The sequence below is a fragment of the Pipistrellus kuhlii genome, unplaced genomic scaffold (assembly GCF_014108245.1).
Source record: "Pipistrellus kuhlii isolate mPipKuh1 unplaced genomic scaffold, mPipKuh1.p scaffold_m20_p_27, whole genome shotgun sequence".
NCBI lineage: Eukaryota > Metazoa > Chordata > Mammalia > Chiroptera > Vespertilionidae > Pipistrellus > Pipistrellus kuhlii.
The window spans coordinates 5,845,016-5,989,194 of record NW_023425526.1 but is presented as its reverse complement, the minus strand read 5'-3'; the positions used below and the strand labels follow the sequence as shown (position 1 = coordinate 5,989,194).

At 44.1% G+C, this 144,179-nt stretch overlaps 1 protein-coding gene and 1 non-coding gene across 2 annotated transcripts; one reads left to right on the top strand and one right to left on the bottom strand.

Annotated features, from left to right (window-relative positions):
- Positions 1 to 12,706: 12,706 nt before the first annotated feature.
- LOC118728013 lies at positions 12,707 to 12,839 on the bottom strand. The gene has a single exon (XR_004990752.1). It is a non-coding gene; the product is annotated as a small nucleolar RNA SNORA41 (small nucleolar RNA).
- Positions 12,840 to 82,432: 69,593 nt separating this feature from the next.
- Positions 82,433 to 128,163, top strand: RFX8 (regulatory factor X8). The gene is given in 12 exon segments (XM_045587236.1): positions 82,433 to 82,479; positions 88,793 to 88,864; positions 103,983 to 104,046; positions 107,637 to 107,780; positions 108,582 to 108,735; positions 110,888 to 110,943; positions 113,347 to 113,477; positions 115,702 to 115,969; positions 115,971 to 116,015; positions 118,778 to 118,892; positions 119,086 to 119,150; positions 127,715 to 128,163. Coding segments are annotated over 12 exon segments (1,338 nt in total). The 3' UTR covers positions 127,892 to 128,163.
- The last annotated feature ends 16,016 nt before the right edge of the window (positions 128,164 to 144,179 follow it).

The window sequence follows — 144,179 nt, the reverse complement described above, 5'->3', positions numbered from 1 at the left end:
TTACAAGTCTTGTTGAAGATCACACACCCAATGAGCAAACAGCTGAATTGATGTTTGACCTCTAGACTGAACTCTAATGCCTTTGTAGTCTCTAGTCACAACCAATTTCATGGGCAAACAAAAAACATTTTTTTTTTTAAAAAATAATCATAGATTCATTCAGCCTGCATGCATGTGAAGGATTTAAGTAAATTCTTGAGGTTATCTTCCTTCTAAAGTTGCTCCCCTGACCCTAATGGCTCAAGGAACCCTCATGAGTGGTGGTAAGAGAAGGACTTGGGGTATTGTTTCAGTCATCAACTGTTGTATAAGAAACTACCACAAGACGTAATGGCTCAAAATCACAATGAATAATTTTTCACTATTCTGAGGCAGGTTGAGCAGCAGTTCTGCTTCATGTGGCATCTGCTGTGGCTCTGGGGTGGCTGGAAGGTCCACAGAGGCCTCATGTCATGTGGGGCTGGCTGCTGGCTGGAAGCTCAGTTGGTTCCTCAGTTCTCACCATGGGCTTCTTCACATTACTACTTGGACTTCCACACAGCATGAAGGCAAGATTGCAAGAAGGAAGTGCAAACTGCAAATATCTCATGGAAGCGACCCAGCATAACTTCCACCACATTCTGTTGATCAAAACAGGTCACAGGGCCACCCAGATTCAGAATAAGGGGAAACAAGACACTACCTCTTGAGGAAGAGACAGTAAAGTTTTAATTAATTAATTAATTAAAAATATATTTTATTGATTTTTTACAGAGAGGAAGGGAGAGAGATAGTTAGAAACATCGATGAGAGAGAGTCATTGATCAGCTGCCTCCTGCACACCCCCTACTGGGGATATGCCCGCAACTAAGGTACATGCCCTTGACCGGAATCGAACCCGGGACTCTTCAGTCTCCAAGCCGACGCTCTATCCATTGAGCCAAACTGGTTTCGGCTATTTTATTTTATTTTTTGACAGTGAAGTTTTATTGCAAAAGGATATTTATTTCCTAATCAAACAAACAAACAAACAAAAAACTAGAAAAGAACAACAATTTAAACCCTAAGCCAATGGAAGGAACAAAATAATAAATATTGAAGGATTCCAGGGAGGAGATCCAACATGGTGGCATAGGTAAACATCTAAACTGCTGCTGTGCAGAACAATTTCAAAATTACAACTAGAAGACAAAACATCTATCACCCAGAACCACGGGAAATTGGCTGAGTGGCAGTTCTACAACTGGACGGAAAGAGAAAAGAGCATTCAGGGAACAAGCACTGAAAAACTGAGGTACAGGGGTGCTCACGTGATATGGGCTGGCTGCAGATCCCGACTGGAGGCGGGCATTGCTTTCTTCAACCTGAAGAGAGACAAGCTCCCGATCTCTCTGAAATCCAATTTCTGGGGAGAAGCTGGACTGTCTGCCATCAGTTTGGAAAGTGAGGATAGCTTGCTTGCAGAGCTGTGCACAAGAATAATTGTTGTGCTGGGGTGCAAGATGTGGGAACTTGGTCAGAGAGGCAGAGATGGCTCACTGCCAGCCATTGCTGTTTGCCTTGCCCTAGCCTAGTGATGCCCTGAGACTCTGCCCTGCACAATCTACAAACATACCCAAGCTCCAAGCAGTGGCTTTTGCATATGAAAGGTCTTCTCTATTGCAGTTTAACCTAGCAAACTTGCAACCCGGTGCAGATTGCTCCAAAGCCTCCAAGCTCCAAGCAGGGAGGAGAGGACTGTGGTTCTCATTGTAGCTCCTGCAGGGTGGCCTCAGACAGTAGCTGAACCACACCCCATTGGAGATCCAGAAGCCAGTGTATCTAGTGGTCAGTGTGAGATACCAGATTTCAACTACTCAAATCCATAAGTAATACATTCGGGAGGCGGACTCAGTCAGTGCCAAATCCCCACTGAAACAAGACCTGCACCATAAGCGTGTCTCCAGCGCAGCAGTTCTCCATTACAGACACAGTGGGTCCTCACAGCCAATTTGCCTGGAGATCAATTCCTCCCAGTGCACCAACAGCAATCAAGGCTTAACTACACCAAGACTTTGCACTCAGCCCATAGAGGGGTGTACCAAGAGCAACCACTTCAGGTGATTGGGAAAGCTGAGCTACTGGCCCCTATAGGGCACCTACCACACAAAGCCACTCTATCAACACAGGGAGGCAGTCAAAATGTGGAGACATAAAAGCATGTCACAAATGGGAGAGATGGAGGAAAGTAAACTACTGGATGACACAGAGTTCAGAATCACATTTATAAGGTTACTCAAGAATCTTCTAAAAACAGCTGAGAAACTTGAAGAGACCTTCAAGGACCTGAATGAGAATGAAAAAAAAAAAAAAAAAAAAAAAGAAAGAAAAAAAGAGGAAAAGGACCAGTCAGAAATGAAGCATACACTGTCTGAAATAAAGAACATACAGAAACTCAACTGTAGATCAATGTACCTCAAGAGTCAAACCAAAGATCTGAAATATGAGGAAGCAAAAAACACCCAACCAGAGAGGCAGAAAGAAAGAAAAATCCAAAAGTGTTAGGATAGTGTAAGGAGCCTCTGGGATAGCTTTAAGTGTACCAACATCCAAATTTTTGGTGCCAGAAAAAGAAATAGAGCAGGATATTGAAGGCCTATTGGAAGATATAATAATAGAAAACTTCCCCTACCTGGTGAAAGAAATAGACTTACAACTTCAGAAAGTGCACAGAACCCCAAACAAGAGGAATCCAAAGAGGACCACACCAAGACACATCATAATTAAAATGCCAAGAGCAAAAGACAAAGAGAGAATCTTGAAAGCAGCAAGAGAAAAACAGTTAGTTACCTACAAGGGAGTACCCATACGAATGTCAGCTGATTTCTCAACAGAAACTATGCAGGCCAGATGGGAGTGGCAAGAAATATTCAAAGTGATGAACAGCAAGAACCTACAACCAAGATTACTCTACCCAGCAAAGCTATCATTCAGAATTGAAGGGCAGATAAAGAGCTTCACAGACAAGAAAAAGCTAAAGGAGTTCATTACCACCAAACAAAGATTACATGAAATGCTGAAGGGTATTCTTTAAGAAGAGGAAGAAGAAGAAAAAGGTGAAGTTAAAAATTATGAACAACAAAAGGACATTAAATACATACATACCAACAAGTGAATCTAAAAATCAAGTGAATAAAAAATCTGAAGAACAGAATGGACTGGTGAATATAATAGAATCAGGGACATAGAAAGGGAGTGGACTGACAATTCTCAGGGAGAAGGGGGTGGTGTGAGGGGTGCGGGAAGAGATTGGACAAAAATCTTACAGCTATGGATAAAGGCAGTGGCAGGGGGTGGTGGTAAGGGCATGGGTTTGGGTGGGGAATTAGGTGGAGGGGAGCTATGTGGGGGGGGGGGGAGAGGAACACCTGTAATAATCTGAACAATAAAGATTTATTATAAAAAACACAAAATAATAAATATTATTTGCAGAGATTACTAAGTACAGAGATAAATGAAATAGAGAATAGAAAAACAATAGAAATAATTCACAAAACCAAAAATTAGTTCTTTAGAAAGGTAAACAAAAACTGACAGATTTTTAGTTAAACTAAGAAAAGATAAAGAGAAGATACAACTGAAATCATAAATGAAAGTGAGGACATTATATTGACCTCATAGAAATAAAAAGAGAATATGATGAATAATCATGACAAAATTATAATCTAGATGAAATGGACAAATGCCTAGAACAGTGGTCGGCAAAATGCGGCTCTTGAGCCACATGTGGGTCGCCGCTCTGTTGACTAATGAGTTTGCCGACCACTGGCATAGAAACACACAAATTACCAAAACTGACTCAAGAAAGAATAGAAAATCTCAGTAGACTTATAACAAGTAGGGAGATTAAATCAGGAATCAAAAGCCTCCCAACAAAGAGAAGCCGGAGCTGCCATGCTCCATTTGAAACCTGAAGGAGAACCCTTCCTGGCTTCTGAGTTTGCCAGCAATTTCTCGCATTCCTTGGCTTGCAGCTTCATCACATCATCGTACTGGTTACATCTGCAATCACCTACTTCCAAATAAGGTCACATTCTGAGGGATTGGAGTTAGGACTTCAACATATTTTTCTTCTTGGGAAAAACAATTTAACCAATTAACCCAAGGAATTAGTGTCAGAGCTGGTATAGAATCCAAATAGATTTCCAAGTAGGGTCTCTACGTGGCACCCTATATGTGTCTGTACTCTTGTAATGCACTTATTTATCCCTTGTGCATTATATGTATTTCTACATTTTAGCCGAACCTTTCCTGTTAGGCAGACTGCAATTTAGAGATTTATACCTTATTGTCTCTTCATGGTTGATCCTTAGTAGTTTTATTTTCTATCAGTTTTTTTTGAGGCAATTGATATACAATAAATTGTATATATTTAAATCATACAATTTGGTAGATTATATATATATAATTGATTTTTTACAGAGAGGAAGGGAGAGAGATAGAGAGTTAGAAACATCGATGAGAGAGATACATCGATCAGTTGCCTCCATGCACCAAGTCTGCCTGTCTGCCCAGTGGCGCTGCATCATTATTCTCAAGAGCTGGCTCTGCAGGTTTAACACAAGCTGCTTGGTTGAGGCGGTTCCCCAGATACTGATATTTGGTTGGATCCCTATATGCCTTTCAGGACCTGGACGACCCTGGGGACCCAGAGTCCCATTTTGTGAACCAGCTCTCACCTATGCCTGCCTATGCACGTCCTCCCTTCCTCTCTCCCTTTTCTTATGACTTATCCTCTTTGTCTTAAGCAATTTTACAAAAAAAAAAAAAAAAAAAAAAGGCAGATGTTAAGCTATTTATATTGCCCCAAATTTGTTTCAACCAGTAAAAAGTTTTTCATCATTAAACTATGTGTGTCAATATTATTTTGCTTTACTTTTTCTTATGTACTATTTCTTCATAAATTCTTTTTCAGGAAATCCATTGAATTCAAGTAGCTAAAGAGATGTGATCGGGCAGCTTTCCCCCCAAATTAAACCATGGATATTAAAAGAAGAAACACATTGGCAATCAAATACAGTGGGGGCACACTATCAAACAAAGTGAAATGTGCTTCTTTGTCACAGGCTTTCTCAGAGCATTAAACATGTTATAAGTTTTCCAAATGAGGATTTGAAGCATTCCCCAATGTATTTGAACAAATTACTCTTTTTGTGAGGTGTTTCTAACAGGACTGCCTTTGAAGAAGAGTAGTTTATAAAGATTTTTGCCACATACTTCCTAAAAGAATTTTGAGACTGTTCACCCCATTGCATAAAGTTGACATTTAAGAATTACGTAAGTCTAGATAAATGTTCTGATGCAAATATTAAACATCAAAAAGGAAACATTAATCTTTAAAAAGTTTAAAATAAAATTTCAAAATTATAAAAATTTGATACTCATCAACATCCATAAAAAATGAACTAAGGTAGGTTGTTCTTCTTAAACCTGTATTTTCAATTCACTTTCTCTACAGCTTTATATCCTCATGCCATATTCTTCTTTTTTAAAAATAGATTTTTTTTTTTTTTTTTTTTTTTTTTTTTTTTTTAGAGAAAGAGGAAGGGAGAGAGAGAGGGAGAAACATCCATGCGAGACCTCAGCATCAACCTGCTGCCTCCTGCACGCCTGCTACTGGGGATTGAGCCCACAGCCCAGGCACGTGCCTTGATCAGGAATCCAACCGCATCCTCTTTGTGCATGGATGATGCTCACCATCTGAGCCACCCTGGACAGGGCCATATCCTTATTCTTGAAAATGTCTTATTGGTTATCCTACCAGACAAAAACAAATGTATAAAGACTGAAAGATTAGATTTCAATATGATCATATTAGCCTACACATTTTTCTAGATTGTTTTTATTATAATTATTATTTTAAAATATAAATGACCAAAACAATATAAATATATCAATTTTATTATGTAATGAAACCTAAAAGGCAGAATTAAAAATGAATACCTACATCAGATAAACATGATCAAATGTTTCCTATGCATTTAACAAAAGGTAAACAATACCTATTAGGAGGTAAAAAAAAAAATAAAAATGTTATCCTATATAATAAAAGGCTAATATGGAAATTGTCCCCTTGACTAGGAGTTTGACCAGGAGTTTGACCAGGGTGCAGGGCTGGCTGGACAATGGCCCATGGCCCCTCTCCCCAGTTGGCCCTGCCCCCAATAGGCCCCCCTCACCTCCCGCATTACACCCCCTTCTGCTGCCTGGACTCCATCCATGCACAAATTTATGCACTGGGCCTCTAGTTTATCTATATAACAGGGGAAGTGCAAGTTAGCCAGGGTGCCGTAATGTCATGACTGAACAGTAGGGACCTGTGCCTGCATGGCTCCTGGCCTGGGCGACGGACCTCAGGACAAGCTCCCTACCCTTCAGGGCTTGTTGGAAACCACAGACTGCCCCTCACCTGGTGGGGCTTGATGGGGACCTCAGGCCATGCCCCCTGCCCTGTGAGGCTTTATGGAGGACCTGAGGCTGTGTGTGTCCCCCCTCCTGCCCCTGTCCCCACTCGAAGGGTCTTGATGGGGTGGGGCTGGCTGGGGCTGGTCTTTTGCATTTTTTAAGTGCATGCAGGTGCTGGGCAGGGACTTGACTCTGGGTCCCACAGTGAGCCCCAGACTATGACAGGAGGGAGATTTTCACATACATTTTATTAATTTTCTTTCATCTCTGACACTTCTATTATAGAGAAAGGGCAAATAACAATATTAAAATATTTCCCCCAATTAATTCCCTTTTAATGTGCACAAATTTCGTGCACCGGGCCACTAGTAATTTTATAAAATAAAATGAATTTGGAACTCATGTAGTTTAAGTAACTATTTAATAGTAGTTGATAGAAATAGTTTTTGCCAAATCTGAAGTAAATGATGTAACCATTTTACAAGCAGATTTGTGAGTCACAAGAACATTGGCATCCAGTGATGTCAGCTGCCTTTACACCACCATGGCCCTGGCCTCGGCTCCTCTGGCTGTTTGGTGCACTTTTTTTCCAGGTAATATCATTTCATAGGGATGGAAACTGGTGATAGCTGAGAAGACAGCATGCAGGTATGAACATAAGCTCTTTTTGACAGTTAGCATTTCTTCAGACTGCTCTCCACTTTCAAGGGATTCTCAAGAGAGAAAATAGTGCTTTAATAGTCATGGGGGAGTGGGAAAAGCAAAGCTGTGACATGGAGATTGTTACTACTGTCGCCATCCCCGCTGCCAGGTGTCTTAACCCACACAGGGCTCTTCCCCTTCACCAAGGTGTGCCTAGCCTGGGAGAGGCAGGGCTGCTGGAGTCTGTGGGAAATATATCTTGTTGCAGGTTTAGCGCCCGACACCTTCCTCCTGGGCAGTGCTTCCCGGTGAGATTTAAGATGGTGAAGGAGCAGATGCATTTCCAGGGATGAGCAGGCTCTGGAGAACTCAGGCCGGATCCCTGCGAAGCTGCTGTATGAGAGGACACACACAGACTCAGAGACATCTCCCTGGAACTCCCAGCGCCACCCCAATGTCTGCTCGCCCTCAGGGACCTCAGTCCCAGCCTGAGGAGTGTGCTGTTGGCACACTAGAGGGAACCCTGTGCAAGGAGAGAAGGAGATGGCTCCATTGCTGACAGTCCAGGGCTCAAGGTCAGTTCACAAAATCTCCCGCAGGCCTCAGACTCACACCTGGTGAAATCTCTTACTGATCGGCTTTTCTTTCCAATGAGCCCAGATCCTGCCTTAGGGCCCTTTCAGGTCAGGACTCAGAATCAGGATGGAAACTATTCAACACTCTAGCTTCCGCTTCCCCTGGTGTCCTTCTCTGGCCAATAATGGGAGAGGTCTACATGCCAATAGGTTAAGGTGTTGTAATTTATTTAACCACTTAGTCATTCTTGAGCATTGGAATGATTCCTTATTTTTTACAACTGTAAATAAATAATTTTATGTGGTATAACTCCCAAATTAGAGGACTGGGTGAGCAGTTGTAAATAAATTTGTAACTTTTATTATGATACTGCTACACTGTTGTCCTGAAAGATCAATATGATTTAGAGCACATGTGTCAAACACAAGGCCCGCGGGCCAAATCCGTCCCGCCAGGCCTTGCAATGTGGCCCACACCGCGCTGTCATCACTGCACTCCGCTGCATTTCCATCACAATGACAGTTTATGACTGTTCAGTAAACCATTCGGCCCGTGATTTAGGCTGGATTTTAGATTTTGGCCCCTTTTCTGATTGAGTTCGACACCCCTAATTTAGAGTCTGACCAAACTGGATATTTACATTCTTATTTTACTTGTGAGTTTTATAGGTACCTCATGGTATCATAAAAAATTGCACATTTATGTTTCTAAAAATGCTTCTAGGCATTGATTTATTGTATTTGCGTGTGTAAACTGTATGCTTTGATTCTATATCAGAGGCAATCTAGGTATTGATCTGCCATATTTGCATTCTCTCTGTCTGTGCCTTGAGGCCCTCCTCTCTCCACACAGACTGTTGGCTTACCCTGGGCACGCTGGGGTCCCCTCATCAAAGGGAAGCTGCCAGGACACAGCTGCTCTGTCCTTGAGCCTCTTTGAAGTCTAAGCACAAAGCATCTCAGTGCTTACTTAGCAGCAGGTCAGTGAGCTTAGTGCTCTCATAAGCAGAGCCAACTCCTGCCCTTTGGGTTTTAGCAGATCTCCTTCTGGGGACCTGTTTATGCCAAGCTCCAAGCCCAGGCCTGCATGTTTAATGAGGGCAGTGTGGCCTTGCACAGATCCTCAGCACCTGTGAAGTCCAATCATCTACTGCCTTAAGGCCCTTTGTTTTCATATCTTCCCATCACCCAAATGGGCACTCACCCCTTGCCAAACTCAGAGGTAAGAATACACATCCCATAACTTCTCTAAGGCCCAAGCTAGCCACCATCCCATCAATGCGTGGCCCTGTTCCTCGTCCCTGCAGCCCAACCTTGGACTATTCCAGCCATTTCCTCATGGACTCCATCCCGAGTAACAGGAACTAGAGAAATAAATAATAATAAAAATAATAAAAGAACATAGATTATCTGTGACTGGAAATGGAGTTACTTCATGTTTGTGGTCAGTGGATAAAGCTCGTGGAGGGCAGGTCTTAAACACAGGGCCGGCCCCAAATGGCGAGTGACCTGAGCTCCATGGAAAAGGCACGGGTAATGCTAGGAGACTCATTCGAGGTCAATGTCTCCTGCCTTTGGGGTAGATGATGAGTTCCTGGAGGAGGGAGGGCTGCTCCTTACCTCTGGTAAACCAGCAATCTGCTCTCCCAGCGGCATCCTCCCTACCCCAGGCACAGCCCAGGGGTGTTCAAGGGAGACACCCTTTCCCGTGAGGCATGATGAGCCAGACAGCAACGAGCCCAAGCTCCCTTTGATAGGGGCAGAAATAGAATGTTGGGGAATCAGCTGGAATTGTATGAAATAGTAACATGCCCTGTTAACCATGGTTGTTTTGTTCTGATTAAAGAAGGCACATTCTGAGCTGGCTTCGGACCTTGAAGCTCACCTGGAGATGCAGCCCATCCTCCCCGTTTGGAGCTGCCTGTTATCTGGAAAGATGGACCACCTGCTGCAGAAACCAGAAATGCCAGCCTTTTGAAGACCCAGCCCTTGCCTATCACCAGCCCTTTGAAGACCCCAGCCCTCTGCTTACCTGTTCACTGCTCATTTAGCCTGCCCTTTGGCTACTTCCCCATGTAATCTTGGTCCTTCTACCCACTATAAGCAGCTGCCTTATGGGGTGCAGAGCAGGTGTTTGTGGCTGACCTACTGCTTCCCATGCTGCCAGCAGGACTGGAATAAACGCTCATATATGACTCAATCCTGCCTCTGCTTAATTGGCTCAGGTAGTGACAGGCAGCCCGGTCCCACTGATTGTACAGCTACACCTTCAGAGAATTTCAAAGTTTCTCACAAACTAACTTGATCCACGGAGGAAAGGTAAGTGCTGATAAAAAGCTGACGTGGAAAAAAATATTTGTGTAGCCCCCAATAGAGGTGTTATTGGGGGGGGGGGGTGTACGTACTCAAAAGTTCTCTTAATTAGTAAAAAATAAGATGTTGCAAATGTGAGTTGATCCATGTTTGACTTGATCCATGTTTGACTTGATATCTGATAAATATGCTTATGTACTAGTAATTCTTTGCTTCAAGTTTAGAGAAAATTTCCCCTTCCTTCCTTCTTTCCTTCCTCCTTTCCTTCTTCCCTTCCTCCCTCCCTTCCTCCCTTCCTCCCTTTCCTTCCTTCCTTCCTTCCTTCCTTCCTTCCTTCCTTCCTTCCTTCCTTCCTTCCTTCCTTCCTTCCTTCCTTCCTTCCTTCCTTCCTTCCTTCCTTCCTTCCTTCCTTCCTTCTTTTACAGATTTTTGTGTGAAAAGAGAAAAGGAAAAGAAATTGGAGGTTGGGGAAAAGAGATCCATCAAAGGACTTGTATGCATGCATAGAAGCATACCAATGGACATAAGACACTGTGGAGGGGGTTGAGATGAGGACATGCAACAGGGGTTAGGGGAAGCTGGGGGAAGGTTAATGGGGGGAAAAATGAGATATATGTATGTAATACTTTAAACAATAAAAAATAAAATAAAATAACATAAAAGCCTTAAAAACAAACAAACAAACAAACAAACAAACAAAAAAATACAAAAGGCAATGCAAGCCCAGATTCCAGCTCAGTTCTGGGAAATCAATTACTTGTGCCACATAAGCCCACTGTGTATGTGAGGCTGTGGAGATAGCATGGAGAAGGCTCACAAAAATGACCATCCTCAAAACAGTGAGGACATTTGGAAAGAGTGGCCATTGATAGGAAAATGTCAGCCCCATTTCACAAACAAAGAGACTCCCTGTGGTCCTCCGGGGCCCCTCTAGGAGGAGGCAGTGGTGGGCCAGCAAAACATGCACTGAGCCCCTGGGGGAGAGTCAGCAGGTGACGGTCACTCAAGATTGGGCTAGAGGGAGGGTGGTTTCTAGTCTCTGGAACTCTGAGGGTTAGGAAAGGAGGAGAGCCCTGCCTGGAAGCTCAGTGGTTAGAGCATCGGCCTGAGCAAAGAAGGGTGGTGAGCTTGATTCCTGGTCAAATGCACAAACCTGGTTGCAGGTTTAATCCTGGCCCTGTTAGGGCCTTACAGGAGGCAGCCAATCAACCTGTCCCTCTCACATTGATGTCTCTCTCTCCCCCCTCTCACATTGATGTGTCTCTCTCTCTCTTCCACCCTTCCTTCCAAACTCTCTAAAAAATATATCAATGGAAAATCCTTAGATGAGGATTAACAAACAAACAAATAAAAAGAAAAAAGAAAGGAGACTCTTCAGCCTTATGCTTATCAAGTCTTTGGCTTTCCTCTTTTGGTATCATTTATTGACGTACTAGAGGCCCAGTGCAAAATATTCATGCATTGAGGAGGGATGGGTCCCTTAGCCCAGCCTGCAACCTTTCCAACCTGGGATCCCTCTCACAATCTAGGATGACTGGCTCCCTCCCAGCTGCTTGCCTGCCTGCTTATCTGATTGCCCCTAACCGCTGCTGCCTGACAGCCTGATCACCCCCTAACCACTCCCTTGCCAGCCTGATCAATGCCTAACTGCTCTCCTGCTGGCCTGATTGCCCCTAACTGCCTTCCTCTGCCAGTCTGGTCATCCTTAACTGCCTTCCTTTGTTTGCCTGGTTGCCCCCAACTGCCCTCTTCTGCTGGCCCAGTCACCCCTAACTTCCCACCCTTGCCAGCCTGATGGCTCCTAACAGCCCTCCCCTGCTGGTCTGGTCCCCCCACAACAGCCCTCCCCTGCAGGCCTGGTTCTCCCTGTCTTCCTTGCCAGCTTGGTTGCCAGCCTGATAGCTCCTAACTCCGCCCCCCCCCCCCCCCCCCCCCCCCCCCCCGCTGCCAGTCTGGTCACTTCCAACTGCTCTCTCCTGCAAGCCTGATCACCCCCAACTGCCCTTCTCTGGCAGCCCAGTTACCCATAACTACCCTCCCCTGCAGGCCTGATCACCCCCAACTGCCCTCCCCTGCTGGCCTAGTTGCCCCAACTGCCCTCCCCTACAGGTCTTATTGCCCCCAACTTCCCTCACTTGCACGCCTGGTCGACTGCATACCTGGTTTGCAGGTTCATTCTTGACCCCAATTGTGGCACAAGTGGGAGGCACCAATGATGTGTCTCTCTCACATCAATGTTTTTCCTCTCTCTCCCTCCTCCTCTGCCCTCTTTAAAAATTGTTGGTTGAGCATTGTCCCATGCACCGAAAGGTGGCAGGTTGGATTCCCAGTTGTGGGGGTGCATGCAGGAGACAACTGGTTGATCTCTCTCTCTCTCTCTCTCTCTCTCTCTCTCTCTCTCTCTCTCTCTCTCCCTTCCTCTCTTTCTAAAAATAAAAACATTTGAAGAAAAAAAAAAGATGAAGTATATTTCCTGTCCCCTTGTGACGTTTAAGCAATGGAGTGGCTGGCAGACCTGTGAAGAGGCTCTGAGCTGGGCCGAAAGAGAGAGCACCCAGAGCAGAGATAAGGGGCTCAGATGAGGCCTCAAGGTCACTCAGCTCCCAGCTGCCCACAAATACACAAGGTCCCAGGCAAAACAAGCCAGGTCAGTGCATACCAGAACCATCCAACCTATCCACCGAATCATAAGCTACCTAGATAGTTGTGGCTGTAAAGCACTTATTTGGATATACTTTTTTTTTCTTTCTTTCTCATGTTTGTCACACATATGCCCATTTTCTATTTTGCTAAGAAAGAGGTGTTTGATCATGTAACAATTTCTTTCCCACAGAGGAATGCCACAGCTGCCACCAGGAGAACAGCTGCAGACCAGTAGCTGTGGAAGATATACTTTTTTAACGCAGAAGCATCTAACTGCTCTGGCCAATTTCTCCTTACCACTCAATGCAATCGGTGGTTGTAAGGAGTAACGGGCACTTGGAAAGTGGATGATGGGGGCCTGGAGAAGAGTACTAACCAAGGCTTGGAAGTTGGACAGGATCTCCAGAACAAGAGGCACCTAAAGACGTAAAAGTGAATAGGAATTAGCCAGGGAAAGGATGGAACAGGTTTCCCCAGAAAAGAAACTGTGCCCAGAGTGTTAGTGGCATTCTGACTGAATAAGTGAGTGAACAAATGAATGAGTGCTGAATTTTTACATGACATTTTTAAATGAAAGATTCTTAAAGAATATATTAAAAAAATTCAATTGACATGTCAGTTTGAGTTGTCTTCACCTATTGTGTCTTTCAAATGCTGGAGCCTCTCAGGAAGGAGACTGAGGCCCTAACTGGGTCTTCGGGCATAGCGATACTCACATGCTCGTCTTTTATCTGTGTGAGAATAAGCTCCAAAGAGGACTGTGGACTAGTTATTTTAGTGTTCCTAGACCTGCTGCCACCCAGCCCCAAGTGGGTGAGTAAATGAACAAACAAAGTGTTACTCAGAAAGCTTTCGAGTTCATTAAATGTGCAAATATCCAGGACAATATTAACCATACTTTTTATTAATAGCATAGGCCCAAATTTGCTCTTGCCCTGGTCCAGTTTTGACTAGACCAGAGTATACAGATACTGGTCCATTCAAACTGCCTTTGCTTCCCTTTTGTCAGCTTTAAACACGTTCCTGTCATGTTCATTTTGATTATCTCTTGAACATTTTAAAATAGGCACTTCCCTAAGCCCCTCCCTGGGGGGCATTTGATCCTCATTCCCATGTGCTCTCCGGTTGTAGAGGCAGCCTGAGTCTGCCTGGACTGAGCTCCTTGGCACTGAGGAAGGGTTGGGTTTGCAGAGGCTGGATGGGAAACCTGTGACACAGGCCTAGACAGAGACGCCGCATTCAGCAACGAGGGAGCAGCCCATCTGTGAATCTCCCGGGTGTGCAGGAGAGATAGCAACTACAGAGCTTCTTATTTTAATTAAAGAAAAAAACCCTCTGAACTATTAACAACTAATTTAACCTATGGGCTCCATCTATGTATTTTATATCTAACATTTGATAGAGTGAGAAGTGAAGAGCAAAAAAATAATAGAAATTTAAACATGGGACATGAATGATCATCTAACCCTACACACTGATCCTTTACAACCTTCCTTTTTTAGGAAAGAGACCAGGAGGAATGGAGTGTGCACTAAGATTCAGAGAGCACAATGCATCTGGGAGTGGCCGTGCACTTATCTTGATTATGGTGATGGTTTCAAAGGGCGTACATATGTCAAAACTTCCAAATCCTACGCTTGGTGTGCAGTTTATTGTATGTCAGGTATGCCCCAATGAAGGCCTTCTGAAAAAAACGGCGGTCTCTCCCGGGGCCAGGCTGGACATACAACTAAATTGGGGAATGCTATAATTATATTAGTGTGATGTTCGATTTATATTTTAAGGATTTAAAACAGTGTAAGAGTAATTATTTGTGTGATTTAAAATAGGAGTGAAAGCATTTATTTTTATGAATGATTTATAGTTTAAGTGTGAATTGTATTTCTGATCTTATTCTGATTTTATTTTAAGTAAAAGAAATTATGTGAAATGTGTTTAAAGCTTAGTATAAGCAACTCCATTTTGTGTGACTTGAATCCATTTTGTAAAACTTGTTTTAAAGTGACTCTGAGCCCCGACTGTGTGAACTCCCTGACGTATTTATCTAGAAAGTTGTAACTGTGTGATTACCCTAACATGTGTTTATCTGGAAGTTGTAAAGCGAGGCAAAAAGTACCTGGAGACCCCCGGTTAGACACACTGAAGACTCATCGGAAAATGGCCATAAAGGAAGGGACACTGAAGCATCAGGTCAGAGACCACGAAGGGCTCCTCCACCCGCCTTGCTCTCTGCTCCCTTCTCTCCCGGTTCGAGATTCTGTGTGAAGCTCTGCCTGAGGGAGCTGTCACTCTGCCCGTGAGCCAAACCTCTGAGGCCTCGTTCCTGACCCAGATGCTGCTGCCGCGTGTTCCTGTCCAGTGTGTGTGTCTGTCGGCGCGGATCTCCAGGTGACCTGCCTAGGCTTCTGGAAACCACCAGGACTCTGGTAAATAAATCGTGTGTGATTTGTGCATCTTAATATTTGTCTCTGTGTTTAGTTTATGCTCCGTCAATTTTAGTTAAGTACTGTGGGCAACCCGTATAAGTCCAATCCTTTGGCTGAGGGACCCAGTCACCTGTTCATACATTCCCACCTGAGGGTGAGTTGGAACAGGGAACATTCACCTGGAGTTACCTGGCAGAGGAGACTGTCAAGGAAGGATGAAACCCTTGGAGAGGCAGGGTGTGGTGGGGACCCAGCTCCGGGGGGCAGTGGGGGAAAGGGAGGATGGAGGATAAGGGGATGCGGGAGAGGAGGGAGCCCCAGCTGGTGGAGGGCTGTCCCCTCAGAAGGTCCAGGCCAGGCCCAGGCTGAGCTCACAGCCCCGAGCGCCAGGGCGGCCTCAGGGGAGTCTGGAGCGGGGCGGAAACAAAGCTGCAGTTTCGTTTTGTTTTGTTTTAACCCAGAGCACAGAGTTTTCATTGGCAGCCACTGGCCAGGCTTCCTGCAGGGCGGGGACCGGCCTCGGGTGCCTGGGGGGCTGGGCTGGAGCACTGCGGGGAGACTGGGGCAGCAGCGGGGCTCGGGCCCCCAACCTCAACAGCCACTTTTCCCCTTTTCCCCCCGGAGCTGGCAGCCCCCAGCAGCCACGGGGCAGGGAAAGGGGACCTGCCCGGGGGCCTGCCACCACCGCCCCCCTCCCCAGCCCTGCCTGCCGCGCCTGCACAGAGCCTTGAGAGGAAACCAGGCAGAGCCTGAGCCCAGCCTCAGACTGAACAGCTGCAGAAGCCACAGAGCCCGGTCAGGGGAGGGGCCGTCCCCACATCAGTCTGCACCCAGCCCAATGCCAGGCTCCCAGCCAGGGCTCCACACCAGCCCTCTGCCTGGCCTCTGGCAGGGTGACAGACTGGGAGGAGCAGCCCTGGGACAGGGAACTCGCCAGTGCACTCCCTGGGAGCTGACATTTCCTGGAGCTGACATCCTCCAGGAGCTGGCATCCCCCGGGAGATGGCATCCTCTGGGAGATGGCATCCCCTGGGAGCTGACATCCCCCGGGAGCTGACATTCCCTGGAGCTGACATCCCCTGGGAGCTGACATCCCTGGAAGGGGACAGACATTCCCTGGAGCTGACATCCCCTGGGAGCTGACATCCCCTGGGAGGGGACAGACATTCCCTGGAGCTGACATTCCCTGGAGCTGACATTCCCTGGAGCTGACATTCCCTGGAGCTGACATCCCCTGGGAGGGGACAGACATTCCCTGGAGCTGACATTCCCGGGAGCTGACATTCCCTGGGAGCTGACATCCCCTGGGAGGGGACAGACATTCCCTGGAGCTGACATTCCCTGGGAGCTGACATCCCTGGGAGCTGGAATTTCCTGGAAGCTGAAGCTGCTTAGCAGGCAAAGGTCTTAGAGGCAAGGCCTGGGGACTGAGGAAGTGTGCTGACTGGATGGCCCATGCCACCAACAAGCCTGCTCAAAGGCCCATTGGCCCTCCGGCTCGGAGGTAGACACTTGGTGGGCAGGTGGGTCCCGCTGAGCTTCAGGCAGAAAGCCAAAGGACAGTGCGGACCACGGTCAGCACCTCAGTGCCACGCAGGAAGCCAGAACTGGCCGGCAGAGCAGAGCGGGACCCACAGTGAGTTCCCTGGGCCACTAACCTCACTGAAATGAATGCCAATTCATCCCCTCCTTTTTTTCCTTTTCTCTTTCTTCCTCCCCCTTTCCTTCTCTTTTATTATTCTCTCTCTCTCTCTCTCTCTCTCTCTCTCTCTCTCTCTCTCTCTCTCTCCCCCTCTCTCTCTCTCTCTCTCTCTCTCTCTCTCTCTCTCTCTCTCTCTCTCTCTTCTTTCCCTTTTAAAATTTATCTTCTTCACCTATCTGCTGTATTGATGTTATTATTCTAGTCTCTGTTGTTTCATTCAAATATCTAAATTTTCTCTTCTTTCCCCACTCAATTTTTTCTTGTTTCTTGTTTTTTCACTACTCAAATTTTTCCTCTCTCTTATTTTTCTTCTGCTTTCTCAACCTTTTTTTAGGTGTATCTTATTTCTTCTCTATTTTCCCTTTCTTATTGTACTTCCATTTCTTTTCTCCATCCTTTATTTTAAACCATTTCCTTCCCCTATTCCTTTAATTCTTTATTCTTATTTTAGCCATTTCAGCTCTACATCTACATATTCCTCCACCCCCTTTCTTATTGTTTTTTGTTTGTTTTGTTTTTTCTTTGTATTTTTCTTTCTTTCCTTCACCCCTTCTCCCCCCTCCCTATTATTCTTGCTCTCTTTCCTCTTTCCTAATTCTCTCTTCTCTGGTGGTTGCTTTTCTTGGTGCTATAGGAGTCTTGGTGTACATTTGATTTTATTTCTTCTATTTTGTATTCTGTTGTGTTGTGTTTTGTTCTGTTTGGTCAGCATATCCACAGCAGCTCGCACCACATGGTTGGGGGTGATCCACATAGCTGATCAACTTGAGTGGACACTCCATCCATGAACAGGACAATAACCTTCAAGACCCAACTACAACAGGAGAACCCAAATAACTCAATTAAGGGGCTTTTCTAGAACACCTAACTCTAGGTCCCACAAAACACCTACTAATAAGACCACACCACAAAATCTGGGAGGCATTAAAGTTTGACCTAATACATAGAAACAAAAACAAAGGAACAGCAAACATGGGAAGAAAAAGAATCAACCCCTAAATGAAAGAAAATTAACTAAATGAAGTGGAAGTAAACAATTTGTCAGATAAAGAATTCAGAATAATAGTAATAAGGGTGCCCAAATTCAGTGAGAACTACAAGCAACTTAATGAGAATTATATGAGTCTTAATGAGAGCTACACCAACATGAAAAGAGCTTGAAACAATAAATTAGAATTAATTGAAAATGAGGAATGACCTAACTGAAATAAAGAACACCCTGGAAGGATTTAACAGTAGACTAAAAGAAGCTTAGGACTGAATTAGTGAATTAGAAGATAAGACAAACAAAAACAAACAAAAACGAATGAACAAACAAAAAACACCCATTCAGAGCAGCAAATGGAAAAAATAATTAAAAAGCAGAAGAAGAGTATAAGGGAACTTTGTAACAAGAAATAATGGCAGAAAATTTTCCTAACATGGTGAAGGAAAAAGTCACTCAAGTTCAGGAAACACAGAGAGTCCCAATCAAGATGAACTCCAAAAGACCCACACTTGGCATATATTAATTAAAATGGCAAACATTAAAAACAAACAAACAAAAAAGAATCTTAAAGGCTGCAAGAGAGAGACAAAAAGTTACTTACAAGAGAGCTCCCATTAGATGGTTAGCTGACTTCTCAATAGAAACACTTCAGGCCAGAAGGGAATGGCATGGAGTATACAAGGTAATGAAAACAAAGGGACTGAAACTACTCTATCCAGCAAAGCAATCATTCAAAATCAAAGGTAAAATAAAGAGCTTCATAGAAAAAAAAAAAAAAAAAAAAAAAGGCTAAGAAAATGTATTACCACCAAACCAGCACTGCAAGAAATTCAGTAAGAAGAAGAAATAGAAAGAGAAGAACACAGGCATAAAGAATACGAATGGCAATAAATATCTATCAATAATAATGTTAAATATAAATGACTTAAATGCTCCAATCAAAAGGCATAGGGTAGCTGAATGGATAAGAAACATAACCCATATACAATGAGTGGCCAGATTATTATTACCATCTGACATTTGTAGGCAGATTAGCCATACACTGCATCATATGGGATATGGAAGCTGAAGGCCTATTTGAACACCTTTGTTATCTGTAGTTATCAAGATAAAACATCTCCAATTCGCACAGGAACACAAGCATTGGAAAAAGTCATGTGGTCCTATGAATCATGTTTCTGCAGATGGCAGAGTGAGAATTTTGTGGAAACAGCATGAAAGCATGCACCTCACATACATGAGTACAGCTCTTTAAGCTAGTAAGGACAGTGTTATGGTTTGGGGCATGTTTTCCTGGCATGATTTGGACTGATGTGGAACAACATCTGAATAGCACAACATACCTAAGTATTGTTGCTGACCAAGTTCATTCTATCATGTTGATGGCATATCCCAATGGAGATGGCTTCTTCCAACAAGACAGTGCGCCATGCCACGGTGCTCGTATTGTGCAGGAGCGGCTTCAAGAACATGAGGAAGACTTTCCCTTGCTTAGGTGGCCCCACAATCACCAGATCTCAATCCAATGAAGCATTTGTGGGACGAAGTTAAAAGAGCCATCGGGCAGCTGGTTCTACAACCATCAAATCTCACAGACTGGATAGTGCTATTCATCAGGCATGGTGTCAGATTCCTTGCATCATCTTTCAACATCTCATGGAGTCAATGCCAAGAAGAATTGCTGCAGTATTAAAGGCAAAAGGTGGCCCAATGAAGTACTGATAGGGTGGTCATAATACTCTTGCCACTCAGTGTATATGCGCCTACAGGAGACCCACCTTAGAATAAAGGATTCTCATGGAGTGAAAGTGAAAGGATGGAAAAAAAATTTTCAAGCAAATAGAAAAAAATAAAATAAAAAAGCTGGGGTAGCAATACTCATCTCTGACAAAATGGACTTCAAAATGAAAGTTATCCTAATATATAAAAACCCAGGGTCCGTAACATCCACAACAACTGGAGGCTTTTCCAACTGGAAGTCAGTCAGTGCTGGGTGGTCATGGCACGGCAACCCAGCACTGACTGCCTCAGCTGCAGGAGCCAGGACCCAGCTCTGACTGCTGAGGGGGCTGAGAATCAGTTCCAGAGAGAGGTCTGGGGAGAGAGAAGCAGGGTCTGATCTGTAGCTTCCATGGAAGCTGTTGATCAGCACTTGCCTCTCTTTGCGCTCTGGGCCTGGCCAGCAGCCACACTTCTTTCTCTCTGGCCTCTGCTAGGGCTGCTTATCATTCCCACCTCTCTGATCAGGCCAATTGATAGGCCCAAAGATGCTCACTGATATAGAAACTGACTAGTCAGAACCAAATCTGGGTGAAGTGTGAGGAATCAATGGCTGCTTAGGAGGTGGAGATTTTGATACTGACTGGCATAAAAACCTATCAATCCAAACCCAATCTGGGTGAACTGCGAAGGCAGAACTTAAGATGGGGACTGAGGAGGGGTTTTAAGGGCAACACTGTTTGAAGTAAGGTATAAAAAAAGCAGTTCAATTTTTTAATGACCAGTTTGGCAGTATAGTGCATATGGCTGGCTATCAGTCAAGATATAGAGATTATGTGTTTTTGTGTGCCAAGAGCATCTCCTCCTGATGAAAAGGATTCCTCACCCCATTTAAAAATCCTATCCTATATAATCTATCTTTACTACTAAAAGGGTAATATGCTAATTAGACCAGGTCAACTGGCCATTTTCTGGACATCCAACTTCCTTCCAGACAAAGCCATGGTGGTAGGGGCAGAGGCAGAGGCCATTAGAGATGATCAGGCTGGAAAGGGAGGGGAGTTGGGGTGAGATCAGGCAGGCAGGGCAGGGCAGTTAGGGACGATCAGACAGGCAGAGGCAGTTGGCGGCAAGATCAGGCTCACAGGGGAGAGCAGTTGGGGATGATCAGGCAGGCAGGCAGAGGGGTTAGGGGCAATCAGAGAAGTGAGCGGTTAGGAGCCAGAGGTTACAGATTGCGAGAGGGATGTCCGTCAGCTGGTTTATTGGGCCTAAAACAGCAGTTGGACATCCCCCAAGTGGTCCCCAATTGAAGAGGATGCAGGCCTGGCTGAGGAACACCCCCCTCCCAGTGCATGAATTTTGTGCATCAGGCCACTAGTAAGAGATAAGGAAGACCACTTCATAATACTAAAGAGATTGATACAACAAGAGGATATAACTGGTATAAAGTGTATATGCACCAAATACTAGAAAGTACTAGAAGATCATTCACTCTTTGAGGCAGCATGGATGGACCTAAAGAGAGTATTATACTAAGGAAAATAAGCCAATCAGAGAAAGACAAGTATCACATGATCTCACTTATACGTGGGATTTAATTAACAAAATAAACTGATGAGCAAAATTGATCTGGAGACACAGAAACATGGAACAGACTGTCAAATCTCAGAGGAAAGGAGGGGTAGGTGCGAAGAGATGCACCAATGAACTTTTATGCATAACCCATGACACAGACAATAATGTGGTGAAGGCCTGAGGTGGGCGGGCTAGAAGAGGTCACTGGGGGAAAAGGGTACATCTGTATAACTTTAAACAATAACGATAAATTAAAAAAAATTTGGTGTAAAAATGGTATTCTGGGTAATTTTAAAGTCTTTATATTTTTGATATACATAATATTTACAGATAAAATTATATGGTCTGGAGGTTTATTTTTAAATAAACCTGGCAGCAGGGATCCAGGATGGGTACAGGTAATGGTTACTACTGAGGCAGGTGATGGGTATTGGGGGTTCCGTCAGAAGTTTCTCTCTCCATGGCATATACTTGATATTCTCCAAAGTGTAAAGCTTAAAAACCAACTTTATAGGATTATCAGTTCAGGCCTAGATTGTGGATTGGTGTTCAACCATCGTTTGGGTGGTTAACGGATCTGGGTGCGGCCACAGGGCGAGAGGAGCAGCACACAGATTGCCAGCGGAGGGAGCCCAAGGTGGTTAGGCCGGTGTGAGACTCTGGAAAGGGAAATATCTGAAGAGTGGCCAAGGAGGCTGTCGGGAAAAGAAACCTATGTCTCTGAGAAAGACTAACGCCATATAACTTTGAATGTTGTCAGAAGCCTTCATGTGCTGGCCTTTAAAATGAAATAAATATGCTAGTATTTGAAAATGAAAAGAACACTACCAACATATAAAGCAAAAGTTATAAGCAACTCTCACTATTCTAAGTTTTTTACTTAAGTTCAGGATGATGGTTTCCCCAAAGGAAACTGAAGTGTGAGTTATTCCAGTTTTGCATCACATCCTGCTCCAGGCTTCCCCAAAACAAAGGCAGAAGCAGAAAACCACTGCACACAGGCTCCCCCGGCTCTGCAAAATGAAGCCATTCTCTTCCCTTTGGCTAGATTCTATGTTTGTGTCGCCTTTGTCAATATGTTTATCATCTTCCTCACTAAACATTTCCTGTCCAGAAACACCACATCAACGGTTATATTTAGCTTTTCGCACAAAATTCCCCGGGCTGCAGCCAGGAAGCAGAGCCCTGGAACGGGGAGGCTGGGGTCACAGGATCAGGGTTTCCTGGATGACAACAGCCTGCCAATGCTCTGGCCAGTCCTCCGACTCCCCGCGTGCCCTGCACACTGGTCCATGCCAGAGCAGTGCAGTGAGGAGCAAAAGGGGTTAATTTTGTGGGAGAGTGTTTGCCTCCCATTGCTAGGGGAGCTGGATTTAAAAAGCATTTTTATTGAACGTATTGGGGTGACATTGGTATGAAAAATTATATGGGTTTCAGGTGTACAATTCAATAATGCATTATCTGTATGTTGTCCTGTGTTTTCACAACCCGAAGTCAAGTGTCCTTTCATCACCATTTATCCCCTCTTCTAACTCCACCCCCCTGCCTGTGTCTATAAGTTTGTTTTTATTTATTTTTGCTTAGTCCCTTCACTTTTTTTACCTAGCCTACCAACCCCTCTTTCCTCCTAGAACATCAGCCTGTTTTCTGTACCCATGACTCTTTCTAGTTTGTTTGTTAGCTTATCGTGTTCATTGGATTCCACATATAAATGAGATCACATGGTACAGTACTTGTCCTCCTCTGACTGGCTTATTTCACTTAGCATATCCTCTAGATCCAGCTTTGCTATCACAAATGGCAAGATTTCATTTTTTTAATTTATTTTAGTTTTTGTTAATCCTCACCCAATTATTATTATTATTATTATTATTATTATTATTATTTTTACCATTGATGTTTACAGAGAGTGGAAGGGAGAGAGAGAGAGAGATGGAGAGAGAAACGTCAATTGATTGCCTCCCACACTTGCCCTGACTGGTGCCAGGGATTGAGTCTGAAACCGAGGTACGTGCTCTTGACTGAAATAAAAGCCGAGACCATTTAGTCTGCAGGCTGATGCCATGCTCTAATTGCTGAGCCAAACCAGCGAGGGCATTATTTCTTTTTTTTTTTTTTCTTTTTTTTTTGCCGAGTAGTATTCCATTGTATGGATATGCCACTACTTTTTTATCCACTCATTTGTTTTTTTGTTTTGTTTTGTTTTTAAATATATTTTATTGATTTTGTACAGAGAGGAAGGGAGAGAGATAGAGAGTTAGAAACATCGATGAGAAAGAGTCAGTCATCGATCAGCTGCCTCTTGCACAGCCCCTACTGGGATATGCCCGCAACCAAGATACATGCCCTTGACTGGAATCGAAGCGAGGACCTTTCAGTCCCCAAGCTGAGGCTCTATCCATTGAGCCAAACCGGTTTCCGCTATCCACTCATTTGTTGATAGCATAATAATCTCCATTTGGTTTGCTTAGCATAATAATCTCCAGGTCCATCCATGCTGTCACAAAAGGTGACAGTTTCTTCAGTTTTTGCTTCTTCTTTTTTTTTTTCTTTCTTTTTTTTTTTTTTTTTTTTTTTTTTTTTTTTACAATTCAATAACACATTATCTGTATAATGACTAGTACTTCATTGTGGAAAGCACAGCTTTCTTCTTTTTAAATTGACTACATTGGAGTAAGCTAATAAAATTATGTAAGTTGTAAACTGTATAGGGTGTAAATTGTGCTGCTATGAACATAGGGGTGCATATATTCTTTCTGAATGGTGTTTTGGGATTCTTAGAATATGTTCCCAGAAGTGGAATTCCTGGTCAAATGGCAGTTCCACTTTTTAATTTTTTTTGGTAACTCCATTCTGTTCTCCACAGTGGCTGTACAACCAACTGTGTACTGGGATTCCCTTTTTGCACATCCTCACTAGCACTTGTTTTTTCTTGGTAGACATTCTGGCAGGTGTGAGGTGATACCTCATTGTAGTTTTAATTTGCATCTTTCTGATGATTAGTGAGAGTGAACATTTTTTCATATTTTTTTGGCCATCTGTATGTCCTCTTTGGATTGTTTGTCTTTATTTTGTTGAGTTGTATGAGTTCTTTATATATCTTGGAAATTAAGGTCTTTTCGCATATATCATTGGCAAATATGTTATTCCATACAATGAGTTCCCTTTTCATTTTGATGGTGGTTTATTTTGCTGTGCAGAAGATGTTTCATTTGATTTAGTCCCATTTGTTTATTTTCCTTTGTTTCTCTTGCCTTAGGAGATGTATTGGTGATTAGGGATATGTCTGTGATTTTACTGCCTATGTTTTCTTCTAGAATATTTATAATGTTCATAGCAACATTATTTACAATAGCTAAGATTTGGGTATAGTTCAAGTGCCCATCAGTAGATGAGTGGATAAAAAAGCTGTGTACATTTACTCAGTGGAATACTATATAGTGTAAAAAAAAGATCTCTTACCCTTTGCAACAGCAAAGGTGGACCTGGAGATTTTTATACTAAAAATGTTATCCATTTTGAGTTTATTCTTGTGTATGGTGTAATTAGTGGGCTAGATTCATTTTTTGCATATGCCTGTCCAATTTTCCCATTACTATTTATTGAAGAGATGATCTTTACTGCATTCTATGCTCTCACCTTCTTTCTCAAATATTATTTTCCCATAATGGCGTGGGTCAATTTTCCAGGGTCTCCATTTTGGTGTTTTGTTTGTTTTTTAGTGCCATTACCAGGCTGTTTTGATTACAATTGCTTTATAGTACAGTTTGATATCTGGTATTGTGATTCCCTCCAACTTTGCTCTTTCTCAAGATTGCTGAGGCTATTTGGAGTCTTCTTTGGTTCCATATAAATTTTTGAAATCTTTGTTTGATATCTGTGAAAATTTTTTATTGTATTTTAATAGGAGTTGCATTGAGTCTATAGGTTTCTTTGGATAGTATGGACATTTTAATGTTGTTAATTTTTCCAACCCATGAACATGATATATGGTTCCACTTGTTTGTATCTTTCTCTACTACTTCTTTCAATGTCCTATAGTTTTCTGAGTACAGGTCTTTAATCTCCTTGGTTAAGTTTATTTCTAGGTATCTTATTTTGTTGCTTTGGTAATTTACTTTTTATTTTCTCTTTCTGATAGGTAATTATTGTTCCATTAAAATGCCACAAATTTCTGTATGTTAATTTTGTATCCTGTTACTTTACTGAATTCACATATTAGATTTAGTAGTTTTGGGAGGAATATTTAGCATTTTCTATGTACAATGTCATGTTATCTGCAAATAATGATAGTTTTACTTCATCCTTTCTAATTAGGATGTCTTTTATTTTTTTCTTCCAGTATCGTGTTGAATAAGAGTGGAGAAAGTGGACATCCTGTCTTATTCCTGTTCTTAAGGAAAATGCTTTGCCCAATGAGTATGCTGTTAGCTGTAGGTTGTTATATATGGTCTTTATTATGTTGTGGTATGATCCCTCTTTCCCACTTTGCTGAGAGCTTGTTATAAAAAATGGTGCTGGATTTTGTCAAATGCTTTTTTCTGTGTCTATTGATATAACCATATGACTTTGTATTTCATTTTGTTTATGTGATGTATCACATTTATTGATTTGCATCACAAGAATAAGTTCCACTTTGACATAGTGTATCATCTTTTTAATGTATTGCTGGATCTGACTTGCTAATATTTTAGCATCTATATTCATCAGGGATATTGGCTGCAATTCTCTTTCTTTGTAATGTCTTTATCTGGTTTTGAAATTAGAATAATACTGGCCTACTAAAAAGAGCTTAGAAATCTCTCCTCTTAAATATTTGTGGAATAGTTTGAGGAGGATAGGAGTTAATTCTTCTTTGAATGTTTCATAAAACCTGCCTGTGAAGCCATCCTCTACAGGACTTTTGTTTGCTAAGAAATTTGTCTATTACCACTTCAATTCCATTAGTTTTTATTGGCCTATTAAGATTTTCTGATTCTTCTGGTTCAGTTTGGAAGATTTTAATTTTTAAGGAATTTTCCCATTTCCCACAGGTTGTCTAGTTTGTTACCATATACTTATTCATACTATTTTCTTTCTCTCTTGCATGTAGAGCCTATTCAATGATAGATGCAGGACCCAGAAGATAGTGACCAGACATTTGCTTTGTTACCAAATAATGGCTAGATCAAAGGCTATGGTATAGGTGAGCAACCCACTGTGGGTTCCATTATTTTATGTTAACAGTTACTCATTTATTTCAGTTCTTTGTATTCAGCATGTCTCTGTGGAAATAAACCTACATGTCTATGAAAAGTGAAGCTTCTTTTTTTTTGTGGCCACGTAAACTTACACCTTGTTTATTTGGTCTATGTTAGCCTTTCAGTTTGACATGCTTGTCCTATGGGGAAAACATGGGTTTGCAAGCAAGCCCTTATAAGAGCTGTCTCACACTGGTCTGGGGAGAGATGAAAGAAGAGGAATTGTCCCTCAGTTCTTAGAACTTAATAGTAGCTTATGTCCTCCCATAGACGAATGTTTGTTGCCAATAAATTAAGGAACTATGGAGGAGTAAGGGGTAGGGTAACAGGCCAGGAGTGAGAATACAGAGGATTCCACCCAACAGGTAACGGGAAGAGTAGGTATTAGTTTCCTTTCTAATATGTGAATGTGTACTAGGGGTGAAGAGTGGGTAAGACATGGTAATGAGGGTTCAGGGTAAAGAAATAAAAAAAGAATACTAGGAGTCAAACTGTTTATCCTGGGGCTCACAAGCTAATGAAGGGACAAGACCAAGAAATGATGTCAGCAGTGTTACTTATTGTTTCAAATAAATGACTAAGTGATGGCCTTTTACTAGTAAGTTATATTAGTAGCTATGTAAATCTATTCCTGAAAAGATCCCGAGTGGTGAAATTGAAGCTTGGTGGAATTCAGTGGTAACATGAGGCCAGATGAGAAAAAGGAAGCCCAATTTCTAGTTCAGGCCCTCTGAGCACAATTGGATAAGTGACCCTGAGATGGCTTTTGCACTAAGCTGATACACACAGGAAATTACATAGCTTTGAGCAGCTTTTAAAGTTCATGTAAATGTGGAAACCAAGATGGCAGCACAGGTAAACACCTGAAATTGTTGCCTCACACAACCACTTCAAAACTACAATTAAAAGACAAAACGGACATCATCCAGAACTACAGGAAGGCTGGCTGAGTGGAAATTCTACAACTAGAAGGAAAGAGAAAAGCACACTGAGACTCACAGGAGGTGCAGGAGTAAACTCAGAGGGATGGAGGTGCGTGCACACGGAAAGGGGCTGGAAACTGAGGACATGGTTGTCTTTTTCAATCAGGAGGGAGACACAAGCTCCTTACTGTTCTGAACTCCAGTTCTGGACAGGACTCTGAGGACCCAGACTCATATGGGGGAAACTGGACTATCTGGCATTGGGTGGAACTTGATAGTGGCTTTCTCTTAGAGGTGCTTGCAACGATTACTACAGGACACTGAGACCCAGGGGCCTCTTAGGGTAGGGCTGATGGTCAGCCATTGCTATTTGCTCCACCCTGTTGATTCCCTAAGACCCTGCCCCACCTAATTTCCAACCTCACCCCAGCTGTGCACAAATGTTTTGCATATTAGTGGCCTGGCCCTTTGCAATCTAAAATTACCTAACAAACTGCAGCTGGGTCAGAGAACCTCAGAACTTCCAAATGAAGGTCCAACGCTCCACAGCAGCTTGCATTGATTCACAGCTGAGCCTCTTCTGGGTACTTCCAAACCCCAAACAAAGAAGAGGGATCTGCAGATCTCTCTGTAGCTCCTGTGGGGTGGCCTCAGGCAGAGGCTAAATTTTCACCTCCTTGGAGATCCAAGAGCCAGTGTACCCTGTGGTCAGAGTGGGACCACCCATATTACAACTCCTCAGATCTATAAGGGACACACTCAGGGGGCAGACTCAGTGAGAACCAAAGCCCTACTGAAGCAAGTCTTACCCCATAAGGATGTCTTCAGCAGAGAAATTCTCCCATTGTAGACACAACTGATCCTCACAGCCAATTGGCCTGGTGGTCAATTCCTCCTAGTGGTACCAACAACAATCAAGGCTTAACTACAACAAGACTGTGCACAAAGCCCACAAAGGGGTGCACCAAGAGTGTCCACCTCAGGTAATTGGGGAGGCTGAGCCACTGGGCCCTATAAGACACCTAGTATACAAAGTTACTATATGAACACAGGGAAGCAGCCAAAATGCGGAGACAAAGAAATAGGTCAGAAATGACAGAAATGGAGGAAAGAAAACTACTGGATATAGAGTTCAAAACCATGGTTATAAGGTTATTCAAGAAACTTCTAGAAACTGCTGATAAATTTAGTGAGACCCTTGAAGATAGGAAAAAGGACCAATTAGAAATTAAGCATACACTGACTGAAATAAAGAATAATATACAAAGATCCAACAGCAGACTAGAGGATTGCAAGAATCAAGTCAAAGATTTGAAATATGAAGAAGCAAAAAACACCCAACCAAAAAGAAAAAAGAATCCAAAAATATGAAGATAGTGTAAGGAGACTCTTGGACAACTTCAAGCATACCAACATCCAAATTATGGGGGTGCCAGAAGAAGAGAGAGAACAAGATATTTAAAACCTAGTTGAAAAAACAATGACAGAAAACTTCCACTACCTGGTGAAAGAAATAGACTTACAAGTCTAGGAAGCACAGATAACCCCAAACAAAAGGAATCCAAAGAGGACCACACCAAAACACATCATAATTAAAATGTCAAGGGCAAAAGACAAAGAGAGAATATTAAAAGCAGCAAGAGAAAAACAGTTATCTACAAGAGAGTACTAATACAATTATCAGCTGATTTCTCAACAGAAACTATGCAGGCCAGAAGAGAGTGGCAAGAAATATTCAAAGTGATGAACAGCAAGAACCTACAACCAATATTACTCTACCCAGCAAAGCTATCATTCAGAATTGAAGGTCAGATAAAGAACTTCACAGGCAAGAAAAAGCTAAAGGAGTTCATCACCACCAAACAAGAATTACATGAAATGCTGAAGGGTATTCTTTAAGAAGAGGAGAAGAAGAAGAAGGTAAAGATAAAAATTATGAACAACAAATACATATCTATCAACAAGTGAATCCAAAAATCAAGTGAATAAAAAATCTGATGGACAAAATAAAGTGGCGAATATAATAGAATCAGGGGCATAGAAATGGAGTGGATGACAATTCTCAGGGAGAGGGGAAGGGGTGTGGAAGGTGTGGGATGAGACTGGACAAAAATCGTACACCTGTGGATGAATGTAAGGGTAGAGGGTGGGGTGGAAATCGGGTGGAAGGGAGCTATGGGGGAAAAACCACTGAGGAACAACTGCAATAATCTGAACAGTAAAAATTTATTAAACATAAAAAAATAAAAATAAATAAACCATGTCCCTCTCTCAAAGAGGATCATGTAACAAAAAACAACAACAACAACAAACAACAACAACAACAACAAAAAAGTTCACGCAAATGTTCATGGTCTCATTCCAACAGCAGTGCCAAGCATGGAAAGAACTGAAGTGCTGTGCACTGTAACCCTCATGGTTCTGTCTATAATTAGAGAGGGCTACATGTGTAAATTTCAATGTTCATTGATTACTTTGGTCATAAAATATCTGGAATAACTCTATTCAAGCAGCAATCATATCTACTCTTGGTTACAATTATATTTCTGATACCTAGCAGAATGCCTGGTACACAATAGACACTATATAAATATTTGTGTGTGTGTGTGTGTGTGTGTGTGTGTGTGTGTGTGTGTGTTTAAAGGAAGAAACATGTCTGAGTGGAAAGAAAGAAAGAAAGAGAGAGAAAAAGAAAGAAAGAGAGAGAGAAAGAAGGAAGGAAGGAAGAAAGGAAGGAAGGAAGGAAGGAAGGAAGAAAGGAAGGAAGGAAGGAAGGAAGTCAAACCAGTAGTTATAGAATACATATTGTTGGTTGAGAAGCTGAAAACTGGATTTATCAAGGGATTTTTTTTTTCCTCTAGACATAGAAGGAAGAAGCTAAAGAATATTAGTTACCAGAGGCTAAAGCAAGATATAGAGCAAGAGCCAAGAAAGTTAGTCTAGGCTTGGAGAAACATGCAGATCACTGATGTTAGCAATAGATAATAAAACAGGTTTTTTAGGCCTTTCCCCAGAGAACCCTGCTCAGCAGGGGGCATTGAGGTTCAGGAATTTTATATTTCTAGCCTAAACCACAAGCCTCATAGATGGAAAACATTCAGAAACAAAAATCAACTTCAGCTTCTGGCCATGATGAAGTAGCAAGGCCTGGGTTTCTCCTTGAACTTGAAACAATTAAACCACTGAACAAAATATGTTTTCAAGACATTGGAATCAGGCAGTGAAGGTCATTGATCCCTTAGAGGGGGAAACAAACAATTTGTTTTTACTGCAGAGCGTCCTGATGTAGCACAGGGGAGGGAGCCATGTGGAAAGACGAACTGATAGTCCAAGGAAGCCCAGGTTCTCTCCAAGGCCAGGTGGCCTCCATAGCGCCCTGAGTTTTACCACTCACCTTGGGGAAGCTTCAGCACATCCTGGAGAGAATGCGGCCACCACGCATCTTTAAGAGACACGCGTTTCTGCCCTCCAAAGCCATGTCCTGGGGTGGAAATAGAAGCCCCGAGAGAGGTGGGTGTGGAGGCCCCAGAGGCAGGGGGCCAGGTAGTGCCCCCAGCCTCCACCTGGTGGGATAAAGCTGACAAATTTGGGAGCTCATGGTTGTTTGGCAATAAGGAGTGAAGGTAGAAAATAAACACATGGGTGTTGGCTGGTCTCGGAGGTGGTTCTGACCGGATAAGACGCTGGATATGCTGGGTCTGTTTCGTCCAAACACTGTTGAAGCAGGAGACAGACCCGGGACCACCGAGAGCACTATGTATAATACTTTCAATGATAAAGATAAATAAATAAAAATAATAAATTAAAAAAGCAATTTCAGAGTAAAAAATAAATAATGAAATGATAAGAAAGATGAACATTTTCATGTTGGATAAAGAGTAAAAAATTTTTAAAAACTCAAACGCTATTCTGCACCCTGAGGTAGCCTTTAACGGCCATGTCCCTGTTGCATCCGGCCAAGTGCATCTTCCCTGTTTCCTCTCTCTCTGTAGCAGCTCCTTTGCCAGTCAGTGAACCTCTGGTCCTGACACTTTTGTGCCACAATATTTTGCTTTAGGTCTCTTCTTCTTCAGTGACTCCTCAGTTCGGACCCACTAAACTCAGGCTTCATTTCAAGGTGATGTGCTTAGGCTGAGGTGGCCTAACACTTTGGACTGTTCAGTCACGTGTCTGAGAACAATTGCCTTAGCTGTTTTTGCCCACCCTGTGTCGTCCATTGACCTTTGACCCCTGTGGCCAGCCCTCTTTCTTCTGTGCCTTCTCTCTCAGCCGTATAAGCCATGACTGTTGGGTCCAAATGCAGCACTGCGATGTGGGACTGAGACCTGTTTGAGCCAGTCTGTCGATCTTCCTTCAGCTCCAGTTGCTGCTACTGCTCCAGGCTAAGGCCATATTGGATGGCCCAGGAGACTGCCTAAAGGATATTGCCTGTTGCAAGAGCCAAGGAAGTGTACCACAGTACTGGCATTAAGTTTCCCTCATTACTCACCTTGCCATGACCTTGTGCTGCACTTCTCATAACTTCCTGAAATGCAATTCACAATGTATGCCCCAGATTTAACAGATGCCCCTAAATAATTGGAGACTCTTTCCCAGTGGATTTCCTGATGCTGGGTTTGTAACCACACTCTCCCTAGCTCTAATAATATTTATTTGCTTGTGTTAGACAATCCCTGACATAAACAATACTGTGCCCCCCGACCCCCTTCTACCTCTGCTGGTGCCACCGGCAGTAGCAGCAGCAAAGGACAATGTGTGACTTGCCTGGGCCTCCCCACCATCTGTCATCTGTTGCTCTATCCTTTGAATGTTGTATTCCCGCCTGATGGTCTGAACCTCCTCCCAGTACCTAACCCACTTTAACACGTTCAGCGCCCAGCCTGTTATGTCTTCCAGATGGAAAGTATAGTGTAGTCACTGGTGACTGCCATGGCGCTTAACGTGACTCTAATCCCACCCAGTCTTTCTCATACTGTCGCACTAAACCACAAGGTGATGTGCTTAGGCTGAGGTGGCCTAACACTTTGGACTGTTCAGTCACGTGTCTGAGAACAATTGCCTTGGAGAAAACAGGAAACAGCCATGCACCAACCTGAACTTCACACAGTGTTCTTGTCCCCCTAAAACCACCAGAAGCCATAGCACCAGCACTGGAAGGTGCTCTAGGAGAATGTTTGGCTCTTCTTGACGTCTCTTCAAATAATTCAGTAATAAACAACAATCTATTTTATTGTTAAGCTAAAACCTTGACTACACACATGTAAAGGCCATGGACATGTTCATTTTCCTCAGCTCAATGTGTGGTGTCTGTTCATCCCTGAGTTGGTCAAGACAGAGATTTTATGATCCCAGAAGACTCAGGAGTGGCCTGCTTACTAAACGTTCAATAAGTAACTTTCCGAAGTAAGTCTTAGAAGAAAATGCTGTGTTTGGGCTAAAAGCTCTCCCATGGCTAGATTCTGTACTAGCTAGTGTTGGAGACAGATACAAGGATGGGACAAGATGGCAAGGGAAGACTTGGGTACCTAGGAAATTCTGGATGCTTCCTCTGGACACAGAAATGTTCCTGGTTATGACAAAGTAACCTTTTGGCTTGAAGTTACCATACCCCTGAGGGAATGAGGAAGGGCAAAGGCAGAAGGTAAGGGAGAAATAGTTTTTTCCATGAACCTTTCTCGTTTTCTTAAATTATGCATAATGTGGAAGAGGGGCCCACACTCCTCCCATGAGGGTTGTAAGGCATGAAGGTCAACCAAGGTGATTTGTTCCATTGAGAGAGCAGAGCTCAGGTTTAATCCATGTGTCAGTCCATATAATGCAAAAGTCAGCTGCAAACTAGTTACAGCCACTACAATGGAATCAACCTAACTATCCCCTTGGTGCAGAAAATAGTGCACTTGTGAGCCCTTCCCAGTCATACAAATGCATAGGCTCATCATTATTAATTCTATGGTATTATACATAATTAATGCAGAAGTCTTTCTAGAACCACATAGGAAATGTGGTTCTTTATTTTAAAAGGCTTTTCTCCACTCCATCCATCATCACATTAATTTAAGAACTACATGAAGAAAAGAAAAGGAAAGAATTGAGGTAGCAATGGCAGTGCTCACTAACCATAGGTAACTTGACAACTTGGTGCAAATCTGTGTTTTAGGAAACTTTCACTAATAGATTCTTGTGGTCTGTGTCTCCTAGGGCCCCAACATTGGAGTAAGTATGCCTGCGATGTAGTTATTTGCCCATTTTTCATTTGGAGAGTAAGGAGGAAGAGGGCTGGGAAGGGAAAAATTTTCTAACTCCAATGCCACAGGGAGATGAAGCTCAGTTTTGGGAAACTTCTGAATTAGCCCACAATCCTATTTGTCTCTATATTTTCAAGAGCTGGAGAAAGACTTCCCATTTTCAAAAGGAAAGAAAGAGGGAGAGAGAAACAATAAACATGACCATGTAAGTCAGGCATGTCAAACTCACAGGCTAACACAGGCCAAATAAGCAGGTTGAAGTTTACGTGGGCCACAAAAAACCAAAAGCTTCAATGTTCATAGAAATGTAGGTTTATTTTGATAGAGACATGCTGAATCAAAGGGATGAAATAAATGAGTCATCATTAACATAAAATAACAGAACCTTTTAATAAAAAGTAATATTTCTTCTTGAACATTACAGACACTGAATAACTGTACAAATAAGCATAACAAAAATAAACCTATTTTTCTTGTTCTCTGAAAGTCAGATATTTCCTGTTGCGCACACCAAACAAGTCAGTCCAAGACTAATAACCTGGCAATTGGCTGCTAAAATATTCGCTGCTAGTATTAGTGGAGAGAAATCATGCGCCTGTGCATAAGGTAAGGGAAATAACTGCACCACAGTTATAGTAATCAGTCATAGTGAATGTTGTAGTCATTATTAATATTGTAAAAATTAAGTTACGAAATTTTTATTAAAATGTTTCTTACATCTGTTATATTGGCTGGGCTGCAAAAATATTTGTTGTGGGCTGCATGCCGGCTGCAGGCTATGAGTCTGACCTGCTTGGTGTAAGTGAGGCTGATGCCACGATTAGAAAGCCAGTTTCCTCAGAAACAGAAGAGGCTGCCACTCTGCCCCTCACCCCGGTGTGCAGGGTAGGGAGCTTTTGTGCTCTGGGCCAAGGTAACTACCCAGTTTGGGCTCCACTCTGTGCTGTGGCTCTGACATCGCCATGAGGTTCAAACCACTCGCCAGCCGAAGGAGGCTCCCTGAAGGTAGCAGTGGGTCCTCCTGAAGGAATGCAGCAAGGACTGTGTCCTAACAAGGGAGCTGAGGGAAGAGATCATGTTTGAAGTGGCCTTTGAAGGGCCACTTCTCTAAACCTCAATTTCCTCATCTTTAAAATGAGGAAGCTGGGTGGCCTCAATTTCCTTATTAGCTTGACTCATTGAGAAGGATTTTCCCAGTAAGTGATGCCTCACCCGCCCGCGAGCAGGAGTCCTGTCCTTAGGAGAGGGTGCCCTCCGCTAGCCTGCCATCACGCGCAGTGTGGGCCACTGGAGGGGCTGGACATGCTGGAAGTCTCTCATGAGTGGCCAGCACACTAAGGGAAGAATTAGGTATATCAAGCTAGTTATACTTTCCATGTCTGACCGGGGCATAAACACCGTCCTCTCATTTCTTTCTTAAAAAAAAAAAATATCTATATCTATATCTATATCTATATCTATATCTATATCTATATCTATATCTATATCTATATCTATATATATTATTGATTTCAGAGAGGAAGAGAGAGGGAGACAGAGATAGAAACATCAATGATAAAAGAGAATAATTGATTGGCTGCCTCCTGCACACCCCCTACTAGGGATTGAGCCTGCAACCCGGGCATGTGTCCTGACTGGGAATTGAACTGTGACCTGGTCCAAGATTGATGCTCCACCACTGAGCCCCATGGGCTGGGTTTGTTTCTGTGTTTAGTGTGGAAATAGGTTACATTGACTCACTTTGGGGCCTGTACGTTTCAAGAGCGGTCACAACGCCACCAAGTGGAGGAGATGAAGACTCGGACTCTGGTGCTTGGCCTCCTGCTTTAGAGCCCGGTTATCAGCAGGGACTCCTGTTTGTAATGATATCCAATTGGCAATTAATATAGGCGAAACAATTAGCACAGTGCCAGGTACATGTGCATTCAAATGTTATTGTCAGTCATCTTTAATAACACAGTTTTGACAGTTGAAAAATGGCCATAAGAAATCCTACCTTCTATGTGCTACTTGGGGGATGCTGTAAAACTTGAATTCATGAGTATTAAACACACAAAAATCCTCCTTATACATTGGCACACCACCTGCAAGTCTCTTCCGAAGGTTGCTATTAACTGGCAATAATGTTTTACCTTTTCAAGAACTGAACTGGCATATCTTAGGCTGGCAGATTAATTGGCATTGTGTAAGATATGAGGTAAGAGCAGGATCTGACAGGCAGTGATCAATATCAACTTCTGGTTGTCCTGAAGGAAATAGGTTTTGATAACCTTGGCCTTGGCCACTAAAAAGGTCAACAGATCTTACCTTCCAAAAGCAGCCATACAGCTAGGTGAATTGGACAAAAACTAGATAAGTGTACTGGAAAGTGACCAAAGTCATAGCAAAGTCTAAAAATCACTTATGCCTGAGAGCCTGCTGAGGGAGTGGCATCCTTGTCTGGTCTCCGTCCATCCCTCCCCAGACAGGCCATGAGTACTATCAGCTTCGCAGCATGGAGCACTGGCTGACACCCACAGCCATTTGCATAGTCGGCAGGGATAATCTCGGGTCCGGGTCCATGGTGGTGCTGTCAGCCTGATGTTGATTTGTGCTTGAGGCAAATATTCCCCTAGCTGAGTCTATGTGCATGTGCAGCACAGGCTGGAGACAGCCCAAGCTAGCCACACTCCTGGCAACGGTGAGGTTATACACAAGGCATAGAGGAATGCAAAGGGCCAGGAATGAAAATATTATATTAAGTGGCAGAAAGAAAAGTACTTTAAGATACCATTTACATACATTTGTAAAGTACAGAAAACAGAGTATATTTTGTTCTGAATACACACACATAGTAAAAGCATAAAAAGACCCCATAAGGATTCTCACTTATATAATAATTAGTGAGTTTCTGTGAAGGTGCAAGTGCCAGGTGGTGGGAGTTACTTGGCAAAGGTTACAAAGAGATTACAACTGTGATCTGTAACTTTCTATCCTATATATTAAAGAGCTAATATGCTAATTAGACCAGAAGGCATGGCTACACCCTGGGACGACTTTCTGGAAGGACCTGTGGGCGGGGTGGGACTTCGATGCAGCTGGGGCTGCTGTGAGGGCCCAGCACCTTGCACAAATATTGTGCATCAGGCCTCTCATCTATATATATATAAAATCCTAAGCAACCTTATGGCAGAACGATCAGAATGACTGGTCACTATGACGTGCACTGGGCAGGGCAGAATGGTTTGGGGCAATCAGACAGGCAAGCAGGCAGGTAGGTGAGTGGTTAGGGGTGACTAGGCAGGCAGGCAGGTGAGCAGTTAGGAGCCAGTGGTTCTGGATTGTGAGAGGGATTTAAAAATTCAAGAGGATACAGCCCAGGCTGAGGGACCATCCCCTTTGTGCACAAATTTTGTGCACCAGTCCTCTAGTTTAAAACATAAAAATAGCTCACATTAACATAGCAAAATACTAATATTTGTTAACTCTGAATGTTGGATGCATAGGTGTTTGGTATAGGGTTGCTAGACTTAGCACAAAGATATAAAAAAAAGATTCCCAGTTAAACTGAATTTCAGATAAATGACAAATAACTTTTTATAATAAATACATTTTAATATAAATATGTCCCACAGGGACAGCCTGTGTTTTATCTGGCAACTCTAGTAAGTTATGTTAATCTCTGTGTCTAAAATATAAGAAAAATAGGTTTGCCTTGTTCATATAAATTATGAAAAATTAACCAGTAATTAATGTATTTAGTATACATGAAAGGAGGGGAAGAAATACAGAGCACCTCCTGCCTGTATCTTCAGGGCTTTCCAAACAGATCCATTTTCTCTGAATATTTATCTTCAAAAACCAATGTACGTATCATTTAAAAATAATAATTTCCATATATTACATGCTAAGCTTTTGACCTGCAATATGTCATTTGATCTCTATAACAACCCAGTTCTGGCACTGTTTTTCTTAGTTGTCTTATAGTTTCTGGTACTTCCCCAAGGCTCAGAAACTTGCCAGTCACACAGCTAGTGAGTTCCAAAGCCATTGTTCTTTCTGCCCGACCAGCCCAAATGTCCACACACATCTTTTCCTAGTCCTTCCGAACTTCCCAGTTCCCACCTGAACTTCTCTCTCACTCTGTGTCTGAGTCCTTCTTGTTTGTCAACTGTCTAGACACAGTCCACCCTCCCATTCCCACTTCTTTGCTGTTGTTAGGAATGCAGGAAATATGACCCTTAACAGTGACATGTAAGCTTACTGCCACAGCAGAACAAAGACCCGGAAAAACTCCTGAACACCAAGAGTCAGACCATGCAAGGAATGGAAATGTCCTGAAGAGACTTGACCATGCACCTGCATCCCATCCAATTCCACGCCCACCTCTGCCCCAGACCCACTGAGGACTAGCTTCCCGCCAGTGACCACATGTAAGAATGGAGCTCCCGCTCCTGGGGCTGCCATCATCACCCCATGCGCCCTTGGCTGTGCAGCCCTTCCCTTTGGGTATCCCATCCTCAGCCTCTTTCCTTAAATAAATTCAATTTTCTTAAATCACCATCTGAGATGGCTAGTCAGCCTGCTTGAGCACCACCCACGTAAGGCATTCTGGAAGGCAGCTGTGAACTTAGCACTTCTGCCAGTTCTACTTGAAACACAGAGTTTGTTGACTCAGTTTTCACATTGAAGTGCGCTGAGGCCTCTGGTCAGCAGAGAGCACCTCAGGTCTTGAAGGGCAAAGACACTGCTCCAGGAAAGCCAGAGGCTGTTTTCCTGTGATCTTCGGTATAAACCATTCAGTCCATGCCTACTACTAATTTTGAAAATGTCCTAACACAATTATTTTCATCAATCACAAAGGCAGAGAGGAGTCCGCACTGCCCCACAGATGAGTGGTTGGCATCCTTTCCAATATGCTAGTGGTCCATCGATTGCAGGAGAGGAAGATCACTTTTCCTGAGTGACATTGAGAGCTAATGTCATAACCTGAGATAATCTGGACTCTAATTCAATTTTTAAAGTAAATTTTTATTGATTTCAGAGAGGAAGGGAGAGAGATAGAGAGATATAAACATCAATGATGAGAGAGAATCATTTATTGGCTGCTTCCTGCACACTGTACACCCGGTATGTGCCCTGACTGGGAATTGGGAATTGAACTGTGACCTCCTGTTTCATAGGACAATGCTCAACTGAACCATGCCAGCTGAGCCCCCAATTCAAATTTTAGCAGCTTCATCGGGAAGATAATTTTTAAGTTCTATGTCGATAGAGGCTGTACCTCCAATTCTCATCAAAATGAGGCTGAAGCAAATGCATGTTATCGTCTTCTTTCATTTAAGTTCACTACTGAGAGTGATGTATTGTCCTCCAGTTTAAAGACTAGGATCCTGACCCTCAGAGAGGTTACATCTGTTAAATTAGTTATCCTAGACCACACTGTTAAGTGATAGAGATGAAAGCCAAGAGTGCGACGTGATGGGTTAAGGACACACCACCCTTCAGTACAGCGTTTGCTGCATGGAAGGTAGAGAGCTGAAGGAGTGTGAGGAAAGGTCAGGAGCAGGAAGGGGTCACTGGAAGAAACTGATTCCAGTGGGAGGTTTCAGGAGTAGTCCTTGGGCTCAGAAACACCCACACTGTAGAAACCTCCGCAGGAACTCACTGGCTTCACAGCAATCACATCCTGGCTAAGTGGTGTCTTACCCTCTGGGCCTCAGCTTGGGTCTGCACTGAGTCACTGCTGGGAGCATTTCATTGGTGGAGACTAGGTCACTGTCAGAAATGAGGTTGCAAGGAAACCTTGGGAATGCAGCTGTTTTTTTTATTTTCTAATAAGACTAAATTTGCCCTCGCTGGTTTGGCTCAGTGGATTCAGCGTCAGCCTGCGGGCTGAAGGGTCCCAGGTTTGACTTTAGTCAGAGGAACATGCCCAGGTTGCGGGCTTGATCATCAGTGGGGGGCATGTAGGAGGCAGCCAATCAATAATTCTCTCATTATTAATGTTTCTATCTCTCTCTCCCTCTCTTAAATCAATAAAAATATATTAAAAAATAAGACTGAATTTATTCAATAACCTATTAAAAGTTTTTATTATATATATATCCAATAGTATAAAAAGTACAAAACAGCCCTAGCCAACTTGGGTCAGTGGATAGAGTGCCGGTCTGAGGACAGGTTCGATTCCAGTCAAGGGCACATACCTGGGTTGCGGGTCTAATCCCCAGTGTGGGGCATGCAAGAGGCAGCTGACCAACGATTCTCTCTCATCATTGATGTTTTTATCTCCATCTCCATCTTTCTTCCTCTTTTAAATTAAAAAAAAGTACAAAAAGATTTGTAGGTTTTTAATGTTAATACAAAATACATGCCTACATGCAATGCATCCTTCAGTTAGAGAGAGAGAGAGAGAGAGAGAGAGAGAGAGAGAGAGAGAAGGGGAAAAGCATACTGTGGCTGAGATCCAGCAATCCTATATAATAAAGAGGGAATATGCTAATTGACCCTCATGCCTTTTCAGGGACCACAGCCATGGCAGTGACCACAGCCAATAAGGAGGGAATATGCTAATTGACAGCCCAGTCCTCAAAGATGGGGACAGAAGATGGTAGCGCCCAGGACCATCAGTCCCCCAGATGCCCAAGGCTGGCCCAAGGCACAGGCAAGTCTCAGATGGCTCAGGTAACCAGGGCTGGCTGAGGCTTACAATGCCGGCAGTGGCAGCAGCAGAGCTGTGATGGGGCATTGCCTTCCTCTGATTGTTGGGTTGCCTCCCACCCCTCAGGGATACTGGACTGTGAAAGGGGGCAGGCCAGGCTGAGGGATTCCCTTCCAGTGCATGAATTTTCATGTACCAGGCCTCTAATAAATAAATAAATAAATAAATAAATAAATAAATACCAAAGAAGTGATAATTTATGTTATAGTATAGTCTACACTAGGGGTGTCGAACTCAATCAGAGAAGGGGCCAAAATCTAAAATCCAGCCTAAATCGCGGGCTGAATGGTTTACTGAACGGTCATAAACTGTCATTGTGATGGAAACGCAGCGGAGTGCAATGATGACAGCGCGGTGCGGGCCACATTGCAAGGCCTGGCGGGATGGATTTGGCCCGCGGGCCTTGTGTTTGACACATGTGGTCTACACCAATGCTGCAGCCACAATGCACACACACAAAAGAACCATTTCAAAATAACTCAACAGGAAGATGATAGTGGCTGAGACACTTGGATCCACCTTAAAGGGAGAGCTGCCCCTGCTCACTGGATGGTCTGTACATATGGTGGCTCACAGTTTTCTCCAAAAAAAATAACATTTTAAGTTTAGATTAAGAACTACAGAACCATAGAGTGTCCATTGAAAGTGGCTCACTCATATTTATACTATCCAATTTTTAAAATCTGGCTTTAAACATGAGCACTGAGCTGTGCTCATTTTATTATAAGTTAGGCAACTGGTCCTCCCTCGTTACAAAAAGTGTGAACTGGAATATTTTTCTGAACTTTAAGAAAAGAGGCAATGAGAGTTCTTTGGTTCGAGTTTAAGTGACAGGCTTTTAATAAAGATTCGAAACTGAAGGGCCACATGTTTATGATTTTTCATCTAACATCTTAATGTTCAGAAAACCAGACCAAGACCAAGCAACTCAACGTGAAGACAGCTCTTTCCTTTCATTAGAATTTTATTTTACTATAGTGAAAAAACAACCTAACCCCAAAGGTTCAAACAAACTACTTGGAAAAAGCCTTGCCGGAGGTCAGCAAAGTCACCAGAGCCGAAACAGCGCTGCGAGTTCTCAAGGAAGTCACCAGTCACGGCGCTCGGACAAGTCAATTACCCCTCAAGCTCCAGAGACGCCCAGCACATTCACTGTGATGCGTTTCATGCCACCTGAGGCATTCGCATTTTGTGTTTAGGTAATTTATTACTTTTAATATTAATAGAGTGTGTTCTCTGCCAGGTGATGAAGCTTGCTACTCTCTTATCCTAAAGGCTTGATGTTTCCCCAAGAGGAGGCTTGAGTCTGCTTTAGAAGTCTCACATGAACTAAAATCTCCATCAAATGTCACTATGGGGGAGGTGGCACAGGATACAGAATGCACTGCCCACCGACCTCTTTGCATATTTGGGAATTACTCCTTCAAGGCATGTGCACCAGGGAGCTTTGTCTGTCCTATGTGGTATTAGTAGCACAGGCTGGTAAGACCGTAGTAATATTTCAAAATTATTAACTGCTACCTCTAGGCAAGTCCAGGTGACTGAGTCATGACAAATTTATCATCATGAAGGAAAACAGGTGAGTCTTTAACCGCTGCGTCTTAGAGGACTGAAGCCCATACTTTAGCATACAATGCCCACCCGCCCTGAGTCCCCTCATTCCATTCCTTAGGAGGGGCTCAACAGGAGGATTTAGGGGCGCTTTACAGCAGGTTCAGCCTCCTGGGGAATCCTCAGCATCTTAAGCTCATGGCTGTGCCTTTTCTGCTAGGAAGGTGGGCAGGGCCTCGGAGCACAGGCCTGCGACAGGCAGGGAAGAGCAGCGTTCACGGCTCCTCCTCGGGAGGGAGAGAGGCATTGGCTAACAGAAGGTCCTGTGGCTGTGGGCTTGCTTCCTGCAGTAGAAATGGTTCCTGCTCCCTCTGCAGAAACTCGGTCTTCACTCCTTCGGGGCTGGGCGGGCTCCGGCTCTCCGCCTCCAGCCTCTCAGCTGCTGTCCCACCGGTGGCTAAGCCCCAGTCTGTATCTGTGAGGACTTCCCTGCATGCACAGCCCCCAGGTGCCCCGCAATGTCTCCTGTCTTCTTCAGAGGTGAAATCTGAGCGGGAAGCCAGCCTTGGCCCAGCCTCTGTGGGGCTGCTCCCAGGGGGATGGGGCGGTGCGGGAGGTGTTTCTGTGAGCATCAGGCTGTGGCCTTCCCACAGGTTTGCTGATCCGGTTGCTTTTTATTTTGTTTCCAGACAGAGTTTTCACTTTCTTCAATTTCACTGTTGTCTTTAGACAGGGTCCTGCCCTTGCATCTACCAAATGATTATGTGTTTTGTTTTTGTCTTTCTGGTAGTTTCTTCCATCTTTGCATGTCACAGATGCTCCCGAATGAGCACCAAACCTCTTTTCTCTGGGGAACCAGTCCTCCACAAACAGCAGCTCCCCCCAATGACATCCCTGAGGTGCGGCCTTGTCAGTGCTCAGATCTATTTTTGTATGTTGCAGTAATCAGCGCTAATATTCTTCCATTTTTATTACAGTGGAGAGGATGCCAGGAAAGTATCCCTTGTGGGAGCTGGGCATCCAATCAAATGCTGCCTTATCCCATGGCTTCTTCCCTTTGACCACCAGACTAGTCCCTTAAAGTACTTTATGCCTTAGGCCCAGAATTACATATAAAATGGTGCAATGTGTAATTGTGCAGTGGTTTGAATGAAAAGCTTTTTGATTGATGTTAGTGATGCAATCTGAGCAGATGGTAGTTCAACTGTGCATATGTGGGATAGCTCCAGATCCGTTAAAGGACTACACCAAGTTAGTCTCACAGAAGAAGCAACTTCCAGGCATTCCTCTGGCCTGGGCTATTTCTGTGCACTGCCATCTGCTGGTGGAATTGTCCCCCATCATGGACTAAATTTTGTGTACCATCAAAATTCAAATGTTGAAGCCCCAATGAAATGGTGTTTGAAGGTGGAGCCTCTGGGAGGTGATTAGGTACAAAGGCGGTCATGAGGGTGAGGCCCGCATGATAGAGCCCCCTCTCTTTCCTATGAGGATATATCAAGAAGATGGCCATCTATAAGTCAGGAAAAAAGCCCTGGTGAGGACTAAATGAGCTGGCACCTTAGTCTTTTGAGTTTCCAGGATGATGAGAAATAAATTTCTGTTGTTTAGTTACCAAGTCTATAGTATGTTATTACTAGGGGCGCAGTGCACGAATTCATGCATCTTGAAAGAACTATGGGCTTGAGGTTGCGGTGAGCACAGGGGCAGGTTGTGGTCCATCCTCCATGCCCTTGGTGGCCCCTCTCACCGTGGCCTCGGTTCCCTGTCTGCTGGCACTGCTCTTACATGCTGATGGCACTAGCCTGCTCTCACTCGCTGGCATGGAGCGATTGGGGCCAGCACTGGCAGTGGATGCGAGAGGGGCCATCATCAGCAATGGGTGCAAGAAGCATCTGCCAGCCTGATTGCCCCTCAGGAGTAGGGGGAGGTAGAGAAGCCTGAGGAATGGGTCCAGCAGCCACCATTTGCATCGGCTGATGATGCTGAGTGGTGGCTCTGGTGCTGGCAGTAGGTACAAGTGGGGTGGGCACCCACAGCAGGTGTGAACGCTGGGCAGGACCATGGTGCACAGGAGCAAAGAATTTTTAGTAACCACCAGAGGCTTACCCTGATGACAATGACCGGCACGCTGCCTTGGTCTGGTGTCCCCACTCACCTGCTCCACCATCCTGCCATGGCTGATGCTCTCCATGTTCTGCACTCTTCAGCCTGCTGTCCATGCCGGCCATGTTTCACGTGCGCCCACTGGTGGTCGGCACACATCATAAGCACTGGTTGTTCAGTTGTTCAATTGTTCCACTGTTCAGTCTATTTACATATTAACTTTTTATTGTATAGGATAGAAGCTCAAATGGACTCAGACCTCCTTGAACCCCCTCTTTTCATAGGTCTGTACCATACTGTCTTCAATCTAAGGACTGCCCACTCCCTCCTGGGGTCTTGGTAGAGGCAGCCACTTTTAATGTCCACATATACATAATGATATACCAATATATGATATACCACAGTCAACTCAGTCATTCCCTATTGTTAATCCCTCAAGTTGTTTCTAAATTTTCTTATCTGAACATTTTTATGGTGGCTTTTTTCTAACTTTTAGATTTTTCCTCAGAGTAAAGTTTCCTGGTTAAAGAGTAAAAGTTATTTTATGGATCTTATATAAAGTCATATTGCTTTACAAAAGCCACAACTTTTGTAGGACACTAGCAATGTGCAAATGAGCCTGCTTTATCATTTACCCACTGGAGCTAGGTCTTACCATTTCTGTAGTTTAATAAATACCTAGTGGCCCTTAGATTTATTTTACTACTTTATTTCTTTCTATTCAGAGTTGATTTTGCTGTGATTCACAAAATGCCAACACTCAAGAAAATCAGTATTGTTCTCCCAACAATCAGAAATCTCTGCTTGAAGACCCATAGTGTTAGCTCTGACATAGGACTTTTCGCATTCTTAAACCCACAACTTATTCATTTTTAATGTTAGTTATACTTCAAGGGATTTCTGAGTACAAATGGTGAAAGAAAAAGCTAACAAATGAACAGATAAGCAAGGAAATATTTCTTTTCCCAACACATGCTTCCTCAAAGTCACTGTGTTCATTGCAGGCCATCTAGTGGATCTCCAAGGAAAAAAAATGCACAGCTGTGTGGCACACAAATTAAAACTGGATCAGAGTCACTTTATCTCACAGGAGGAAAAGCTGTATATTTCCTCAACTCCAATCAACTCCTATGTACTCTCATTTCATATTTCTTGGGGGAGATGGTGGGCTGGGCTCTTCCTGATATGAGCATGTGGAAACCAGAACAGAATGAAGAAACACTTGTTACATCTACTAAACTGTATATATTTGGGGACTCAGTTAAAGGTATGAATTTCTAGTGTGTATATATACACTCATAAACTAGGGTGCTAACATTAGGAGGTCATCATTAACCAAATATTAATTAAGTTGCCAGTTTATAAAAATATCATGATCTCTCTACAGATGGCTTTAGTTGAGACCTATAGTCTAAAGGAAGGAAAAAACTTAGCTATGGAAATGGTGACAGAAGTGGAGGCTACACAGACATGCTCCCAGCACCAAACTGGAATTACAACTAAAATACAAAGAAACCATTCTGAATAATCAACTGAAAACTAGCTGGAGAGAAGCCTGATAGCCAAGGATGGAAAGTGGAGACCTCATAGAGTCAGGTAGGAAAGATGGAGGCATGAAAGAGCTGTCCAGACACACAAAGACATCAGCTGAAGTTCCAGAGAGATATCTCAGCTATGGTGGGTTGCCACTGAGAACTCTGAGATCTAAACCCCAAGCTGGGCCCCCAGCAGAGAGCACCAGAACTTAGAAAGGTGCTCACATAACATCTGGCTGTGAAAAGTAGCAGGGTTGCTATCTGTGTGGGAGAGATGGCTGAAAATGCAGGCACTCTCTTAAAGGACCAATACACAAAATTTCCTGCACAGCCACCCACTTTGAGCTCCTGCGGAGGGAGGGAAGAGTGGACTGGAGCTATGGGAGCAGAAGCCATAGTTGGGGGCTCTGAGGTTAGAGCCCCCAGTTTCTTGTGCTGAGTTGTTCCCTCTTGCTCAGGCAAACCCTTGCTATCCAGATGGATTTTGCCTTGGGGGAAGACAGTTACCCCACCCTATTGGAAAACCATTTGCCCCACCACGTGGAGTTTCTGAGGCCCATTAAGAGATTGAAAATAACAATTAGCCTCCAGGCAGAAGCAATTCCAAACTCTGTTGAAAACTCTCTCGCACAACTGTGGACAATTTTCTTAAACTTATAAAGACTAAATCCAATCAGTTTGTAGGCAGAGGTGGGTTTCTGGAGGCTTTGAGTCTTTGCCATACCTAATAATCAAAATGCCAAAAATTAAAGACAAAGAGAGAATCTTAAAGGTAGCAAGAAAAACAAAAAATTGTTACCTACAAAGGAACTCCCATATGGCTGTCAGCTGATTTCTCATAAAAAAATTTGTAGGCCAGAAGGGAATGGCATGAATTAGTCAAGGTAATGGACAGCCATCATCTGAAACAAGCTTACTCTATTTAGCAAGGCTATCATTCAAAATAGATGGTGAAATAAAGAGTTTCCCAGACAAAAAAAGATTAAAGGAATTTATTACCACCAAACTAGCACTATAAGAACTGCTAATGGGACTGCTGTAATGAGAAGAATGAGAGAGAGAAACCTAGGCACACAGAATTAAAATGGCAATAAATAAGTACCTATCAACAACAATATTAAACATAAATGGATTAAATGCTCCAATCAAAAGACATAGGGTAGCTGAATGGATAATGAAACATGTTGCAAATATATGCTGTCTACAAGAAACTCACCCCAGAACAAAAGACTCACACAGGATGAGAGTGAAGGGATGGAAACTTCTTTCTATGAAAATGGAAACAAAACCCAGCTGGAGTAGCGATACTCATTACTGAAAAAATAGACTTAAAATGAAAACCATCACAAGAGACAACATAGGTCACTAGCTAATACTAATCAATTCAACAAGAGAATATAACCCTGGCAAACATACATGCACCCAATATAGGAGCAGCTAACTATACAAAAATACCTCTGGAGGACTTTAAGGGAGAGATTGCCAGCAATAGAGTGATAGTATAAAATTTTAACAACCACTGACTTCACTGGATAGATCTTCCAGACAAAACTTAACAAGGAAACAGTTACTCCAAAGGACACACTGAATCAGATGGATTTAATTGATATTTATAGAACATTTCACTGAAAAGCTGCAAAATATACATTCTTCTCCAGTGCATATGGGTCATTCACAAAGATAGATCACATGTTAAGATACAAAACAAATCTCTACAAGTTCAAGAAGATTGAAATATTATAGTATCAAGCATCTTCTCAGTTAACACTGGAATAAAATTAGAAATCAACTATAGTAAAAACACTCAAAAACATTCAACCACATAGAGGCTAAATAGAGCATGTTATTAAACAATGAATGGATTACTGATGAGATCAAGAAATAAATAAAAAATAAATAAATACTTCCTGGAAACAAATTAAAATGAACACACACAATCCAAAATTCGAGGACTCAGCAAAAGCAGTCCTGAGAGGGAAGTTCATAGCATTACAGGCTTACCTCAAAAAATAAGAAAACTCAATAATAAACTATTTAACCCAATAATAACTTGAAGAATTAGAAAGAGAACAACAAGAAATGCCCAGAGTAACTAGAAGGAAGAAAATAGTAAGATTAAAGGAGAAATAAATAACATAAAGAGTAAAAAATTAAAACAAAACAAAAAATCAATGAAACCAAAAGCTGGTTCTTTGAAAAAAAAAATATGAACCATTAGCCAGACTTATCAAGAAACAAAGAGAGAGGACCCAAATAAATAAAATCAGAAACAAAAGCAGTGAAGTAACGACACCACAAAAATACAAAGGATTGTAAGAAAATATTAATAACAAATATATACTAACTAGTTGGACAGTGTTGATAAAATGGACCAATTCCTAAAAAAATACAACCTCCCAAACTAAATCAGGAAGAATAAAAAACCTGAATAGGCCAATAACAACTGAGGAAATAGAAACAGTAATCAAAAACTCCCAGCAAATAAAAGCCTTAGTCCAGATGATAACATAGGGGAGTTTTACCAAACATTCAAAGAACTAACAAGTATACTCAAACTATTAAAAAATTCCAAGGAGAAGGAACACTTTCAACCTCTTTTTATGAGTCCAGCATTATCCTAATTCCAAAATTAGATAAAGTTACTACAAAGAAAGAATTACAGGCCAATATCCCTGGTGAACATAGATGCTAAAATCCTCAACAAAATTTTAGCAAATCAGATCCAGCAATACATTAAAAAGATCATACACTATGACCAAGTGGAATTTATTCCAGGAATGCAAGGCTGATACAATCTTCACAAATAAATCAATGTGATATATCACATAAACAAATTGAAAGACAAAAATCACATGATCATACCAATAGATTCAGGAAAAGCATTCAACAAAATCCAATACCCATTTTTTATAAAAACTCTCAGCAAAGTGAGAATAGAGGGAATATATCTCAACATAATAAAGGCCATATATGACAAATCTACAGCCAATATCATACTCAATGGGAAAATACTAAAACCATTTCCTCTAAGAAAAGGAACAAGACAGGATGTCCACTTTCACTACTCTTATTCAACATAGTACTGGAAGTCCTAGACACATTGATCAGATGAGAAGAAATAGAAGACATCCAAATTTGAATGGAGGAAACTCTCATTATTCACAGGAGACATGATATTGTACACAGGAAACCCTAAAGACTTCACCAAAAAACTACTAGATTTAATAAATGAATTTGGCAATGTAGCAGGATACAAAATTAACACCCCCCAAAAAAACTGATGGCTTTTTTAGACACCAATAATGAATCATCAGAAAGAGAACTAAGTAAACAATCTTATTTACCATTGCAACACAAAAATTAAGATACTTAGGAATAAACTTAATAAATGAAAAGACTTGACTTGAAAAACTATAGGACTTTGAAAAAAGAGATAAAGATATAAACAAATGGAAGAATGTACAATGCTCATGGATTGGTACAATCAACATCATTAAAATATCCATACTACCCACATACCACCCAAGGCAATCTACAGATTCAATGCAATCCCTAAAATACTTACAGCATATTCCACACATCAAGAATAATCTTCCAAAAATCTATATTGAACCAAAATAGATGCCAAGATCTGAGGGGATCTTGAGAAAAACAAAACAAAACAAAACAAAAATTGGAGAAATCACAATACCGGGTATCAAGTTATACTACAAAGCCACCATAATCAAAACAAATCTTATTGGCATAAGAACATGCATATAGATCAATGGAACAGAACAGAGACCCCAGCAATTGACCCAACCCATTATGCTCAATTAATATTTGACAAAAGAGGCAAGAACATACAATGGAGTCAAGATATTTCTTCAATAAATAGTGTTGGGAAAATTGGATGGATACATGCAAAAAAAGTTTTAAACTAGAACACCAACTTACATAATACACAAAAATAACTCAAAGTGAATAAAAGACTTAAGTGTAAGTCACAAAACCATAAAAATGCTAGAAGAAATCATAAGCAGTAAAATCTGAGACATCTTTTGTAGCAATATGTTTATGGATACATATCCTAGGGCAGTGGTCGGCAAACTCAGTCAACAGTACCAAATATAAACAGTAAATGGTTGAAATTTCTTTTTAGAGACAAATTTTTGTAACTTAAACTTCTTCTAACACCACTTCTTTAAAATAGACTCACTCAGGCCATGGTATTTTGTGGAAAAGCCACACTCAAGGGACCAAAGAGCTACATGTGGCTCGTAAGCTGCAGTTTGCCCACCACGGTCCTAGGGCAAAGGAAACTAAGGAGAAAATAAACAAATGGGACTAAATCAAAATAAAAAGTTTCTGCATACCAAAAGAAAACATCAGCAAGTTGAAAAGGCAGCCCACTACTTGAGAGAACATATTTGCCAATGATGCATCTGATAAAGGGTTAATATTCAAAATACATAAGGAACTCATACAAGTTAACAAAAGGAAGACAAAGCCGAAACCGGTTTGGCTCAGTGGTAGAGCATCGGTCTGCGGACTGAAGGGTCCCAGGTTTGATTCTGGTCAGGGGCATGTACATTGGTTGCGGACACATCTCCGGTGGGGGGTGTGCAGGAGGCAGCTGGTCGATGTTTCTCTCTCATCGTCTCATCGACGTTTCTAGCTCTCTCTCTCTCTCCCTTCCCTTCTGTAAAAAAATCAATAAAAATATTTTTTAATAAAAGGAAGACAAAAATCCAATTAAAAAATAGGGAAAGGACCTAAATAGACACTTCTCCTAAGGTGACATATAGATAGCCAAGAGAAATATGAAAAAATAAAGTCACTGATCAACAGAGAGATGCAAATAAAAACAACAATGAGGTATCACCTGGCACCGGTCAGAATGGCTACCATCAACAAATCTACAAATGACAAGTCTTGAGAGCATGTGGAGAAAAGGGAACCCTAGTGCACTGCTGGTGTGATTGCAGACTGGTACAGTCATTATGAAAAACAGTATGGAGTTTCCCCCCCAAAATTAAATATGGAACTGCCATTTGACCCAGTGACCCCACTTCTAGGAATATGTTCTAAGAAACCAGAACCACCAATCAGAAAGAATGTATGCATCCTTGTGTTCATAGCAGCACAATTTAAAAAAGCTAAGATCTGGAAATAGCCCTTGTCCTTTAGTAGATGAGTGGATAAAAAAGCTGTGGTACAACAGACTGTGTGGCCATAAAAAAGAAGGACCTCTTTTGTGACAGCATGAATGGACCTGGACAGCATTATGCTAAGTGAAATAAGCCAGTCAGAGAATAACAAGTATCACATGATCTCATGCATATGTGGAATCTAATGAACGAAATAAACCGATGAACAAAACAGATCTAGACACATAGAAGCATGGAGCAGACTGTGGAATCTCAGAGAGAAGGCATGAGAAGGTGGGTGGGTGGAAAGTTGTCAACCAAAAAACTTGTATGCGTATATTATCTACATAACCCCTGGATACAGAAAATAGGGTAGTGAGTGCATGAGGCAGGGGTGGGGCAGGCTAGGAGAGTTGAATGGGAGAAAAAAGGGGACATATGTAATACTTTCACCAATAAAAATTAAAAAAAAAAAAGACTGGCTATGAGATGGTGGTTAATTGTGGAAGGCAATAAGACTCAAGGACCAGGAGGTCACTATGCAATAACCTTCATATGGTTATTCATATAACCTTCTATGGGGGATGGACATTTTTTCCTTATATGCTTATTTTTAGTTTAATTAAACAAAAATCACACATGCTTATAAGATTTTTAAGGAGTAAAAAGGTGACCCATCCTCTCACTTCCCATACACTTTCATTCTCAGCAGGTCACACTGTCTAACACTTGCTTTTATGATTCCAGGAGGTTGATTTTAAACTGGGCCTTAAAGGATGAAAATATTTGGTCAGTGGAACAGGATGGAGAGGGAGGATGTGGTGAGACTCTGGAATAGGAAGAGTTAACTGTAGTTGGGCATGCAGCCCCATTATTGTTCTAATTTTCTAGAGTCTCAGGTCCCATGTTGCTCATAACGAGAGAGAGAGAGAGAGAGAGAGAGAGAGAGAGAGAGAGAGAGAGAGAGAGAGAGAGAGAGAGAGAGAGAGAGAGACTAGTTAATTCATTCCAGATACTTGGCTTTCTTCAAATTCCCCAGATTTTTTTGTTTTGTTTATTTGACCACAAAGTGAACCCAAGAGTATGAGTCATAAGCCTTCAGCTCATGTATGTTCTCTTTAAGACTTTCAAATTTCAGAACTTTTAATACTGCGTTAAAATCCTTGGACAACTCCATCTTTTTTTCCTGTTCTCGCTGGCCCTGGAAAGGAAGGTTTGCACTCACCTGCACGTGTGGGGGTGTCTGCTGTGCAGGAGCTGGGTCTTCACCCCATTTCGTGGCCAGCAGCCTCCTTTCTATGGACCCTGGACTTGTTTATGTGCCTTTCTTCTGGACAACCTGCACTGAATCCATGTTGTAAATTGCTATTAATTTCTTGGCTGAAAGCAGACCATAATATCCATGAAGGTTGTCTGCTTCCTGAGGTAAGCTCAATGCCTCAGGTCTCAAATACTTGCAGAATGAGTGTATGAATAATGATCAATGGCCCATAAGAAATTCTCTATTATAGGAGTGGCCACAGAGTGAGTGTCCTAGCCATTGGACATGTGTGATAGAGTGATCACTCACCAACAGCACAGCACTGCTTCCCACACAGGAAGTCTGAGTTATGCCCACTTGGTGAAAATCCCAATTTACTCATCCCTGAAGAGTTAGAACTTCCCGGATCAAACTCCTCTGTGCATGACACACATCCTCCCCAGTCAGTGGTGACCAAGTGTCAGCACATGTCACAGAATAAGCACTGCATGTCTCTTGGATGGTGTCACCTGTGGCCTGAGGTTACCTTCCCCGCCCTGGACCCTCGAAGGAAGCCAGCCACTCCAGAGTGTGACTCCACAGGCCGTGGTCTCAGCTTCAGTGTCTGCCCGGACCCCTTGCCACCTGGCCTCTTAACCCAGTTTCCTGTTTCTCTTTTCCTTACCTTTTCAGTCTGGGATGTCCTCAGCCCAGATCCTCTGTGTCAATCAGAAAACACTAAGTGCTGCTACAGTAATAATCACTCTTCATGAAAGTGGACACCACAATCTGAGGCCTCCTGAACCAAATCAAGCAGAGACAGGGTTGAATCCTATCTGAGTGTTTCAGTCCTGCTGGCAGCACGGGGAGCAGCAGGTCACCCTGACATTCTGCTCTGACCCCCTCGCCAGCGGCTGGTCACACACGAGGGGAGACAGCTAGTGCAGCGCAGGAGCCGCAGGGAAAGGCAGGGGGTCCACAGGCAGCCTCCGGGAGTCAGAGTCCGATAACCGGGCGCTGACCTTCTGTGCTGTTACAGACTGTACCCATAGCTCAGCCCGCGCTGCCCCGAGGACGGTCAGTGTCCTGAGGTAACCCCCAGAGGGGTCAGGGTCTGGGCACAGCCACCAAATGAGAGCGTGTCCTGCCCTGGGTCTGCTCTCTGAGTCTTAGACGCATGGAGGCATCTTATCTCTTTACAGCCTCATTCCCTCCTCCAGTGCCCTGGGGTCTGTAAAAACTTCCCATCTGTGGTCAGAGGGTGAGTAATTGTTAGACAGCGACGGCTCTCTTCCTGTTAGTGCCCCTCACAGGATCATTAATCAAATAATTAATTAGGAGTTTAGTTCCTGCTCACGCTACAAGTGCACTGTGGGTTGGAGGAGGACTTCTGCTCATTACAATCATTTAGGGACCGAAGTTGATTGAGTTTTCTCTCCACACACAATTCCATGATCCCTGAGGCCTGAAGAAGACTACATTGTGAATTGCACACAAGCTCACATTTCATTGGCCATAGCAAGTCACATGGCCATGCCTAATTCCACTGGGTGCAGAGAAGTACAATTCCATCGGCCCCAGAAGGAAAGGGAGCAGGAATATCTGTGCATGGCTTCAGTGGCTGTACTTTTATTGACAATGCGATTGCACTTGTCTGCCAGCCATGCTGACCTTGACAGTCCTCCCGGACACTCGCTTTGCTTGCTCTTTTTGTTTCAATTCTCCCAGAATGGCAGAGGAAGCCAGGCCACTCTTCCTGCAGAGAAAGAAACTGACCGTCATTCACAGGAGATCAGAATCCTCCTATTAAGCAATTTCCCCCCGAGTTTTCGAACGCCTTCTTCGCCAGTACTTCTCATTCAGCCCCGCAAGCAAATGCCGCAAACCTCCCCTAAGTGCATGTACATGCCAAGGGTACTGAGCTGGCAGGCGGCCTGGAGGCTCTGCTGGGTCCGCGTCTGCAGGACAAAATGGTGCAGCGAGAGGGTTGGCCCCTTTGTTCTTACAGCTGAGAAGCTGTGCCAAGCTTTGCGAGGCTGACCACCCTGAGGCAGGACACAGGAAAAACAGCAGCAGAACTTGCATTTAGCAAACCAGAACTTTCCTATGAGTTGCCAGTTAGTGACTTGGCTAATGGTCTGGGCCAGTGGTCGGCAAACTCATTAGTCAACAGAGCCAAATATCAACAGTACAATGATTGAAATTGCTTTTGAGAGCCAAATCTTTTAAACTTAAACTTCTTCTAACACTACTTCTTCAGAATAGACTCGCCCAGGCGGTGGTATTTTGTGGAAGAGCCACATTCAAGGGGCCAAAGAGCCGCATGTGGCTTGCGAGCTGCAGTTTGCCGACCATGGGTCTGGGCATTTGTTTGAGTCTCAGCTGCTCCACTGCTTACCATAGTTTGACTCCGGGCTGTTCCGTCGTCTGTGAAGTGACGTCTCTGTGAGGACGAAAGGAGGCAGGTACAGAAAGCACTGCGCACAGGCCGCTAGCTGGGACAGGCAGGCCATGCTGCCTCGAGCTAACGGACCGAAGCATGAAGCACCTGCGGTGGGCACCCGTGTGCCTGACATCCGCGTGATCAGCGTTTAATCCCCTCCCTTATTCACAGCAAAATGCGTTTCAGCCATTATCATCACATGGAATAAAGAACAGTGATGGTCAGAAAGCATGCGGTAACATTTTCCTTTTATTGACCTTTCTATATATAATCATGACAATAAAACATCAAATATAAAATAAATACCCAATACAACAAAGGGAGTAAATTTCCAGTGCAGCAACAACAAAAAAGCGGGGAATTAGTGCTTTTTAATTCCGTGAGTGTGTTTTTTTAATGAAGGAGAAGATGAGTACCGAATCTGGGTCTGACATGGGAATGAACAATAGTGTAGTTTAATAACAATTGAGTAAAAAGGGAAATAAATAGAAAAAACAAATTTGAATTTTAAACACTCACATTTTCAAATATTGTTTAAATTACATATTTCATGTAGGGAAACTTTGCACCTTGCAGTTTGCATTGTTTCATCAACTCCAGTGACAATCTAGATGCCAGAACAGAAGTCACTCTACTTGAGGCACTGTTGCCTCCGGCAAGGAATGTGGGTGGCCTTGTCATTCTATCATTGCTAATTTTATATCTGCTAATTGAGTGAAGGAATATGTCATTTCACAGAGGATTAGACATGAACTTGCTATGAACTTACTCAGGAGAAATACAAGGCCAGTTTGCTCTCAAAAGAAATGGGTGCAGCTGAGCCCAGCCAGTGCATGACTGGGACTCTCTGGCGAACTCTCCCCGGGGTGCAGAGCTCACGAAGGACTGGTGGGTAGATCTCAAGTGGCCGCCAAGATTTCCGCCCCTGCTGTGCAGGCACCCTCTCCCGTTGCACAGCCAAACTCTGATCTAGGCCCTACTGCGAGGGCCTCGCAGAGGTAACTAAGGCCTCCCATGCGTTGGCCTTTCAGGGGGGTTTTCCAGATGGCCTTGACCTAATCACATGAGCCCTGTAATCTGGGTGCAGAGGTAAGAGACACAGGAAATCGGGGATTCAAAGCACAAGAAAGGTTTGGTGCCCCTGGCAAAGAATGTGGGTGGCCTTGGGTGGCAAGAGCAGCCCCTGGTTAAGGGCTAGCGAAAAAAGGGGCATCTCAGTCCAGCACAACAAGGAACTGAATTCTGCCAACAGCAAGAATGAGCCCAGAATGAGTTTTCCCAGAGGCTCCAGGGCAGGACGCAGACTGGCCACTGGACTTTAACCGTGACCTGGAGCAGAGAACACTCCGAGACACGGCATGAAACGGTGGCCTACCCACCCAAGGGCTGTTAAGTAAGTGCTAAGCTATGTGTTTGATTTTTAGCTTTATTGAGGTATAATTGCAAGTAAAAATTGTACAGCTTACCCTAAGCAACCTGGATGTTAGGGGCACCATCCCCTGCACAGTAGAAAATCTAAGTAGAACTTTTAACTTCCCCAAAACTTAACCTACTAGCTATTAGTTTACTGTTGACCAAAAGTCTTACTACTAACATAAACAGCTGATTAACACATATTTTGTATATTATATGTATTAACACTAAATTCTTACAAATAAATTCAGTTAGAGAAAAGAAAATGTTACTTAAAAATCATAGGACAAAATACATTTACACTATTGCATGTTATTGACAAAAAAATAGACTTGTAAATGGGTTTGTGCAGATCAAGAATTAACTGTGTATATTTCAGGTGAACTACTTGATGTTTTGACATACCAGCATGCATTGTGATATGGTCACCACATGCAAGTGTCACTTCACATAGTTACTTTTTTGTGGAGTAAACACAAGACTTAGCAAATTCCAAGTATACAATACACACAGCTAACTATCGTCACCGTGCTGCCTGTCCATTAGATCTTCAGCACTCACTCATTCTGCACAGCAAAAACTGTGCCTTTTGACCAGCACCTCCCTTCCCCCCACCCTCCAAACCCTGGCAACCACCATTCTACCCTCTGCTTCTGCTGGACATTTTTAGGTTCCACATATAAGTGAGCTCATGTCTATTTGTCATTTAGTGTCTGGCTTCTCTCACCTAGCATCTTATCCTCCTAGTTCATCATGTCACTAATGTCAGGATTTCCTTCTTTTTATGGCTGAATAATATAACATTTTCTCTACCCATTCATCTGTCAAAGGAGCTTAGGTTGTTTCCATATCTTAGCTATTGTGAATAGTGCTGCGGTAAACAGGGAAGTACAGATTAGTCTTCAAGATTCTGATTTCATTTCCTTTGGCTAAACACCCAGAAATGAGTGTTGTTTTAAGCCACTAAATTTGTGGTAGCCTATTATGTAGCAATAAAACAACAACAACAAATGAGTAGGAAATGCAAATATGCTAAAGTTCACATAAATGTTATTAAAAATCTATAGCAATTGCAACAATTATTTAGAACTTGAACAAAAAACATTTTTTTTTGGGGGGAGGAGCATTTTATCACTGACTTTGTTTAGAACCACTGAAGTGCAGTGATAAAAACAGACAGACTTTTAGTAAGTTTCATTCCCATTTTACAATTCTCACTCTGTGAGCCACAACTACAACCCACCTATGTCAGAGGCTCACACCTCTGATCCCACCTTCACCAAAGTAGAGAGCAAGTGTCAGAGAATGATCACATGGAGGCTTCCGATGATAAATGATAGTTCCTGGGCCTCCTTCCCTGTAGGTCTGAATGGCCACAAGCAACCATGGTTGTATTTAGTTAGTTATTTGCTGGCTTTTATTGGATTGCTGTAGATATAACTGTCAAATGAGTTCCAAAGTAGGTTTATTCTCAAACTTATCTACTTATACTTATTACCTTATATTAGTGTGTACTACCTATTTTATATTTCCCTACACATTTTTGTCTTTTTATTAAATTAAAATAATATGAATTGTTCCAGGCAAGATGAAAATGTAAGTAAATGTATTGTAGTACCACATCAAAATTACAATTAAACTACAGTGAGCTAGAAGACAAGATGGAAAAAAAACAAACCCAAACCTAATCAGAGCAGCTTCTAGAAAAAAAAATTAAAAAGCAGGAGGAGAGCCTAAGGGAACTTTGGGACAATACAAAACAAAACAATATTAGAGTAATAGGGGTCCCAGAAGGAAAGGAAATTGAGGAAGACATGGAAAATGTATTTCAAGAAATAATGACAGAAAACTTTCCTGAGATAAAGAAAAAACCCACACAAATCCAAGATGCTCGCAGAGTCCCAAGCAAAATGAATCCCAGAAGACCGACACCAAGGCACATTATAATTAAACTGGCAAAAACCAACGACAAAATATGAATCTTAAAAGCAGCCAGAGAGAGACAGAAAGTTACATATAAAGGAGCCCCCATCAGACTAGCAACTGATTTCTCCACAGAAATTTATCAGGCCAGAAGGGAATGGGATGAAATATACAAAGTCATGCAAAGGAAGGGTCTGAATCCAAGAATACTGTACCCAGCAAGGTTATCAATCAAAATTGAAGGTGAAATCAGGAGCTTCACAGACAAAAAAAGACTAAAGGAATTTATTTCCACCAAACCAGCAATGCAAGAAATGCTAAAATAAAGAAATAGGAAGCAAAGAAGGAACACAGGGGTATAGAATAAAAATGGCATCAAATAAATACCTATCAATAATAACTTTAAATGTAAATAGATTAAATGCTCCAATCAAAAGACATTGGGTAACAGATTGGATAAGAAAACAAGACCCATCTATATATTGTCTACAAGAAACCCACTTCAGAAAAAAGGACGCATACAGACTGAGGGTGAAGGGATGGAAAAAGGTTTTCCAGGCGAATGGAAATGAAAAAAAAGCTGGGGTAGCAATACTTATATCTCACAAATTAGACCTCAAAGTGAAGGACATAACAAGAGATAATGAAGGCCACTTCATAATACTAAAGGGAGCAATCCAACAAGGATAAATTACCCAACATGGGAGCACCCAAATACATAAAAAATAAAAATAAAACCTGCTGGATGACATTAAGGGAGAGATTAATAGCAATACAATCATAGTAGGAGATTTTAATACTCCACTGTCACCTTTGGACAAATCATCTAAACAAAAAATTAGCAAAGAAATATCAATCCTAAATGACTCGCTAGACCAGATGGAATTAATCAACATCTTCAGAATATTCCACCCCAAAGCCACAGAATATACATTCTTCTCAAGTGCACATGGGACATTCTCAAAGATAGACCACATGCTGGGACATAGGCAAAGTCTCTTCAAATCCAAAAAGATAGAAATCATATCAAGCATCTTTTCAGATCATAGAGGCATAAAACTGGAAATTAACTACAATAAAAATAATCCAAAGAAATCAAACACATGGAGATTAAACAGCATGCTATTAAACAAGGACTGGGTTACCAGAGAAATCAAGGAAGAAATTAAAAACATCCTGGCAACAAACGACAATGAAAACAAACAATCCAAAATCTATGGGACACAGCAAAAGCAGTTTTGAGAGGGAAGTTCATAATTCTACAAGCCTATTGCAAAAAAACAAGAAAAAATGGTAACAAATTATCTAACTCTACAACTGAAAGAGTTAGAAAGAGAGCAACAAGAAAAGCCCAGTGTAAGCAGAAGGAAGGAAATAATAAAAATTAGAGCGGAGATAAATGACGTGGAGACCAAAGAAACAATACATAAGATCAACAAAACCAAGAGCTGGTTCTTTGAAAGGATAAACAAAATTGATGAACCTCTAGCCAGGCTAACCAAGAAACAAAGAGAGAGGACCCAAATAAACAAAATCAGAAATGAAGGAGGTGAAATAACAACAGACCCCGCCGAAATACAAAGGATTGTAACAAAATACTACGAACAACTCTATTCCAACAAACTGGACAACCTGGAGGAAATGGACAGATTCCTAGAAAAATACAACCCTCCAAAATTCAACCAGGAATAATCTGAAAACCTCAATAGACTAGTGACTTGGGAAGAAATTGAAACAGTCATCAAAAAACTTCCAGCAAACAAAAGCCCAGGACTAGATGGCTTCACAGGAGAGTTTTACCAAACATTCAAGGAAGAACTAAAACCTATCCTCCTCAGACTATTCCAAAAAATTCAAGAGGAAGGAACACTTCCAAACTCCTTCTATGAAGCCAGCGTCACCCTAATACCAAAACCAGATAAAGACAACTCAATGAAAGAGAATTACAGGCCAATATCCCTCATGAACTTAGATGCCAAAATCCTCAACAAAATTCTAGCAAATCGGCTCCAGCAGAACATCAGAAAGATCATACACCATGACCAAGTAGGATTTATTCCAGGAATGCAAGGATGGTACAATATCTGCAAATCAATAAATGTGATACATCACATAAACAAATTGAAAGATAAAAATCATATAGTCATATCAATTGATACAGAAAAAGCATTTGATAAAATCCAACACCCTTTCCTGATAAAAACTCTCAACAAGGTGAGAGTACAAGGATCATACCTCAACATAATAAAAGCTATATATGATAAACCCACAGCCAACATCATATTCAATGGGCAAAAACTAAAACCCATTCCCTCTAAGAACAGGAACAAGACAGGATGCCCACTATCTCCACTCCTCTTTACATAGTACTGGAAGTACTAGCCATTGCAATTAGACATGAAGAGGAAATAAAAGGCATCCAAATTGGAAAAGAAGAAAGTAAAGTTATCCTTATTTGCAGATGACATGATATTGTACGTAAAAAAAACCCAAAAGACTCCATTAAAAAACTAATTGACTTAATAAATGAATTTGGCAATGTAGCAGGATACAAAATTAAAGCCAAGAAATCTATGGCATTTCTATACACCAACAGTGAACTTACAGAAACAGAGACTAAAAAAAGCAATTCCATTTACCATCCCACCAAAAAAATTAAGACACCTAGGAATAAACTTAACTAAGGAAATAAAGGACCTATATGTGGAAAACTACACGACACTGAAAAAAGAGATAGAGGAAGATGTAAACAGATGGAAGAACATACAATGTTCATGGATTGGTAGAATCAACATCATCAAAATGTCCATACTTCCCAAAGAAATTTATAGGTTCAATGCACTCCCCATTAAAATACCAATGGCATATTTCACTGACCTAGAAAAAAACTCTTCAAAAGTTCATTTGGAACAACAAAAGACCCCGAATAGCCACAGGAATCCTGAGAAAGAAGAGTAAAGTAGGAGGGATCTCAATAACAGATTTCAAGCTGTATTACAAAGCCAGTGTTCTGAAAACAGCCTGTACTGGCACAAGAACAGACATATAGATCAATGGAATAGAATTGAGAACCCAGATATCAACCCAAATCACTATGCTCAGTTAATATTTGACAAAGGAGGCACGAACATACAATGGAGTCAATACAGTCTCTTCAATAAATGGTGTTGGGAAAATTGGACAGATACATGCAAAAGAATGAAACTAGACCACCAACTTACACCATACACAAAAATAAACTCAAAATGGATATAAGACTTAAACATAAGAAGGGAAACCATAAAAATACTAGAGGCATCCACAGGCAGCAAAATCTCAGATGTATGCCAAAAGAACTTCTTCACTGATACTGCCCCTAGCGCAATGGAAGCTAAAGAGAAAATAAACAAATGGGACTACATCAAAATAAAAAGCTTTTTTACAGCAAAAGAAACCATCAACAAAACAACAAGAAAGCCCACTGTATGGGAGAACTTATTTGCAAATGTTATCACTGATAAAGGTTTAATCTCCAACATCTACAGACAGCTTATACAACTTAATAAAAGGAAGATAAATGACCCAATTAAAAAATGGGCAATGGATCAAATAGAATCTTCTCAAAAGAAGACAGAAGGAAGGCCAAGAGGCACATGAAAACATGCTCAAAGTCACTAATTATACAAGAGATGCAAATCAAAACAACAATGCAGTACCATCTTACACCTGTCAGAATGGCCAACATCAACAAATCAACAAATGACAAGTGTTGGCGAGGTTGCGGAGAAAAAGGAACCCTTGTGCACTGCTGGTGGAATGTAGACTGGTGCAACCACTGTGGAGAACAGTATGGAGCTTCCTCGAGAAACTGAAAATGGAACTCCCATTTGACCCAGTAATCCCACTCCTAGGAATATATCCCAAGAAGCTAGAAACACCAATCAGAAAGGATGTATGCACTCCTATGTTCATAGCAGCACAATTTACAATAGCTAGGATTTGGAAACAGCCTAGGTGCCCATCAGCAGATGATTGGATCCAAAAACTATGGTACATCTACACAATGGAATATTATACTGCCATCAAAAAGAAGAAAGTCTCATCATTTGCAGCAACCTGGATGGAATTGGAGAACATCATGCTGAGTGAAACAAGCCAGTCAATGAAAGAGAAACACCACATGACCTCACTTATTTATGGATGATAACGTACATTATAAACTGAAGAACCAAAAGATAGATATAGAGACAGTAAAGCAACAAGCAAACTGTTAAATTGCAGTGGGGAGGGGAGGGAGATCTGGGGGAGATAATAGATCAACTGAAGGACTTGTATACATGCATATAAGTACAACCAATGGACACAAAACTCTGGGGAGGGAGGGCATGTACGGGAGGGGGTGGGCAATGGTATATGTACAATGATAATAATTTAATAAAAAAAATAAAATAAACTATAGAATAGCCAACTTTCAGAACTGCCTAAAATCTAGCTGAATAGAAGTCTGACATTAGGGATTTAAAGAAGCCACATAAAGATTGATAAGAAGAGAAGAGACTGAGAATAGGCTGGTCTCAACCCCCCCCCCCCCCCCCAATGTGGCAGATAAAAATTGGCTGTGGAGAGCCCCCTGAGGGGTGCCAGGCCCATAATAGGTCCCCCAGCCCAGGGTTTCAATGTTAGGAAGAGAAGTTACCATAACTTCTGGCTATAAAAACCAGTGAAGATTGCAACTGAGGGAGACAGAGGCTGTTGGAGTCCCCAGACAGTTCCTCTTAAAGGGTCCATGCACAGATTTACTCAGACTCACTCCCTTTGAGTTCCAGCTCTGGGGCAGCAGCTTGAAAGGCTCCAGGGACATATGAAGGGAGGAACTCAATTGTCTAGAATCAGGGAAAGAACTGGAGGAGCAGCTTTCTCCCAGATAGCAGGCTGGCAGAGGCCATTTTTCCTTTGAACACCTCTGTGCACAAAGGTGGCAGGTGGCCCCATACCAGAGCCTCTAACAGCCTGGCTAATACTCTTCATGCTGCCCTAGTGAGTCCCTGAGATCTTTCTTCACTCAACTTTTGGACCCACCCAAGCTGTTTCCATTGGCTTTCCCATACAAACAGCATATGTCACTCATGCTTCAGATTTCCTGAAATTTCTCAAACAAGCAGCATCTGGTCTTGGCAAACTCTGTGCTGTCATGAAGTGCCCCAGGCCTGGCACTAGCAGCAACCAGTCTTGGTTCACAGGTTGGCCTTCCCTGGGTACCTCTAACCCAGCACAAGTAACTGCCATCTGCAGATCACTTTGTAGCTCATGCCAGTTGGCCCCAGCCAACTGCACCTCCTTGGCCTGCACCTCCCATGAGGTGCCAGAGCCAGTGCACCTGGTGTATAACTTCAGATCATGTCAAAGCACTAGCCAAACATCTTCACAAGCAACATACTCAAGGGACAGACTCAGTGGGCACCAGAGTTCAAAACATTGGTTATAAGGATGCTCAATGAACTTAGGGAAATAATAGATTAACTTAGAGAGAACTTCAACAGAGATAGGAAACAAAAACAAAATTAGAAACATAAAAAGAACAAGTCAGAAACAAAGAATATATTATCTGAAACGAAGACTACATTATAGGGAATCAACAGTGGACTAGATGAAGTAGAGGATCAAATCAAATATTTGGGAGATAAGGAAGCATAAAACACAAAATAAGGTCAGAAAAAGGAAAAGTATCCAAAAATAATGAGGATAATTTAAGGAGCCTTTGGGACAATTTTAATGTACCAACATTCACATAATGTCAGTGCTGGAAGAACAAGGGAGAGCTAGCAAGAGATTGCAAACCTTTGGGAAAATATAATGACAGAAAACTTTCCTGTGAAGGAAATACAATAGATATATAAATCCAGGAAGCTCAATGAGTACCCAAGTAGTTGAACCCAAAGAGTCACACACCAAGACACACCATAATAAAAATGCTGAAAATTAAAAACAAAGAGAGAAACTTAAAAGCAAGAGAAAAATAGTTAGTTACCTATAAGGGAGCTCCCATACAACTGTTAGCTGACTTCTCAACAGAAACTTTGTAGGTCAGAAGGGAATGGTGGCAATAAATATTCAAAGTGATGAAAAACAAGGACCTATAATCAAGATTACTCTATCCAGCAAAACTATCATTAGAATCCAATGACAAATAAACAGTTTCCCAGACAAGAAAAAGCTAAAGGAGTTCATCACCATCAAATGAATATTACAAGAAATGTCAGTTTTCTGTCATTATTTTAAGAAGAAGAAGGAGAAGAAGAAGAAGAAGAAGAAGAAGAAGAAGAAGAAGAAGAAAATATAAGTAAAATGGTAATAAATTAGTATATATATAACAACAATTGCTTTAAATGCAAATGGTTAAATGATCCAATCAAAAGACATACCAGTATGGAGGCTAAATGAATAACAAAACAAGACCCTTGCATATGCTATCTACAAAAGACTGACTTCTGATAGAAAGAAACACACAGACTGAAAATAAAGAGATGGAGTAGCAATACTTATACCAGGCAAAACAGACTTTAAAACAAAGGCTATGTAACAAGAGACAAAGAAGGACCCAGCAATTCCACTTCTGGGATATCCAAAAAAACTCAAACACTACACCCATATGTTCACTGCAGCATTATTTATAATAGCCAAAATATGGACACAATCTAAGTGCTCATCAATAAATACACAGATAAAGAAGTGGTACATATATACAATGGAATATGACTCAGCCACAATAAGATTGAAATCCTGCTTCTGCAACAGCATGGGTGGACCTAGAGGGCATCATGCTGAGTGAAAGAAGGAAAACAAATGCCATGTGATTACACTTATATGTGGAATCTAAAAAACAAACAAGCAAGAAGAGAGACTGACTTATAGATACAGAAATCAGACTGATTGATACCAGAGAGAAGGGGGTTGGAGACTGAGTGAAAAAAGTTGAAGGGATTAATAAGTACAAATTGGTAGTTACAGAATAGTCATGGGGTGTAAAGTACAGCATAGGGTGTATAGTCAGTAATCTATAATAATAAAAGCAAGTATGTTAATTGGACTGGACCAATTTCTAGACATCCTTCTGGACGACCTTCTGGTCAAAGCTGGGGTTGTGAGGGAAGCCCAGGTCCTGGGTTGCCGGAAGCCAGTTCCAGCATGTCGTAATTGCAAGAGTTTCATCAAAAGGTTGATAGAACTTGGGAACTCAATAAGGGCTGAATCACATATGTTATCTCCTGCTGAAGTGGCTGAAAGTCATTTCCCCAAACCTGAAAATGATGCATTAAATGGATTGTTTTCTGCCAGACAGCTCAGGGCATATTAATCTACATGTTATTGCCTCCTGTTGACCAAACACCTGAATAGCTGCAGTCAATTCCCCAATCTGACAATGCTTCTGTACCTACCCTTTGAAGTGTTTATCTCCACCTTGCCTTAGGACACTTTGTGTTAATAAAAAGCAAGGGGTCCTGAGTCAAGGAGAACTTAGTTTCTTTAGCCAGGGTCCTCTGACCCCAAATGCCTTTGAAAATTGCCTTTCTCTAGATCGCTGAACTCTTCTTAATGCCGAAACAAGAAGCCTGGCACCAGATGCCAGAGGGAAGCGGGTGCCAGCAGCTGGGGGAAGGAAGGACTACTCTTGCATGAATTATAATAACTGTGCATAGTGTCAGGTGGGTACTAGATTTATTACTTAGTAAGTTATATAATATTTAGTCATTGATCTGTACACCTGAAACTAATACAGTCAAATCTGTTCCTTGAAAATCTACCATCTTGAACAATTTCATTCTCGATCAAGTTGTTCACAGAAAAAATGTCTTGTTGTCAAGCCAAACTTTGTTTTTTAACCTGGCAACCCTTTCATGCTGATACCTCAGCATGACTTAAAGGGTTTTTCAAGCAACACAGGAGAGAATATTATCGTTGCTGGTGAAATCTTTAAAACATAAGAGGCATCAAGCGTGCTACTGTTGCTAGGGTGTGAAAGCAGCAGTAAGCTCAGGCACGGAGAGCTGGGAAAACTGGCTGATTTGGTGAAGGAAGAGCCGTTAGCCGTGGCAGCATTTCCGGGCAGTGCCCTGTGAACAAGCGAAGATGCCGCAGGCTGCCTGACGCACACCTGGGCCAGTGCGGGGCGTGGTTCCTTTAAGCTCAGCGGGAGGCAGTTTGGTAGAAGTCAGAGAAGAAGTGTGTGTTTATAGTAAACAGCGTGTTAGACACTCGCTGTGCATGGGGAAGGTCAGCAAGGGATCATTTGGGGGCCTGGGACCGATTAATTCCACTTACATTATTTCTAAGGGAAAATGGTTCAGTTTCAGAACAAATAACTTCTCAAACAGACTTCTGCAATGAATTAAGTTCGAGCCCTAGGTTCCACTGTATAATATGTCAACTGTAATTGAAAAATAAAAAATGTTTTAAAAAAAAAAAAAGAATGGACTCAAGACACTTGGGGGAGGGGGATGAGGGCATGTGACAAGGGGTATAGGAGGCTGGGGGAAGGTCTATGGGGAAAAAAGGGAGATATATGTACTAATATAGGTAATACTTTAAACAATAAAAAATATTAAAAAATAAAATTTAAAAAAGGATACAAGGATTATAACGGCTTTGCCTCATATTGCTGGAGAGAACAGTGAGCAGCTAGTTGAAGTCCTCTGAAGGGAGGCTGGTGAAGGACTGTCTGCAGGGTCAGTGCCCTGCATCAGGCTGGCCCCGCGGCTGCCTGGTTGCCTTAGAAGGACGGACCTGGACAGTGTCCTGCTGGCTCCTGGGAGGGTGCGAAGATTCAGCTGGGAGAAGAGAGACTCCTTCCGGTCTGTCTGGGGATAGAGTAGAAGGGAGGAAATGAAGGGCAACAAGAAAAGGGAATGCAAAGCCTTTTCCTCAGATTGAAAGGAGGCAGAGAGGTAGGAGGAGAGTTTGGGAGAAAAAGGGCCCATGGGAGGAAGAGAGAAAAGGGAGAAGGAAAGAGGGTGGTGGCCTGCTTCCAAAAGGGGCGGCGACCTGGTCCTGGCAAATGGGCCAGCGCAGGGCTGGCTACATTCCTTGTCAGCCAAGCTGGCCCTCACCCCCTGGCCTTCCTCCGGTGATGCCAGTGGCTCTCAGACTTGAGTGTGCGTCACGGTCACCTGTAGGGCTGTTAAAGCTCACTTTGCCAACCCAACCTCCAAGCTTAAACTTAGGGTGTGCGGTGGGCCTAAGAGTGCTCATGTCTAATAGGTTCCTCTGGAGATCCTGATGCCCTGACCTGGGAACCCACCCTGAACCGTGTCCTCCCCACCAGCCCTTACAGTGTGTGGTGCCTGCTTTTGCCACCAGACTCTACGTGGTCCCATTTCCTCACCTGATGAGATGCTCTCAGTGCTTATGGCCAGTTTTTGAAAGAAGGGCTGTTTCTTTTTATTCAAAATCAAACTTGGGCAGGTGCCCATCACAACGGCCCATCACAGTATTATATGGTTTACGTTAAATGCTGACGATTTAAACCATCAGTGACTTAAATTTCTTACTGTAAGAAGATAAAACATAAATGTACAATTTTAATTAATTTTAAAGTATATTCATTGGCATTTAGCACATTCACAATATTATGCAATAACCACCTCTATCTGGTTACAAATATTTTTAAAAAATGTTTTATTGATTTTTTTACAGAGAGGAAGAGAGAGGGATAGGAGAGTTAGAAACATCGATGAGAGAGAGAATCATCCATCAGCTGCCTCTTGCACAACCCCTTCTGGGGATGTACTTGCAACCAAGGTACATGCCCTTGACCAGAATCGAACCTGGGACCTTTCAGTTCGCAGGCCGATGCTCTATCCACTGAGCCAAACCGGTTTCAGCACAAATATTTTTAATAGTAGAATTCCCTACCCATCATCAGTCCCTCCCCATTCCCTGGCCCCAGACCTTCACAAGCCCTGATCTCTCCTCTGCTCTCTCTACAGAGATATATATGGGAATCTACCAAATAAACAGGAAATCATATGGAATTTGTCTCTTGGTGTTTCACGCAGCATAATACCCTCTAGGTCCATCTATGTTGTTGCAAATAGTGAGATTTCATTCTTCTTTATTGCTGAGTAGTATTCCACTGAACATATGTTACCACTCTGTATTCACTTATTTATTGATGGGCATGTGGGTTGCTTCCATATCTTGGCTATTGTAAATGATGCTAAATTGAACATAGGGGTGCATATATCTTTCCTAATTAGTGTTTTGAATTTCTTCAGTTACATATCCAGAAGTGGAATTGCTGGGTAGTATGGTAACTTTATTTTTAAGTTGTTGAGGAGCCTCTATACTGTTTTCCATAGTAAATGCACCAATATACAATCCTAACAATGGTGTATCTTTTCTGCACATCCTCACCAACACTTGTGATCTATTGTAACCAGACAAACAAGGCTTCGTGCTACCTGTCACTACGAGAGCCAATTAAGCAGAGGCAGGGTTGAGTCATATATGAGTGTTTATTCCAATCCTGCTGGCAGCATGGGAGAGCAGCAGGCCATCCACAAACATCTGCTCTGCCCCTCTCCCCTCCCCATAAGCCAGCTGCTTGTATAGCAAAGGGCAGTTTACAGCTGTGAAAAGGACAAGGGGTCCTCAAAGGGCTTGGTGACATGCAGGCTGGGTTTACCGGGGAAACAGCCGAAGGGAGTGCCAGAATCAGCAGGTGAGCAGGCAGGAGGTCTGCAAGGCCTGCAGGTGTGCAGAAAGGGCGGGGACCCTCAAAGGGCTGGCGATGCGGTTCCTGTAACAAATCTTTGCTCATCTTTCCATGAGGACAGGCAGCTCCAAACGGGGGAAGGGCTGCGTCTCCAGGGCAGCTCCAGCCTGGGGGAGGGGGGGGGTGGAGGGGGGGGGCGGGCAGAATGTGCCTTCTTAATCAGAATCAAACAGTCACGGTTAGCAGAGCCTGATTGATATTCCTTACAAATCTAGCTGGTTCCCCAACATTCTATTTCTGCCCCCTTCCACTATAGACTTTTTGATAATAACCATCTGAAAGGCATGAGGTTATATCTCATTGTGATTTTAATTTGCATTAATGAAAATCTATTCTTGTTCTTGATATTCCTCCCAGATACTTAGCCTGAGCCTGAAGCCAGGAAACCCCTTTGCTGCCTACTGAGCAGTCTTGCTCATCTCCAAGACCATGAGCACAGAAGAGCCTTTGAAGGGAGCTTGTGTACATCTCTAAAACAGCACACCGCTTCCTGGGCCCTGTGGGAGCGCTCTGGAATAAAATGGTGCTGGCATCAGTCCCTGCCTCCGGACCCAGGCATGAGCTGGGCCATGATCTCGCATCCAGGCCCTCTAGCCGGTGTTCCTGTCACTGCAACTGTCCACCAACCGGCACTGGCTGGCTCTGAGGCTGAGCTAACGCGTTTTCTTCAGAGGAGGTTAGTCTCCGGGCTCCACCAGCTTGTTTTCAAACTTATCTCAAGTAACCTTGTTTCAGTGTACCTAGCACAGAAGTATTTAAAATGCACCTTGTAAAATAATAGGAAAGCTACCTCTGCAAATAGACTAAAAAGAATTTTTTTTTTAAAAAAAGCATATATGTCTTATTTTGCCACTCATGAGATGCATGAGAATGTCTTACAGAAATATTTTTCCAAAGGTCACAAAATGCCTGGCATCATATGTGGTTCCTTAGTTTGGAAATAAAACGTGAGCACAGTGGCCTCTGTGTTTACAGAGACTAATTCAGGCCTGAGGTGCAGTCTAGAATGTGCAGGCCGGTACTAACAGCCGCAAAGATCCTGGTGAGTCCTGGGCAGAAGAGTTGTCATAACAATGATGGAAATGGAGAGGATCAAGGAGCAGCAGTGCTAACAGCAGTGAGACTCATCTGGGCCATAGAGTCACATGGGCGACTGGCCCTCGGGTTTCATCTCACTCAGGAAAACGTTGTGAGCACCTGTCGTGTCCCGGGCTGTCCTGAGCCGCAGCACAGAGCAGCGGTGCAAGCCCTTCCTGTGGAAGCGCAGCCAGAGCTTTTCCACGGGGGTGGGGGTGGGGGTGGGGGTCGGGAACACTCCTGGGAAGAAGGAATGCCATCTCCCCACATCTGGATAAGGCAGTGAACGAAAAAGGGAGAAAGCCGAGGCCATCCGAGGCCTTCTGGTGTGGCTCTCAGGGCAGGCAAGCCAGGCTGGCCAGGACTTCGGGGGAGGTTTGGTGGGACGGCGGGCCTGCGTCCGACGCAGGAGCTGCCTGCAGAACGTTCACAGGCTCTGGGCAGCCTGGCAAGAGCAGCAGCATACATTTCACCCCTGCAGGAGGGGTGCGCTTTAAAGAGACTGCACACACTCCGTTTCACACGCTCCCACAGGCAGGGAGCTGGTCTGTTACAGCTGAGGCTGCGGACGTGGGTGCGTGCCTCGGAGTGCTCCTTTTCTCCTCCCGTGACGGGGAACCAGACGATTTCTGGTCACAGCTGCGGCCTGTGGTCGTAGCTGATCTCCTGGAAAAGAGCGTGAAGTTGCTGAAAGTCTCCTTTTACACTTTTTATTTCACTTCATGACATAAGATACTTCAGCTTTACTCTAACGCTGGATCTCAGTTCCCAGCACTTTCCAACCATGCTACATCATCAACAAGATTTAGCTTCATGCATTTTAAAACAAAATTATCTTATTTTCCAGACCTTTTCATTTTTTCCCCAGGGAATTCAACTTCTTGAAAATCAACTACACCTGTGGGAAAACCCAGGCTGTAAATAACTGTGACTTCCATTCACCATTGCGTCACATGCAGATCTCCTCTGAAGACTCGGCTGGAAGCTGTTCAGGCTTTTGTTTCTCTGCTAAGGTCATTTTTTTTTCTCATTGTGCCATTAGTTATTACTATGTAATTAATTTTTTCTTACATACCTATTTGTTACTGCTTAATAATTACCCAATTTCCACAATATCCAGAATATAAATATTAGTCCTACCACCTAAGATATTATTTTTTTAATATAAGCTGCGAACATGTATAAAATATTTTATCTTGATATTAGGATCACAAATTACATTTTCAAAGGGACACCTTAAAATATAGGACTTGCACATGGCAAAAGTTCACCAAGCTAATTAATTAGTTACAGGAAAGGCAGAGGGAAATATTTGTAAAATATCCAACTGAAATGGTTAACAACGCCTTGACCTCTGACTTCTCACCCCAGGATTGAGAGGAAATAAGTGCTGTTGTTTAAGCCCCCAGGCTGGGGGAGCTTGTTAGTCTTTGAAAACTAGCACACTCAGCAAAGTCATCTCATCATGTCTTTCCTGACTAAGTTACTGAATTCTTTTTTAAAACAGCCTTACTGTCCTGCTGAGTCTCTCACTAATGTGCTAAACAAACCTTCTATATTTGTATGAAAGTCATGTTTCTAAAATTTTAAACATTATATTTTGACATAAATTTTGTAAAAACCCATAAAATTATCTCGTTTTCCTATATGATATTCAGTCCATCTGAGTACTCATTTCCAAATGTTCCGTAGTTAACGCTTTTAAAAAATATATATATTTTATTGATTTTTTACAGAGAGAAAGGGAGAGGGACAGAGAGTTAGAAACATCGATCAGCTGCCTCCTGCACACACCCCACTGGGTATGTGCCCAAAACTAAGGTACATGTCCTTGACTGGAATCAAACATGGGACCCTTGAGTCTGCAGGCCGATGCTCTATCTACTGAGCCAAACCAGTTAGGGCCCATAGTTAACTCTTTTGACATCTGATAACATATTGATATCAACCAATATGTTGTGAGCCAATGTTCTCATCAGCTGTGAGTCGATGTTTCTGTCCTTGGCATCCCATTGGGACTTCAGTGCCCTGAAGCCAACCTCCTTCCAGATCATTCTGATAACCCTCCTTCCTTCTTTGTGATACTTTAGGTCAAAGGGAACCGACAGATATTTGCCACTGAAGGGCCAAGCCCTGAAAGGCTTTTTATTTTTTACTTACCTTATTTTTATGGCTTACACTATTACAGATGCCGCCCGCTCTCCCCCATACCCCTCCCACACACACACTTTGCCTATCTCCTCCTCAACTTCCCCTCCTTCCCTCAGGCCATCACCACACTGCTGCCTGCGTCTATGGGCTATGCTTAAAGAGAGCAGGCAGGTAGGGAAACTGAGGCTTTTCCAGGTTTAAGAAAGCCTTTGAGTAGAAGTGAGTCAGTCTGCCCATCCCTGGGGCTGCTCTGCAGGGATCATGACATTGGATGTCTGTGTCAGCATCATTCAGTGATGTCAGCAGACATGAAATCTAATAGAACTCTTTTCAATTCATCTGGGATCTTATCTTTGATCTCACCTGTCAGAATCTGACATCCCTATTTATGTGACTGAAACAGCTCTTCCATATCACCCCTGGGAAATCGAATGGCTTCAATTTACTAAAGACAGAGAACAGGCTTAATCTTTCTAAGAGGAGGGAGGTAGCCATTTTTATTTAGGAAAATATTAAGTAATATATGTTTCTCTACATATATTAGCATATTCAAAGCACTAGGAGCTGACAAGGAAGCATTTAGCCCATTGCAAAGAATGATGTCACTATATTTAGAATAATTAATTAGTTATTTGATTAAGTTACACAGATAAAAACAATTAATGGGCTTAATTGGAGGCAGAGTGCCTTCTGGCTGGAGAAGGAATGTGGAGAATAGAAATCAGTTTGAAGGCTAGGGACCCTGGCCCCAAAAGAAGAGGCTCTGGGGGCCTTTCTTTCACTTCCAAGATGAAACACTAATATTTAAATGCCTGTGTCTGGAAGGTATTGTGCTACCTTTCACGAGGATGGCAATAGCCTGTCCAGGTCATCGATGAGCTCATTGGAGGGGAGGACAAGAATGGACACTGCTCAGTGAGCACCTGCTCTGTCAGACTCGGCTGACTCTTAGATCATTTCACCTTCCCAAGCAGCTGCAAAGAGAAGCTAGTCTCATCCCCACTGCAGGCCAGGGAATGAAGTTCACCATGTTCAGAAGTTTGCTCATAACCACACAGTGGCCACTGACTCACTTCTACTCAACGGCTTTCTCAGTGGCCAGCCTGGGCACTAAATTCTGAACCCTGGTTTAATCAGCTCCAAAGTTCATGCTCTGTTAGGCCACATGGTCACTAGTGGGTCCAAAGTGAGTTATAAAATCAATTATGTGTAGCCTGGCATCAATGAGCACTTTCCTTAACTATTGCATTTTTCTTAACTATTTTATTTATCACATAAGCACTACTGAAACAATGATACGTAGCATTTAAAAAAATCATAACCAACAAAACCATGTTTATTGAAAGCTGAAGGATAATGCATGTTCCTACCCATTATGTTACAGCCCATGCTTTCTTCCTGTCTGTTTGGCTCAGAATTTAATTAATTTTTTTTTTCTTCATTTGCTTGGCTTAGGTATTTCTTGAATAGGTATTTTGCTATCTGACCCTGGGTTTATTCTAAGAATAACAATCATAATTTGCTACATTAACCAGTTTAAAAAAAGAAACATCATATTATTAAATCAATAAATATAGAAAAAGTATTTGATAAATTGCATTAGCTCATGATAAAAAATTTTTAGCAAGTTATGTATAGGAAGAAACTTCTATAATCTGATGTGTTATCTGTTTTAAACCAAAAGCTTCTTCTTTGAGATGGGGACAAAATAAAGGTTCTTGCTATCACCTCTTTTATTCAATGTTAGAGGCTTGGTGCATGAAATTCATGCATCCAGGGGGTCCCTCAACTCAGCCTGCACCCTCTCATAGTCTGGAAGCCCTCTGGGAATATCTGATGCGGAGATGGGCGAGGCTCCTGCCACCTCTGCTGTGCTCACCAGCCATTAGCTTCCAGCTGAGTGGTGCTACCACTGTGGGAGCGCACTGACCACCAGGGGGCAGCTCCTGCATTGAGCGTCTGCCTCCTGGTGGTCAGTGTGCATCATAGCAACCAGTCATTCTGCTGTTTGGTTTATTTGCATATTAGTCTTTTATTATATAGGATTGGACTAAGGTAACAGTGATGTCAGGCAGGAAAAAATATATAAAGGCAGTAAATGAAGAAACAAAAGCTATCAATATCATTATCCTTAATTGATATACTGTAATTTCATCATAGAAAATACAAAACCATCTAGAGGAAGTATTAGAACTAAAAACCAAGTTTAGCAGCATTACTGGGTCAGACTAAAGAAAAGCAAAGATGGGATTATTCTAGAAGTCAGCATAGTGATTGTGATTGAGAAGGGACAGAAAATTTCAATATCCATTTCTTAACTCAGAATGCTTATTAATTAGTATAAGTTACTATAGAGTCAGCAAACTATAGTCTATGGGCTAAATCCTGTTTGCCACTGTTTTAGTAAATAAAGCTTTATTGGCATACAGCCAAGCTCATTATTTACATATTGCCTAGGGCTGCACTATAATGGCAGAGTTGAGAGGTTGTGACAGAGACCATATGACCACTCTTATGTCTGCTCCAATGGGAGCCAGGCCCAGAGACTAGTGAGAATTTAAGAAATTTATTGCATTTCCTCACCACAGGCTGAGACCAGTGTGTTGGTGTCAGCCCCGAGGGGTGGCTATGTTCTCTTATAGGGGCGGGGGGAGGAGGGGAGGGGAGCTGGGCAGGGCTGCCTGAACCACAGGACATCTTTGGAAGATAGCACACAGCTCGGCCAGGCGGAGGGGAGTTCCTGAGTGGGCTGGGGAGTGTATCTTAAATTCTGCAGGTGTAGGCTGTATGTTTCAAGCTATGAAAAAACTTATAACAATATATTTCATAAAACATATCTAGACAGGAGAGGCCAAAGTTAGTAGATCCTAACAACCACAAAGCCTAAAATATTTTCAATACATTATTTTACCCCTTACAAAAATTTTGCCAACTTCTGTTTTTGTACTTATGTAGTACATTAAATTTCACAGTAAAAAAAATTAAAAAATAATGTGGTGTGATAAGATGGCAGCATACGCAGGCGGACAGGTTTGGGGTTACAAGAGAAGGGCTAGGAGGATAAGGAAATATTTGGGGAATCGAAGCCTGAATATGTCTTAATGGGTAAGAATCAGTCTTACAAAAATAATAGACTTCTACTTTTAAGAATATAGTGGTTTAGGTTACTCAGACTAATACTCCTGCTAAAAGCAATGAAAAATAATATGTGATAATATGTGAAATATTTTAATATCCTTTTGAACACACTCATTTCATCCAGACCCTGCGAGGTCTGACGAGTGCTGGCATCGAGCACCATAGCAGCGTCTGGTTCATCCTACAGCTCCAGCCCACGAGGCTTGCATTCCACGCCTGGCCCTCTGCTAGGAGCCAGGCTTCTTACCCAGTTAAAGTTTGAGAATGGGTTGAGATTGTTTCAGCCCTAAACTTGAACTTGAGCCCACTTTTTTCAAGTTCATTTTCACTATATTAATAACATCAAAGATCTGACACAATAACAAGGAATTAGCAAACCAAACATCTAAATGGAAACCTAAACAGTCAAGTGAAGTTCCAATATTCCTTCTGTCCTAGGTGCATCTGCCAATCTGGTCAAAATTGAGCTTGTGTTTTTCTGGTCTCCTGAGAGAGTGGGAGGAAAACCAATACCTAGGGCATGGCCAAGGTGGAGCTGGTCTTACCGGAGATCCTCCCTCCATAAAGCTGGGATCAAAAAAGGATATTCCTGCCCCAGCTAGTTTGGCTCAGAGGATAAAGTGTCGGCATGTGGACTGAAGGGTCCTGGGTTCGATTCCTGGATTCGAATGCATGGGTTATGGGTTTGAATGCCTGGGTTGTGGATCTTCTCTCATCATTGATGTTTCTATTTCCCTTTCTCTCCCTTCCTCTCTGAAATCAATAACAAATATCCACAAAGAACCTAGGAAAAATTGAATCAATTTTGAGCAGAATATTGCAAATAAAAATTTCCCTAATGTCATAACCACAAGTCAGCCCTTTTGTTGATTTGCAGTCCATAATCACTTCCACCTGGTGGGTCAATATCACTCAAGTGTTGAGGTTAGTTTAAACTTCTCATGGACTAGCAGTGTTCAAAAAATACTGGAAAAATATGCACAAATTCTCTCTGGAAGAAAGCAGCTTAACCTGTCGATAAATCTCCAAAGATTCTTTTTGAAGGACAGTGGCCAACACATAGCCAAAGTAAACAAAAGTGCAAAGTAATGCACCCCATGAGTGAGAACAGGTAAAATAGTAAATTGGAAAAACTGAATTGCAAAGACTTATGATAATTACCTGACAATGTAAAACAAATACTTGTGTATTTTTAAAAAAGAAAAGCTAATAAAAACTACAAAACATATATCTGAGGAAAATAAGAAACTATAATATGTGATATAACAGATTTGAATATTAACCAAATAGAACTTGAAATATAAGATGAAATATAAGATGACTGATATTAAGAATCTCAACCATCGAATTAAAAGAGAAAACAAAATATATGAAGAAATATTTAAAGACTTGGAAAGAGAGAAAAAGTCTAACATCCATTTACTCGGATTTCCAAAAGGAGAGAAGAAGAATGAGATAGAAGCAATATTTAAAGAGATAATGGCTAAAAAAAAAAATTCTCAACCAATGAGAAACGCTAATCCATAGATTTGGGAAATCAAACAAATCCCAAGCAAAATAAGGTATAAGAAATCCATTACTAAACCCATCCCAGTGAACCTGATGAACACTAAAATCAAAGGGAAATTAAAAGAGGGTAGAGAAAAAAGACATATTGCCTTCAAAGAAAGAATGGATTTGCAACTAGCTATTCAACATCAGTGACAGAAACTAGAAGACCATGGAATAATACCTTCAAAATGCTGAGGGCAGTAAGTGTCAAAAGGTTTTAAAACCAGTGTAAACACCTTTCTGGAAGGAAAGTGAAATAGAGATATTTTTAGTAAGAAAATCTGAGAGAGTTTTCCAAGAGCAAATATTCAATAATGATAATTCTAAAGGATAATCTATAGGTAGAAAGAAAGTAATGCCAGATAGGAATACTATGATAAAAGAAGGAACAACACAAAATGCAAAAGAAAATGAAGAACATATGGCTAAACCAGACATATTGCTTGTATTACACAAACTAATATTGCTGGAAAGTAGTGAAAAGATAGAAATAAATTAAATTACAATATTTATATGTAAGTAGGTAGAAAGCTAAATGGAGTTAAGTATTTTTAAGATTCTTCTATTGTCTGGGTGTAAGTTAACTGTATTAATTAACTTAGGCTTTGAGAAGTTAAATATTTATGTTATAATTTCTAAAGTAATTTTAAAAAATAGACATAGGATGTTGCTCCCCAAATACTAGAGAATAACAATAGAATGCTAAAAATTCTAAATTAATCTAAAAGAAATAAAAATAAGAGATAAAATTAAAAAAAATTATCATGAAATCAGAGGGTGTTCAACAAATAATGAAACTAGCAACAGACATCATGGTAGGAGGTCTCTATTAAATCATGCAAAAGCAGGCACCCATCTTCAGCACTTTTCAGAGGAAGGTACAAGATGAGAACAGAGACATGATTGCTCTTTCACCATCTATCAACCATTTAGGACTCAGTGGGCTCCCAGCTCCCTCCCGAACATTTAATGATTTCCTCATGTGAGTTTACTCCATTGTATGCTCTTGCCTCCTTTGTCAAATATTAATTGAGCATAAGGCATGAATTTACTTCAATGATAAACTATCAGAAAGAGAAATTAAGAAAACAACCCCACTTACTATTGAAACAACAACAACAAAAAAAGGTTCTTATGAATAAATTTAACCAAGGAGGTAAAAAACCTATACTTAGGAAACTATAGGACGTTGAAAAAGGAAATTAAGGAAGATACAAATAAGTGGAAGCATACACCATGTTCATGAATTGGAATAATCAACATCATTAAAATGTACATATGCCCCAAGCAATCTATAGATTCAATGCAATTCCTATTAAAATATCAATGGTGTATTTCACAGATCTAGAATAAATATTTCAAAAATTTACATGAAACTACAAAAGACCTCAAATAGCATCAGCAATCTTGAGAAAGAAGAACAAGTTGGAGGTATACTCGATATAAAACTATCCTACAAAGCTATTGAAATAAAAGAGCTGGGTACCAGCATAAGAACAGGCATATAGATTAATGGAAGGGAACAGAGAGCCCAGAAATAAACCCATGCCCTTGTATCCCTTAAGATCAAGAACAAGAAGGGATGCCCACTTTCACCACCCTTATTCAACATAGTGCTAGAAGTCTTAGCCACAGCAGTCAGATGAGACGGAATAAAAGGCACCCAAATTGGGAAGGAGGAATTAAACTGCCATTATTCACAGATGATGTGATATTATACATAGAAAACCCTAAACACTCCACCGAAATTGATCTAATAAATGAATTCAGCAAAGTAGCAAGATTTAAAATTATTATTCCCGGTGTGTTGTTAAATATATGTACTGTCCAAAGCTGCTATTGTCCATCTCACCCTCAAAACTAAAGGGTCCCTCCTCCCCCGACCAACTTGCAAGTTGGCAAGTCACTGGTCCGTCCTCCTGCGTTGTGATTGTTCCTCTCATTCTGGCAAAGCTGCTTCTCCAGGAAGAAGAGTTGCCTTTGTTGGATTTGAGGAACTGAGAGCTGAGTTTGGGAGCCATTGTTTAAGCTTTCCTGTGCTGGGTTTTCTGATAAATTGAGACTTTTGTTTTGTTTTGTTTTGTTTTTCTTCCTTACAGAGGAAATCAAGTGCAGCAGGCTCTCTATGGTGAGCTGTATCTGATGTGGCAAAGGCAACAAAGTCAGGAAGTTCAAGTGATGGGTCCTCGGATGGGTCCAAACAAAAACACCACCTGATCTTATGAAATAGAAATGATTATGCAAGACATGGTTCTTTTAAGAAACACAAATTCCAGTTTCTAACATCTCTTTTTGGAGAAAATTTCTCATTAGTAGAGTGATTAAAAAACATCTTTTTAGCACCTACCAGCATCTGTCTAGCACCATGCTAGTCAGTCCCTGCCTTAAGGAAGGGGCTTATTTAATAAAGAAAGGACAGCCAAGCACACAGACTGTGAGCAATGCTAGGATGGAGTTGAGCCCAAGCATGTATAGAAGAGACTGGGAACCCCCAAAGTAAGGGGTTTGGATTGAAGAAGGGAGTCTGGAAAGGCTTCTGGCATGGAGGAGGTTGATGTGAAGTAGGCTGGACAGGAGTCAGCCAGCAGAAGTCTACAGATTCCAGCAGTCAGAGGAGCTTGTACAAAGGCACTGAGGCATGCAAGCACACAGCTCCTCAGGAAACTGCAAGGTCTGTGCTTCAGGATGTGAGTGATGAGGCCAGAGAAGCAGATGTTCAAATCTTAATGAATATTTGAAACTGTAGGTCTACAGCTGTGAAGAAGAAAAGAAAACCTCTGGTGTGTGGCCATGTCACTGCAGACATTTTTTGGTAAGCTGAGGATCCAGAGTACAACGAAAATGTGACAATAAAATTTAGGCAGGCCACAGATTTAGCTGCAACAAAATAAAAACTGTATGATCTTAAACAAACTGCTTAGTTTATCTAAGGACTCAGTTTCTTTACCTGAAAAACAATAAAAATTTCTACTCCATAGGTGGAGAGGCACAAAAGTGTTTTTGAGTTTTAGGAGCAAATGTGATACAATGGTAAAACCAACTATGTTAAGGAACACTGTATTAGCATTAGTATTATTATTCTTATCAGAATCTTCCTCGTCATTACCACAAGGTTAATGTCCCAGCCCTCCACATAACGGATGGAAAGAAAAATAGAATAAAGAAGATAAAGGGAGGGAAGAGGAGCACTTCCGGATCTGGACACCCTGGGGGCTGCTGACAGGAAATCCTGCCTGAAGGAGGAAGAGGTGCAAATAGGCCTTTGGCTGGCTGCAGAAGGTGTGGAAGGGGAAGTGCTAATTGTGTGGTGGACAGGTAACTAAAAAGGTGAGTCTGGCCCTAGCTGGTTTGCTCAGTGGTTAGAGTGTCAGCCTGAGGACTGAGAGTCTTGGGTTTGATTCCAGTCAAGAGCACATATATATATATAGGTTTCAGGCTCCGTCCCCAGCCCTGGTCAGCCTGTATGGGAGGCAACCAACCAATCAATGTGTGCTTCTCATGTCGATGTTTTTGTCTCTCTCTGTCTCTCCCCCTCTCTTCCACTGTCTCTAAAAAAAAAAAAAAAATCAAAAAAAAAATATCCTCAGGTGAGGATAAACAAAAACAAGAGAAGAAGGACAATGATGATGAGGAGGAGGATGAAGAGAAAGAGGAGAAGGAGAAGAAGGAAAGAAGGAGGAGAAAGAGAAGGAGAAGGAGAAGGAGGAGAAGAAGGAGAAGGAGGAAAAGGAGAAGAAAGAAAGAAAGAAAGAAAGAAAGAAAGAAAGAAAGAAAGAAAGAAAGAGAAAAGAAAAGAAGAAGGAAGGAAGGAAGGAAGGAAGGAAGGAAGGAAGGAAGGAAGGAAGGAAGGAAGGAAGGAAGGAAGGAAGGAACAGTTTGTGGCCCTGGATGGATGGCTCAGTTGGTTGGAGCCTTGTCCTGTACACCAAACATTGATTCTCTCCCCATCTCTCTCTCTCTCTCTCTCTCTCTCTCTCTCTCTCTCTCTCTCTCTCTCTCTCTCCAATGTATATCCTTGGGTGAGGATAAGAGAAAAATTAAGTCTGTGAATTAACATTCTATGACTCTCAGTATATTTCCATAGTAGTTATGATCACACTCATTTTGTTCTTTAAGAAAACTGCCAGAGCAAAGAAATCCTAAATTGATTAGTCTACTCAATTTTCATAGTGCTTTACAATACACAGCAAAACCATGAGTTCAAGAGAAAGATCAGAGATGATGTATGACGTCCTATCAGAATGCTACATGTATACAACATGACTGCATGTGCCTTTCCTATTTTTTTAAAAATTTATTTTTAAATATATGATTATTGATTTTAGAAAGGAAGGGAGAGAGATAGAAACATCAATAATGAGAGAGAAACATTCATCGGCTGCCTCCTGCACGGCCCCACAGGGGACCGAGTGCAACCTAGGCGTGTGCCCTGACCGGGAATCGAACCGCGACCTTCTGGCTCCCAGCTCCACACCCAACCACTGAGCCATGCTAACTGGGCTGCATGCATTTTTAACTTCATGTGATACCACTCCTTGCAGAAAGCCAAGCACTGACAGAAATACTGCCCACCGGAGAAGCCCTAGCTGTGTGCAGCTGTGTGAAGGGGCAAGCTGGAGCTTCACCCCATCTCCAAGGAACAGAAATGCTTCTGGAGCCTCCTGTCCATGGACAGTCACGGATGTTCTCCCCCGGAGAGACGAGTAAGATGTGCGCATGAGGCCACACCTCTCTTCTCCAGGATGTGGCCATTGGCGGTTGGGCCATTAAGAAGGAAGGAAGAGAGACATGGACAAAGGAAGCACAAGACAAGGACACTAAGCTTCCTTTCAGTCAAATCCCTAGGACCATTTTGTTTAACAGCACCTGACAGTCCCAGGACAGCTCATGAGATCTGATTTATTCTAGGGTGTATATCCCATGCCAGTGTTTCCCATGGAACCCAGTATCCTTCAAGCTGTTTATCAGTGATGAGCAATGTTATGCAAAAATAGACAAAAAGGCAAACAAATGGGAGGGGTGAGATTCTGCAGACAATTAAACTTTGCAACACCAACTTACATGGAGTTCAACAGGCTTTTTTACTGCAGGCCCACTCAGATCCTTTAACATGAGGATATACATGTGACTCATCAAGACAAAGATCTAGTATTTGAAAGTTTCCAAATAGAAACCTTTTCTTTTTCAGAACACAAGTTGCAACAATGTTCTGCCGAACACCAAAGCGGAAAATGAATAATGCCATATTAATGAAACACTAGTCCTAATTACACTGTTAGTATCATACTTTGGGTAGTCTATATGTTGAAGAAGGTTTTTGGGCAGAACTGAAACTAGTGTTTGTCTATGTTTGTATACATATCTTTTATGCATCACCCCCAGAATAAAGTTTCAAAAATCACACACACACACACACACACACACACACACACACACACACATGCTTTTTATTATGGACAATTTAAAACACATACAAAGGTGGGGAGTGAAGTAAATGATTCCCTGAGGCAGACACCCAGCTTGGCGATCCTCAGTACCTGCCAACTTTATTTCGTCTATCCTACTCTCTCTTTCCTCTCCCCCTCCCTACCAACTTTGAAGGAGGCCTCAGACATCTTCTCATTTCACCTGTTAATATTTGACTGTGTGTCTCTAAAGTGGATAAGAATTCTCTAAAAACATAGCCATAATATTATCATTACCCCAAAAGTTTTGAAATAACTGAAATTACTTTCACGATTTCTTTTCAAGGAAAATTATAAAAGACAACCCTCAGAAGCATATTGAACACTTACTATGTGCCAGTCACTGGGCCAAGAGCTTACTGACTTTCTGCCTCACAGTCTCACTCAGCAGTAGCTGCTTTAGTGCCCCATTTCACAAGCAAGGAAAGTGCCACTTAGACATCTCTGGCAGAATGGTTAACCCAGGCCCTCTGTGCTCTGCGACTTAACTGGCTGTCTGACTTGGGGACAAGGTCACTTCAAGTCTCTTTAGTCTCCCTTTTCTCCATGTTAATGAGGCAAATAATTCCATTAAACACAAAGCCATGTGTAAGACCCTGAGGGGTACTACTCTCTTCTGCATGGGCTGGGTACCAGGGAGAAACAGTTAAATTTTAGTCTGATCTAGTGGAGTTAGCCCAATGTAATGGTTCAATCAGTCATCTGAGATCATGCCCAGTCTCCCTAGGTAAAGGCATTTATCTCTTTCATTTTCCTCCTGTCTTCCCCAAAGAGAGCCCCAGGCCACATGGGGAGAGGGGTGGCTTGCGGTGTAGAAGGCCCACAGAAGTCATGGGTTAAACCATGAAGAATGCACAGGAGAGCCAGAAACACATGCACAAGGGCAACAGGTATAAACCGGCACTGTTCCAAGCCAACCCCACCTAGACGGATATCTTCTCAGGCCTTGCTTTCTTCCCTGGCCTTGGCAATGTCCTTGTCCTCATCGTGCCATTCCCTCTGGTGGTTTAGTCAGCCTTCTTGGTGGCTCTTTGGGCCCCTGAGGTCTGGCTGTGTCTCCCCCACCCCATGTTCCCTGCCAAGAGGCCCACCTTGTGGCCCAGAGCTATGTGACTGTTCTGACAAGGTCCCTAGCTAAACCTTCAGTCGCAATCTAATGTGTTCTATTTTGCAGAATCTTTTGGGGTATGCCTATTTTCATTCCTCTGTCTTTGCTGTGGGTGACGGCAGGAGGAGGGACAGGTAACATTGCAACGTGTCCTTACTGATGTTTGCCCAACCCTTTGTATGCATATGGCTCATGTAAGTGCTTCCTAAATATTTGTTGAATGAAGGTTCAAATACAGTCCTCTTTCTGCTTAGCCATGGATCACCAGCATACCTCTAAACAGTTACTTCTATGTTGGTGAGGGAGCAACCTGCTTCTTCCAGAATCCTCACTGAGAAGATAAATGACAAGTATTAGAAACACATTTATCCTATATAATAAAAAGTAATATGCAAATTAGTCATTACTCCACTACACTAACAAGCCATGCCCACAAGCCAATCAGAGTGAGTATGCAAATAAACTCAACCAAGATGGCTACAGCCACAGAGAGCAAGAGGGAGGCTTGGGTTTCCCAGGCAATGGCGGAAGCCAAGCTTTCTGCCTGTACTAGCTGGCCTAGGCCTCCACTCTAGGCTATAAAGTTTTATTTATAGAAAGTAAACAAATCCAAACAGAAATGGCGGCAGCCACAGATCAAGCAGAAGGCTTGGCTCCACTTCAGGTTACAAAGTTTCAATTGTAGAAGGTAAATAAATTTCAGATACCAAGGCCTCCATTTGGATTCCTCTACTAGGTTCAAACCACCACAGGCCCCTCTCAGGCCACCTCACGCCCCAAGGGAACCCCCACCCTGATCCGGGACACCCTTCAGGGAAAACCAGCCGGCTCCTACCCATGTACTAGATCTCTATCTTATCTAATAAAAGAGTAATATGCAGACTGATCATCACTCCAGCACACACGATGGCTGCCCCCATGTGGTCAAAGATGACTGCCCCCATGTGGACACAAGATGGCCACCACAAGATGTCCAGCAGGAGAGGGTTGTTGGGAGGGACTAGGCCTGCAAGGGAGGGCAGTTAGGGGTGACTAGACTGGCAGAGGAGGGAAGTTGGGGGCAAACAGGCTGGCAGGGGAGCAGTTGGATATCAATCAGGCTGGCATGGGAATGGTTAAGAGTAATCAGGCTGGCAGGCAGAAGCAGTTAGGGGCAATCAGGAAGGCAGGCAGGCGAGCAGTTTGGTGCCAGCCTGCCCATTTAGATTGGGTCTAAATTGGTAGTCAGACATCCCCAGAGGGGTCCCAGATTGGAGAGGGTGCAGGCTGGGCTGAGGGACACCCCTCCTCCAATCCCCATGCATGAGTTTTGTGTACTGGGCCTCTAGTACACAATACTAAAAATAAAAGGTTATTATGCAAATTGTCATCACACCATGATGCTGTAATGAACAATCAGCAGGGACCTAAGGCCATGCTCCCTGCCCTGGCAAGGCTTGACGGGGGACCTGAGGCTGTGTCCCCACCCCTGCAAGGCTTGACAGGGGACCTGAGGCCACACCTCTGCCCTGGCGCCTGAATGGGGGACCTGAGGCCATGTCACCTGCCCCTGAAAGGCTTGATGGGGGTGGGGCTGGCCAGGTCTGGGTCTCTTCCAATGGGTGTGTGGCCAGCTGGGTTTCAGTTTGGTGTGATTTTAAGGCACGCGTGGGTGGGCAGGGACTTGAATTTGGGTCCCACAGTGCACCCCAGACTTTGACAGGAGGGAGATTTTCATATACATTTTACTAATTTTCTTTCATCCTGACTTTTCTATTATAAAGAAAAGGCAAATAGCAATATTAACATATTTCCTCTAATTAATTCCCTTTTAATGTGTACAAATTTCATGCACCAGGCCACTAGTTTGTTATCAAGAAAAAAAAATCTGCTCAAACTAGCTCCAGTAGAAGGTTTGTTGAACATGGAGGAATCCCACAGAACTCAACTTCTGTAGGTGCACAGTGCTTAGCACGGCCAGGAGTATACTTGAGGTGCAGGGGGCAGGGAGAGTGATGGTGAAAGATTAAAGAAGACAGACAAGAGAATAAAACTGGGGCTAGGTGGGATGCTGCTCTCGGGTGGAGAGACAGTGCCACAGCCTGCAAGCCGTCTTTCTTTTATAGCCAGAATCCACGAGGTAAAGTAAGGGCATGGTCAAGATGTTTACAGTGTTCTTGTGGGTTTCAAATCTACTCAATGTGGCAACACTTTTTAGAAGCTAGTAGAGGAAGGAGCTGAGGCAAGTGGAAGAAGTACAAGCTAGATTGCTTAGCTCACATAGGTGTGGGTGTGAGGCACTGGGAAGAACCAAGGCTATGCACAGTGATGACACATGAAAACTATATTTGAAAAGGACAACCTGGACAGCTGTGTGCCATGAACTGGCTCGTTGGGTCTTTAATATTAGTGGTTTTAACCTAGGTAAAGACATTATTCTTTTCATAAAACATGCTTTACTTTATCTTTGAGCATCTATTGGGATATATCTACTTTTGTACTGCCACAGAGCATATAGACAGATGTTTGTGGCCTCTCTCTGCCAAGGAATTCCAACTACTAATCAGCAGAAAAGGGCCCACACTCATTCTTTAGCTGCTGTCAGAAATTGTTTCAAACACATATTTGGTTTGGGGATGCTTTAGTGAAAATCATCTCATGGTAGGAATGACATCATGAGATAATTTTCTCAGAACAGTGGGGAACATGCATCAGTTTGGGAATGTTTTTACCGAAGAAGAATATGAACCACACCAAAAGTTACTATTTAAAAACTGCTTTTGTCTGGCTGGTATAGCTCAGTGGTTGAGCATTGACCCAGGAATCAAGAAGTCACTGGTTAGATTCCTGGTCAGGGTGCACTCCCAGGTTGCAAGCTTGATCGGGAAGGCGGGGGGGGGGGGGGGGGGGGGGGGGGGGGAATGCAGGAGGCAGCCAATCAATGATGTTTCTCTCTCATCAATGTTACTCTCTATCCCTCTCCTTTCCTCTTTCTATAAAAAAATCAATAAAACATTAAAAAACAAGCACCCTGCTTTTAAAAGATGCCTCCACACTCATAAAAACCTTTAAAATGGTATTTACATAAACACAAAGTGATTGCTTTAGTGTGCCTTTGCCCATTCTCCTGAAACATTATTAAATGAAGCAGGGTGTGACTTATCAATTTACACACTGTCGTTATTTGGACAAGTGCCTTTAGAGGTTATGTGACAGCTTTAATAAAGTGACATTTAATTCCTTCTCTTTCTTTGCAGAAAAGGAGAAATCACATTTCATTTTTTGTTTGGTTTATTTTCTATCACTTCCAGAAAACCCTACTTTTAATGGAACAAGCGTTCAAACTTGCGACTCTACAAGTAACAGTTTACAGGATCCTGAGATGAGAGAAGGCTGTTTCTTCCCATTCCCCACATTTTCAGTCCCTCTGCAGATCATACTGGTTGTTCTTTCATTTGGATTTATATGTTTTTGTGATTTTTTTCTAAGTATAACTTCCATTAAAATCAAGTATAAAAACTGAATTTAAGATCATGTATTTGAGGCATATTCAGTAACAATGCTCACGTGAGTAATTTTTAATGAAATGAAAATTGATTTTGTACTATTTTAATAAATGCTGCTTTAATGTATTTTAAAAATACTCTTTGTTACACCACACATGGCAGCCTTTCGTGTGACCCGTGTGAAAGAGAAAAGGAAGCCTGTGGCGTGGGAAGCAACCTCCACAGGAAGGCCATGTCTTCTGAGGCTCCATACCCTGGATCTCAGACCCAGAAATGGCAGAGATATGCTCTGCAGGGAGCCGGTGTGGTGCTCCCACCCATTTCACCTGGAGCAGGAGCCAGACGCTCGGAGGTGAATCCAGACCCAGGAAAACCTTAACATGTGACAGCCATTTGGAATCTCTCCAATGAGTTTGAAAGTCTCGATAGCTATTGGTTAAGAGCCCAATGATTTCAGGGGCTCTTCCAGATGAAAATTGAACATACACTTCCATTGTAATGTTGTAAATTGTAAATCTGCCCTCTTTAATGCTCTGTCTAGGTGAATGATAACTACATTCTACATTCTCAGCTGAATGCATTACACTCATTAGCTTTATTTGAAAACTATCTGTGTATTGGGGGGTGGGGGATGTCCCTCAGCATGGCCTGTACCCTCTGCAATCTGGGACATCACCCTTACAATTCGGGACCACTGGCTCCTAACTGCTCACCTGCTTGCCTGCCTGCCTGATTGCCCCCTAACCACTCCCCTGCCAGCCCAATCACCCCCAAATGGCCTCCCCTGCCAGCCTGATCTCCCACAACTTCTCTCCCCTGCTGTGACCCACGTCATCTGTGCAAGGCAGCAAAGACACGGGGACCCACCTCCTCCATGCTGTGTGGAGCAGCAGGACCCCCAGGCCTCACCTCCGCTGTGTGCGTGGCCATCTTGTGGTGGCCATCTTGTGATGACATCGCATGCTAGGGCTACCTAGGCTTTTATCAGTATAGATATGTCTATTGTCTGAAGGCACCCGGTGCACACAAGGAAAGTGGATAATGGTAAGGACTGAGTAAAATTAAGCACCCCCAACCAGAAATGGTTTTGTACAGGGATACAGCACATAGGTGCCCTTTCAGAAGGCGAAATATGGGACACTCACATGATGGACTATAATGCAGCTATTAAAATTCCTGTTTTCAGAGAATTCATAATGATGGAGGCAGATGTTTATTGCTCAACATGCAGGGAAGACAGTGGAAAGCAAGAACGCAGACATGCTAGTTGTGTGATGTGAACTACTTCACGTTACCCCAGAGAATACGGGCCTGCACCGAGGCTTTGGTAAAAGACTGGGAGGGACTGCACTGAAGTTTAAATGGTGGTTTCCTTCAAGTGTTATGTTTTCTTCTTTATACTTCTCATCTTTTTTCAAATTTTATTTACACACATTTTCTTTATCACCGGAAAAGAGGAAATATAATTTATACAGCGTGAGAGGAGACAGCAGAAGTTTCATTTCTAAGTTTCTTTTAATCATCCTCGTCCTTTCAGCTCCTGCACTTGCTTTTTTCTGGTCTTGGCCCAGGGGCTGGGCAGGAGAGGAAGTGCCAGGGAGGGTTATCCATTTGGTTTTCTTTTAAATGTTGGAAACAAATATTGGGGGTGGTGGTGGAGGGAATCACAAAATAAGTTGACCAAAATAATATAAAACTAAACAAACTATAAATATCAACTCTTATCAGAGAGTTTGCATAATTCAAATGGGAACCCTAGTGCCTAGAATAACACAGGTAATTCTAGAACCAAGTACCAATGTCAGTTTTTCAGGAATTTTGTTCAGACACAAAAGTCACAATATATCTTTGTGTCTTAAACCTTAAATATTTGGATATGTAAATGTCCAATTGTTGAAATATTTAAATAATTACACATACAGAATAACAGAACTGCATTCATTACTGTTTGAGCTAAATTAGCGGATTTGAATTATACTTAGGAAACTAGGTACCCACGCTCTATTTTTAACACCACAAGAAATCACAGTGTTCCATGGTACATGTTGTTATGATTGTCACTCAGTTATTATTAATTTACAGGTTTTATTTATTAAGAAAAATCAGTAGAGACCAGAAAATCCGTGGGAAGAAATGGAAGCCATGTTAGGAAAGGCGTGGGAGACAGTGGAAGAGTTTGCCAAACAACACTTAGCCGTGGTCCATTTGGAAAAACTGTGTTGAGCTAGGGGCCTGGGGGCGCTGCTGCAGGCTCGGCTCCGCAGAGCAGCCCGGGCCACAGAGGGCAGCTTCCTGGCGGGCCTGCTGAGAGCCCGAGCCACCAAGGGGGCGCCTTGGTGGGCTTCATGTGCTTTCCAGAGGTTAAGGCCTCGCAGCAGCAGGAGGCTTTCCCTGTTGCATCCCTAAGATCAGAGGACCCTAAACTGGAAAAGCAGAGAAGAACATTCACAAGCCCGCTTCACAGCTCATGGGCTTGAAATGGTATGAAATTGTCTACCTAGTAGAGCTTGACAGGCTGAGTGTCCATTAGCTTGCCCTCATACACTGAGTCAATGATAACGCATGTCAGTGGTTTGACCTAATCTTTAAAGACAACCTTTATTTTTTTAGGTACAATTATGATGGAATCTGTATTAAGAAAAGTTCTTTCTTGTATGCTCAGTATGAAAAAAGGTATCACAGGTTGGTTTCTATCCTTTAAGGATTTTGTTCATCAGTCACAGCTTTATTAATATTAGAACCATTCATATTTTTGTTGACTCTAACTGGCTTTTTGGCTTATCTGCCATTCATCCTCTTCCAGGATGAAAAGACACACATCACATCAGCATGCCTTTGACATGGGCAGAGAATCAGTGTCTACTAATATAATGGGCCAGAGAAATTCACTTCCTTAGCTGTTTTTCATCTTACTCCTTATCTCAGTCACTGGATCCTGGCCTCTTGTGCCTCTCTTCTGGGTCTCCTTGTCTCTCTATCAGCCACTCAGTGCAGGCATTTTCCCCATGTCCAATCCATGACAACTAATGGCCTTTCTTCTGATTGGCCACCAGACATATCATCCTGTTATAGCTCACCTATTGCTTGCCTCCATGGATGGCTCCTCTAAATGATTCTCCCCGGTCTCGGCCCTCCCGGCCCTGGGCTTTCTCTCTTACAGTCTGTTGGACACTTCTATTCAGATGGCACACTGGCGCCTCGTCCTCGGTGTGTAACAATCTAAACTTATCAGCTCTGTCCAAATAATCTCTGCCTTTTGCTTCCACATCTCAGTGCCTGGTACCGACAGGTAGATGGTACAGAGTGCTGCCCCCAAACTAGGTCACACAGTGCTGTCAACTCTACCTTTTCAGATCTGACATTTTGGTTACCGATATTTCCTTTAAATTCCTGTCACCTTACATGGATATTACTGTATTTCCATGGATCCCCTGTGGCCTTCCTCTCCTCAGCCTCACCTCTCTCTAAACATAACCAAAATGCACAGGTGCTGGCCGCACTGATCTCCTGCTGTAAAGACCACAGCCCTCTATGCACATACCTGGTGCTAGCGCTGTTTCTTCCTGCTATGCTCCCAGCATGCTGCTGCCTATTTCTATCAATAGAAGCCATCAGTTTCAGCCCTAAAATCTCTCTCTGACTAGACCAAATGTGGTGCTGTCTGCTTCCATCATCCTATCCTTCCATGATGTCCTTCCTTCTTCCCTCTGTCTAACTTAGGGGTGTCGAACTCAATCAGAGAAGGGGCCAAAATCTAAAATCCAGCCTAAATCTCGGGCCGAATGGTTTACTGAACAGTCATAAACTGTCATTGTGATGGAAACGCAGCAGAGCAGTGATGACAGCGCGGTGCGGGCCACATTGCAAGGCCTGGCGGGACGGATTTGGCCCGCGGGCCTTGTGTTTGACACATGTGGTCTAACTGGACCTTCCTGAATCCTGTTCCTTCCCTCAGACATACCCCAGGGACTCCCTGCTCAGGGAACCACCCCAGTAATACCAGCTCCAGGAAAGGTGCCCTCCTTCACCCTTTCACATGTCCACTGGTGACTGTAAGCACAGTCTCTTAATTCAGAAACCACCTCCTGAACCTGCATTTGCCAAAAATAGACCACATGTGACCCAGCAGCCAGGGACATGCTTAGCGTTACTTGCAGACCAGCATAATTATTAACCCTGCCAGACCCGAGGCCCCAAGCCTAACTGTCCCCTGTACTCGGGCTCCTGAGTACTAAAGAGAAAAAATCAACATGATATAGAAAATGTTAGTTACATGCAAACAAATGGTTAGAATAAGATGGAATTTGGAGACATTGTAGAAAATAGGTCTAAGCAAAGTACCGAAAATTAGGTGCAGCGGTATAGCGGCAGATTCGGAAATTACCGAAAAATTGGTACAGCAGTCTGGTAGGGTTAAGAGTGCCCCTTCACTCTCAAAATGGCTCTAGTTTGGATAATAAATTATAACAAACTACATGTCACCTTTTGTAGAAGGTGCCTATATGTGCACAGCTGCTGAGGTGGAGCCACCAACGTAGATAAGACATGGGCCCTTTTCTCTGGTCGCTTAATAGCAGAGATGGACACACATTGAACCTGATACTAAAGGGCAACATGATGGATATAGAAGTATACAAAAGACCCCATGGAACTCACAGAGCAGCCGTCCTGGGCAGAGGGTCATGAAGGTGCTACGTGAGTCATGCTTTGAGCTAAGCCATAAAGGGCAGTTTAGAATGTTGACAAGTGGGAGGGTGGACGGGAGAGAGGGCAAGAATGCAGAGGATGTCCAGGCAGAGGGAGGAGTGTGAGCAGGATGAAGGACTGAGGAGGCAGAGGTGTGGAGTATCTTTCCTTTTGAGGTGTGTCTCTTGAAGACAACATATATATGGGTCTTATTTTCTTATCCATTCAGCTACCCTATGTCTTTTATTTGGAACATTTGAACCATTTAAATTTAATTTAAAAAAATCCTCAACTGAGGATATTTTTCCATTGATTTTTAGAGAGAGTGAAAGAGATAGAGAAAGACAGAGAGAAACATCGATGTGAGAGAAACACATCAATTGGTTGCCTCCTGCATGAGCCCTGACCAAGGCTGGGTCTGGGGAGGAGCCTGCAACTGAGGTATATGCCCTTGACCACAATTAAACCTCAGGACCCATCAGTCTGCAGGCCAACGCTCCATCCACTGAGCCACTTATTTGTGTTAGAAAGCAGGAGCAAGGAAAAGTGCGTCTATACCATTTTGTTCCCTGTACCTAATTCAAACTACCTCAGAAACTTTTGAAATCAGATCATACATTTATTATAAATCAGTGTTACCAGGGAGTGAAATGCTTTATTATATGATGGTGTCTAATAAATTGAAATATGATGAATTAAACTATGATGGTCGTGACTTTTGTTTGTGACATGATGACATAGACCCACTTCTTTCTGCTCCTCTCTGCTATGCACAACTGTAAACTCTGAAAATAATACAAAAGACAACCAATGGAAAACTCTGAAAAGTTGTACAAGGAAACGGAGCTGTTGGGCTCAGGATGGCACAACCAACACTAGCACCCTGCAGCCACCCACCCGCCCAGACCCAGTGTCTCCCCTCATTCTTCCTTCAGCATGCTCAGCGAGGGAACTCCGTGGGGACTTGGTCAAAAATAAACAGCAGAACTCTTCTTCCTTGCTGGGTCTGAGAGACTCCTTTTCCCCAGAGATCCTGAGTGTCAGCTATCAGTCAAGTGAGACCCAGCTACAGTGAGTAACCTGGTTCAAGGAACTTCGTTGTGTCCCCTACCCAGCTAAAGGCAGCAGAGGGCACCAGCAGAGGGGCATCCGCAGAGGGGCACCCGCAGAGGGACCCTCCCTGACAGAGTGGACAGTCCTCTAGTCCCCGAGGCAGCATCAGGAAAGAGCCCCAGATAAACCAGGCAGACCCAAATAATAGCTGCAGACCCACGACTAACATTTCCCAACGAGATGTGTAAGGGCGCACGGTTGGATCATAAGGGGAGAAAACATAGAGCCTGGAAGAATCCGTGTGCAGGTTCCCCATGCCCTCCCCTTTCTCGAGGGCCACCGGCACCACCAGACCTGGCAGCAGCAGGAGTGTGAGGTCTCTGCCCACGGAAGCCCCATTAGAGACGCCACTTTCAAAGTTTTTATTGGGAGCTGGTCACATAAGCTCTAGCATGCGCCAAAACTGTAGATTTCCCCCAAGAAAGCAGGCTGTTCAGCACCAGCCACAACACTGTTGGCACAAACACTCTAGGAGCAGTGACCCTCTCTTACTAGAGAATATTGTGGGAACTGAGTTCTCAGAGGCCAGACAAGGCCAGTCTGCAAGACGGCTCACAGCCGTCTCAGCACTGCTCCGTCATCTCTTCTCTGCATAATTGCACAAACCTGGGAATACACTAAGAAAACATTGAATTGCACTCTTTAAATGGGTGAATTGTGTGGTATGTGAATTGTCTCCCAATTATGTTAAAAAAAAAAAATCTCAACAACGTGTTGTCTTTTGTTTTTTTTTAGACATAGGTAAGCTTATTATAAAAGTTAAGTGAGCCGAAACCGGTTTGGCTCAGTGGTAGAGCATCGGTCTGCGGACTGAAAGGTCCCGGGCTCGATCCCGGTCAAGGGCATGTATCTTGGTTGCGGGCACATCCCCGGTAGGGGGTGTGCAAGAGGCAGCTGGTCCATGTTTCTCTCTCATCAATGTTTCTAGCTCTCTATCTCTCTCCTTTCCTCTCTGTAAAAAATCAATAAAAATATATTTTAAAAAAATTTAGGTGAAAGGCAAGGCCTTAAATAGCTCAAACAATCTTGACAAAGAGGAATTAAGTGGGAAGAAACTCTATCTGACAGGAAGTCTCACTGTGTAGCTGCAGTAATTGAGGCAGTGTGGTTTTGTGGAGGATAGACACATACATTGATGAAGCTGAGTAGAGAATCTAGGAATATACTCACTCTTCTTTCTCAAGATTGCTTTGGATATTTGGGGTCTTTTTGGTTCCATATAAATTATTGGATTATTTGTGCTAGTTTGGGAAATATGCCATTGGTATTTTGACAGGAATTGTGTTGAATCTATAGATTGCTTTGTGTAGTATGGACATCTTAACAATATTAATTCATTCTATCCATGAGCATGATATATGGTTCTACTTATTTGTATCTTCTTGTTTCTTTCTTTCTTTTTTTCTTTTGCATCTTATAATTTTCTGAGCACAGGTCTTTTTCATCCTTGGTTAAACTTATTCTTAAATGTTTTAATGCAATAGTAAAGATTATTTTTTAGTTTCCCTTTCTGATGGTTCATTATTGTTGCATAAAAATGCAAATTATTTTGGGATATTTATTTTGTATCCTGCTACTTTTTTGAAATTATTTATTGGTTCTAGTTATTTTTTGGTGGAATCCATAGGGTTCTCTATATAAAGTAGTATCATGCCATCTGCAAAATAATGATAATTTTACTTCCTCCTTTTCAACATGGATGCCTTTTATTTCTTCTTCTTGTTTGATCACTGTGGCTAGGATTTCCAGTGCTGTGTTGAATGAGAGTGGTGAAAGTGGACATCCCTATCTTGATCCTGATCTTAAGGGAAATGTTTTTACTTTTTCCCCATTGAGTATGATGTTAGCTTGGGTTTATCATATATGACCTTCATTATGTTCCCTCTGAAAGTTTTTATCATAAATGAATGTTGGATTTTGTCAAAAGATTTTTCTGCATCCATTGATACAATCATATTATTTTTATTCTTCATTTTACTTATGCAGCATGCCACATTAATTGATTTCCAAGTATTGTACCAACCAGGAATAAATCCCACTTAATCATGGTATGATATATTTTTAATGTATTGCTCAATTCAGTTTGCTAATATTTTTGTTGTTATTGTTAATCCTCACCTGAGGATATTTTTCCCCCCATTGATTTTTAGAGAGAGTGGAAGTGAAGGGGACACTGGCATACAGAGAGAAACATCTATGTGAAAGAGACACAGTGACTGGCTGCTTCTCTGACCAGAGACAGGGATCTAGCCTGCAATCAAGGTATGTGCCCTTAACCAGAATCAAACCTGTGATCAGTCTGCAGGCCAACCCTCTAACCACTGAATCAAAACAGCTAGGACCAGTTTGCTAATATTTTATTGATTTCTGCATCTATATTCATGGGGGATATATAATTGGCCTATATAATTTTCTTTCTAGTGTCTTTATCTGGTTTTGAAATCAGGAGAATGTTGGCCTCATAAAATGAACTTGAAAATATTCCCTCCTCTTGAATTTCTTGGCATAGTTTGAGAAGGATAGTTGTTATTTCTCCTTTGAATGTTTGGTAAAATTCATATGTGAAGCCATTTAGTCCAGGACTTTTGTTTTTTGGAAGTTTTTAAATTACTGCTTCAATTTTATTAGTTGTAATTTGTCTGCTTAGATTTTCTGTTTTTTCTTGATTCAGTTTTGGAAGATTTTTTTTCTAGGAATTTATAAATTTATTCCATAGTGTACCATTTGTTGGCATACAGATGTTCATAATATTTTCTTGTAGTCCATTGTATTTCTGCAGTGCCAGCTGTTACTTCCCTCTTGTAACTGAGTCCTGGTTGCTATTGGCCGATTCGTGTATGGGTCCAACCCTCAGGCTGGCTGACTGTGAAGCTCAACCTGACTGCAGTGTATCAGCTGCTGTGCAGGTGCTGAGCCAAAGTGGAGTTTGCCTCCTCAGCGTTTGGAACTTGCTAACATCTCCCTTTGTATGGGCCACTTGTGGAGCTCATTGGATCTTACTCTGATGTCTGAAGCTCACCACTGGGAGTAGCTGTTGCAGGGCTTCGTGAGAGACTGTGGTGTAAGTCAATGTCAAATGCTGCCTGTGACCACCCTGAGGAACCGCAGTTTGTGCCTGCCTCTGCTGGCCTGGGTGTGCCTGGGTCGGACCTAACGGTGCAGCAAGGCTGGCTCCCACCATCACAGCCCAGGGGCAGGTCAGCACAGGCCAAGGCTCCCTGGTCAACCGTCACTTGCTGGCTAATGTCTGTCTAAGTCACTGGAAGAGCCTCTGGCTGTTCTGGAGTGGTAAGAGGCACGTTCCAGTGAGTCACCAGGTGGGGTGGGTGGTGCTTACTTGACTAATACAGGTTCAAACTCGGTGACAGTGCTAGGTCTGAGGCCACTCAGCAAAAGTTCCAGAATACACTAAGCCTAGCTGCCACCCACCAGGTATCTGCAGACCCTTGTGGTGATGGTGGTGGAAGAGATGGGAGTCTGTTAGAGACTTAGCAAGCACACAAGAACTCGTTTGTAGTCACTCGCTTGAGCTCTGGTGGAGGGAGAATGGAGCTGACCAAAGTCGTGTGAAAAGAGCCTGGGGCTTGTGGCTCCTGAGGGACAGCTGAAGGGACAACCCCTAGGACCCCTGTGCTGAATCTCTCTCCCACCCTGCAGATGCCAACTTTCTTATATGGAGCACAGCCTGGGCGACTGCCACAGCCCCACCCAATGGACTCCCTGTTCCCCACTTGGGCATTCTTGCCTCATGAAGGAGGCAGCTGTCTAGGCCTGGGGTGTAGAGATCAGGGAAGACTAAGGGGGTGTCTCTCTCCTACCTCCCCTGTAGTGCCCCTCCTCTGCCCATTAGTATAGAATTTCTGTGCTTAGGTCTCTAACACCATCTGCACCACCACCCTATCTCATGCCAGTAGCAGCAGCAGGAGGACATGGTCCTGAGCCAGGCACCGAGGTACTAATGATCTCCTTAACTGGACACCTGCACAGGTGGCCATGGAGATGATGGGGAGTCCTGCTGTCGACCGCTTCCCTTTCACTGGGATGGGGTGGGGCTGGTGGTGAGTCTCACTAAAAAGTGCTGAGGCCTTGCCTGCCTAAACCAAGGCTTGATTTTTAAAACAAATGTAAAGCTTTAGGTGTGAAAAAAAAAAAAAAAGAAAATAGAAAAGAACTCTATGCAGTGTGCGCCAAATAAAAAGGGCTCCTTCACGAAATCTAGAACATTCTGCCTCCTCGCTCCCCTCCCCAGGTAGCATGGCTTCATGGGAACAGACCTCCCCGGATTCCAGTCTTGTTTAGCTGGCAGCCAGATGGAGGTTTGGACCCCGGTATAACTGCTGACCTAGAAACTCACTGAGGAATTGAGGCCAAAGTAGAGAGTGCTTTATTATTGTCTGGGGAGAAAGGGGAATGGAGTGTGTGTGTGTGTGTGTGTGTGTGACAAAAGAGTAGTTCTGCTCACTTTTATTCTCTACCATTTAGGAAAATCCCTGATTAATATGTTTCAAAGAAAACTAGTTTGTCATTTTCCATATAGTTGAATCCCCAGTCTTTCTAACATAAATTTTGATATCAATTGTACAGTCTTATGTTTCTCTCGGGATACAAGGAAAGTAACCCTTGCCTTCATTCCTACCCCCCCTCAACACACACACACACACACACACACACACACACACACACACACACGGCTTTATCAACTTAGCATAGTAAAGGCTTTTAAAAGCTTCTAAAATTGTGCCTTGAACATTCCATGCTTTGTTCTTTTACTTCTTTGCTCTTTTGCCAGCTCATGAGCTCAGGGGGCTTCCTGAGCCCCTGGGGAGTCCAGCTGGCCGGTTGTGCCAACAGAAAGGCAAAGGGTTCACCTGCCGGCCGCCAGGCGGGGAGCGGGCAGTGGGGGGAGAGAAGAGGAAGGCCACGGGAGTGTCAGCCTGGCCGAGTGGCCACCCAGGCCTCCTGATGACAGGAGAACACCAGCGGTTCCTTCAGAGGTGCTTTCCCTCCCTAGGGTGAGTGGCTCCAAAGGGTTCCTGGCCAGGGAGTCAGGAAAGAGCTGCTTTTTCTTCTGTTTGTGCAGCCTCGGCATCTGCTCCTTCTTGGGTCTTGGACCCCTGCAAAGGCCCAGATGAACCCCGGGGGGCCTAACTCTCAGGTATTAGTCAGATGTCCAAGTTGCAACCCACTTTTGGCTGTCCACCCTATGGTTTTCAAGGCTTGTTAGAACTTGTTTAGGTTAAAAAATATGTATTACTTGGTTGTTTTCTAGCAGCTCAAAAAGCACATGTGTGGAGCATTACCCTCTGGACTGCTCCCTCGCTTGGGAAAGATTTAGTGCTCCAAAGCTCCCTAACAGGCAACCTTTGCATTTGTTTAAAGCATCCCTCCCTTGCCCGTCGCTGGCCAGAGACGCCCACTGCTGTTTGCGGTCTGCAGTGAGCCCTGCCTCCCAGCTACTGAGTTTTGCCTCAGGAAGGTGAATGTGAATGAGTTTGAATTTCATCATTGCCAAAGGTGTCCCTGTAGCTGTCATTTTGCAGTTAAGTTGTTCATAAAATTGAAAAGGTTAGGATAGAATTAAACAGTATTAAAGCACCTGCCACAATGCAGAAAATAACTAATCCTCAATTCCTAGCAAGCCAGATTTAAAAATAAGGTTGCTTTTTTCTATTCTAAGATTCAAAACTGTCTTCCTTTGCCCTTCTTTTATTTATTACCTTTTATCACATGTGTGTATTTCACAGGACAAATTAGAGCAGTTACTAGTGATCCAGCCGTGGAGTCAGGACTGGGTTTCCTGATCCACAGATTCTGTTGTTCTTTCCTTATAGTGAAACCAGTGGTCTGGTTTACGTATTCGTGCACATTGAAAAAAAATTAATTAGAATAAATATTTTAATATTGCTACTCCCCCTTTCTCTATTAGAAGTGTCAGAGGTGAAAAGAAATTAGTAAAATGTATGTGAAAATAATATATAAATTTATTAATAAACAATAACAACATGATAGAACAACAACAAAGACATGATATAAAAACATGGTATAAAAACAACATTGATAAAGACCATGACTGATAAATTGATTAACCTTATTCTAATATCTCCTTGTATACCACAATGACAGACCGAAACACACACGTGCAATTGGTACCCGCAAGAGCTTTACATGTATTGTGCATGGGCAAGTCAACATTTATTTTTAAATTGCCAGTGCACATCTGATGTACTGCTGGTCACTTAGTCTTTTATGTATATATAGTTAGACTAGTGGCCCAGTGCACAAAACTTATGCATGGAGGGTGGCTTCCCTCAGGCCAGCCTGCTCCCCCTCCAATCGGGGATCTCTTGGGGGATGTCCGACTGTCCAATCGGGCCTAAACCAGCAGTGGGACATCTCTCTTGCAATCTGGGACCACTGGCTCTTAACCTCTCACCTGCTTGCCTGCCTGGATAGCTCCTAACTTCTCTGCCTGCCTGATCACTCCTAACTGCCTCTGCCTGCCTGCCTGCCTAATTGCCCCTAACTGCGTTCCCCTGCCAGCCTGATCTCGCCCCTAACTGTCCTTTCCTGATGACCTGGTTGCCCCCAAACTGCCCTCCCCTGTTGGCCAATTTGGTTCTGATTGGTTAGTTTCTATGCCAGTCAGCATCAAAAACTCCTCCTCCTAGGCAGCTATTTTCTCCTCCAGTTCACTCAGATTTGGTTCTGATTGGTTGGTTTTTATGCCAGTCAGCATCTCTGGGCCTATCTCTGGACCTGCCTGATCAGAGAGGCAGGGTTGATCCACAACCCCTGTGGAGGCCTGGAGAGAAACAGGTGTGGCTGCTGGTGAAGTCTGGAGAGAAAGAGAGAGGCAATGGCTGATCAACAGCTGCCATGGAGGCTGCAGATCAGACCCTGCCTCTCTCTTCGGGCCTTTCTCTGGGCCTGATCCACAGACCCCTTACAAGTCAGTGCTGGGTCACTGCTCCAACATTGGTGACAGTCAGTGCTGGGTCACCACAGCAACCCACCACTGACTGCAAGACCGACTTCCGGTGTTAGGTCAAACTTTTGGTCATTTGTTACGGACCCGTGAATTTTATATATTAGGATAGGTGTCCCAGAGTGCAAGAGGGCACCCTGCAAAATTGGTGCTGTACAGGGTGTGGAATGCAAACACAAGTGAGCAGTAAACCAGTTTCAGGGCCAAAAGTGCCCCAGCAACAACATAACCCACAGCTGAAGCTGGAATCATGTGGCCCCTCGAGGAATCAGGCTCCTGCCTCTCTGGTCTGGGATGTGTCACTTGAGAACTGCTGCTGTCAAGTCACCACAGCTTGGCAGCTCCTGTGTTGAGTGTCTGCCCCCTGGTGGTCAGTGTGTGTCATATGTACCAGATGACTGGACAGTTGGATGGTCACTTAGCTTTTTATATAAATACTAGAGGCCCAATGCACGAAATTCGTGCAAGAATAGGCCTTCCTTCCCCCAGCTTCCCTCTGGCACCTAAGACCCAGGCTTCCCTCCAGCCACTGGCAGGCACCTGGGACCTGGGCTTCCCTCTGGTCACTGGCAGGTACCCAAACCCAAGCTTCCCTCAGGCCCCGGCTTCATCCGGAAGGATGTCTGATCTAATTAGCATATTACCCTTTTAATATTATAGATAGATGGGGTTAATAGCGCATTACTACCTACCTACTTAATAGGTTATTGTGAGAACTAAGGTAATGCAAGTAAAACACTCAGCAATGAGTTAGTGCTCAATATATTTTAGTGATTAGTACTAGTATAAAATCAAGATGATATTAAATACAGTGTTTTGCAATACATATGTATATTTACTATTTTAACTTCAGTTATAAAAATATTCATTAAATTAAGGAAATCTTCTATTCAAAACCAAAATAATTAGTGTGATTTGACTAAATGTTAAAATGAGATTCTTTAATGATTAGAAGATGAAGCACCTTTGTCCTGCAGTCTGACACTTTAAACAAGCCTAGTCTATGAACTAGATTTTATTACATTTTTATCCTCTTACCTTTATAATTGCTTCAAGTTGTTTCACTGTTGTTAGAGTGCTTTCAGAGGGCAAATTGCAATGCCAAAATGATGTAAATGAAAGTCTGGATTAATGACAAATGATGTCAAAACCTGAGAATGTGAATGCAAATTGTAGTTAGACTAAAACAAAGTTAAATGCCAAAAAGCATATCAACCTAACACTACATTTAGAAGATTTTATGGGGCCTGGCTGGCGTGGCTCAGTGGTTGAGCGTCAAACTATGAACCAGAAGGTCAGGGTTGGATTCCCGGTCAGGGCACATGCCCGGGTTGCAGGCTGGATCCGTAGCATAGGTGTGCAGGAGGCAGCCAATCAATTATTCTCTCTCATCATTGATGTTTCTAGCTCTTCTCCCACTCCATTCCTCCCTGAAATCAATTAAAAAATAAAGTAAAAAATATTTTATTGCATGAAAAGTTAAGTTGTGTACCATAAAATCATTTCTTAATTCTCTTTACACTGGACCTTTTTAGCCCAATTGATCATAACACTAATTAAAGTGAGATGTGGCTGTCAGCACTGTGCTGAGTGAAGGACCATTTGCAAGACTCCAGTAGGAAGGTCTCTGCACCCGCCCTGTGCAAAGCCCAGAAAGCATCTTCCAACGATCATGTAAGCCCTGCAGGGCACTGGAGGCCACCTGTTCCCAGGGGACAGGCTCTGAAAGTTAGAAAGGGTCTCAGGAGTCCTTAAATCCCACTCCCTCTCTTTAGAGGGATGGAAAACTGGGGTCCTCAAAGCCCAGGCAATGCATGTAAGGCCACATAGCAAGGTAGTGAAATAGCTGGACAAGGAAGCCTGCTCTGTTCTGGGCCTTCCTTCTCCCCTGGGACTTCCTTCTCCCCAGAGGACTCTGCCTCTGTTCTCTCCCCCTGCATTCCCCTGGCCCTTTCTGGAACCTCTGAGCTCTTTCCCTTCCTCCCAGTAATTGAATCTTAACAGCCTGTGCCTGCCTGGCTGGGGCTCTGTGCAGATGCTGAGGGGCAGCTCACAAGGAACCCAAGGGACCTTCCGCACGGATTCACCTCAGATCGCTCCCCACTGCCCCGGGCCCCTTCTCTGTCATTATGATTTGGCACCTTAAAGCGTCTCAGGCCCAGGAGGACCATGGAGGAAGATTTCTCTTTGGACTGGAAGTCCTTTGTTCACAGCAAGGCCAACTCTGGGTGTTTGCTGTGGTTTTATTAAAGGCATATTTTAGTAATGACTATTTTTGATCGTAACTGAATAAATGTTCCATAGGACTGAATCAGAACCACATACGGAAATGACACAGAGGCAGTGACCCCAGAACATGAGGCCATCCTGGCTGGTACCCTGAGAGCTGAAACTGTCACCTCCAATACTGCTTTGGCCTCCTCACCCTCAGTGACCCTCCTCTTGGGGGGCAGTCCCCAGCGTGCAGAAGGGGGCACACTGTCTGCATGGTCTCACTTCCTCACCCAACCATGCCTTGCCTGCAAGATTAAAGCTCCGCTGTCGCCTGAAGTGTTCATTCGACCTTGTTGGCCAGAACCTCTAAGAGTAATGCCTTTAACTTGGCCCTTCACCATCACCCTCTTACAGGAGGCTGGTCTCCAGCACTGAGTCACTGATTCTCTGCTCAGCTGCTTTGTAGCCATTCTCTAGTATTGCCTCTCATCGCCTTTTAACCAGGCGTATCTTCAAAAATGATATAGCTCCTCAGTGACTATATTAGGATGGTGCCCCCTTGTCTGCCACACATAGGCCTAATTGCCCTCTCCTTTCTCCTTATAACAGTGAAAGGTTGACACCACTCTCCTTTCAGTGGCTATTGAATTATACTCATTCTGCATTGAACACATGACAGAAATGTGGGAGTTTCATTTAAAACCCCAAAATATGTGATAGCATCACCCATGCGATTGGCCTCCAAAGCTACCAGGGTCAGGGTTGGGAGGGAGAAGGAAGTGATAGGTGAAGTCTTTCCATGTCATTTATTTTATCAAAAACTAGACCTTCTAGCTTTCAGATTCCTGTTTCTGGGTACAAAGGTATGTCTCATGAAGATTATTGTCATTAGGGAAAGAGTTTAATAAGTGCTGTCCAAAGATGGTGTTGTGTAATGTGCCAACCAAAGTACACTAATTAATCACAAGTGAAGCTCTCTTGAGCTTATCCAGCTGCTACAATAGTTTATAGGGATGTAAACTGTCAAACTAACAAGAAAATAGGATGGCCCTTTAACATATATATGTTACCCAAAAACCTATATTTTATTTGTCAAAACCTTCCCTTAAACTCTTTGAATTATTTGTGTAACATCTTTCCTCCTCTTAGGCTATAACTTTTGTGAGAAAAGACCTTATCTGCCACAGCTATATCCAGTAGGGCTTAGAACAATGCCCACCATAGAGTAAGCATGCAATAACGATTTGATGAATGAATAAGAAATGGACAGTTGGATGGACAATTAGATGGATGGATGGGTGTATGGATGCAATTGAATATATTCATTTTACAAAGAAAACATATTAGGAATAGCATGTTGATATGTGGAATGATAGAAAAATTACCCTACCTCCAATTTAGTTGAAGAAAATCTCAAGTGATTTTTAAAATGTCTCTTAAAGGTTGATGACTACCCATTATTCAGTGAACTTTTCATTTCTGATGTTTTCTTTTGTCTTATTTCATTCCAGATTTTATTAATTGTTTTATTGTTGTTGATATAATGTCCTGTGCAGCAATGGGCTGTTTATAAATTTTTTCTGAAGAAAATCCTCCATTGTCCATACTTACTCAAGAAGACACCACTGAAAGAACGACAAGTATTGTAGAATTCTAAAAACTTTTTAATTCTTAATCTTTGTCTCTCCATGCATCATCCTATGTATAGATATATATTGATAGTTGATTCAAGCTATATGGGTTTCAACTGTGTGGATTCGTTTATATGTAGATTTTTCAGTTGAGTGACTTTTTAGTGGATTTGATTCCAGAACTTGAACCTATCTGCCCTCTTTTAAATAGAGTGTTACATAAAAACATTGACCAGATGGGTGTCATGTATTCAGCCCAGTGTTCCTTGAGTTGAGTTGGAGAATTATGTAACATAAACCTTTAGGAGCGAGTTCCTGGGGCTTTAGAGAAACTGGGAGGGTATGTAGCACCTTTCTATGTGAGATAACAGCTGTTTCCTTTCACCTCCTCTCACTCCCACCTCCCTCCCAGGCCATCTCTACCTTGAAGACATTGCTTCCAAAAGTAGTGTTAGTCTGGTGGCTTCCTCTTTGTGTGTTTAGGTAGAGTCAGAACAATCAAGTGGGAGGAAATGTGTTGGAGTGGACAGAGATGCCAAAGCTGTGAAGATAGTGAGGAAACTATCTTCTGGCATCTGAAGAATGAACACTCCCTGTGAAAAATTCGAGTTCCTGTGCTCCCAGTTTCTCAAATGCCCAGTATTAAAGGGAAAATGTACCATACCACATGGGTAAAACTGAGTTTGTTCTCCATGACATTTACATGTCTCCAGTATAATATATGAATCTAAGAGGCATGGTGAAATGGAACTTACATTCTCATTTTCCTTGTTCTGTGAAGACATTCTGCTATATCCATCAATTCAGAGGATATCATTGTTTCTGAATCGATCATTTTAAACACCATGTCAGAAAGTATAAGACTTCATGTTCATAATATTTTTTCTTTTCTCATAAGAGTGAGCTCTACCTATAATGACATAATATCTTCCTTCTGTAGTGAATAAACTTTTAATATTAATATGTAGTTCTCCTAGTTATAGAAATTGATTATTTTTTTTATAAATGAAATTAGGAGATATTCACTAGTTTTGGATATAAACTTCAAGAATGTTTTTTAAGTAAAAGTTATTCCCCATATAAATTACCTCACTGCAAAAGAAACTTTATTCATATGCTCAGAAATAAGTGTCTTACTAAAAATATTACTCTGTTATTTGTTCTGTCACAGTGGAGATGTCATTGCCTTTGAAGAATCTACTAATTATGGCAGCATTATCCAACAAGATGGAACAGTAAGTTCTGAATAAAATAGATTTACTATAATAGACCCAGAAATAAGCAGTGATTTCTTAATTAGATACAACTATTTTCCTGTGTGTAATATTCTTATGTGTAGTCCTAACCACTCACCAATTTGATCGGATTATTGAGTGTCCACTGTGTGTCACACATTATATGGGGACAGATGAGGTCCTGTCTTCAAGGACCATACTGTGTGGCTGCCCATCAGCTGTTTAATATGTTTCTTTCACTATAATTAAAAGGTGGTAATTTTGTGAGTGTTAAATCTGTGTTGATGTGCTTCTATATTACAATGATAGCTCTTTAAATTGGGACACCAGAGCTATTAATAGCTATGACATCACAAGTTGAATTTTACTTTAGTTGTCCAAAACAATGTGATAGCTCTCTGGTGCTATCTTGTTGACAATTATCATTGAATGGACTACCTTTAGAAAACATATTCTGTGACTAGTGCTCTTCAAAGCTAATTGAGATATGAAAGAAAACAAAACACAAATACAAAAAAAAACCCCACAAAAACTATACTCTCTATATTTGAATAGAATAAAGTTTTGGATACTTCTGGTCAAGATAGCAGCATAGGTAAATGTGGTACTCAAATTCTTCCACAACCACATCAAAATTACAACTAATTTATAAAACAAACATCATTCAGAACCACTTGAAATATAGCTGAATGGAAGTTCTACAACTGGGATTTAAAGAAGTCACACTGAGACTGCATTGACTTCTACATGGAAGCTCCTCTGCTGTAGGCTCAGCCAGTCCTCACAGCCAATTGGCCTGAGGGTCAATCCCTTTCAGTGATGCCAACAGCAATCAACTATAATAAGACAGTCCACACAGTCCACACAGGAGTACACCTGCAGTCCCCAGCTACCATGACTGGGGAGGCTGTACCACTAGGCCCTGCAGGACATCTCTTACACAAGGAGACTACCAAGTCAGGGAAATGTAGCAGCTTTATCTAATACATAGAAATAAACCAAAGTGCAGAGACAAATAAACTAGTTCCAAAGGAAAGAACAGGAGAAATCTTCAGAAAAATAACTAAATAACATCCTTATAACTATTCTGTGAACAGAGGAGGCAAGCAAACTATGGGATAGAGTTCACAAGAATAGTTATAAGGATGTTCAAAGAACTTAGTGAGAACTTTAATAGCATGAAAAAGAACGTAGAAACCACAAAAAAAGAACCAGTCAGAAACGAAGGACATACTAATGGAAATAAAGAATAATTTACCAGGAATCAAAAGTAGAATGGATGATGCTAAAACTCAAATAAGTCATTTGGATTATAAAAAATAACAACAAAAAGACAAAACAAAAAACAGAAAAACTAAGATGGCAGCATAAGTAAACAAATGCCTGTTCTCACTGCCTCCCACATGCAAATAAAAATTACAACTATAATACAGAACAACCATCAATAAGAACTGTCTGAAATCTGGTGAAAGGAATTCTACAACTAGAGAATAAGAAAGCACATTGATACTGGTAGAAGGGGAGGAGGCACTGAACAGGCTGTTTAGCACCCACGTGCATTGTTGTTTTTTTAATCGGGAAAGATATCTGCAAGGCCTCCCATGAGAAGCAGAGAATCCCAGCCTTACACCAGATCCATAGCCCAGGGTTTCAGAGCTGGGAAGAGAAGTCCCCACAACTTTGAGCTGATAAAAACCAGCAAGGATTGTGGCTGAGTGACATGGAGACTGCTGTAGTCCCAGGTGTTCCTCTTAAAGGGCCCACACATGAACTTACACAGCCTTTCTTCCTCTGAGCTATGGTGCTGGGCAGTGGCTTTGGGGCAATCCATGGACATTTGAGGAGGAGCTATATACCCTGGAATTGGGGTAGAAATTCAGGGGCAGCTTTGTCCCAGACAGGGTGCTCTGGGGGGTCATTGTTCCTGTACTGGGACCTCCTCCACTGTAGAGCTCACTGGCAGCCATTTCTGAGTTTCCATCAGAGTGGCCCACACTGTTTACTCCGCCCTGGTGATTTCCTGAGATCTTGCCCCATAAAATTTGCAACCCCACCCAAGCTGTTGGCAGCTGCTTTTACATATGAATGGCATGTCCTGGCTCTGGTTTAATAGTTTGCTAAAATCTCTCAAACAAGCTGCAGCTGGTGACAGCATGCCCCAAACCTATCAATAAAAGGCCCCAAATCCAGAACTAGCACCAGCCTGCCTTGCTTCACAGCTGGGCCTCACTTTGGCACTTCCTAGCCCAATAGAAGTATCAACTATTTACAGATCTCTCTGTAGCTCCTGCCAGGTGGCCCCAGTTAGTGGCTGACTTTGTACCTGCTGGGAAAAGCCCTAGAGCCAGTGCACCTGGTGAATAGCGTCAGACCATATCAGATTACAACTCTATGCATCCATAAATGACACTGTAGTGGAAGACTCATTGAGCACCAAAGCCCCACTGAAGCAAGTCCTCCTCCATAGGGGTGTCCCCTGCATAGCAGCTCTCCCACAGCTGGTCTTCACAGCCACTTGGCCTGGAGGTCAGTTCCTCCCAGATACACCATTAGCAATCAAGGCTCAACAAAAGCCTGCCTACAGCCCACACAGATTTTTAGTTGGGGAGCTGAGATAGACATGAAATCACTGTGTTCAATAGGCAGTGCAAGCCATCAGTTGGTTGGGAACTCCAAAGTGGGAGGGAGGAAAAAAGATTGTGGTGGGCTTTCCTGTAAAAAGTAGCCTATGTTCATTTCTCATTGCTGTTCTAATAAATTAGCACAAATTTGGTGGCTTAAAACAACACAAACTTATTATCTTATAGTTCTACAGGTCACAAGTCCAACACAGTTTCTCCTCTTGTTTAAGCTAAGATCACAGGGTTCACAGGGCTGTGATCATTCTGGGAGACTTAGGACAGAACCCATTCCTTGACTTTTCCAGCTTTGGGTTGTCCTATTCCTTGGCTTGTGGCTCTTCCCAAGTCTTGAAAGTTAGCAAAGGCAGGCTGAGTCCTTCTCCATGCTGCCCTCTCTATGATTCTCTGCACCTGGAAAAGACTATTTGCTTTTAAGGACCCTTTTGATTACATTAAGGGTCATCTGGATGATCCAGGATAAGCTCCCCATCTCAAGATCCTTAGCCTTAATCACAAAGTCCCTTTTGCCAGGTAGGGTTCCAGGGATTAGGATATAGACATCTTTTGGGGCCACACTGCCCTTGAGCTGGATCTTTCTTTAGGAGACAATTATCTTAAGGGTATAACTTGCATTTGTGCTGAGATGTATGTGGACAGTGAGGAGCCAGAGGTGAGAATGTTGGTGAGCAGGAGACTCTGGGTGAGGTCCAGATGGTGGATGGCTTGTCAATGCCAGACTGAGTAATTTGGATTTCGCCCAAGAGACTGTAGGAAACCAGTGAGGCATTTTCAGAAGGAGAGTGACAGGATGCAATAACTTTGGGAGTGATAATTCTGGAAGTAGTGTCTTCAAGGATGCCGGAGGAATAAAGACATTGAGGAGAATTGATAGAGTAACTCAGGAGAGGCAGAAGGTGCTGAGAGGGATGAGCCGTGACAGGAAGGAAGGTTCCCCCATTAAATCTCTAGGGGTTGCCACCTGGAATGTGTGCACTGAAGGCGCAGGACTTGCTCACTTCCTTCTGGAAAGCTCTGCCACAGGATACAGTGGTGCTCATGGCGTTGCCGGAGCTGTGCCAGCTCTGTAAATGCTATAACATACAGATGTACAAGGTAGGAAGACACTGGGCTTGTGGCTGTACAGAGCCTGCGGTGGGCCACAGCCTCCTCTCCGCTCGTCCCGGATTCAGGCCTCTGAGGAGCGAACAGTGCTCAGCTTTTCTTTTGGATTCAGTGACAGTCTGAGTTGCCTCATGTAAAGAAAAAGCCAGTGTACATGGTAACCTATGGCTTCAGTGACCAGGGAACTTCAGACCGAGTCAAAATATTTTATCTCTGGACTGATTATTGTAATTTGGAGGTCAGTTATATTTTCACTACAGTTTCTGTGGTGAAAATATGTTGTTTTTTAAGCTAGTCATGAGCCTCTTTCTTTTTTAATCTTCGCCTGAGGATATGTTTTTATTAATTTTTAGAGAGAGAGAAACATCAATGTGAGAAACATTGATCGGTTGCCTCCCATATACACCCCAGCTGGGGATGGACCCACAACCCTTTGGTGTATGGGACAATGCTCCAACCAACCGAACCACCTGGCTGGGGCTACTTTTTACTTTCTGGGAAACAGTTTTGTGCTTCTAAGTTTTTTACACAAAGGATGAAAGCCAGCACTGGATTCAGCCATGAAAATACTCTAGTCTGACCCATCTAGAATGGCCTGTGCAGTGTTTCTTAAAAATTTGGATCAGTTATCAGTATTTTAAGCTCTTTGAAAAAATTCAGATTCTGCTCCCGCACAGTGAGCTGGGCGAGGGCTGCCTGGTGGCCCCTCGGACAGGGGCTCTCCTCTCCGGGTCTGTGCCTCGGGCCTGGAGGACACCTGCACTGCTGCACGCTGTCTCCACTCCGCTGCAGGGGATCGAGGATGTCCTCCTCAATGACTTTCTGGAAGACGTTTCTATTCAGCACCTGAAGTCTGTCCGGCTATTTAGTAAGAAATTTAAGCTGTGGCTACTTGATGCTTTGGATGATTTTCCAGCCCTCTTGCAGATCTCCAACTCAGAGGTAGGTCTCAGTGGGAAAAGTAGATTCTGTGAGAGTAGATTCAAAATCTTTGAGATGGGGCAGGACTCTCAACTGTGCAATGCTCCCCCTCTCCCTCTCCCATCTACACCCCGCGCCCCCCCTCCCTTCAGACCTTCCGGATTGCATTTTAGTGCCAGTGTGTATTCCTGTGCTGACCCACCCACACACTTTGACCAGTTCCCCTAATCAATAATAGCATGGAATTCGGACAGGGCAAGGGGCTGGAGGTGTGGAGAAGCTGCCTGCCTGTCACAGCGGGGGAAGGGGGGGGGCGGGGCAAGGGAGAACATGGCTGCTGCCTCCAGCAGCCGCAGCACACCTTCCCTGTGCTGGCACTTGGGCATTCGCAATCCTCACCTTGGTCCCTTGGGCAGAGCTGGCTGGGGCTCAGGCCCCAACATCCTCCCACCTCTCTGTGCTTCGTGGCCTCTCGGAGAGGCTTCAGAGGGCATAGATTCTCCTCAGAGCACCCCTATCCCTAAGTTTCTCACACGATGGACCACCAAGGCATTCACAGCTTTGAGGTATCCTCTCCCTGCTGACTTTCTAGAATACTCTCTTTCTGTCTGGCTGCCAGGTTATGGTCTCTGGTAACCTTCCAGCAGGCTGCCTGTCTGTTCAAGGACAGCCTCAGCTCCCTTTAAACACTAGCACACGCCTGCTGTGTGGGTGCCATGTTTATGGTTTCCTGGAAACAGCCACATCCCCCTCCTGTGACCCTTTTCCATCTTTGCCTAGAGTTCCCTCCATCTCCAAACTCAGAGGTAGGTCTCAGTGGGAAAAGTAGATTCTGTGAGAGTAGATTCAAAGTCTTTGAGATGGGACAGGACTCTCAGCAGGACTCTGGCCTGTCCCCGCCCAGTCCTATAGTTCCTGGGCCACCTCGGGCCATGCCATCACCGCCCCCCCCAGTTACCGCACTCCTCTTTCTAACTCTGCACATTGTGTGCTAGCCTCTCAGGGGCCACAGAAAGGACTGTGTCTAATGGTTACCCACCAGGCCTGCACCTGGCTGTGCTCAGCACTCACACTGGCAACCTTAATCCCAGGCTGACCCACTTGGAAACTTTTACCTGGCCAAGCTGGTGCCAGCCTAAAGGCAGCAGGTGGGGCGCTGAGGAGAGAAGTGCAGTCTTGCTGTGAAAGGCAAAAGAAGCCTGCTCCTTTCCTGGGGCCACATGACCACATACCTAACTCCCCTCGGTGCCGCTCCTCCTTCCTCTCCCCTACTCAGAGCTTCCCAGTGAGTTCACCATCCTGCCTCCAACTCAGTCACCTCCCCTTCGGACCGAATGATTATTCTAAAACAGCGATTTGACCAATGAAATGCCTTCCATAGGCCCCGTCCCCTGAAGGGTCCACTCTTCCGCACTCACTGGGCAAAGTCAGTCACTGCTTGGCCTCTGGTCCCCATTCCCCAAAGAAGCCTCCTGGTGCTCTCCAGCAGCACAAGACTGGCCCTCCCCAGCAAGGCCTTTCCTGCGAGACTGCCTCTCCCACCCCATTCCCGGGTAACTCCAACTTACCTGTTCAAACCCTGCTGAGTGTCACCTTCTAAGTGAATTCATCTCCGATGCCATCCTCAGACAAGGCCACCCCACCCCTTGCCCCTCACCCCTCACCGTCTTCCTCTCTGCCCGCAGAGTGCCAGGGAGCAGGTCACTGCATATCCGGCGAGCCATCTTCAGAGGCTGAGCCCCTGAGGGTGGAAGCTGCCCTCCTCTCACCCAACAACTCAGCCAACAGCTGGCCAGCATCTCGGGGCAAACACTGAATAAGTTAAGAGGGGAGTATGCTCCTCCTGTTTGTATCCTTTCCTTTCCTTTGGCAGTTTTCTGAGGTGCCCTGTGGAAATGAGAGCGTTTGGGGACTCAGGGTTTCCAGGCAAAAATCCTGAACTCCTTTAAGCAGGGTGACAGACGCTGGGATGACATGATTTTTCTGGGATGGATGGGGAGCATTTTAGTCACGTCGCCCTGCCAAGGCCTCCCAGCCTTTGGGAGAGAGTCCGGGCGCAGGGAAGCCAGGCTGCATGAAAGCATCCCTGGGAGGGAGGCAGTCCTGTATCTCTGCTGTCCTATGGAGAACTTGGCGCTGCAGAATCAGTAATGGTCGTGTATTGTTCTTAGCAGAAGTTACCGTGTTTGTCAAAAGACTAAGAAGAAAGACAAACCAACATGGCAAAGGTAGGGTCCTGCCAGCCAGGCAGGAGGGCACAGAGCAGTTTTCTGCAGTGAACCCTGCAAGTCTGTCCACGGCACGGGTGCTCCCTCCACCCAGAGGGCAGACCGGAGGGCCTTCTGGCCACTGACTGGCAGGCCTGCTGGGCCACAGAAGCGCCGCCTCGCTGCCCCTCCTCAGAGGGCCCCTCACCAGCTCTCTGCCCGGACAGAAGCAGACACAGGCTGCCATTCTAAAGTTTCTCAGGGAGACTGGGGGAGGGGTCGACCAGGCAGCAGTCTGGGTGATGGGCCCTGTGGCATAGCCTGGGATGCAGACGGAGCCCCTCCTCCTACACGTGGCCCGTGGGCATGGTGTGTCCTGGCTGCCAGGCGCCTGGGCTCCCACCTCCTCTCCTGAGTGATGATGTTGCGCCATGTTAGAGGGAGGTGAGGAGAAGGCTACCGATGCTGGAAGTGGGCCTCAGGAGTCTGCTGGAAACGTTATGGGTGCCATCAGGACAGAGCCAAGGATGGCCACTTGGTCTCAGCTCAGGGTGCTCAGCTGGGCCTCTGGATCACTGTCTCCAGTCCTGAACCACTGGGCTGCTGAGGGCTCTGCAGCAGCACCTTCACTGGCCAACTCGGGTCCATCTTATACCGCCTGTCACCTGCGGTGATTTACTGCATGCCCGCAAGCATCCTTCCTTTCTCCTCTGCAAGATGAGGGGACTCTAGGGGTGTGAGGACAACCTACAGGCCCTAAAATGTAGAGGACTGGATTGTTTCCATTGGACAGCTGTGGAAACCAACTCCCAGAGTCTAAATGCATTGAGATTGGAGGGGAGAGCAGGGAGAAGAGGAAAGAAGAGGAGAGGAGAGCAGAGATAGGAGAGGAGGGAGAAGGGAGGAGAGCAGGGAGAGGGGAGGAGAGCAGGAAGAGGAGAGGAGAGGAGGGAGAGGAAAGGAGAGGAGGGAGAGGGGAGGAGAGCAGGGAGAGGGGAGAAGAGGAGGGAGAGGGGAGGAGAGCAGGGAGAGGGGAGAAGAGGAGGGAGAGGGGAGGAGAGCAAGGAGAAGAGAGGAGAGCAGGAAGAGGAGAGGAGAGGAGAGGAGAGGAGAGGAGAGGAGAGGAGGAAGAAGGGAGGAGAGGAGAGGAGGAAGAGGGGAGGAGAACAGAAAGAGGAGAGGAGAGGAAGGAGAGGGAAGGAGAACAGGGAGAGGAAAGAAGAGGAGGGAGAGGGGAGGAGAGCAGAGTGAGGAGAGGAGTGCAGGGTGAGGAGAGAAGAGCAGGGAGAGGGGAGGAGAGCAGGGAGAGGAGAGCGGGGTGAGGAGAGGAGAGGAGAGGGGAGAAGAGGAGGGAGATAGGAGGAGAGCTGGGAGAGGATAGGATAGGAGAGGTGAGGAGAGGAGGAGGATGGGAGGAGAGCAGGGAGAGGAGAGCAGGGTGAGGTGAGGGAAGGAGAGCAGGGAGAAGAGAGCAGAGGAGAGCAGGGAGAGGAGAGGAGAGCACTAAGAGGAGAGGAGTGCAGGAAAAGGGGAGGAGTGCAGAGTGAGGAGAGGGAAGAGAGCAGGGAGAAGGGAGGAGAGGAGAGTAGAGAGAGGAGAGCAGGGTGAGGAGAGCAGGGAGAGGAGAGCAGGGATATGGGGAGGAGAGCAGGGAGAGGGAAAGAGAACATGGAGAGGAAAGGAGAGCAGGGTGAGGGGAGGAGAGCAGGAAGAGGAGAGGAGAGGAAGGAGAGGAGAGGAGAGCAGGAAGAGGGGAGGAGAGCAGGGAGAAGGGAGGAGAGCAAGGAGAGTAGAAGAGAGCAGGGAGAGGATAGGAGAGGAGAGCAGGGAGAGGGAGGAGAGCAGGGAGAGGAGAGCAGTGTGAGGCGAGAAGAGGAGAGGGGAGGAGAGGAGAAGGATGGGAGGAGAGCAGGGAGAGGAGAGGAGAGCAGGGAGAGGAGAGAAGAGGAGAGGGTAGGAGAGCAGTGAGAGGAGAGGAGAGGAGAGAAGGGAGAGGGGAGGAGAGAAGGGGAAGGGGAGCAGGGAGAGGAGAGAAGAGGAGGGAGGGGGAGGAGAGCAGTGAGAGGAGAGGAGGGCAGGGGGAAGGAAGAAGAGGAGAGGGGAGGAGAGCAGGGAGAGGAGAGAAGAAAAGAGCAGGGAGAGGAGAGCAGGGAGAGTGGAGGAGAGGAGAGCAAGGAGAGGTACAGAGAGCAGGGAGAGGAAGAGTTCAGAATCCTCAGAGCCTTAACCATGAGGAGTAGCACTCTCAGTGCTATTTTTCAGAAAAGCAGCTAGAGGATGTGTGAATTGGAGCCTTTTCGCTGTCACTGAGGATTCTAATTTAGTTCACTTAATTTTATTTTCAATAACAATACCTCTTGCTTATTGTGATGGCGGCCTAGGGAAGTGAAATGACAGGATCCAGTGAAGTTTGCTTTTGTTCTGGCTAGACCATGAGGACGCTGTTGGAGAACAACAGGCAAGTCAGCCTCCTGAAGTCGCACCTGCAGGGCATCCCTGCGGTTTCCACGAAAGCCCTGGCCTGTCACCGGAGCAGCAGGGTGGCCCGGAGAGCGTGGCCGTGAGATGTGGCGTCCTGCCCCCTCTTTGTGGACCGTGCGGCACATGGGGCCGCAGAGCCTGTGCTCAGTTAGCAGTTTCTCCAGAGAGGGGAGGAGGAACACAGGTTGGCATTGCTGTGTAATTCATCTCCCCTGCAGGGGCACGGAATGCCCCAGAGTGCTCTTCCAGGCCGGCCCCAGAGTCAGTGCTGGCACGTGTTTGCTGAGTGAATACATGAGCAGATGAGTGGTACTGCTTGACCAGACTTTCTGGAAATCACCCTGGAGCGTCATTTGGGGGAAGGTCGCTCAGACTGGTACCATACACCCCTCTGCTCTCTGGTCTGAATAGGTTGCATCAGCTCTGCCCTGCGGGTTCTGTGCACAGCCGTTAGGGTCACTTAATGCGCACCATGTGCCTTCACTGTATCACACTGCTTTTATTATCTGATAATTGTAATTATTTTTCAACAAAAACATTTCTTCCACAAAGAGCTCTGTGAGCTGCTGACAGTCCTCCAGGAGGAGCCTGGACCAGAGAAGGGGCTCTCCCCACTGTCCCCCGGGGGGTTGGAGGGGCACTGGGAGCTGCAGGGCCCTGTGCCCATCCCCCAGCCTCCAGGCCCATCTCTGTCTCTAGGCCTTTTTCGGAGGGCACTGCAGGACGCTGTGGGCACTCCGCTCCCTCTCTGCCCTTTGCAGATACCCTGCCCGATGCCATGGAAGGTCTAGCAGCTTCTTCCCAGTGGGCGGAACCTCACCCGTGCACGCAGCCCTGCATAAGCTGCCTCCCTCCCTGCGCGCTCCTCAGGGCTCAGTGCTGTCTTTCTCATCTTTGTCCACCAGCACATGGCTGCTCTTCAGCATTTCATGAGCTGATGGACAGGGATTCAGCAAGGCGTGCAGAGCACAGCTTCTCCTGTCCTCTTTGACCTTGGCATAGGGCTGACTTTGATCGGTTGTACCAGTTAGTGAAACACTGAAATAGGCCCATTCCTGTTGGTGAGCAGCCTCTGCTCACGCACCCCAGCCTCTGCTCCCTCGATCATCTCCCTGCTCTGTCACTATCCCAAATCCTAGCTCCTCCCTAGGGATCCCCCTATGGACCACACCAGTAACCAAATGGTGAACAACAGTGGTTAGAGATCAGCCCACGGACTGAGGGATCATGAGTTTGATTCTGGTCAAGGGCATGTGCCTCAGTTGTAGGTTTGATCCCTAGCCCTGGTTGGGGCATGTGTGGGAGATAACCAATAGATGTGTCTCTCTCACATTGATGTTTCTTCCTGTCTCTCCCTTTCCAATCCACTCTCTCTCTAAAAATAAATAAATAAATAAATAAATAAATAAATAAATAAACAAACAAACAAACAAATAAAGTAAGCACCTAAGCCAGCAGCTGTGAAGCTGTGGAGAGCAGGGCTGACTATAGGAACTCAAAGGGCCCCCTCTTGGGCACTGGCTCCCCCCGAAATCTCAGGGGGTTGCTCAAACCCTGTTCTTGCCCCCAGGGAGCCCTCTCCTGGGGGCAAGACATGAGGCCTCTCCTCGGTGTCTGCCGGGATGCCTGGGCCTGCCCGGGGCTCCTGTGTGCCTGCTGGCATCCTAGGGGGTCCTTCCACGAGGACACAGAGCCAGCAGGGACCTGGCATGCTGGTAGCCACCGGCAGGCACATGCTCCCAGTATGCCTGGAAGGTCTGTCGGGTGCACCCTGACCAGCCTCAGCCAGGGCCAAGGCAACCGAGCAGGTTTCCTAAACTCCGTGTGGCACCCAACAGCACTCAGGAGGCGGGAGGGCAAGGCTGGTTCATTGCGCTCAGTGCTGACCACGCAGCTGACGGACTCCAGTCCCCACGTCACACATGCTCAGGCTCTGCCCCTCATGTCCGCCCGGAGCCTGCAGCCCAGCAAGGCACTGAGCGTCCCTCAGTGAGGGACATGGGTAAAGTACCACTTTAATGGAAATGACACGAAGAGGCGAGGTCATGTCTGCGTCATGCAATGAGCTCACCTGGAGCCAGTCTGCGGAATTAATTGCAAGGTGTAGTTATTATTTCGAAATATTTCTTTCCAATTCAGCAAGTGGCAGCGGCCTCCTAGGAGGCAAGACCATATAACTCTGAACTGAATGACCACAGGTGTGACACATCTGTCTTAGAATGTGTCCTTTGTGTTCAAATTGGGTGCGAAGCCCAGGGGGTGCTTTTGAACTATTGCTCAGATGGTGTCCCTGGGTTACCCAGCCTACAAATACCGACAGCAGAATTCTGTTGCATTGCTAGCAGTCTTTTTTATCTTTTAAAAATTTCACAACAGTCTGAACGGCCTTTATTGGTGTCAATGGGGAGTGGGAAAGGGGGGGATGCAACAGCTGGGGCTCCTGGGACAGCGTCACAGACTCAGTGGCTGCCCTCCAGGAGGCTGGCATGCTTTCTGTTTATTTGTGTCTTTACAGGTCTAAGCAGTTTAATTTCTTTGTTGGGAACATCCACAGATCTCTATGTATCTAATATTCCTGAACTGTCTGTCTTCGAATCTCCAAACATTTGTCTTCCAGGTACAAAACCATATGTTTCTAGGGGAAGAAGTGGGTGTTGATCACTCTAGCTACATAACAGCACCAAGTGCCCACGGCCTAGTGGCATGAAAAGGATGTTTCTCTGGCCTGTGTGGTGTGGGTGCCGAGGACAGAAAGCAGTGTCTCCCTCCTGCGGCAGGCAGGAGTTAGAAGCTGTTATGTCCAGCAGGTGTGTACACGTGCTGGCTCAGTGTGCACTGTATGTGTGCGATGAGCCTGTATGTGCAGGGGAAGTAAATGAGTGTGTGTGCATAACCACGGGTGAGTGTGAGCGAGCGTATAGGAGGAGTGCTTTCCTCTGTTTGGGGAGAACAGTACTGGTCTGTGTATTTTGCAGAAATATCCCAGTAGAGCATCAGGCTTGGTTTTGCAGGATAGGAGAATTGGTGCTGAGTGTGGGTGAGTTGGGCCCTTCTGGGTGACCAAGTTGGGAATTACAGGGTCCTTGTTGGGCTCAATCATCAGCACCAGCTGCGTCAGCAATCACACTTGCGGAGTTGAAAGTGCATCAGAGAAAGCCACAGCACCCCTGGCCTGTGGGCGCATGGGGTTGGGGGGTGGGGCTGGGGCAGTGCATTGATTGGAGACCAAAACAAGGCAGCAGGCCTCCCGCCTGAGCAGTGCCCTCTGCAAACTGAGCAGTTAGGAAGGCCTGATGAGGAGGCGGTTTAAGTTGGGACAAGAAGGGCAGACAGGGTGAAACTAACATAACAAGACGCCATCCCCGAGAGGAGGCCATGCACCGGGGCAGTGAGCGTGCAGAGTGTGGAGGCCTGTGTGGGGAAGAAGAGGACATCCGGGAGCAGACAAGCCTGGAGGCGTGGCCCTGGGAGCTGGGCTTGGGAGCTCCCTCCTTTAAGCCTCGGTCACATTTCTTTCTCTCCCGTCCTCCCCACCTGGCCTTGCCCATATGCCTGTCCATCCCAGCCCATGAGAAAGGGCAGAGGCGATGACTGGCACATTCATAAAGACTGCAGGGGCACTGGGTGAAAACCTCATTGAGATGAACCAGAACGCTCTCCAAGAAAGCTGGCTCACACTCTGGGCCGGTGTCTGTGTCTGCTTTGCTTTTTGGAAGCCACCATGCAGATTCTGAGTGGTATGCATGGTCCTTGGCGATCTCTGGGAGAGCTTCTTGGTAGCAGTGGTAATGTGTCTGGAGCTGCACTGCTGCCGAGGCGTTCACTCATTGGCAAGGTTATCACTGATCAAACCTTCCATTCCTCTTGCTCAGCCTCTAACACACCAAGCTGTGCCCCTGAGCCCCTTAAGAGCAACCCTACCTCCCAGCAGCCCCGGGCGGGCTCGGGCTCCATCTAAACCTTGTAACACCACGTGTCTCCCAAGTCATCATCACATATTCATCTTCACAAATGAGGCATGTTAGCAAGATGGTGTTTGGTACCTGCTTGCCTTCGAAGAGCTTGTTCTTGTAAAACAGCTTGGCTGATAAAACAAAACAAAACACTACTGCCAATGAAATACTGAAACGGCTGAAATGTAAATCTTTGGGCTTGGCAGGGGTGACCGATGGCTCCAGCCATTCCCATCTGGCAGCCTGCTAGAGGGAAGGTCAATGTGTCACGTGTTCCTCCTTCTGGATCTCATGCAGTCAGGCCCAAGAGAATCAGTAGGACCCTGAGGTGCCACACCGGTGCAGGCAGAGGAGTGCTCAGTGCAGAGTGGGCCAACCACCAGACTCTTCCTCATGGTGCTTTATAATGTGTCCTTGTACTTGCTGAGCCCACGGTTCCTTCCAGGAGCCCTGTACCAGGTGGTGAGACACTCCAGCCCAGGCGGTCAGTCATTTGGGAGGATGCTGATACTGAAGGAAATCCACGCGCATCCAAAGCCCAGGACAACCCTTCATTCAGTACCTGGCGGGGGGAGGGGAGGGTCCCGTGGGGGCTGATGGGAAGATGAGAAAGGAGGTGTCCTCATGTCTAACCAGTCTCTCTGTCCTCTCTTCAGAGACTTGGGTTGAGCCATGGGTGGTTCACATTTATATGATGAGACTCAGGGGGCCTTCAGGGCCATCCATCCCAATGTGTGCCTGTGAGATTAACAGGACTCCGTTGCTTGTCATGCATTTAAAGTGCAGCCCAAGGCTACTCTCCATCTACAAGAAGAGTCTCTGTCTGCATGCAGAAGCATCTCACCGCTGCCAGTTTAGTGACACTTGGGCTGTCAGATGGCCTCCGCTCCACCAGACACACTGGTGGGACCTTCCTGTACTCAGATAATTCACATAGTGCAGCAGTCAGTTCTGTGCTTCCCAAAGTCAGCACCATGCTGCTTGTGGTCATGGGATGCGGCCACTTTTTCACAGTAGCAGACCTGGCAAGGACTAAATGTCCCACCGACCCTCTCGATAGCAACTGCCAAGCGGGTTTGGTGAGGCTGTCCCTGAAGGACTTCTTTGACACGATTCACAAGTGAGCTCATTCTAAAACTTGTGTATAACTTTTTAAGAAAGAAAAAAAGGCCAGTTTTCCACCTCCTTCCTTTCTCCACCAACACCAGGGGTTCTGCCCTGGAACCATTTCTGAGGAGATGGATCAAAATGAGAAAAAGGTTGGTGGGTCACTACTCCCTTCTCACCTTATTTCTTCTTTCTCTTCCCATTGGACCCCTTGAATATAAGTATCTGGCAACTGTACTGTGTGCATTTCAAAACGTGTCCTCTTTCATTTTGTCATAAAACCTTGAATTTTTTTTTTTTTTTTGCAAAAATGTAATAGCCACCCAGAAGCAAAGAGGAGTTTCTCAGACTGGCTGCCGGCTTCCAGCTGCGCTGGAACTTCGTCCTCACCACGGTGAGCAAAGTCATGACTCTCCGCCACAGGGACAGCTTTGGTGAGTCAGAGGATGCAAAACATTGTTCTGCCTTTAAGAATGTTTCATATTGCCATTTTCTTTTTATGTAAAATACAACACAGACACAGAAAGCTGTACAAAACTACAGCAACTTTTGAAAATAGCAACATGAGAATAGTTCCCACCAAGCAGTCTGGCCACGCTTTGCTTCCCATTCCTCATTGTTGGGCAGGTAGGAAGCACGCCCTTGCTTTGACGAGTGTGCTTTGGGACATTTTGAGAAAAGCACCCAGGCAGGTCAGTGAGATGGAGAAAAAATTAGTGGTTGGGGCATTTAACTTTAAGAAGTAACAATTGGTAAAGTCACCGATGTTTGCAGGTGGTGGGAAGAGTGAAGTAGTATCTATTTTGCAAATCTTCGGATAGATGACCATTCTGTCAGAGCTCACATCAGTCACCTCCATGGCTCAGGTGCAGAACCTCCCCATAGAGCCCTCCAGTCCCATGAAAAGTGTTAATGTGAAAGCATTCAGAGCTGAAAAGAATTTTTTGTGAGTTTATTTGAGCCAAACTATTAACAACTGCCCAGAAGCAGAATCTCAATGGGTTGGATTGGGATAATGCTCAGGAGAATGGTGGTTGTTCACCTTGTTTTATACTTTACATCAAGGGAAGGGATGTAAGTGGGTTACATGAAATCTACTGGTGATAGATTAGGGAGGCGGGAGAACGCTAAGTGGTGGTGGTGGAGGGAGGGGGGCTCTGGGATTGGGTAAGAAGTAAAATGATAGACACATTACTTAAGTAGACACAGGGTAGTTAACAGTCAACAATTAACATGATAACAATAATAATGAAAGAATCTACGCTCTCCCTTTTGGTGCCCAGGCTCATTTGGTTGTGCCCCAGGGATTGGGGTGGGGGAAGGGAAGTTACAAGTTGCTCTGACATTTCATAGGTATGCTATCGTAGATGAAAAAAGACAATAGGCTCAGGTAAGGTAAAAATTAACCTTGTCAGGGAAAAACCGGCCTAGGACATGACTACCTACCTTTAATGTTTAATTTCAGACTGCCCTTTGTGGTTACTGTAGGTCTTTAAGTTTGTGAGACTGCCACGCAGGCCTCGCCTGAGCTTGTCAGGGTAGCATGTGGCCTTTGGTCCACAAAAGGATCATTCATCTCAATAGACACTTATTGTGCCCCCCAAAGTCCCGGGCACCTTGCTGGGCACGGGGCAGAGAGCAGTGGCAGCCAGGTGGTCTTTGCCCTGGGAGCTCGCACACTCAGCAGGGAGGAGTACGCTCCCCAGGCTGCCAATGCCTCCCAGGTGCAGGTGCAGCAGGGAAGCCAGGCCAGTGCTACTCTGGGTCAGTCTTGCAAACACTCTGAGATCTGTCCAGGGCGGCGCTGTAAGCTGCCATGTAGGTGACAACCGTTTGCATGAGGCCCTTCCTTTCAGTGGTGCTCAACAGGACTCTGCTTTGTGCCAGTGATTCCTGTGCAGTCATGGGGAAAAACCCAGTCTGTGTTTGTTGCTTTGCCCTCACTACCTTCTCTGGACCTCCCCATGAAGCAAAGTGTTAGCACCAGTGGCTTTTCCTCATCACATGGACCGAGGTTCCAAGTTAAACAGGTTAGTCAGGCTCATTCCAGATCAGACCAGGCCATCCCACCTCACCAGTATCCTCACCACAGGGCCATCTAGGAGTAATATGAAGTAAGGCAGCAGTCGCCAACCTTTGAGACCTCATGGGCCACCAGTGGCCTCAGACCACTGATTGGCGACCTCTGCAGTGAAGGGTTTTGAAATGAGCAAAAAGGTTTAGCACCCCTTCTGAGTGTCCCCATCTTTCATCGTCTTAGTTATTTTACAACTCTGTACCCTTTATCAAATGATAACATTAGAAATGCTCATCATTCCGCAATGTCTTGGGAATGAGACAAACACTCAAAACTGGATCGGCAAGGCAAATTTACTTCTGGAGAAGGGTGCAGTTGCTGGCTGAAAATCATGGGCTAAGCACTCCAAACGGGAAGTCCGAAGGGGTGTTATTCCATGACATGGTCTACCCTGCCCCTCACTCTGACTCTGACTTGATTGGTCAGAGCTCAGAACTCTGATTCACATTTTTGTGCGATTGGCTAATTCGGAGGAAGGGGAAGGGCAAGGCGAAGCGAAGATGGTAGCCCACTGAGAGTTTGAAGGTATATCAACATGGCAGAAGCTAAGATGGCAGCAAGCTCTTTTTTTTTGACAGAAAAGATTGCTGGTTCGCTCTCACAATTATAATGCAAATACTGGTGGTAGTCTGCCCTAGAACTGCAAGCTGGTGCCAGTGACTGCCACTAATGGCCACCCCGGGGACAGAACCCTTTGCACGGCTCTGTCACTCCCTGCTGTCCACCTCTGCTTGGTACTTTGACTTCTCCTTTGAACCAATTGTAACAACTTACCAGTTCCTTCATCCACTCATGAGTTACATAAAATCTTTGACACAAGTTCATTTTATATCTATATAAGATGTGTGCTTTTATAAGAATTAAAAAATTAACTTTAAGAAATTTCAATAGGCCAGATCTCCCATCTGCTTCTCAGTTGGACATTACTTACTCTTATCTCTTGGATGACCAAATTCCCCTGTCTCCCTGGCCAGTCTCCCCGTGACAGTCCCTGCAGCCTTCCGAGGGAGAAGTCTCTCCATGCAGAGTACCCGCCGCCATCCCTCACCTGCAGCCTGGCAGGAGATGCAGCCATGCAGACTGCAATGGGCATGGGCTGCGTGTTGATCCCCACAGATGGCAGCAGGGCCCCTCTGCACGCTGCCCGCACCTTCCCTTCCACCCTCTCCCTTGCTTCCCTGTGTGCTAAGGGAGGCTGAGGGGTGCATCCTCCTGCTCTGAGAGTGGCACCCTTTCTCTGTAGGAATTGCTTTCCCTCTCTCATAGCAGATGGAGTTTAACTCCCTTTCGTGGCTCAGGCTAGTGAACTCTCTGTGCTTCCTGTCAGAGGTCACCTTGCTGGGGTTCTCTGGACCTGGAAGGCCACGTGGGTGGTGGGCCCACCCAGGACCCTCAGGATCAGTGGTAGGGGAGGCTCCAGGGCACAGGTGCTGGAAAACAAGCCAGTTTCACTAAAAAAGAGATGTTGACAGGAAGCCAGGAAGGCTGGTCAACAATCTTAATTGCTCTAACCTTTAGTTGAGATATTGTTAGCTGAAGCATAATCTACCTTGTCCGTGAAAGTTTGTTATTTCCGGCCCAAGGGCTACATGTACATTTCTGTTTATGTTGCCTAAGATGTTTTCCCCAAAGCCTCAATAAAAGGGGATGGCAGGGCCAGAGCAGGAGTAGTTCTCCCACTAGAGTTGGACTACTGCCTGGCCCCCCATATAACCAAATTGAATTTCTTCAAGTCTCTTCATTTGTGTGCGGCCCTTCTCCAGAAGCTGGACCCTGAATTGGAACTCTTTCTACCAGGGCCGTGAAGAGAGTCCTATATCTGGCGCCCAAACAGGGACTTCTGGAGGAGAAGGTAGTTTTCGCCTAAGAGCGAAGGAAGGAAAAAAATTCACCGGAAAAAGGTGAGGGAAATTCACCGCACTCAAAGCCCCCGGCCAGCTGCAGAGTTGCGAACTGTAAGTAGGGTGGGAACGTCTTTTTCAGTCAGGCTAATGGGGAAGAATTAGGTTATAAATATAAAGTAAATTTTATTATAGAATTTTGGTTTGTATGCTTAAAGAATGTGGTTTCTTGTTAAAATATTAGTTTGTATTTGGAATTTAAAATCTGTAATAAGTGAAACTCCACTGCTGAAACAGCCTCTGGTGTGGAGAAATTCAAAGGTGGCAGGAGAGGGCAAGGCTATCTGCTCTCCTGCAATGAGATTACTTAAAGTTTTCTTTAAAAGTTATAAAAGAATTTGCAGGGAAATGCTGATCTTGGCCAAATTGGGTTCTAGTTATTACTTCAGAAAGCAAAAAAGAAAGAAAAAATTTAAGACCTGTCTTTATCTTTTAAGCATGAAAAAATGTGGCCAGAATTGTTGCTGAAACTTCCCCCAGAGCAAAGAGGATTTGGGAGATCCAATCAGGAAGCCCACTCTCCAGTGTGCTGAGGAATGTGGTATTTTGCGTTTGAATGGCTATAAACTTCCTCCAAACTTCTGTGACAACAATTTTTTGGAAGTTGGCTTAATTATATAAATAAAAAATAAAGTTTAAATTTGCCTCATAAAAAATCTAGAGGACAGAATGGAAGCTCTTAATTGATTATGTCTTGTATTTTTCTTAGAAATGTAAAGTGTTATTAATCTAGGACATGCAAAATATATTTGACTTGCCAGCTTTAAAAGTTCAAAGTGCAAATTAAATGGGGAGAAATTATATAGTTAAAATGTGTTTTCTCTAATAATTAGGAATTCAAAATAAGTTGCTTATTATTGGTCTAATTAAAAAAGAGGATTAATTCTGTGATCTCAACCAAAAACTTTCTATGCAAAAACTAGTCTAAATCTAATTGATATCTTAAGATAATAATAGATAATAATAACAGGTATTGTAATATTTAAATCATATATAGATATTTGTTTGATGGTTTTTTTCATGTTAAAATTTCAAGGCCTTAACAGAGATGATTCTTGGAAAGCTCCAAGGGCCTGGAGTAATACAAGAAATTTATTCTCTCTTCTTAAAGAAAATTTTTTAAAACAGGGTCTTGCCTTCCAGGAGTTTCCCTGACATGGTCAGGCTAACTGAAAAATAGATTGCCATTAGCCACTGCACTGAGTGGTATGCACTGAAAATGCCTCTGGCATCAAGGAAGGAAAAGTTGGGTGGTCTAAACAGAAAGGATTTGAAAAGATGGAATTGAAAGACATAAAATTAAGGATTGTTATTTATCCAACACTTACTGTACACCCTTTATATACATTATCTTGAAGCCATACAATACTACAGAGTGTCTATTATGACCACTTTCATGATGGATGAGAAAACGGAGGTTCAGAAAAGCTAGGTAACTTGCACAAAGTCATACAGTAAGCAAATTGAGACACAGAGATTGGAGCCCTGGCCTGCATGATCTCAAGTTCATTCTTCTTCCACAACACTAGGAACATGATTCATGCCCTGAGAAGTGTAGAACACAGGTTATCAAGGTCAGAGATCTGGCTGAAAACCAAAATGAGGAGCCATACTGATGCAAGAAGCAACTGAAGCACTTCCAATGATTGAGGGGAGTGGCTAGTTTACAAAATCCTGACAATTGTCTTGGTACTAATTTCTAAAACTTCTGTACCTACATTCTGAAATTTAGCCAGTTACATAGTATCTCTTCTGCACCCATGAGTTCCTCTTTTGAGTAGATGAGAGGGCTTAGTAGGAGACCATTATAGGCAGGGCATGGCCCTTGACCTGGTTTAACTGTGGTCCTGGCTAAGGGATAAGTCACAGCCTGAAAGTGTTCATGCCCTACAGTCCCCAAAATAACTGGAACCTTCCAGAGCCCTCTCCTTCCAGCACAAAGCCTCTTCAAAAGTTCTCCAGAGTGCAAATAACCTGTACAAGCTGCCATGGAGCACTGCTCAAAAGGGACTCTATGCTGGACAAAAACACTATGATCAGAGAGAAGGAAATGCATCTCTCGGTTTTATTAATTCTCTGTCTGTATTTGGTCTTCTTTCCCAATGGCTAATTCATGTATCCAGCTGTCTACTGGCCTAGGTACAGTAGATTCAGACATGTGTCTATAAATAAGAAACTCACCTCTTTTGTTAGTATGTGTATAAAGCAGACATACTAATGAGGTATTTGTTCATGGACCCAGTGGCAAAGGAATGGGGATGGGAGTAACTGTTCCTCCTTAGAAGAGGAACAGCTGGAGCAGGCAGTTGGTGTTTCAGGACTCTTGGCAGAGAAAAGGCCCAGTCAAAGTTTAAGAAGGGACTAGTTGGCTGTGCTGTGCACAGGAGAATGTCTCCCTGCTCCCTGGCCCTTGTACCATCTATACAGAATATATCCCAACCTGGCAAAGGGCCCTGCACGGCTGGCCAGTGGGAAGCTCAACTAAATACACCGAAGCATTCCATACAGCCCTAACAAGACAAGCATTGTGCTGGGCATTCAGCTCCAACAGCGCTGATCTCTCTCATCACTGGCTGGAGCAAGAGCTCGGATGGTAGACAGTTTAGTCACCAAGGTAACTGGGAATAAACTTTCACCTCTGGGGAAGAATTGGAAGTGGCTGGAGAGCAGATACTGAAGGGCTCCCTGTATTGGGTATTTCAATGCAACTCAACAAGATGGTGTTATCATTGCTCTCATTTCTCAGATAGCAAAACTGAAGCCCCTACGGGGATGAGTAATGCTCCCAAGCTTACTTCACCAATAATATATTGGCAGAGCAGGGATTCAAACCCCAATAAATCTTCTGAGACTATCCTTTTCTAGCACTTTTTCTCTCTTAAAGGGTATGATCATGTGTTTTCATTCCAAAATCAGTGAGTCTGATGATTTGGGGAAATAAGTAGGCATTTCTGGTACATAACTTCCTGTGTTTAAACTCTACATCCCCCACTGAGTATCTTGGAAAAGTCGCCTCATTTATCTGGGCCTGAGTCTCCTCATCTACAAAAGAGTAATAATAATTTCTAAGTCCATGGTGCCAGAATGAGGTTTAAGTAATTTAATCATTCTTAGAACATAAAACTCCTAGGTCATAGTAATTATCATTGTTATTATTTCTTCAACAAAACCTCCTAACACTCTCTACCCAACCCACTAGCAATTCTGAAATTCATTGTATTGGGGTTTTACCTACAGTCATGTGCCACATAACATTTTGGTCAATAATGTACCATGTGTACAACAGTGGTCCTATAAGATTAGAATAAAGTGGAAAAACTACTATCACCTAGTAACATCAAAGCACAACATATGCATTACTCACGTGTTTGTGGTGATACTGATGTAAACAAACCTACTGCCCCCCAGTAGTAGAAAAGCATAGCATATACATTATGTATAGTACATAATACTTGATAACGATAATAAACAATTGCTATTGGTTTAGGTATTTATCATGCTATATCTTTTATCATTACTTTGGAGTGTTCTCTTTCTACTTTAAAAGAACATTTGCTATACAACGGCATGGGGTGTCACACTGGCTACAGTCTCTTTATTGCACCATTTTCTCTTGTATTTTATTTAATCTCGTGTTGTTTTGTACATTAACATGTTGTACAGCTCTGTCCCTAGGAGCAATAAGCTAACCGTACAACCTAGTTGTGTAGTAGGCTATACCATCTAGGTGCACTTTATGAGGTTCACACAATGATGAAATTGCCCAATGACAAATTTCTCAGAATGTATCCCTATAGTTAAGTGGTGCATAACTGTATATTTAATTGGCAGAAAAAATAAATAAGGTATTAAAACATTAAAAGCAGATGAATGTCACATAATCCAAGGTAATATGCACTAGAAATTAATTAAACCTGCTTCTCTTGGTGAATGCTCACTGAATTAGTGATAGTGACTTAATTTAATACCAAAAAGTTATGCTCACTTAATTTTCATTGCATTCATTATTCAACATTGCACTCACCATCAGCAAAGTGCCCCATTTGCACTCATCTACCATGACTAACGCCCTTTCAGTTGCACATCTGTGTCAGCTGCATTCATTGAACAATTAGCATTGCCCTGCACCTGTGGTGAGAACCCAGGTCAGCACTCAGATTGCCATCGCCATCTGTCACTCTTCTAGCAATGTTCAAAACAATAAGACAGCAAGGTGTTTTAAGAATACTGTAAAAATTACACTGTTATTAGATGGTATTCATAATATCCTTTTGAAAATTCTTATAGTTTTTACTGTAGGTCCTGTGACTCAAGGATTAAAGCATAGCAAAAGAATTAAAAATGACAAATGACACTTCAGCTGTAAGGTAAAGGTGAAGACAATATTTTTTTAGAAAATAAAACATTTTTGCATTGGGTGATGATGATTATTATCAAATGTACAGAGGAAGGGTGAGAACCTTGCATTTGAAGTTATCTTGTACACACCTTTGTCAAAATATAGTAGCTTGTTGGGGGCTTATTAATGGAATCCGACCAAGAAACTATATCACTGCTGGATTCTAAGGTAATCCTGTGCAGGATTTGCCTGTCCTCCCTCTGAGCTAAGGGAAGGATGGCATGTTATCCTTGTCCTTCTGATGGGAAGACCCTCTCAGGCAAGTCAGATGCCTTATGTGAGAGCTGGCACTTTGGTTCCTATCAGAGTCCATGAACCTCTCAAATCTATTACTGCACCATGAGTGCCAGTTTCCCCAATGGTTGTTCTCACAGATCTTTTCCTCCATATCTACTGGTGTATTTGATAGGTGGTGGAGGGAGGGTCTATGTGAGAACTTGACCCAATTATGTTATCCCAGAACTGACAAGAATGCAGTATTGGTACCCATCTGGAAGGCAGCCGAAGGGATGTGCGCTACAGCCACAGGGAAGCCCATGGGTATTTCACAGCTTCCTCTTGAGTCTCGTTCTCCCACATCTTTAATGGGAGAGTGTTGTTTTTAACCAGTGTCTCACCAACAATGGCAGGCAGCCCCATTCCTTCTCCTAAACAGAGCCCACCTGCTCCCACTCCCCTGGCCTCTCTGGCAGCATCCGGGTGGAGATTCTTTCCTTCCATGAAGTCCTCACCAGATCCTGAGCATTCCCCTGGGAAATTAGGATCTCCTGAGGCAGAAATAAATCCACATGCTTCCCAACATGGGGGTGAGGGTATGGTAGAAGAATTCAAATTCACTTTTTTTTTAATCTTTTGCTTTTAAACATTTCCCTCTTGCAGCTGGTCCAGGTATTGTTGGAAGACATAGCCACTGAAAGCACTGTCAAACTCAGCCTCCCTGTGAGACAAGAGGCCCTTATCACCCTAAACGATGGACAGAAGTTTATGATTCACATATCAGATGTGCCCTAAAACTCCGGAAACATTCACTTCAGGGAAAGCAGTGCTAATAAGTAAGAGTATTTATTTGGATAGTACAGGGAAAAAACATATATTTTCATTCTTAAAAATATAAGAAATGCTAAAACCTTTGTATTGAAAAGAAAAAAGATTTTATGTACATAATATAGTGCAGTATTGTCTATTTTATGTTTATGTGTATTTCAAGGAGTTGGTTTTGATGAAACATATAAACTGATTTGGAGAATAATATTGGTAGCTGTTTGCTTCTCCTTCAGGCTTCCCAAGCATTTCTATTTGGGGACTTCACAGAAGAGAAATCTTGCTGGGAGTACAGAAATTGATATAATGTGGGCCCATTGGAAGGGCACCAGGGGTTACATTGGTGGGGGGGTCAGACTGGCCTGGGTTCAGCAACCTCGGTATTTAGGTTCTGTCTAGGAAAGAATTCAGAGCCAAGACTCAAACTATAAGACAACATTTATTTAGAAAATCATAGAGATGGAAGAAACAATTCTTAGAAAAAATGGGCTGAGGAAACAAGCCATAGAGGCAAAGGAAGGGCTCTAGAAGCTTGGGAGTGAACTCGCCTATGGAGAGAAGGGAGGGGAAGGTGCCAGTGCGCTCCTGGGAGGCAGAGGAAGAGGCAGGGTCCTGCTTCCTGGAGGGAGGCGCTGGGATCTTCGTCCTAAGGGCTTTAGGGAGCAGACTTTGGGGAGGTCCCAGGGAAGATCTCAGTAGGACAGTCAGCAGCTTTCCTGGTGTGTCTTTTCAGGGTCAGTCTCCACCATGGTCAACACCAGGGCAGGGGTCAGCACCAGGGCAGGGTCATCACAGGGCAGGGTCAGCACCAGGGCAGGGTCAGCACCAGGGTAGGGGTCAGCACCAGGGCAGGGGTCACTTGTCTGGTTTTGCTGCTCCTCTGGGCCTGGAGCTGAACTGCAACTGAGGCCCAGATGTTACCTCTGGGAGGAAAGGTCAGGGGTCCAAACTGTAAGGCCAACGATATGCTGAGGAGGAAAGCCCACCCTGGGGATGAGATCCCACCCTACATTGTCTGCTAGGCACCTGTGGCTGTCCGCCCTGATGACCTTCTGTACCTGGCCCAGCATCCTTGCTCTGCTCATTTCTGTTTAACTGCTACCACAGATACATTTCCAGAGAAAGGTAAAGTTTGAAGAATGCAAACTGGTACAAGCAGTGAATGGCCAATGGTGATATTATTTTCCTGCTGCAATTGAAACAGAATTTGTAGAAAGATCTCCTTAGGCAGTGAAGAATAAAACAAAATGTAATAGTACTGTTAGACTTACTCACTAGTCTATTAACCCATCCCAACTTTCTTTGGTTCACCATCACAGCTTCCTTAAAGAGATATAATTTTGAATCTAATACCATCTGCAACAAATGAGGATATCCTGCTTTGAATCACTTTTTATTCATCTCTTTGTAACAAAATCCTAAAAATGTTGAAACTAAGAATAGACCATTATTAAACCAGATTCATTTTTATGTAACTTGTTATAATATTTAAAAGAAATTTAACAATTCATGGCAAGGGGCAGATGAGGACTGAAGCGCTGCCAGGAGATATGCATAGAGACCCAGTTAGTTAATCAGCGCCTGACCGGAGACCTGAAACCACAGCCTCACTCACAGAGCAGTGGCTGTCAGCCCTCCCCGCTCACTGCTCCTGCCAACACACCAGACCTTCCCTGGCACTTACACAGAACCACATTGGGGGCTGGGCGTTGGCGGCAATTTACATTAAAAAAAAGAAGAAGAAAATGGGACTCAAGGATTTTTTCCTGAAAGGAGGCTTAATGTGCAAAATGTGTAGATGCTGGAGTGCGCTGTTATCTGCTGCAGATGTTACTGTTCAGTTCACAACTGTCTTACTCACCTGTTAGGCCTGATTCCACCTGAAGCTGAAATGCATGGATAAGGAGGAGGGCTTACCATCCCCAGGCATACATCCTCCGGAAAGGGCTGTATGGCTGTTAAGATAGGTGGAAGGGGTTTTCTACAGGATAGTAATGTGAACTATTACTTCATGACAAAAAGTTATTGTATGGATATCCAGTCATTTCCAGGGAGCAGGTTCTTGCCCCAGACATGGGTCTCACCGGCTCTGAGCCTGGCCAGATCACCGGCTTCTCCACTGGGCTGTCCTTGTCTAGGAATTCACATGGCTGTCTGGGTAGTGTGCAGGCCCTGTGTAGCTTAAAATGTTACCCAGTAGCAGCCTCGTTCTGATTATGGCCATGCTCTCTCCTCTCTCCCGGCACCAGGTGGTGTCTGACAGTGACCTCAGGCTCCTAGACACACCTTAGGAAGAAGACAGGAGGCTTCAATAGGAAGCTGATCTTCGGTTGCAACACAGATGGTTTCAAGCAGTTACATTCGGTATTAATATTAAAGATATTTTGACTTTTGTCATCCCTTTCTTTAGCTCCCTTAGTAGTTCCCCTTCCCATATTGACATTTAATCCAAACTCAGTGAATTAAGAGAACACTTACCCAGAGAGCCTGCCATGTGTGCGAGCACATGCTAGGCAATTTGTAACGAGCTGAAAAACAGAATCTGTGAGTGAACTGACATTGCTGTTTTGAAGGATTCTAACATTTTGTTTTCTTTTTTTTTTTTTAATATATTTTATTAATTTTGTACAGAGAGGAAGAGAGAGAGATAGAGTCAGAAACGTCGATGAGAGAGAAACATCAACCAGCCGCCTCCTGCACACCCCTCACTGGGGATATGCCCGCAACCAAGGTACATGCCCTTGACCGGAATCGAACCCGGGTCCCTTCAGTCCCCAAGCTGACGCTCTATCCATTGAGCCAAACCGGTCTCGGCTAACATTTTGTTTTCTTAAAGATTCAATCCATCCCTTATCACAATTCTGCACAATATTGTCAGAGGCAGAGACAGCCCCTGAGTTCCGAGCTCAGTCACACTGAGGAGCACTGCGCAGGAGAAGCTCCAGGGGTGCTGGGCCTGGCAGGCTCAAGAGGACCGAGAAACATTGACGTGTGCCTGAGCAGTTCACTCTCTCCGAGAAGACCGTGAGCAAAGACTGGCACAGCTCAGGGCCGTGACTTCCTTTAAGCTAAAAGGAGGAGGAACCAATTTCCCATAAGTTGTTGAATTATATAATGACATTTTAAAAATTGATTTGAGAGAGAGAGAGAAACATCTATTTGTTGTTTGACTTATTCATTCATTCATTGGTTGCTTCTTGTCTGTGCCCTGACTGGGGATTGAACCTGAAACCTTGGCGCATCAGGATGATATTTAACCAACTGAGCAACCTGCCAGGGCAATGAAATATTATTGATTAAAACTAAAATATGACTAATCCAAGAGAAAGTGGTGTGGCCCTGAAAAGAAACAATAATAGAAAGTGCATGGAGTCCAAAGACTAGGTAAGATGCAAAGTTAAAATTTAAATCCTGTCCCCAAAGTTGTCTAAAACTTGGGGAAGCAGTGAAACCAGTGAGATTCCAGGGGGCTGTGGGAGAGGTGTTAATAGCCCTCCATAAATTTCATTTCCTTCCCCAAATCCTGGTACCTTCAGATTTGATAAAGTGCTATGTACTCACAGCGTAAGACTAAGCTCCTAACCATCTCTCCTAACCAAATGGTCACTGCGAAGCTCATCTATGGAAACAAGGAGGCTTCAATGAGTAAATGGGCAGAATGGGGCCACTGTGCCTTAAGTACCCCTGTCAGAGCCCTGGTGACGCCATGGTCTTCACAGCCCAGCACTGCAGTTCCCGTCAGAGACACGAGCTGAGCTCCCAGCTCAGGGCAGTCCACAGCACCGACAAAGCCATTTCCCGGTGTTTGGTAGATGCCAGGACTGCCATGTGGGGACTGCCTGCCCTTCAGCGGTGGCCCCTTGACCAACAGCACTGGCATTCCTTTCTTGTACCTGACACCTACAGACTCCGGACTCCGCAGGGCCGATCTGAGGGAGAACCCTACGGCATCGCTCCTGCTGCAGGAATCCCAGGGAGAATTCTGCAGGTAGACAGGGGTTTGGCCACCCCCACACAGGTCCTCTGCATAAAGCAGAGAGGCTGGGCAGGGGTCAGGGGATGGGAGGGGTAGTGGGTTCAATAACTTGAGGGCCTTGAGATCCTGAGATGCTGGTGTCTTCACCAATGCGAAGTGGGAAGCACAGATGCCCTTGGAGTCAGATCAGTAAATGCCACCAGTCACTGTGATTTCCCCCCTTTTGTTCTCTTACCTGTAAAATGAGAATAATTTCTACCTCATAGGGTTATTGGGGGTTTTAACCTAAAAATAAAAAGGACTTTCAAAGTGAGAGGCAAAAAGCACTATTGAGATCATTAAGAAGAGCCGTTCAGATGAGCTGATTCATTCCAAATAGAGTTCTGATGAGGAGACCAAGGCGGTGGCATTTCCGAGAGGGAAGGGACTTCTATTGGTGCAGGAACGAGTGGTTCTGATTCTCAGCAGCGTCTGTGACTGTCAGCCCCCGGTCTCGGTCTCCCGTGTGTAGTCGCACTGTCTGCTTTCTTCTCACCTTCGCACACAGTTCTCAGGGACGCAGTTTGCTTCACATAGGTCCACCCAAGGTGCGTTTTCTCTGACTATCATTCCAAAGATTGGAGAAGTAAGACATGTAAGACGTTCAAGCCATTTCCTGTGGAATGGCAGCTCCATCTCCATGTTAAAGAGGCCTGTTTATTATTATCATTGTTATAATGAGAGTTGGGAATATTTACAAAGTGTCTGGGATATTTACAATACCAGGCGGATAATTGGCAGCTCTTATTAGAAAAGAGGGACCAGGATGGGGGGAGGTTGGGGAGGGAAGAGTCATGGTAGTTTTCCTGAGGCACATGTAGCATAGTCTATTTATTGTTTTCAAATTAATGTCTCCCCACCCCCCAGAGAAAGCCGTGTGCAATAAAGACCTGGACTCCTTTAATACACTTTCTCAAAAACTGTCTAAAAGAAAAGACACTTAAGCTCAAATGGAACATTGATCCAACACCTTCTTCTGAATTTAAAATGTGGAGCTTGACATCAAATCCTGCCAGAGGCATCTACTCCAAGCTGGTTTTGGGGGCTGCAAATGTCTCCCCATCTCTCCTCCCCCACTACACACAAACACACAGGAGCAGCAAATGCAGCAGGGAGCCTCAGGCGAGTCTCTTGATCCTCAGTTGCCTCACCTATAAAAGGATGTGACACTTTAGAAAATTAGATAAGATTTATCCCAACTTCAAAATTCTGTTATTTTTTATGCAAAGCATGAAAAACATGTTAAGCAAACACACCTATTAGTTTTCTGAGAAGGAAGTGGTTGTAATCAGAGCGACAATGCGCTGTGGGACGCAGAGTGGGTCAGACACTGTCACTTACCCTTGGGACACTGACAATGAAACTCAGGCTGCAGATGGTTCAACCGACCCCACTCCTTAGTGGGAATTGTAAGAGGAGAAAAGGAATGTTTCCTTTTTCATGGGCTTTTTCCCCTGTTCTTGGCCAGTCGAACTTGCCGTGACTAGAAGGATAGTCCCAGGATGCCTCTCTAAACATCTGAGGTACTCGCACCCCAGGCATCCCAGAAGCAGCAGTCATGCTGGGCCTGTGCATCCAGAGCCCAGAGCGCACCTACTGGTGGAGCTGTGAAGCCATGTGATCAGACTGTCTTTGTGGCCACACACAGCAATGGCAGACATCTGTGCAGCATGCTGGGCAGCCCGATGAGGCAGCTCCTGACCAAGTGACCAGCGTGGGCGAGGCAACAGTGTCTCAGAATACTTGTCACTCGGGTCTGGAAGAGGAGGGATGAGTCACCATTCAGTGGTACTCCAATGTGTAGCTCCTCCTATAAAACTCTACTTCTCAGAACTGCCGAGCCATTGCACTGTTTAAGCTTCTGAAGCATTAAAATATAACTTAAATAGCTACGCAATGAAGTGTAGCCTCAGTAAGCATCAAAGCACAGATTCCCAGACCATGGGGCTTGTGATCACCCCACAGCCCACCAGTTTCCACAAGCCGCTGAAGCCCATGTGGACTCACCTGTGTGAGGTTCACATCCCAAGTTCATCATTATATGTTGTGTTTCCCCTCCAGAGTCCTGAGAATGCTGAGTATAGAGACTGAACCAGTCAAAGACAGGCCAACGCCAGTGCCCTGAGCAAACAAGCCAAGCAGGAGCTGCTCTGGCCAGAGCGTGAAGGCATCAGGGAGAACGCCAGGCTGGACCTGCCCTGACCAGCACCTGCATGAGGACACAGTCCAGGAGAAGGAAGCCCTCCCACAAACAAGGGCCAAGCACCATTCAGGCCCAACAGGTGAGAAATGCAAGTCAGTAGACTGCAGGAGTGGACTGGACTGGACTGGCCTCTGCATTTTCAGAGCTTCATTTGGCATACAAGACAGTTGCATATATAATGTATATAATATCTAATAAAAGAGTAATATGTAAATTAACCCCAGTCTGCTACATCCACAAGCCATGCCCACCACCCAATCAGAAACAAGTATGCAAATAAACCCTACCAAGATGGCTGCAGCCATGGAGTGAGCAGGAGGCTTGGGTTTCCCTGGCAATGGAGGAAGCCAAGCTTTCTACACACCCTGGCCATCCCAGGCCTCCACTCCAGGCTACAAAGTTTCAATTATAGAATATAAATAAATCCCAGATCCCAGGGGCTCTGCTTGGGTCGCCAGGGGGCGTGGCTTGCCTGCAAACAACCACAGGCCCCTCGTCCAGGCCGCCCCATGCTCCAAGGGAACCCCCCACTCTGATCTGGGACACCCTTCTGGGCAAACCAGCTGGCCCCCACCCATGCACCAGGCCTCTATCCTATCTAATAAAAGAGTAATATGCAAATTGACCATCACTCCAACACACAAGATGGCTACTCCCATGTGGTCAAAGATGGCTGTCCCCATGTGGACACAAGATGGCTGCTACAAGATTACAAGTATGGGAGGACAGTTGGGAGGGGCCAGGTCCACAAGGGAGGGCAGCTGTGGTTAATTAGGCCTGCAGGGGAGAGGAGTTAGGGGTGACCAGGCCGGCAGAGGAGGGAAGTTGGAGGCAATAGGGCCTGCAGGGAAGGATAGTTGGGGGGACCAGGCCTGCAGGGGAGGGCAGTTAGGGGTGACCAGGCCTGCAGGGGAGGGCAGTTGGGGGGACCAGGCCTGCAGGGGAGAGCAGTTAGGGGTGACCAGGCCTACAGGGGAGGGCAGTTAGGGGTGACCAGGCCTGCAGGGGAGGGCAGTTAGGGGCAAACAGACTGGCAGGGGAGCAGTTAGGCATTAATCAGGCTGTCAGGGGGTGATCAGGCTGGCAGGCAGAGGTGATTAGGGGCAATCAGGAAGGAAGGCAGGGAAGCAGTTGGGAGCCAGCAGTCCTGGATTGTGAGAGGGATGTCCGACTGCCCATTTAGGCCAGATCCTACTGGGATCAGGCCTAAAAAGGCAGTCAGACATTTCTTGAGGTGTCCCAGGTTGGAGAGGGTGCAGGCTGGGCTGAGGGACACACACCTCTGTGCACAAATTTTATGGACCAGGCCTCTAGTTGTTTAAAAAGCAGACAGGTAGATGAATAGATGATAGATAGATAGATAGATAGATAGATAAAAAATTGATAGATATATGTATGAGTTTTCACATATTAAATTATTATTTATCTGAGAACACACACTACAGCTGCCCCAACTAATATTCATAATCTATTCTTTATTACCTTGAATTTATCCTGAATCCAGTGGCTGAAGTAATCTTTCAAACGCCAAATCAGATCCTGGGATTCAATAATTTAAACTCTTTCATGAAGAAAAATAAAATCTTTAATATGGCTTAGGATGGCCTGCACTATGTGGTGCCTGTCTCCCTCTCAAAATAGGAAATAATGTCTGGTCCTTTGCTGACTGACTTAATATTTGATTTGTACCCTGGTTTTATTAAGTTGAGAGCTTTAACCGAAAAACTTGTAGTCAAAGCTAATATATGTGTTTTGCATGTAGCTAAGATATGTTTGTTTGTTTTTTACTGTGACCTAATTATTGACATAGAACTGTATGTAAATTTAAGGTGTTGATTTCATTCATTTATATAATGCAATATGGTTATCACTGTAGCATCATCTCATACCTCTACCATGTCACATGATCATAACTTCTTTTTTTGTGGTGAGAACATTTCTGATTGAGTCTCTTAGTGCAAGGGTACTTCTTCCCGGGTTCTTGTCCAGACGGATTCGAAGAATGAAGCCATGGATAAGAGGTGGAAGGTGAGAAATACAGAAGCTTTGCTGCAAGCAGACACTGCCTCTAAAACTTCTAATTAAGTTTCTAACCCTAGGACTCTTTCTCTCCTGGCACAGAGAGACAGAGGGACTGCCTAAGGAAGTGGCCATTGCTCACTTTGTCTGATGTATTATACTGCCTGGAGATCCCCCTCTGCCTTATTGTGTCTTTTCTACTGTGGGACCTTAGCCTTGTAATCAGTTCCTACCTCCCTCACATTCACACTTCTGCTTTTGATCATCTTATTTGTTCAGGTTGGCATTGCTGTTGATGGCTTGCTCTAGTTGTCCTGGCCGAAAATGTTTTATTATTCCATACGGCTCTCTCCCAGCTGTGCATGCCAGAGCTGCTTTTGATCTAACTTATGGTCACCGTAATTGCTCAGGCCACAGATACCTCTGTCCTTGGTTTATGGCTGTTTTAATTGCTCAGGCCAGAGATGCCTCTATCCTCTCTGGACCCGCCCCCACTTCCTGTCCACCTTGTTAAAGTCGCTAACTAGTCCTTAGGAGGCCCCCCTCTGATTAGGAAACCTCTCTGCCATTGGGACAGGGGCATTGATCATCTGGCTACGTCCTCCTGGTCAGGGACAGTAATTGGGGCAGCAGCCAGGGTTCCATTGGAGGTGGGCGATCTAGGAGTCCATAGAAGAAGGAACCCGTGGTTTCCATCTGTGGTTCCATTTGCAGGTTCATTTGTAGCTTCAGGGTTTCTAAGTGAGAAGATAGAAGACATACCAAAAGGCCAGACGGGCAAGGGCCAAGGATGGGTAATAAGAATAGTATATACTGAGGGCCAAGGGAAAGGGCCCCCCAGCTTCTTAGGGATGGCGTCATTCCCCTAATCTGCTCCCAACCCTCTGAGGAGAGGTGGGGAGGCCCTGTCTTTCAGCCAGGCTGCCTGTTAGAGGAGTTGAGTGGTTTGCTCCTCTCCCTCCTCAGAGCTGTTTCTATAGATGGCTCATGGCACAGACTCCTTGTTCAGCTAGCAGATGACCTAGGGCTTCTCTGTGAGTGAGGACCATATGAGCTAGGGAACCCATAGGCTTTTGAATGTCCCTAAAGTTTTGGCCAGAGTCCTCAGAGACGTGAGAGACAGCTCTGGTCATGTTGGTGGTAGTGACAGCTTTATAGGTGACTCCTACAGTTAACCCTGCAAATAGCCATAACTAAGAAGATAAGAGTAATCGGCTCCCGTTTGTATTAGGGGAGGGCCTTAAGGCTGTGGGGAGAGAAGTTCACTAAAAGATCTCCACCTCAGTCCTCTGTTGGACAGGCGATACAGAGAAGGGCAATAAGCAGGAACATTTTATGGTGTTTCTGTGCCCCAATAAGGGAAGAAATAGTCTCCCCCAGGTACTAGCCTATAGTTTTGGTGATGCTCATAAAAAAATACAGATTAAGTACTATCAGGAAGATAAAAACAACGAGTACCCAGAAATACCAGAGCATGTTACTTATCTGGCACTTGTCGACTCTCCAGGATCCTTTTGAAAGTGAAGTTTCAGGTCCTGGAAAGGTTCACAGGAGTAGGAGTCTGGTGAGTCAGATGTGGCAACGCAGCTTCATTCTCCTCCTGTGCTGGCATCCAGGGCTTTCGTCGAGATAAATGGATCTAGGACAGGGGTGTCAAACTCAATCAGAGAAGGGGCCAAAATCTAAAATCCAGCCTAAATCACGGGCCGAATGGTTTACTGAACAGTCATAAACTGACAATGTTAACCAGAAATGTGAATTTAAAATGAGTGGAACAATCTTTTCCTTAACAGTGCTTTTAACCAACTCACATGCTATCAAGCAAAACAGTAATATTGGTATCAAGCAAAACATAATATTGGAATGTACCTAAAATGCTCATTGTTTTGTTTTCTGGCTAGATGTCTGACACCGTTTTCCCCGGATCAATGAGTCAATGTTCGGTTTTATTTCTTGGGCTGTAGCAACCCGCAAAACAGCATGGAGGTTGTCATCGGTAATGCGTGATCTGTGCTTGTTTTTGTTCAGATTCATTATTGAAAACATCTGTTCACAAAGATAGGTGCTCCCGAACATGGATAGAATACGGGCAGCATGAAGTCGGAGCTCTGGCATTGAGTCAGGGGGCAGTAGAGAGTAGAAGTCCTCAATTTCAACATCCTGAAACCTTGATTTCAGGCCACTGTCAGACTGAAGCTCGACTATCTCCATCTGAAGGTGATGGGGCACATTGTTGACATCAACTGTAAAAGGATTGGCAAAGATGTCAAAGCCTGAGTGCTGTGTTCTAAAGTCAGAGAAGCGCCGCTCAAATTCACTTAGTAAACGGCTAACTTTGGTAGCCAGCCGACTGCAAGGAAAAGTACCAGAAATAGTGGTTGAGATACTCAAACAAACGGGAAAATGGGCAAGATTGTCCTGTTCCAGTTGGGACTTCCATAGTTGAAGTTTACGCTGGAATGTTGTGATCATGTCAGACATCTTCGTGATGACTTGTTTGCGTCCCTGCAGCTTCAGATTCAGTTGGGCGAGATGCTCGCATATGTCACACATCATAGCAAAATCACATAGCCAGGCGGGATCCGACAGTTCAGGCAAGGGCTTTCCTTTACTTTCCATGAAAAGAGCAATTTGTTCTCTGAGCTCAAAAAATCTTTTGAGGACTGCGCTTTTGCTCAGCCATCTTACTTCTGTGTGGTATGGCACGTCTCCATGCTCTGCACCCACCTCCTGTAAAAACTGCTGGAACTGGCGATGATTCAGGCCACGTGCCCGTATAAAGTTAATAGTTTTAATGACTGTGGTCATTATGTCATTCATGTCCAGAACTTTTCCACACATAGCCTCTTGGTGGATAATGCAATGATAAGTAATCAAGGGTGTGTGGCAGTGACTTTTTTGCATTCTTTCCTTCATTAGTCCAACCAAGCCTTTCTTTTCTCCACACATTGAAGGTGCGCCATCGGTAGTTAGCCCCACCAACTTTTCCCAGGGTAATTTAAAATTATTTATAGATTTCTCCACCTCAAATATATCTCTACCAGTCGTGGTCCCATGCATGGCAGCTACATCCAAAAGTTCCTCAGTGACAGAGAGGTCGGTCTTCGTAGCACGTATAAAGATGGACAGCTGCGCTGTATCAGTGTTGTCTGTGCTTTCATCTATAGCAAGTGAAAAAGCGAGATAACTGCATGCCTGTTCGGCCAACTGTGATGATAGATTTCCTGAGAGTTCTTGAACTCTATCTGCAATGGTGTTTCTTGACAAACTGACATTTTGAAAACTCTGTATCTGGTCTGGGCATACTTGCTCACACACTTTTAGCATGCATTGCTTCAAAAAGGCACCCTCTGAAAAACACCTTGAAGTATGGGCAATTTCTTCAGCCACTATAAAGCTTGCTTTCACTGCAGCATCATTTTTCGCTGTAGCCTTTGTAAACATTTGCTGCTGTGATTGCAGTTTGCCTTTTAGTTCTTTAACAATTTTATGCTTTTCTTCCAAAGTATATTTGCCATACTTAACATTATGTTTGGTGTCAAAATGACGACGTATATTGTACTTTTTCATCACCGACACTGTCTCATAACACAATATACACACTGGTTTGCCCTCTCTAAGCACAAACATGTATTCATTTTCCCATTTGTCATTAAATTGTCTGCCTTCACCGTCAACTTTTCTTTTCCTGGACATTTTGGGATCAATATTGGCAGTAAAAGATGTAGTTTATTGGAAATCTGCGTTAGAAGGAAAAAGTTGAAAACTGCACAGGGATAGCTTGATTTGGCAGATGAAGTGGAGAAAAAAAAAGTCAGTCAATAAATGCCTGGCTGGGTACAGATAGCAGATTCTGTTGTGATTTTTATGCCTGCACTTTATGCCAGGAACTGGCAGCTTCTGCTGTGTATTTTTTATGCCCGCACACTCACTCTCTCCTCTGCTCTGCCACCCGCACAACCACATCGGATGCCGGACTATAGGTCACGCCTCCTGAATCTCGAGTGACTTGTTATCTATGTGCATGCGTAATAGATAGCAAGTATGGCGGCCGGCGAGGCGGCCGGCGAGATCACAAGCCTCCTATGTCACCATGAGTCATTGTGATGGAATGCAGCGGAGTGCAGTGATGACAGCGCGGTGCGGGCCACATTGCAAGGCCTGGCGGGCCAGATTTGGCCCGCGGGCCTTGTGTTTGACATGTGTGATCTAGGAGTTGACTCCAATGATCTTGATCGCAGTGGGGGCAGATAACATTATGGGATAGGAACCCTCCCATCGTGGTCTCATAGTGGCAGAGAGGTAGGTGGAGCCTTAGTGAGTACTAGATCCCCTGGTGTTAGGGATGGAACCTGGGGAGCCCAGGGCTTGGCTGGTTGCTGGAATTGGGCCAGTACTGTAATATCTGTACTAATGCGTGGTTTCCTTGTCTATGAGGAAGTCCTTAGTAAGGAAAAGTTGGCCATATAACATCTTGCAGGGGCTAAGCCTGAATTTAGGGGAGAATTTCTAATTCTATAGGCAACACTAGGAGAGGTGAGCCTCCTGGACTAGCTTGTGAAGGTGTCTTTTTAGGCTGTCACTTTTCTACTTTCCCGAGGATTGAGGCTTCCAGGCACAATGGAGGCGGTATTTTATTCCTAGGGCCCTGAGACCCCTTGAGAGACCGGGGCCCGGAATGAAGAGAGCGTGGCAATCCCAAGTGGAGAATAATTTCTGAAATTAGAGCTCTGACTGTGTCTGCGCCTTCTCAGTCTTACAGAGGAAGGCCTCCACGCAATTAGGGAAGGTGTCTACCCTCGGGAGGAGGTGGGCATGTGGGTAAAGCCTATCTGCCAGTCTTCCCCTTGAAGACCTGGTAATACCAAGTCCTGGTTGCTAGATTGTTCCTTTGGTAGGCCTCACAGATCTGAGTGCTTGCTGGGTGGTCTTCATGAGAGCCTTTCCTGTAAATAATTGCTGGATCATTCGATAGGTCTGTTCTCCCCTAATGAAATGCTGGTGCTACTCCCCAATAACCTTCCACTGGTTGGCTTTAGGAAGGGGTATACTGCACCCTCGGGAGTCAGTCATTCCTTTCCTTCTGGGTGCAGTAAGGCTTACATCCCACAGGGTGTCTCCTGGACCAGGGGGCTCCTGTCGTTTTCCAGGCTCTGGGCCAGCAGCCGTGGCTGCCACATCTGCAGGATGGTTTCCTGCTGTTATTCCATCTGCTCCTTTTTGATGGCCCCTGAAAGTATGACCGCGACCTCTGCCAGCTGAAAAATGGTCAATAGGAGGCGGCTAATTTCCTTACCATTAGCAGTCCCTCCTACCAGATGGCTAATCACTCCTCTCCTTCCAGGTGGCTGCATGGCACAGAGCACTAGGAAGGCATATTTGGAATCAGTGGAGAGGTTAACTTGTTTTCCCTGACTTAACTCTAGGGCTCTCGTGAGAGCAACTAATTCTGCCAGTTGTGCCTAGTCCCTGGGGGAGCAGCTGGCTCTCAACAGTGTCATTCAAAGAAACGACTGCATGTCCGGCTTTTCTGACTCCTCCTCAGCAGAAGAACTGCCATCAGTGTGCAGAACCAGGTCAGGATCCTTTAGAGTCTGCTCACAATAATGCAGAGGCTCCGACTCTCCTCAGCGAGAAGCGAGGCAGGGTTCAAGGCAGGGCCGGTCACGATCTGAACAGCCGGGCCTCAAGCAGGAGGGCCTGATCTCTTCACAGTCGGTCACCTAAAGCCCTGGCTTCCCCTGGTGTTCAAAGGAGGGAGTGCACACTGCCCAGTCCTGTTCCACGCTGGCTGACTGCCTCAGGGTCAGGAGAGCGGCCCTGCCAATGCCCACGGGCCAGCCCTGAGCCACTGCATCAGCTTCCTTCTCAGACATCCTACTGGCTGGGGTTCTGTCCTCTGGATTGGGTCAGGACTCCCACGGCTCCCCCCTTTCTGTTATATAGAGGTTGAATTCCTGGCCTGTAGGGAAGCATAAACCCGTGCCTGTAAAGGCCTTTCTGAGTTGTTAAAGGCCTGTCTGGCGTCAGGCTCCCGGACTAAAATGGAGAGGCCGTCCTCTGTGCCCCTTTAACTAGCTGGCGTGCCCATTCTCCATCGCTGGGTCCAGAGCCTGCAGGATCCAGTGATGCCAGGGAGCTCTCAGAGCCTGGGGGTCCAGGGCTGAGGGAAGCTGGGAATAGGGCCTATTCCTATCCCGTCCCTCCTAAAGCTCATGCTCCCTTTGAATGACTAAGGCCAAGGTATTTAATGGGAATGGGAACGGAAACACAACTGGGCCTTAACTTTGGAGACCTTAGAGCCTTTCTGCCAGGAAGTTTGGTAAAGCCTTAGTTCCTTTCTCAGAGATTTCCTCCGATGGGGCACAAAGTAAGAGGTCACCTCCATATTGGAGGCCCTTAGTGCTGGGAAAGCAAACTGCCCGAGGTCTTTCGATAAGACCCCCAGAATAAAGGAGGGCTATCCCAGAACCCGGGGCAGCCCTGTCCATGCCAGCTGACTGCCTGGTTACTGGGGTCCTCAAAGGCACATGGGCTGTGAACCAGGAAGCAGGGGGACACAGAGAGAGGCATCCTGGTGGTCTAGTACAGCGAACCACTCTGTATCCTCCAGAATCCGAGACAGCAAAGTGTAAGGGCTAGGGGCACCTGGGTGAATGGGCATCACCCCTTCATTTACTAGTTGTAAATCCCGAACTAGCCTCCATTCACCATTTGCTTTTCCCACTCCTAATATGGGAGTGTTTTTTAACAGGCCTGGCTTCCCTAGGTTGTCTATTGTAACCACCGAGCCTCAGGCTTAGGGGACATTGCTCTGATGTGGGTATGAGGCTGAGTCCTCCAGACGCACCTGACCTGGGGAGGCTGTGATGGATCCACCTCTCCTGCCCTGCGCCGCCCAAATGCCGGGGTTAATTCCAGCCTCCACTAGGGGGAGGCATAGGACCTGCTCTGGAAACATGTGGACAGTGGGTCCCAGAGGAGCTAGGAGGAGCTTGGCCAACTCAAAGGCTAACACTGGCCAAAGAAACAAGGTTGAAGTTTATGTGGGTCTCAAAAAAACAAAAGCCTCAATTTTCATAGAAAAGGATGTTTATTTCCATAGAGACATGCTGACTACAAAGGGCTGAAATAAATGAGTCATCGTTAACATTAAATAATAGGACATTTTAATAAAAATTAATATTTTTTCTTAAACATTAACTTACCAGACACTGAATAATAACTGCACAAATTAGCGTAATGCAAATAAACTTATTTTTCTTGTTCTCCCAAAGCGGAAATATTTCCTGTTGCGCCCACCAAACAAGTCAGTCCCAGACTAATGACGTGGCCATGGGCTGCTAAAATATTCGCTGCTGGTGTTAGTGGAGAGAAATGGTGCTCCTGCGCATAAAGGAAATGAAGGAAACAAGATTACAGTAATCAGCATTAGTGAACATTGTGGTTCATTATTAATAATTATGTGTAACAGGATATTGTGAAAATTAAGTTACAAATTTTTTAAAAAAACATTTCTTACATCCGTTACATTGGCTGGGTCGCAAAAATATTCATTGTGGGCCACATGCAGCCCATGGACTGTGAGTTTGACATGCTTGTGTACAGGACAGAGAAGGCCTATGTAAACCATTGACTTCCAACAAAACACCTATGTTTCTTCCCTTCACATATCAGGGTGTTTGGGGAACTGCATTATGGAGATCCCAGGTTCAGCCAAGGGGCAAGTGCCTGGAGACTCCAGGCTGGAGAAAGCCGGCCGCCGGGCAGGAATCTGGGCAGAGGACTTGGGAAGGAGCAAATCATGCAGCGGGTGAAGAGTGACAGGTGACTCAAAGTCCCGTGAGGCAACTGGCAATGAAGGAGCACTGTCACTGCCTTGGACAACCTGACATCGGAGGGGTGAAAATTTCAATGAGAGAAATCCCCAGCCAGACAGAGAGCAAGCACATCTGCACCCCCGCACCCCCGCACACTGACGCCTCCTGCTGCCCTCACCAGCTCCCTGGGAAGGTGCCAGGCCCGGGCTTGGAGGAGAAGGCTGCGTTCACACCTCCCTTTCCTTA